The sequence below is a fragment of the Laccaria bicolor genome, genomic scaffold (assembly GCF_000143565.1).
Source record: "Laccaria bicolor S238N-H82 LACBIscaffold_58 genomic scaffold, whole genome shotgun sequence".
Taxonomy (NCBI): domain Eukaryota; kingdom Fungi; phylum Basidiomycota; class Agaricomycetes; order Agaricales; family Hydnangiaceae; genus Laccaria; species Laccaria bicolor.
In genome coordinates, this window is record NW_001889929.1 from 130,488 (window position 1) to 262,824 (window position 132,337).

General features: G+C 47.4%; 46 protein-coding genes across 46 annotated transcripts; 25 read left to right on the forward strand and 21 right to left on the reverse strand.

The window, feature by feature from the left end:
- Positions 1-1,756: 1,756 nt before the first annotated feature.
- On the reverse strand, positions 1,757-1,999 carry LACBIDRAFT_313243 (uncharacterized protein; the record flags this gene model as incomplete). Its single annotated transcript, XM_001888771.1, has 1 exon — positions 1,757-1,999. One exon carries the CDS (start codon positions 1,997-1,999, stop codon positions 1,757-1,759), a length of 243 nt encoding a protein of 80 aa, XP_001888806.1.
- A 1,627-nt stretch (positions 2,000-3,626) lies between these two features.
- Positions 3,627-4,999, forward strand: LACBIDRAFT_295757 (uncharacterized protein; the record flags this gene model as incomplete). The annotated part of the gene is made up of 5 exons (XM_001888724.1): positions 3,627-3,708; positions 3,772-4,001; positions 4,051-4,131; positions 4,190-4,750; positions 4,811-4,999. 5 exons carry the CDS (start codon positions 3,627-3,629, stop codon positions 4,997-4,999), a joined length of 1,143 nt encoding a protein of 380 aa, XP_001888759.1.
- A 535-nt stretch (positions 5,000-5,534) lies between these two features.
- Positions 5,535-6,057, reverse strand: LACBIDRAFT_313245 (uncharacterized protein). The gene is made up of 3 exons (XM_001888772.1): positions 5,968-6,057; positions 5,730-5,909; positions 5,535-5,668 (listed from the first exon to the last, which is right to left on the reverse strand). The coding sequence occupies exons 1-3, from the start codon at positions 6,019-6,021 to the stop codon at positions 5,615-5,617; spliced, it is 288 nt and encodes a 95-aa protein (XP_001888807.1). The 5' UTR covers positions 6,022-6,057; the 3' UTR covers positions 5,535-5,614.
- Positions 6,058-6,503: 446 nt separating this feature from the next.
- On the forward strand, positions 6,504-7,275 carry LACBIDRAFT_313246 (uncharacterized protein; the record flags this gene model as incomplete). Its single annotated transcript, XM_001888725.1, has 2 exons — positions 6,504-6,539; positions 6,595-7,275. 2 exons carry the CDS (start codon positions 6,504-6,506, stop codon positions 7,273-7,275), a joined length of 717 nt encoding a protein of 238 aa, XP_001888760.1.
- A 475-nt stretch (positions 7,276-7,750) lies between these two features.
- On the reverse strand, positions 7,751-8,828 carry LACBIDRAFT_334038 (uncharacterized protein; the record flags this gene model as incomplete). The annotated part of the gene is made up of 7 exons (XM_001888773.1): positions 7,751-7,814; positions 7,919-8,046; positions 8,101-8,144; positions 8,254-8,326; positions 8,380-8,404; positions 8,462-8,600; positions 8,654-8,828. 7 exons carry the CDS (start codon positions 8,826-8,828, stop codon positions 7,751-7,753), a joined length of 648 nt encoding a protein of 215 aa, XP_001888808.1.
- A 2,135-nt stretch (positions 8,829-10,963) lies between these two features.
- Positions 10,964-12,097, reverse strand: LACBIDRAFT_313247 (uncharacterized protein; the record flags this gene model as incomplete). The annotated part of the gene is made up of 8 exons (XM_001888774.1): positions 10,964-11,003; positions 11,055-11,182; positions 11,239-11,285; positions 11,340-11,351; positions 11,415-11,487; positions 11,545-11,572; positions 11,627-11,765; positions 11,824-12,097. The coding sequence occupies 8 exons, from the start codon at positions 12,095-12,097 to the stop codon at positions 10,964-10,966; spliced, it is 741 nt and encodes a 246-aa protein (XP_001888809.1).
- A 976-nt stretch (positions 12,098-13,073) lies between these two features.
- On the forward strand, positions 13,074-16,364 carry LACBIDRAFT_255261 (glycoside hydrolase family 31 protein; the record flags this gene model as incomplete). Its single annotated transcript, XM_001888726.1, is given in 10 exon segments — positions 13,074-13,788; positions 13,840-14,468; positions 14,519-14,733; positions 14,752-14,788; positions 14,837-14,938; positions 14,990-15,188; positions 15,244-15,487; positions 15,544-15,689; positions 15,727-16,019; positions 16,062-16,364. The coding sequence occupies 10 exon segments, from the start codon at positions 13,074-13,076 to the stop codon at positions 16,362-16,364; spliced, it is 2,883 nt and encodes a 960-aa protein (XP_001888761.1).
- A 390-nt stretch (positions 16,365-16,754) lies between these two features.
- LACBIDRAFT_313249 (uncharacterized protein) lies at positions 16,755-18,656 on the reverse strand (the record flags this gene model as incomplete). Its single annotated transcript, XM_001888775.1, has 1 exon — positions 16,755-18,656. One exon carries the CDS (start codon positions 18,654-18,656, stop codon positions 16,755-16,757), a length of 1,902 nt encoding a protein of 633 aa, XP_001888810.1.
- Positions 18,657-19,039: 383 nt separating this feature from the next.
- LACBIDRAFT_313250 (uncharacterized protein) lies at positions 19,040-19,892 on the reverse strand (the record flags this gene model as incomplete). The annotated part of the gene is made up of 3 exons (XM_001888776.1): positions 19,040-19,522; positions 19,573-19,824; positions 19,878-19,892. The coding sequence occupies 3 exons, from the start codon at positions 19,890-19,892 to the stop codon at positions 19,040-19,042; spliced, it is 750 nt and encodes a 249-aa protein (XP_001888811.1).
- A 276-nt stretch (positions 19,893-20,168) lies between these two features.
- On the forward strand, positions 20,169-21,507 carry LACBIDRAFT_240565 (uncharacterized protein; the record flags this gene model as incomplete). Its single annotated transcript, XM_001888727.1, has 9 exons — positions 20,169-20,456; positions 20,516-20,702; positions 20,756-20,787; positions 20,843-20,927; positions 20,980-21,047; positions 21,101-21,121; positions 21,173-21,248; positions 21,301-21,307; positions 21,357-21,507. 9 exons carry the CDS (start codon positions 20,169-20,171, stop codon positions 21,505-21,507), a joined length of 915 nt encoding a protein of 304 aa, XP_001888762.1.
- Positions 21,508-21,883: 376 nt separating this feature from the next.
- On the forward strand, positions 21,884-22,486 carry LACBIDRAFT_313252 (uncharacterized protein; the record flags this gene model as incomplete). The annotated part of the gene is made up of 2 exons (XM_001888728.1): positions 21,884-21,992; positions 22,080-22,486. 2 exons carry the CDS (start codon positions 21,884-21,886, stop codon positions 22,484-22,486), a joined length of 516 nt encoding a protein of 171 aa, XP_001888763.1.
- Positions 22,487-22,599: 113 nt separating this feature from the next.
- On the reverse strand, positions 22,600-25,444 carry LACBIDRAFT_313253 (sulfate anion transporter; the record flags this gene model as incomplete). Its single annotated transcript, XM_001888777.1, has 16 exons — positions 22,600-22,749; positions 22,799-22,838; positions 22,891-23,011; positions 23,062-23,082; positions 23,133-23,241; positions 23,293-23,440; positions 23,490-23,552; positions 23,607-23,738; positions 23,786-23,953; positions 24,006-24,147; positions 24,199-24,443; positions 24,495-24,607; positions 24,659-24,856; positions 24,919-25,024; positions 25,085-25,181; positions 25,234-25,444. The coding sequence occupies 16 exons, from the start codon at positions 25,442-25,444 to the stop codon at positions 22,600-22,602; spliced, it is 2,064 nt and encodes a 687-aa protein (XP_001888812.1).
- Positions 25,445-29,410: 3,966 nt separating this feature from the next.
- LACBIDRAFT_295760 (uncharacterized protein) lies at positions 29,411-32,332 on the reverse strand (the record flags this gene model as incomplete). The annotated part of the gene is made up of 8 exons (XM_001888778.1): positions 32,248-32,332; positions 31,555-31,593; positions 31,294-31,498; positions 30,459-31,238; positions 30,104-30,408; positions 29,923-30,048; positions 29,798-29,868; positions 29,411-29,453 (listed from the first exon to the last, which is right to left on the reverse strand). The coding sequence occupies exons 4-8, from the start codon at positions 30,823-30,825 to the stop codon at positions 29,411-29,413; spliced, it is 912 nt and encodes a 303-aa protein (XP_001888813.1). The 5' UTR covers positions 30,826-31,238; positions 31,294-31,498; positions 31,555-31,593; positions 32,248-32,332.
- Positions 32,333-32,475: 143 nt separating this feature from the next.
- On the forward strand, positions 32,476-33,486 carry LACBIDRAFT_295761 (uncharacterized protein; the record flags this gene model as incomplete). Its single annotated transcript, XM_001888729.1, has 6 exons — positions 32,476-32,497; positions 32,549-32,617; positions 32,692-32,848; positions 32,905-33,162; positions 33,215-33,310; positions 33,364-33,486. The coding sequence occupies 6 exons, from the start codon at positions 32,476-32,478 to the stop codon at positions 33,398-33,400; spliced, it is 639 nt and encodes a 212-aa protein (XP_001888764.1). The 3' UTR covers positions 33,401-33,486.
- Positions 33,487-33,878: 392 nt separating this feature from the next.
- Positions 33,879-36,227, reverse strand: LACBIDRAFT_295762 (uncharacterized protein; the record flags this gene model as incomplete). Its single annotated transcript, XM_001888779.1, has 9 exons — positions 33,879-34,096; positions 34,219-34,853; positions 34,905-35,042; positions 35,205-35,319; positions 35,349-35,399; positions 35,452-35,672; positions 35,721-35,915; positions 36,113-36,144; positions 36,205-36,227. The coding sequence occupies 9 exons, from the start codon at positions 36,225-36,227 to the stop codon at positions 33,941-33,943; spliced, it is 1,566 nt and encodes a 521-aa protein (XP_001888814.1). The 3' UTR covers positions 33,879-33,940.
- A 5,558-nt stretch (positions 36,228-41,785) lies between these two features.
- Positions 41,786-42,968, reverse strand: LACBIDRAFT_334047 (uncharacterized protein; the record flags this gene model as incomplete). The annotated part of the gene is made up of 4 exons (XM_001888780.1): positions 41,786-41,839; positions 41,973-42,134; positions 42,213-42,287; positions 42,597-42,968. The coding sequence occupies 4 exons, from the start codon at positions 42,966-42,968 to the stop codon at positions 41,786-41,788; spliced, it is 663 nt and encodes a 220-aa protein (XP_001888815.1).
- Positions 42,969-43,990: 1,022 nt separating this feature from the next.
- Positions 43,991-46,972, forward strand: LACBIDRAFT_156264 (cis-Golgi transport vesicle tethering complex subunit; the record flags this gene model as incomplete). Its single annotated transcript, XM_001888730.1, has 11 exons — positions 43,991-44,113; positions 44,168-44,569; positions 44,621-44,791; positions 44,843-44,980; positions 45,031-45,270; positions 45,324-45,415; positions 45,468-45,911; positions 45,967-46,111; positions 46,160-46,373; positions 46,444-46,541; positions 46,601-46,972. Coding segments are annotated over 11 exons (2,439 nt in total), but the record flags the coding sequence as incomplete, so codon positions are not given.
- Positions 46,973-48,318: 1,346 nt separating this feature from the next.
- LACBIDRAFT_313260 (expansin family protein) lies at positions 48,319-49,234 on the reverse strand (the record flags this gene model as incomplete). Its single annotated transcript, XM_001888781.1, has 4 exons — positions 48,319-48,729; positions 48,787-48,870; positions 48,922-48,942; positions 49,010-49,234. The coding sequence occupies 4 exons, from the start codon at positions 49,232-49,234 to the stop codon at positions 48,319-48,321; spliced, it is 741 nt and encodes a 246-aa protein (XP_001888816.1).
- A 1,817-nt stretch (positions 49,235-51,051) lies between these two features.
- Positions 51,052-52,902, reverse strand: LACBIDRAFT_291381 (uncharacterized protein; the record flags this gene model as incomplete). The annotated part of the gene is made up of 4 exons (XM_001888782.1): positions 51,052-51,677; positions 51,729-51,863; positions 51,915-52,425; positions 52,483-52,902. 4 exons carry the CDS (start codon positions 52,900-52,902, stop codon positions 51,247-51,249), a joined length of 1,497 nt encoding a protein of 498 aa, XP_001888817.1. The 3' UTR covers positions 51,052-51,246.
- A 3,682-nt stretch (positions 52,903-56,584) lies between these two features.
- LACBIDRAFT_313263 (uncharacterized protein) lies at positions 56,585-58,313 on the forward strand (the record flags this gene model as incomplete). The annotated part of the gene is made up of 13 exons (XM_001888731.1): positions 56,585-56,761; positions 56,815-56,847; positions 56,908-57,080; positions 57,137-57,219; positions 57,276-57,470; positions 57,520-57,661; positions 57,714-57,880; positions 57,930-57,932; positions 57,995-57,997; positions 58,057-58,059; positions 58,119-58,188; positions 58,241-58,243; positions 58,304-58,313. The coding sequence occupies 13 exons, from the start codon at positions 56,585-56,587 to the stop codon at positions 58,311-58,313; spliced, it is 1,062 nt and encodes a 353-aa protein (XP_001888766.1).
- Positions 58,314-59,617: 1,304 nt separating this feature from the next.
- Positions 59,618-60,082, forward strand: LACBIDRAFT_313264 (uncharacterized protein). Its single transcript, XM_001888732.1, has 2 exons — positions 59,618-59,737; positions 59,792-60,082. Exons 1-2 carry the CDS (start codon positions 59,636-59,638, stop codon positions 59,981-59,983), a joined length of 294 nt encoding a protein of 97 aa, XP_001888767.1. The 5' UTR covers positions 59,618-59,635; the 3' UTR covers positions 59,984-60,082.
- Positions 60,083-60,397: 315 nt separating this feature from the next.
- LACBIDRAFT_255256 (uncharacterized protein) lies at positions 60,398-62,543 on the forward strand (the record flags this gene model as incomplete). The annotated part of the gene is made up of 9 exons (XM_001888733.1): positions 60,398-60,754; positions 60,814-61,134; positions 61,195-61,505; positions 61,559-61,652; positions 61,714-61,890; positions 61,930-62,125; positions 62,196-62,338; positions 62,405-62,463; positions 62,519-62,543. 9 exons carry the CDS (start codon positions 60,398-60,400, stop codon positions 62,541-62,543), a joined length of 1,683 nt encoding a protein of 560 aa, XP_001888768.1.
- A 168-nt stretch (positions 62,544-62,711) lies between these two features.
- LACBIDRAFT_334053 (uncharacterized protein) lies at positions 62,712-63,822 on the reverse strand (the record flags this gene model as incomplete). Its single annotated transcript, XM_001888783.1, has 5 exons — positions 62,712-63,060; positions 63,112-63,381; positions 63,441-63,565; positions 63,634-63,705; positions 63,760-63,822. 5 exons carry the CDS (start codon positions 63,820-63,822, stop codon positions 62,712-62,714), a joined length of 879 nt encoding a protein of 292 aa, XP_001888818.1.
- A 206-nt stretch (positions 63,823-64,028) lies between these two features.
- On the forward strand, positions 64,029-65,812 carry LACBIDRAFT_313267 (uncharacterized protein; the record flags this gene model as incomplete). Its single annotated transcript, XM_001888734.1, has 6 exons — positions 64,029-64,208; positions 64,259-64,337; positions 64,405-64,745; positions 64,823-65,377; positions 65,438-65,674; positions 65,729-65,812. The coding sequence occupies 6 exons, from the start codon at positions 64,029-64,031 to the stop codon at positions 65,810-65,812; spliced, it is 1,476 nt and encodes a 491-aa protein (XP_001888769.1).
- A 3,807-nt stretch (positions 65,813-69,619) lies between these two features.
- On the forward strand, positions 69,620-72,452 carry LACBIDRAFT_255292 (oligopeptide transporter; the record flags this gene model as incomplete). The annotated part of the gene is made up of 11 exons (XM_001888735.1): positions 69,620-69,765; positions 69,830-70,449; positions 70,504-70,662; positions 70,721-70,803; positions 70,857-71,225; positions 71,275-71,379; positions 71,436-71,504; positions 71,561-71,666; positions 71,726-71,876; positions 71,931-72,238; positions 72,295-72,452. The coding sequence occupies 11 exons, from the start codon at positions 69,620-69,622 to the stop codon at positions 72,450-72,452; spliced, it is 2,274 nt and encodes a 757-aa protein (XP_001888770.1).
- A 639-nt stretch (positions 72,453-73,091) lies between these two features.
- LACBIDRAFT_313271 (uncharacterized protein) lies at positions 73,092-76,813 on the forward strand (the record flags this gene model as incomplete). Its single annotated transcript, XM_001888736.1, has 22 exons — positions 73,092-73,133; positions 73,184-73,475; positions 73,525-73,630; positions 73,683-73,905; positions 73,964-74,047; positions 74,098-74,101; positions 74,153-74,283; positions 74,343-74,380; positions 74,436-74,549; positions 74,605-74,660; positions 74,710-74,802; positions 74,853-74,936; positions 74,984-75,083; positions 75,138-75,169; positions 75,227-75,411; positions 75,462-75,491; positions 75,548-75,712; positions 75,772-75,986; positions 76,040-76,116; positions 76,173-76,320; positions 76,371-76,463; positions 76,522-76,813. The coding sequence occupies 22 exons, from the start codon at positions 73,092-73,094 to the stop codon at positions 76,811-76,813; spliced, it is 2,604 nt and encodes an 867-aa protein (XP_001888771.1).
- Positions 76,814-76,909: 96 nt separating this feature from the next.
- On the reverse strand, positions 76,910-78,199 carry LACBIDRAFT_313272 (uncharacterized protein; the record flags this gene model as incomplete). Its single annotated transcript, XM_001888784.1, has 4 exons — positions 76,910-76,948; positions 76,998-77,014; positions 77,073-77,632; positions 77,691-78,199. The coding sequence occupies 4 exons, from the start codon at positions 78,197-78,199 to the stop codon at positions 76,910-76,912; spliced, it is 1,125 nt and encodes a 374-aa protein (XP_001888819.1).
- A 60-nt stretch (positions 78,200-78,259) lies between these two features.
- Positions 78,260-80,045, forward strand: LACBIDRAFT_313273 (uncharacterized protein; the record flags this gene model as incomplete). Its single annotated transcript, XM_001888737.1, has 7 exons — positions 78,260-78,401; positions 78,450-78,490; positions 78,544-78,656; positions 78,724-78,955; positions 79,011-79,232; positions 79,284-79,854; positions 79,912-80,045. The coding sequence occupies 7 exons, from the start codon at positions 78,260-78,262 to the stop codon at positions 80,043-80,045; spliced, it is 1,455 nt and encodes a 484-aa protein (XP_001888772.1).
- Positions 80,046-80,250: 205 nt separating this feature from the next.
- Positions 80,251-82,090, reverse strand: LACBIDRAFT_295769 (uncharacterized protein; the record flags this gene model as incomplete). Its single annotated transcript, XM_001888785.1, has 2 exons — positions 80,251-81,983; positions 82,058-82,090. 2 exons carry the CDS (start codon positions 82,088-82,090, stop codon positions 80,469-80,471), a joined length of 1,548 nt encoding a protein of 515 aa, XP_001888820.1. The 3' UTR covers positions 80,251-80,468.
- Positions 82,091-82,569: 479 nt separating this feature from the next.
- On the forward strand, positions 82,570-84,741 carry LACBIDRAFT_295770 (uncharacterized protein; the record flags this gene model as incomplete). Its single annotated transcript, XM_001888738.1, has 10 exons — positions 82,570-82,805; positions 82,855-82,941; positions 83,001-83,084; positions 83,141-83,235; positions 83,310-83,396; positions 83,451-83,872; positions 83,925-84,171; positions 84,224-84,374; positions 84,425-84,612; positions 84,719-84,741. 10 exons carry the CDS (start codon positions 82,570-82,572, stop codon positions 84,739-84,741), a joined length of 1,620 nt encoding a protein of 539 aa, XP_001888773.1.
- A 315-nt stretch (positions 84,742-85,056) lies between these two features.
- LACBIDRAFT_313276 (uncharacterized protein) lies at positions 85,057-85,890 on the reverse strand (the record flags this gene model as incomplete). Its single annotated transcript, XM_001888786.1, has 2 exons — positions 85,057-85,248; positions 85,300-85,890. 2 exons carry the CDS (start codon positions 85,888-85,890, stop codon positions 85,057-85,059), a joined length of 783 nt encoding a protein of 260 aa, XP_001888821.1.
- Positions 85,891-89,741: 3,851 nt separating this feature from the next.
- On the forward strand, positions 89,742-90,879 carry LACBIDRAFT_313277 (uncharacterized protein; the record flags this gene model as incomplete). Its single annotated transcript, XM_001888739.1, has 3 exons — positions 89,742-90,362; positions 90,418-90,647; positions 90,702-90,879. 3 exons carry the CDS (start codon positions 89,742-89,744, stop codon positions 90,877-90,879), a joined length of 1,029 nt encoding a protein of 342 aa, XP_001888774.1.
- An 836-nt stretch (positions 90,880-91,715) lies between these two features.
- Positions 91,716-91,910, reverse strand: LACBIDRAFT_313278 (uncharacterized protein; the record flags this gene model as incomplete). The annotated part of the gene is made up of 1 exon (XM_001888787.1): positions 91,716-91,910. One exon carries the CDS (start codon positions 91,908-91,910, stop codon positions 91,716-91,718), a length of 195 nt encoding a protein of 64 aa, XP_001888822.1.
- An 86-nt stretch (positions 91,911-91,996) lies between these two features.
- On the forward strand, positions 91,997-92,602 carry LACBIDRAFT_313279 (uncharacterized protein; the record flags this gene model as incomplete). Its single annotated transcript, XM_001888740.1, has 3 exons — positions 91,997-92,144; positions 92,196-92,312; positions 92,385-92,602. The coding sequence occupies 3 exons, from the start codon at positions 91,997-91,999 to the stop codon at positions 92,600-92,602; spliced, it is 483 nt and encodes a 160-aa protein (XP_001888775.1).
- Positions 92,603-92,626: 24 nt separating this feature from the next.
- Positions 92,627-93,871, forward strand: LACBIDRAFT_313280 (uncharacterized protein; the record flags this gene model as incomplete). The annotated part of the gene is made up of 3 exons (XM_001888741.1): positions 92,627-92,926; positions 92,983-93,690; positions 93,743-93,871. 3 exons carry the CDS (start codon positions 92,627-92,629, stop codon positions 93,869-93,871), a joined length of 1,137 nt encoding a protein of 378 aa, XP_001888776.1.
- Positions 93,872-94,562: 691 nt separating this feature from the next.
- On the forward strand, positions 94,563-95,816 carry LACBIDRAFT_255253 (uncharacterized protein; the record flags this gene model as incomplete). Its single annotated transcript, XM_001888742.1, has 5 exons — positions 94,563-94,674; positions 94,724-94,953; positions 95,012-95,227; positions 95,290-95,660; positions 95,711-95,816. 5 exons carry the CDS (start codon positions 94,563-94,565, stop codon positions 95,814-95,816), a joined length of 1,035 nt encoding a protein of 344 aa, XP_001888777.1.
- Positions 95,817-96,403: 587 nt separating this feature from the next.
- On the forward strand, positions 96,404-102,239 carry CHR16213 (SWR1 complex protein, SNF2 family DNA-dependent ATPase; the record flags this gene model as incomplete). Its single annotated transcript, XM_001888743.1, has 11 exons — positions 96,404-96,667; positions 96,719-96,775; positions 96,833-96,868; positions 96,922-97,833; positions 97,885-98,475; positions 98,538-99,676; positions 99,727-99,799; positions 99,861-100,272; positions 100,323-101,586; positions 101,637-101,711; positions 101,759-102,239. The coding sequence occupies 11 exons, from the start codon at positions 96,404-96,406 to the stop codon at positions 102,237-102,239; spliced, it is 5,304 nt and encodes a 1,767-aa protein (XP_001888778.1).
- A 338-nt stretch (positions 102,240-102,577) lies between these two features.
- On the reverse strand, positions 102,578-103,596 carry LACBIDRAFT_313283 (uncharacterized protein; the record flags this gene model as incomplete). Its single annotated transcript, XM_001888788.1, has 5 exons — positions 102,578-102,757; positions 102,811-103,139; positions 103,192-103,303; positions 103,361-103,431; positions 103,485-103,596. The coding sequence occupies 5 exons, from the start codon at positions 103,594-103,596 to the stop codon at positions 102,578-102,580; spliced, it is 804 nt and encodes a 267-aa protein (XP_001888823.1).
- Positions 103,597-104,986: 1,390 nt separating this feature from the next.
- LACBIDRAFT_240551 (uncharacterized protein) lies at positions 104,987-106,208 on the forward strand (the record flags this gene model as incomplete). Its single annotated transcript, XM_001888744.1, has 6 exons — positions 104,987-105,067; positions 105,124-105,192; positions 105,239-105,437; positions 105,490-105,711; positions 105,764-105,919; positions 105,976-106,208. The coding sequence occupies 6 exons, from the start codon at positions 104,987-104,989 to the stop codon at positions 106,206-106,208; spliced, it is 960 nt and encodes a 319-aa protein (XP_001888779.1).
- Positions 106,209-106,463: 255 nt separating this feature from the next.
- On the forward strand, positions 106,464-107,711 carry LACBIDRAFT_313285 (uncharacterized protein; the record flags this gene model as incomplete). The annotated part of the gene is made up of 9 exons (XM_001888745.1): positions 106,464-106,498; positions 106,549-106,582; positions 106,636-106,678; positions 106,742-106,977; positions 107,030-107,046; positions 107,101-107,137; positions 107,201-107,262; positions 107,314-107,498; positions 107,551-107,711. The coding sequence occupies 9 exons, from the start codon at positions 106,464-106,466 to the stop codon at positions 107,709-107,711; spliced, it is 810 nt and encodes a 269-aa protein (XP_001888780.1).
- A 1,785-nt stretch (positions 107,712-109,496) lies between these two features.
- Positions 109,497-112,834, forward strand: LACBIDRAFT_240538 (uncharacterized protein; the record flags this gene model as incomplete). Its single annotated transcript, XM_001888746.1, has 10 exons — positions 109,497-109,598; positions 109,667-109,996; positions 110,168-110,798; positions 110,868-111,083; positions 111,142-111,215; positions 111,264-111,374; positions 111,424-111,735; positions 111,797-112,271; positions 112,326-112,606; positions 112,655-112,834. The coding sequence occupies 10 exons, from the start codon at positions 109,497-109,499 to the stop codon at positions 112,832-112,834; spliced, it is 2,712 nt and encodes a 903-aa protein (XP_001888781.1).
- A 271-nt stretch (positions 112,835-113,105) lies between these two features.
- On the forward strand, positions 113,106-113,264 carry LACBIDRAFT_313287 (uncharacterized protein; the record flags this gene model as incomplete). Its single annotated transcript, XM_001888747.1, has 1 exon — positions 113,106-113,264. One exon carries the CDS (start codon positions 113,106-113,108, stop codon positions 113,262-113,264), a length of 159 nt encoding a protein of 52 aa, XP_001888782.1.
- Positions 113,265-113,421: 157 nt separating this feature from the next.
- ERGIC53 (ERGIC53, mannose lectin, ER-Golgi intermediate compartment) lies at positions 113,422-115,017 on the reverse strand (the record flags this gene model as incomplete). The annotated part of the gene is made up of 10 exons (XM_001888789.1): positions 113,422-113,725; positions 113,776-113,878; positions 113,933-113,954; positions 114,016-114,084; positions 114,134-114,285; positions 114,338-114,494; positions 114,545-114,592; positions 114,651-114,681; positions 114,733-114,794; positions 114,898-115,017. 10 exons carry the CDS (start codon positions 115,015-115,017, stop codon positions 113,422-113,424), a joined length of 1,068 nt encoding a protein of 355 aa, XP_001888824.1.
- Positions 115,018-116,062: 1,045 nt separating this feature from the next.
- Positions 116,063-116,515, reverse strand: LACBIDRAFT_313289 (uncharacterized protein). The gene is made up of 2 exons (XM_001888790.1): positions 116,364-116,515; positions 116,063-116,300 (listed from the first exon to the last, which is right to left on the reverse strand). The coding sequence occupies exons 1-2, from the start codon at positions 116,416-116,418 to the stop codon at positions 116,164-116,166; spliced, it is 192 nt and encodes a 63-aa protein (XP_001888825.1). The 5' UTR covers positions 116,419-116,515; the 3' UTR covers positions 116,063-116,163.
- Positions 116,516-117,833: 1,318 nt separating this feature from the next.
- LACBIDRAFT_180747 (uncharacterized protein) lies at positions 117,834-119,084 on the forward strand (the record flags this gene model as incomplete). Its single annotated transcript, XM_001888748.1, has 9 exons — positions 117,834-118,027; positions 118,094-118,154; positions 118,206-118,298; positions 118,365-118,433; positions 118,524-118,554; positions 118,627-118,675; positions 118,740-118,755; positions 118,807-118,860; positions 118,920-119,084. Coding segments are annotated over exons 7-9 (228 nt in total), but the record flags the coding sequence as incomplete, so codon positions are not given.
- Positions 119,085-131,562: 12,478 nt separating this feature from the next.
- On the reverse strand, positions 131,563-132,076 carry LACBIDRAFT_313293 (uncharacterized protein; the record flags this gene model as incomplete). The annotated part of the gene is made up of 2 exons (XM_001888791.1): positions 131,563-132,015; positions 132,074-132,076. 2 exons carry the CDS (start codon positions 132,074-132,076, stop codon positions 131,563-131,565), a joined length of 456 nt encoding a protein of 151 aa, XP_001888826.1.
- Between the last annotated feature and the right edge of the window lie 261 nt (positions 132,077-132,337).

Genomic DNA, 132,337 nt, shown 5'->3' on the forward strand with positions numbered 1-132,337 from the left:
AAGTCGGGATTTCATGACTAACCATTGACCTTCAGATGAGGGTGACTAGACTAAGTGCAGACTACCACATGACTGTATCATACATATATTTGGCATCTGGAAAGGAAACCACACGACTTGACACGACTTCGTGAAGTCGACTTGAAGTCAAAATTTTGTAAAATTTACTGCTTTTAGTCATGTCTTACATTTTCGTGTACTGGCGTGACTACTATATGACCAACACCTGACCAACCGTTTTTACTGAGCGTCACGTGTCTCCGCAAGCGAGCTCACACGACACAGCGTATGATAGGCTCGTCCCCAGCCAGCTTTTCGATTACATAATTGACTCGCATGACTCCTCAATTCGAAAAGCCGGCTGGTCACTCTTGTCACCATTTTGAGAGGGCGAAAATCTCCCTGCCATTTCAGAGGAGGTCACTTCGTTAAAAAAAGTGTGTAATGATGAAAAAAAGTGCTCGAGAAGGGTATATAAAAAATGAATTTTGAGAGGCATAGAGTAAATTAGAGTATGTAAGGTTTTGTGAAATTTTTCAAGGTAACTTTGTCGTCGTCGTTGATGGGTCTGTGCACGCAACCTCAGTCCAAGTCCTTATCGCTATCTCCTTCTTCGTCGCTATCTCAATCCATCCCAGAGTTATCCACGAGGATGGAATGAGAAGGTTGGAAAGGAAGGGGCGGAAGCGTGCAGGACATCAGAGCTATGTGCACAGACCTCAAAACGTCGAAGTCAACAAATTCATTCTTTTTGGCAAAAAAGTTGTATACTCTTTTTTGTTCTACTCATTGTAAAAATCAACTTTCGTATACTAACTTTGGGGTGTTTTTTTTTGGGAAATTGAAGCCTTTTTTGTTCAAGTCACCCCCTCTGGTTTAACGGGGAAATCGACTCTCCGCCAAAAGGGCGACAAGAGTTTCCAGTCCGCTCGCAAGCTCGCCCCTTTCTTGTCATGTGCCTCGTAAGTAACGCATAACATTATTGTGACATAGAGCTTGCGAGCGTGACTGGCTTGCGAGTCTAAGCGTATGAGCGCTCTAATCATCAGACTACTAGTAGTCATATTTCTATGAGACCTGCGCTCTAACATCTCACACCTTTTCGAAGTTTTCAAACATATGGGTCATGTCTTCGTCGCATCCATAGACTCTCCCCACACCAATGACAACATCCAGCGGCCAAAGTTCTGATGAGAAACTGCGCTGTCTGCTTGAAGGATATGCCGTTTCGAGTTCCATAGCTAGCGTTTAAACTCCAATTTACTGGTCAAATTTTGGTTGAGCAGATAAGTACAATTTGATGTAAGTTTACCAAGCACTTGAAAATACCGCTCAGTAAAAGGATTAATTGTGTGTGATGATTCAAAGTTAAAACAAGTAATCCAATACATTTTCACCACTCTATTACAGAGAGCTGACACTCCACCTTCCAAGCTGACAGCCCCTCGCGTGAGATACCTCATAGCCACCACAGAAGACAAGATATGACTTCTTCTAGCACTCCCTTGCTCTACTAACATTTCTTGTCGTTGCAATATTCAGGAACTATGAAGCACCATGCACAGTCGAAGAAGGCGGGTGCGGCGTAGGCAAAGGTTGCCAAGGAGAGGAGAACAGCGGCTGATACTACTTTGAACCTCATATTGCTTTAGAAGCACGATGATTAGCAATAAGAGGGGGAGAGGGTAGAAATAAGGACATACAATAAGAGTCGATGGTATCTGTATGAAGTTTCGAGACACAGCGAAGGTTTGCTTTATGTACCTCTCGACGGGATGACGACATCTTGCAACTGAAGCGGGTCCATTGCTCGCAGAGTTGGAAACAGAACGAGGAAAAACGTCGGTGTCTGGAGGAACACATAGTTGGAAGCCTTTGACGAGGTGGTACATCGGTCAAGGCCGGCTCCAATGGCTTGGAAGGTTTGATCAATACGCGCTGAACTATTTTTTAAAGGCTCTCCACTCTTGCAAATTGTGTCGTCAACTCGGGGCTCCATCAGAACGATAGACACTTCCTGACTAAAGGAAACGTCAGTCGTTTCTACATTCCGAGCAGTTCAGTGGTTTACGGCTTGACTTTTGAACCTTCCTTCCCCAATCATGTACCAGGTTTCCGTGGCGAACGAGCACCGAGTTCAGTACCTCATTTCTTCGTCCAGGTCGAGGTGAGAATCTCCATGACAGCATGATCCTCAGAGGGTAGTTTTTGTGGCACTTTATTGTTAGCGTAGGGAGGATGCGTCGAGACTTGCAGGTGTGGGTGGAGTCTTAGTCACGCAGAAAAGGCTAGGAAAAAGAAGGTCAGTGTGGTTTGACATAGCAAGGTGATCCATTTCCTGCACCTTCACATGAATGCAGTGACTTTAACGAAGCTTTGAAACCTCACAGGAGATATGATTTCAAATCTATTACCCATTATCCACTCTTTCATGGTACGGCAACAAGCACGCGCATTCAACTGAGTTCTCTTGATAAGTGGATCCGTCCGAGTCATGCTAAGAAGCGTCCTGTCCATCCGCAAATCCATTGTCAGTCTACTTATGCAAATGAAAGCGACTGAACGTACCCCAATTGTCGTAAGACATCCATGCTGTCACTTCCTCGATACATGTCGCATCCACGCCAATCTGGGACACCCGCTTGTAAAGGAGCTATTAGTGTGCTGGTGACCCTACTACGACCGCACGGCCTGATGGCTTCGATAATGCCTTTGGTGCTCCCAGTTTCCTCTGCGAGTCGACGATCATTCTACCGGGACTACCTGGATCTGTTCCTTTGCGACGGCGTGAACAAGGCCGTATGACCTGAATCTCTTCCTCCAAAATCGACGTGTTGAGGAGCCAGATTGAGTCAGGGAACGTACTCGTGTGTCGTACGAGTAAAGTTTCCAAGTAACATGGGGTGTCGGTCATTTTTTGACGAGAACTAGCCGACGATAACGACGCAGGAGGTGCTGAGTGCTGTGCAGGCTTGACAGAACAGAATTGAGGTTGAGCCAACGTCGTCGTAAGAGGGTGTAAAAGGCCGAATGGAAGCGGGACGGCGGACTTGAATTTTGTTTATCTCTGAATTCAAGTCAGAAATGCCATCTTCCAACACTTTTTTTGAAGTTTTCCTGTTACGATCTTCCTCAAGGAATCTCGAGTTCACCCAACATCCGAACTGCAAAACCTTGGGCATGGTGACATGCCGGTTTACCCACAGCTACCCGAATCCATACAGTAGCTGCTACGGCAGAACATAAATGTTTGGAAAGACATTTTAGGTTGCCAATCCGAGTTGAGCAACTGCCCTATCCCTATCCCTATCGGTGCCGCGCTGAACTGTGTGGAGAGAGCTCACGGTTGCAGTCAAGGATGATCAACGAGTGAGAAGTTGACGTTGCTTGGGAGGGACAGGAATAGTGTATAGGTTGAATCCTGGGAGGTCGAACAATCGGATGTGCCCTCAGGGGCTGCTCAGCACATGCGACGGACCTCTTTCCATGGGCTTGCGAGTACGGGCCACCGTATGTTCTCCAACTACTATGTCGCCAATATGTTTCTTGCATCTGACACTCCTAGGACAGATGCTTCTGCGCCTTGAGCTCAGAATGTCAGCGTTGACTCGGTACGACCTCCTGCGATGCCTACCGTTACTCTCGAAACACAACGATCGATCGCTTCCTTGGTTTCGTCATCGCTCGCAGCTTGTCTTACTTTACCCTGTGAGTATTTGTGTCACTCAAGCTCCTCTTTCATGCCATTAACCATGTCTACCCACATCGCAGTCGCCACCACATCCCTTGGAAAGATCGACGCCATCCAGATCCCCACCAGGACACCAGGCGACGGAGATATCCTCATCAAGACTTCAGCAGTAGCCATATCGCTCTTCGATACCTACCCGGTCGACCGAGCGTTTTTGGTAAATGCGTACCCATACATCCTAGGCTTCAATGGTGCTGGAACTGTTGTGAAAGTTGGGACGGGTGTGCACGACTTTAAATTGGGAGATAGAGTAAGCCATCCCGTTTATATTCACTTCAAATCCTTACTTTCTCCTAAAGGTAGTCGCCCTTACGATGGATCCAGTTAAGGGCAAATCTTCGCAAGAGTACATCACCGTATCTCGAACCCTCTGCGCCAAGGTATGTGCTGAGATCACTGCGTTATAAACGACCTCATTGTTTAACACATATCGAATAGATCCCAGACTCCCTTCCATTCCCAGAAGCAGCCACGATCCCAGACAACTTTGTAACAGCCTTCTACGTCCTCTTCTCCCAACTCGGCCTTCCCAATCCCTCTTCATTCCCCGCACCCACCATCCCGCTCTACTCAAACACCCCCATTCTCGTATACGGCGCCGGCTCTACCGTAGGCCAATACGTCATCCAGCTTTTACAACTCGCTGGGTACACAAATGTCATCGCCACGGCATCCGCGAAGCACCATGCGTACCTCCGCTCTCTCGGGGCGACGCACACATTCGATTACAACAGTCCCTCTCTTGTAGAGGACGTGACGAAGGCAGCTGGAGGCAAGGTCACGCTGGCTGTTGACTGTGTCTCTGTCAAAGAGTCTTTGGCGATCCTAGGCAAAATGGTATCGGCACCTGGCACCGTGGCATTACTGCTCCCCATTAAGGAGGGGAGCACAATCACGGGGAACGTTGAGGAGAAGCTTTACATGAAATTGCCGGATGATATCAACCCTTTCTCAAAGGATATTGAGGTTTTTGAGATTAAGACATTCTTGTATCAAGAGGTTTGTTTGTCGTCTTTCTCTACTCATCCAGATAGCGCTGATGTCTCTCCTTACCAATAGGACGAAGTGTTGAGAGAGAACCTGATGCCGAAGATCCTTTCCGAGTTGTTGGCAGCTGGGCTCATCAAACCTAACAAGGTGCGGCTGTTCGACCAGGGGTCTATTAGGGAACGAGTGGAGGCTGCACTGGACCAGTTGCGACACAATACGATCAAGGGGGAGAAGGCAGTTGTCGTTTTTGAAACCTAATTCACTTGTGTTGCCAAGGAGTTCAGTTGTGTATGTACTAACTCAGTGGAGGTCGAGATGGCCAAGTTTTCCTCTGCTGCTCCTCTTGACAATGAATCTCCCAAAGATATCCGATGCCGTCCTTCAGCCATACTCACAATGTCATCTCGTGCAGCATGGTAAACGGGTCTGACTCATTTCTATTCTTCCCTACAAGACTACATTTCTCGTTGTCTTCTTCAGATCTTTCGTGGAAAGCGGTCGAGGCTCTTTAGTGATATTTGCTTCGCACATTCCATTCCCTCAAATACGCCCCTCGTTCCTCTCGCATCATTGTTCTTTGAATTGTTGAAACTCCCTGGTGCCTTTCGCCCCGCCTTCGAAATCGGCCTTCATAATACTCGAAAATTCCGAGTTGCTGTTCGATGGGTCCGCTTGAAGTCCATGCAGATCTAATAATAGAATTCCCACGCTTTGTTTTTCTGCTTTTCCTTGAATCATCCTCAAAATTCAAATGATTGTCACTCTGAACCAGCCAGCCATGCCACAGCGCCTCTAGATTTCATGGTCATATCATATATTCTCATCAACCGGTTATGATCGCGACGTCCTTTGAACAGTCTGGCTCCAGCCAAGCTACAGCGCATTGGCCACCGATTTTACAACCCATCCATCTGCCTTTGTCTGAATCTGATACACCAGCGGTTCAGTGACCAAGCTCAGAACCGCGGAATAACCTGGAAGTACTCACTCTCCCAACGTCGACAATCCGCCCCACCGCATAGTTGATCTTCTCTCTTCGGGCTACAATGCACATCCACCTCTCTGGAATCTCAGTGTCGTGTCTTGCTGCTCGAGCTGCTAATTCTTTTGAGAACGGCTGGGGGCCAGCGAAACGATCCGCCCCAGTTATCGAAGGACTCGAATGGGCCTACCCACGACGTATCTGAGATCAGCATGAAACCATGCATGGAGAAGTGGCAACTGACCTTTCTTAACGGCGAGCCGCTGACCTTGTCCGATCGCTTGGATTTATGGGTCATCGTTGTAGCACCTTACAGTGCACGGAAAAGAAGACTTCAATGACAAGCCTAGGTATCACACAAGCGCCTGTTTCATGCTTCGGAAGGTGGGGCTTATGTATACCTTCCTAAGTGGCTCTCAACCACGAGGCTTCTGGCTTGCCACGCCATTGTCTTGCAATGCATGGGCTTACGGCGCGTAGTGAAATGAAACGAGGCCACCATTCATATCGTCACAATACCCAGGCCGCCGTAATGCCACAAGCCGACGGCCACTTGACGGATGTGGCAATTCCACATTTTCCGGATTGGGAAAATTGGTGGCCTCGCACGCCCAAGCGGACAATGCTATCGCGACTTTCAGGCCACATTGCTTTCTATAAAGCTGGCTGTCTTCCAGAGCGACAACCCTCACTACCAAACCCACCCACATATCCAACTACTTTTCACTACCCACTCCACTCTACACTAAAATAAGCACCGAATCTCTTCGTCTCGATAGCATGGACGCTCAACGTTATGACCTATCCAAGCGTCGGGTAAGTTTGCCCCCCGTCCGTGTGACTGCCCCCACCTATTTCTGACTCTCCTCAGGAACGCACCATTACGATTCAGACAAGTGCGACTACAGGCCATGAAAACACCGTTCCACCGATCCCTCGCGAGGAGGCTAATCCCACCCCTTCCTCTGCCCCCGTCACAGCCGCACTCTCATGGGTCGACCAGCTCTTCAGACGCTTATCCTCACCCCTTTTGGTCACTGGCTCCTCCCCATCCTCCTCTCCAGCCTCATCCTGCTCCTCCTCCGCTATCACCTCGCCCACACCACTTTCCCCCAACTCCTCCACGTCCTCCATCCTCCTTGATAGGGAAAAGAGAGGCTGCATCGCCAGGCATGAGAACGACACCATCTACTGCACCGACGTGTTCGAGCGCGACGGGTACACTACCACCCGAACCATTATCCGCCCACACGTCCCCGTGTCAATCTTTTCTCGGTCGTCGAGCCCAGTCAGCGTTCCCTCCCGCCCGTCCTCCCCTATCAAGTTCTCCACTCTCAGTTGCATCGGGAGCACCGACGCATTCGAGGAGGAGGTCGAGCACCTCACTACCCTCCGCGAGATGGAGTTGAATGGCGAAAATCCGGGAATCATAGTGCGGGTGCAGCAAGAGAGCCACGTTACTGTTGAGGAGAGGTGGAGGGGGGCAATTCAGGACATGATTCATCAGCGTCCTGTGTCTACGGTTATTGGCGGGGCTGAAGCCAATTACTGAGCGGGCCAGGTGGAAGCTGCTTGATTTCTTCAACATGCATTGGACTTGTTTCATTTCATGATATTCTTCTAACATATTACTACCTCATTACAGAATCCTTATTGCATTGCATTTAGCTAGAGTACTTATACCCAATATTGTAATCGTCGTCTTTTCTCCTTCCAACACCATTTCAAAAGATATAATACTCATTCAACATCAGAACAAGCTCAGACGCTATAAATTACTGCGTTTGTGTGGTCGACGCCTCGTCTCTGCCTGAAAACTTGGAAACACAGCTTTACGAACTGTGAATTAAGTTTCAATATTGTGCGCTAGGTATCATTGAGATCACAGAGCATCCTCTACTTATCAGTAAGTTATTTGGTATTCAAGTTCACAACCGCACACATTGAAAGGTAACCTTAACATGTCAATTACAAAGAGATCAACTCTATATTAGGTATGACTGTTATTAAACAAAGGCGTTCAACGCCTAGAGCACCAGGCCAGAATGTTGTAGCGTCTCCTTGCGTGAAGGAGCGATAGTCGCATCACAACTATTCACACGCCAAATTAATTACCAGAGACTGGTTTCCCGACATTCGCACTGCGAAGTTACCATTCAGCACAAGCAAAAATCCAGAATACCAATGCGACATACCCGAGCCCATTGCCGTTGTCCCCTGTGTACCGACAAACGACATTTTGAGACTCTACGTCGGGGTAAATAGTACCAGCGGCGCAGACACCAACAGCGCATGCGACCTGAGTCTCACTCTTGTACACAATCTACATTCAAGTCGTGAGCATCGTGAATTTATACGCGACAAGAAAAGCGCGAACATTAATAAAATGGCCGTTGTCTTCGGTAAACTGGGGGTTGTTGTCTGCAAGGGTGTGAGTACACAATATAGACGAAGGATACTTGTACAAATAGAGCTACAAAAAAACTTTCAGTCGGAATTTCTCCAATCAAAGTTCCCAATTTGGACTCACAAGCTTCGCCCATCCACATATTTACGGCATCCATAATGGGGTAAGACTCTACTGAGCGGGGCCCGCCTACGTACTGTTGGAGGTTCGGAGGTGAGCGTAAGAAATTCATGGGTAAAGTTCATTTACCAAATTCTCAGAATAGTCGCCGCCACTAGTAATTGAGGAAAGTCAGAGTACTAGTTATTCGGGAAATTTTTAAATTATAAACCTATGCTGGAACACGCATTTGTTGGCATAGGCTTGAATATCGGGATAGAGTGCAGCACTCCAGGTGAGAGGACTCGCTCCATACCGAGCTCTGGCATCGTTATGTTGAGTCAAGACATCGGCAACAAAGCCAGTCGAGCCTGGAGGGTGAACCCTTAATCACAGACTCTATACGAAGAGAAAAAAGTTGTACCACTCTGGTACACGGCGGCGGGGGTGGGGCCAGCATAAGGAGTAGTTTGCGCAGAAGTAGGCGTAGAAGCAGCGGTGTTAGCCACTGCAAGTTTGTGGACATGTTTCTTGCCCGGGAGGGCAGAGGTTGAGATAGCGAGGGCAAGAGAGACGGAAATTAAGGAGAGGCGCTGCATGTTTGCTGTGATGGAAGAGAACCTGAGAATGCAAGAGTTGAGATGAAGGAAAAACTCTGACTGGCCCGTACCGACTTTTGAAATGAAAATATATATACTCCGCGGGTTTATTTTCGGGTATGAGGAACTTCGATGGGGACGGGTAGTCAGCTGGAACGAGAAGCTCGGACAACCCTAAGCAACGGCCATGATGCTGGACAGTACAGATTCGTTGGTAGACGGGCGCCGTTGTTTCGAGGGTGACAAGGGAAAAGTCATCCAAAAATGGTGATGGGAGGGTATTCATCGATTTCAGACGGTCGAACTCTAAGCCTTCCAGGTCCACGAGCTTATGATTTATCCGCACAGTTCTGGTCATCAAACAACAGGAGCTAAATTCGAGCTTACTAGGTCCTGTTTTGATCATAACCACTGCAGTGCTGACGAATACGCGGCTGTCTGGCCCTACTTACTTGACAAGTAGCGGAATGGTCACAGGTCGCTGCTTAAACAAAGTTGTTGGAGCTGCCAGTGGTGGTATGTGTTGGAACCATGTTCCCTCCAAAAGATATTCATTTAGCTGCTGAAGGTTCGTCTCCGTTATAGGAGACTGAAGTACATGATATCACTAACCTAAGTAGTTCGCCTCCAACCATCTCACGTCGGAGCGCATGAACGTTGTGGCACTGGTAGACACTGGACAGTGCTTACATAAATATGTTTGCCATTATTTGGTCACAATTTCTACCAACTTCGACTGTTACTAGCCAACTACCAGCTTAGGATCACTGACCATCCGATTCACTGGGATATTTTCCATGAAACAAGTTAACCATTTTTCCGGTGATAATCGACCATTTTTAGGAAGACATCACTACCCGGGCCCTGACATCCATGATCCATCTCCCAGACTTGTCATGCACTCCTCCCGTCATGCCGCAAGCATCTTCTTTTTTTTTTCGGTAGAACTCTATGTATGCTGCGCCAGGCTCAGAGGACATCAGACATCTCCTTTGGTGCAATCCAGGCATTGGACATTGTGCTTGGGAGGTCACGCTGCCTATTGACTTGTCTCTCGAGAGGTGGACCCCTGGAAGTCCGAACATAGTGCCGACAGTCAAACTCTTACCCAAATACCGCAGTTGGAGAACTTCAAAATCTACGCTACCGACGCCTACAGAATCGACTGCACTTCACCTACGTCGACTTGCTCCATCCACTCTCCAACAACTAATTTTAGAACACATCAATTCACCCTCCTTGACAAATCTATCCATTTCTGATTTCAAAATACTGACCACAACACTTATTTCGACCCCGCATCAACCTTTCCGCCCTGACGGTTTACATGGTAAAAATTTTGGAAGCAGCCCCGGAGCCCGTTGATCAACTGGGACTTTCATCTCAGCCCATCACCATTCCGTAACTGTGCTCATTCACATTTGAAGGATGGTTCTATCGTTTTGGACCGGTGATGGCTATCCCATACTCAGATTTAATGGACTCAAGACAAGACACTGATCGATGCATCCCATTTGCAAGAAGATGTGCGAGCCCTAAAGGATATAGTATGCGGTGAACATATTCTGAGCCGTTTTGCAATCGGGCCCGATGGATTAAAGCTGGCGCATTCTCGACGCTGATAACTTTGAAGGTGGAACTTAACAATTGGGTGAATCAAGACCTCGTCGTGCGGCGGGGCTTTTGCAAGCAAGGAACACGAAATGTTTCCTCGTATCAATGTCCTGGAAATTCTGGACATTGAGATCGATGAGTATGTGGCTGACTACTTCAATTGCTCTACTCAAGATGATTGGAAACGGCTGGATGTTGTGTTGTCTCGTGGCTTTTTATGGCGGCGCAGAGTTACAATCAGTGTTATCTTCCTCTTTCGAAAGCAAGTTCCGAAAGAACACAGATGTTGAGTTTGACATCTTGATGAATATTCAGATTCAAATGTTTGGAAGGTAAAGGTCTCTTATTGAGTAATTCATACTGGGGATGAAAGGGGGTGAAGGTGTTCTGTGATCTAACAAGTACGATATCCTTCAACCAAAATTTTAGACAACGCTAGCGCTCAGCGCTCATGTGGGAACAGAAGGGTAACAGGACAGGCCACAAAATTCAAATGTGGGGAATACAATTGTTGCCAACGATTAGGCGTGAGTGCAGTTCACGGGTCTTCCGACATTCACACTGCCAAACGATTGTTCAATGGAGGCAAAGAAAAAGACTGGTTTAGCGTACTCGAATCCATCGCTGTTTCCTCCGGTATAGCGGCACATGACGAATTGAGACTCTACGTTGGGGTAGATAGTACCAGCGGGGCAGACACCCACTGCACACGCAATCTGTGTCATGCTCTTGTATACAACCTAAATTGATGTGGTAAGTGTTGGTCACAATATGGCGACGATGGGAAGATGCTAACCGTTGTGAAATGGCCAGCCAAATCAAATCCTTTTTCGGGGTGGTTGTCTGTGTTGCAGAAGCATCAACTAAAAGGTTTGGCAATGATAGAGAATAGCGCACAATCATAATCAGCTACAAGGAAATTTAATTATGTATTAGCAATGAATGTTTCGTTCAGTGAATGAGTAATCTCACATGCTTCGCCCATCCACATATTGACGGCATCCATAACGGGGAAACTTTCGACAGAAAGCGGTCCTCCTACATACTATTATGGCTAGCATCAGCACGGGAAAGATGGAAGGATGGAAGAGAAGTTGCGTACAATATTTTCTCCCCAATTTCCGCCAACACTTGTGTTGTGAAATTAACATCCTGGATGATCTCGACTATGAATATGTTCGTACCTGTGTGCGAATACACATCCATCAACTTGGGTTTGAGTGGACGGATAGAGCGCGGTATTCCAGGTGACGGGAGGAGCACCGTACGCGGCTCTGGCGGCGTTATGCTGAAGAAGGGCATCAGCTATGAAGGCAGCAGAGCCTGGATGGTCGTATATTGTAAGCCGAACGTTGCGTATGATAGTTGAAATTGGCCTTACCACTTTTGGACACAGCAGTAGGAGTGGGGCCAACGTAAGGAGCACATGAGGGGTTCCCAGCAGTGGTGGAGGTGGAAACAGGAGCACTTGTAGAAGTTGAGGTAGTCGTAGAAGTTGAGGTAGTCATAGAAGCTATGGTAGTCGTAGAAGCTATGGTAGTCGTAGAGGCAGGAGGAGGAGGACTACTGGAGGCGCGGTGCTTGCCTTTGCCGTGAGCTGCAGAGCTTGACAGCGCAAGTGCGAGAGAGACCAGAAGTAAAGACAGGAGCTGCATGCTAGCTGTGATTGAAGGGAGCGGAAGGTAGGCGTGTTGAAGTTAAAGGTCCTGATCCCTTCTAGCTTAAATAAACATATTGAAAGGATCCGCCCATCGTTGTTGGGATGCAATGAGACGAAATGGACTCCAGAGCTCCTTTAGAAAATGCCCACATGATACATCAGGAGACACCAGGGTTAACAGAGAAGTTCGTTGTCAAGCAGGCTGCAGAGGAGCACAGAGGACTTCTAAGGCGTTTTGTCCGACCAGCTACGGGGTTTGCGGTCAAGGCAACCATGACACCTTCCAAACTTGAGAGTCCGCGTCGATGGGTGTGTCCGTATCGAACCGTTTCATTCCGCACAGCGCACCAAAATCGGGTATTCGATTCCGTGCTTGCAGATTGGGGTCTGGCTCTTTCATTCCTCTGGATGAACAAAGCTCTGAGAAGCTTATCCAAGGTCCTCTTTCCTCAACCGGATGCCAGGGAAAATCTCGGGCTTTGGCCTCAACAAGTCGGTACCGATAAACGAGAGTTTGAGTTTCCCTCGCAACAAAGTTGGAGAAGTTCGGGCGAATCAGAAAGGATATGACAAGCCAGGGTCGTCGGCTAGAAATTCATCAATCGTTTTAGCCAGTGTTCTTCCGGCGAGTCGACAAACGTTGCAAGTTGTGCGTTTCAATCAAAATGTGAAAATATCCACGACTCTTTACATTGAGGATATCGCAAACTGTTCAAAAGAAGCTATTGAACTGCTGTTGAGCTGATTTTGTTGGCCACAAGTTTGGTGTTGGCCCGGGGTTCGTCGTTGTGGTCGTTGTGAAACGATCGTTTGGGCATGAGGAGAAAGCCAAACAATATGGCTCACGTGCTGACTCTCCTTAGAGTCCTTAACCGTTGAAGTTGACGTGTCGACTTGAAAGTTCGTCATAAATCATAAATTCATCGTATTCTGGCTTAGAGCTTTACCTTCTGAAGGGATCTAGGTCCAAAATGCGCTCCTTGTCTCTTCTTGCCCTTTTGTTCATTATACAGGAGGCGGTGGCTTTCAAGGCGCACGACTTCAAGACTTGTTCCCAAGCTGGATTTTGCCGACGAGGACGTGCTCTTTCTTCACGGGCCAAGGAGGCCAAATCATCTTGGAAATCACCTTATACACTTGACGCATCCTCCATCAACATTGCGTTGGACCAGTCGACTTTTACAGCCGGCGTCAAGTCCTCATTATATCCAGAAATCAAGTTTGGTTTGGAACTGCGTATCCACGATGATGGCGTAGTACGAGTGCGCATGGACGAGGTTGGTGGCCTTCGGAAGCGGTATGACGAAGCAGCCTCATGGGCCTTGATTGCGGAACCTACTAATAGTCGGGACATCAAGTGGACAACAGGGAAGAAAGATATTCGCGCCGCTTATGGAAGTAAAAAGGATATAGAGGTCGTCGTTGCCTTTGAGCCTTTGCGCATATCCCTCTCTAGGAATGGAAAAGAGCAAATTGTTCTCAATGGCGAGGGCCTCCTTCACATGGAACACTTCAGGAATAAAGCAACTCCAACCGAGGAAGCAGCACCCAAGGAAGGGGAAATTACAGAGGGAGAAGCTCAGGTAGTCATGAAGGCCGATAACCCCCGCGCGTGGTTTGAAGGAGACAACGAAGATGATTGGTGGGAGGAGACTTTCTCCTCCTGGACTGACTCGAAGCCTAAGGGTGGGTATTGAACTCTAGCCTTTACCATTATGCCTAACGCCGTTGCGACAGGTCCCGAGTCGTTATCTCTTGACATAAATTTCCCTAATCATGGAACCGTCTACGGAATTCCCCAACATGCTACTCGACTAGCTCTCCCTTCCACAACCGGCGATTCCCCCACATTCACCGACCCCTACAGACTGTATAACGCGGATGTCTTCGAGTATATCGCCTCATCTCCAGTCTCACTGTACGGTTCCATCCCTCTAATGCATGCCCACTCCGTCGATTCAACAGTTGCCATATTTGATGCTGTCGCTTCCGAAACGTGGATAGACGTGTCACACTCCTCGGAGAAGTCGACTGAAACCCATTGGATCTCTGAGTCTGGTATCCTTGACGTCTTCCTTCTTCCTGGTCCCACACCAGAGGATGTCTTCCGCCAATATGCCAAGCTCACCGGCAGTGCGGTCCTCCCCGCTCAATGGAGCTTAGGGTACCATCAGTGCCGATGGAATTACATCAGTTCTGACGACGTCCGTACCGTGCAGAAGCGATTTGACGAGGAAGACATGCCTGTTGACGTTTTCTGGCTTGATATCGAATATTCTGCAGACCACAAATATTTCATTTGGAACGACAAGACCTTCCCAGATCCTGTGGATATGGTCAATGATGTTGCAGCTATCGGACGAAAGGTACGCGTTGTGTATGACGATATACACATTAATTGACGACCCCTCGTTAGATGGTAGTTATCGTTGACCCCCATTTGAAACGCACTTCGGACTATCCTGTTTACAAAGAAGCTTCTGAGCTTGGCGTTCTTGTTAAGACAAAGGACGGTGAGGGCGAATACGAAGGCTGGTGCTGGTCAGGCAGCAGCTCGTGGATCGATTTCTTCAACCCTCAAGCTTGGGATTGGTGGAAACGCATTTTCAAACCGTATACAGTGGAGGGTGGGTGGTCTTGGACCCAGAGTACGAATGCCGTTCACATCTGGAATGATATGAACGAGGTGCTCTCATCCTCTCAAGCATACTTCTAGTATTAACCATCTCTCTAGCCTTCCGTGTTCAATGGACCTGAAATCACGATGCCCAAAGACAACGTTCATTATGGTGGATGGGAACACAGAGATGTCCACAACATCAACGGCATGCTTTACGTTGGTTCTATATCTCCTCTTTACTTGTAATTTCTTGACATGTCCTTGCAGTCAAACCTCACTTCCCAAGCCGTTTCCGCACGATCCGACCCACCAATGAGACCATTCGTTCTTACTCGCGCATTCTACGCGGGTTCTCAGCGTTTCGGTGCAATGTGGACTGGGGATAACCTTGGCACTTGGGAACATATGGCTGTGGGCGTCAAGATGGTGCTTGCAAACAGCATCGCAGGCATGAGCTTTGCTGGGTGTGAGTCTTCCACCAGCCAAAGTGAAAACTTCTGCTTACAACTACTTCCCTCCAGCTGATGTTGGCGGATTCTTTGGAAACCCCGAAACGGAGATGCTTGTCCGTTGGTATCAGGTTGGCGCCTTCGCTCCGTTCTTCAGGGCACATGCGCATATCGATACCAAACGCCGAGAGCCTTTCCTTCTTGATCAACCGTACAAGGGCGTGATTCGTGATATCTTGCGCCTTAGGTATAGCCTTCTTCCTGTTTGGTACACAGCTTTCCGTGAGACGTCTGTGACTGGACTGCCCGTACTGAGGTAAAGTTTGGCCCTTCCATTTTAGATTTACCGAACTCACAACACATCATCGACAGACCGCATTACGTGGTCTTCCCCAAAGACAAGAATGGCTTTGACATTGATGATCAATATTTCATCGGCTCGTCTGGATTATTGGTCAAGCCAGTTACCGAGAAGGGACAGACGGAAGCTAGTGTTTATCTCCCTGAAGACGAGGCATGTGCTACCAGTTTATGCACATGCAAGATGTTGACTAGTTCGCCTTTGGCAGGTTTACTACGATTACTTCACGCATCACGCCTACCGCGGCGCTGCAAAGGGCAAAACAATCACCGTACCTGCCGCCCTTGATCAGATCCCACTCTTCGTCCGTGGTGGTTCCATCGTCCCCACTCGTGAACGTCCTAGGCGGGCATCGACACTGATGAAGAATGATCCCTTCACGCTCCGTGTCGCTTTGAGCAAAGCTGGCACAGCGCGCGGCGAACTCTACCTCGACGACGGCGAGTCTTATTCACACCAACAAGGCCAATTTATTTGGCGCGAATTCGTCGCAAAGAAAGAGGGCACGAAAAAGTCAAAGGTTCTCAAGATCTCAAGCAGGGATCTTGCAGCTGAGAAGCCCAACGATGCTGTCGACGGTGTCGCCCTCAAATCCTTCAACCCTTCCAATGACTATGCCAAGAGCATCGCCAATGTTAGAGTGGAGAAGATCGTTCTCGTCGGACTGAGTAGCAAGCCCTCAAGCGTCAAAGTTGAGGGAGGCGAAGAGCTCGTATGGGAATATACCCCTGGTGTATCAGCTTCAGAGAAGAAAGAAGGTACCCCCAGTCTGCTCACGATCAAGGATCCCCGAGTTCTCGTTACGAAGGACTGGGCCATTGTCGTTCAGTGAGGGAGTTGAGGAAAAGGCACTACATACTTGAATTGATTGTATCCTACGCTATCGAATACATACAAAGGGGCGGTCGCCGACGAAAAAAAGAAAAAAAGAAAAGCATGTAGAGGAGCACTGGACTGTTGGATGGATGATGAAAGAAATGCAGAAAAAGCTGCTGCTAGAGGAGAATAACACGAGGAAGTAGAAAGAATGCGACGATCCATGGATGATATGTATTTACTGTATGTACTAAAAAAAAAGTGGTTGATACGTTAAACAGTCCACGCGCCCTCAAAAAAACAACCAAGAAAAAAAGGAGATATATACATAACAGGACTTGCTTGAGTGTGGATAAAGAAAAAAAGTGAATCGTCAAACCACACATCAATGTGGGCTTGGGTCGTTTCATGTTCGGAAATTCATACTTGGGTTTGTCGTTTTCAGTGACGGGCCTCTTACAGCCATCAAAGCGGGGTTGACATACGAAGGCATCATGGAGCCAGGGGGTGGGCCATGCATATGGTGCATCCCTACGGGATAGGGTGACGCGGGGATGTGGATGAACGCGGCTGCTGGAAATGGGACGGGCACCGCCAGGTTTGGATAGGCTGGGAAGAAGAAGGGTAATGGAGCCCCTGGGATCATGTGCTGTGGATGTGGATGGACTGGCATGTATGAGTTCATGGAAAGATGAGCATTCGCAGTTGGTGCGGATGACGACGGCTTCTTGGCGTGAGGCCCTACATTTGGAGTAGTGGCAGGCAGAGACGGTAGGCTATCGACTTGAGTCCCAGAAGGCGACACTGAACTACTACCTTCGATCCAACCATCATTTTGCATTGATGAAGGGGATGTTGGCGGGGAGGACGAAGGAGAATCCCCACGAGAATGCAGACCGCTATCCCCAGCATCTTCAGAAGTAGAGGCAGAGGGCTCTTTAGCGTTTTCAGAGGACAGGGAATCATTTCGCCTTCTTGTCAATGCTAAAAATAGATCCATAGTCCTGCTTCGCTTGGCCGCAGAGGAGGTCGTCTTGGGTTGTCCAACATCAATCCAACCATCGTTTTCATCATCCCCATTCGAGGGCGTAGAAGTAGCCGAAACGTGATCACCGCCGTTTTCCGAGACGCTGAGTCGTGATTGGACGAAGCTCATGTCATGAAATATCGGGCTGGGGCTATGGCTCACACACTTTGACGTACTGTGTCCTATGTCTAAATTTGAAAGGTCGTCTCGGGGGCTAGTTTGCGAGCGGAGACGGTCCACCATTTCCCGGGTTCTAGAGGCTCGGACTTTGCGACGCGGCTGCACGAACGGAGAGAGGAGAGCTGTCGGTGACCGCTCTGTGGATTGAGAGCTTGCCGTGGACGGAGTTTCCACCTGCACATCTGTAAAAAAGCCTTGTTCGTCCTTCTTGATTTTCACCGTAGGCGCGTTTAACGTCGGGAACGTGAAGTTGGCAAAAGATACAGCCACTGGCGAGGTTTCTGAATGGGAAGAGAAACGCAAAGGGTCTGTTTTGGCTATAGGGCTAAAGCTCGGGACGAATGTAGATGCAGCAGCGTTGAGTGGTTTGGTAGGGAACGGAGAAAAGGGTTGGCATTCCGCGATGCTGGCTATGCTGCTACTTGGCGAGACATTCTTCAGTAGGATATTGGCGTAAGAAGCCTTGGCCTTTGGCGTCGAAGGCATAGCGAAAAAGTCGTCTGAGCGTTCTGAGGAAGTGAGATCGACACTCGAGATGGCGGATGTACACCGTTGGAAGCTGGCGCTCGAGGATGGACTAGAATAATCTCCAAACGATTCATCGCTGTCCGCTGTGAGCGCCTCTGGCACCCCGTTGAATAGTTCATTCGCCATCTCTTTCCATTGATCCATGTTCGCCTGTATCTCCTCCTCGTCGATTTCTGTGCAAAGATTGGCCGGTGGGCGAAGACCAAAATCTTCCGGTTCAAATGTTGGGAAACTGACGTAGTGAAAGCCTACATCCTTCTCGTACTGCGAAAGCGCCTCCTCGGCCCCTCGAACACCTACTAAGTTTGGATTTAACATCTCCTGCACCTCATCCCTTCGTCCCTTCAGTGTGCCACTGTACGCGTCCCAGTCCGAGAACTTAGATCCGCTGCCAGAAATTGGGAGGTATAGAGAAGCATGGTAGTAAGGTGGTGGTGCAATCCTTGGCTTTGAGTCATTCCCTTCGTGGTGTGCCCAACGGACGGTGCTGAACGAGGTGCACCACCAATCGGGCGTAACAATTTGCCATTCTCCCTCCGCCTCAGCATCAGACTTGCTCGCTTGCAAGTTCATGAACTATGGCAGTGCTAGCGTCAGTCGTATCTAAAGGGGTGTTTATTAGAGCTTGGGGGAATAAAGGAGGAAAAAAGTTTCATACGAAGTGGGCCACCAAGCTCGAACACCCAGGTCGACTTGGAGGAGACCTTCACAGAGGACCAGCGGGGAGATTGTTGGCGGTCTTTGTACGGGTGATGGTGGTGGTAAGGAAGGAACAAAGACGGAGGATTCTATAAGAACTGTATTTACAACATGTGTCTGCACTGACACCGGAAAGGACAAAAAAGGCGGGCACGTTTCGAAACACACAGTACAAAGAACAAGGTCACAGGATCAACTACTTCCACATAATATACTCTACAGCATTACAGGTACACTCTAAATCATACGTTTCAAATTCACATCTTAAGACGTGATCCAAGGCCGCGATAAACGACAGTCGTCTCTCCAGTATAGTCGGGGTCTAAGAGGTCCCATCGCGGAATAGGCGGTCGACTCGGGAGCTTTGCATTCCCTCGCAAAGGTTTTTCTTTCGGTTTTGGTGGAACCACCTCGCTTTTATGATCCTGGTGTTGGACTGCACGAACAATCTTCTTCCCCGTGATTGCCGCGTTAACTTGAGCTGTGCGGTGCGATTCCCGAGATTCGTTCGCTGCATCTCCGCCAACGAGATTCAGGTTAATAACGTGGCGGGGTTGCGGGGCGTAGATATGGAGGTGCTGATCACGCTCCGATTGTGTGGCTTTCCGTGGGCTTGAACTGCGATGCGAGTCCTTCAAGTTTTGTACCAGTGTTTGGAAGTCGGCGTCGGATTTTAGGCTTAATATGGATGGCTTTGACGAGGAAGGCGGTAGGACCTTTCGAATCACAGCAGGCATGTGCTAAAGATCTTATCAACTCGTGATGATCAGCCAGTGAAACGAGCACCAACGTTATTATTATCGCGATAATGCGAATCGCGGGATTCCCGCCTGGTATGTCGTTCCGGTGAGAGGGCGGTAGGAAGGCCAGGTACGAACAAGACATTGGAGAGCGATATGTCCCCATAGGCGGTTAAAGTGTATCCGTCGTCCTCGACGTCCGTGTCAGTGTCAGGCGACGTGCGCTTTTCAGTCTGATTGACATCATGGTTGACGGGTGCTTGAGATAAGCCGGGAGGAGCCAGAAATTCAAAGAACAAGTCCTGTGACGACGATATTTGTGAGATACACCCGAGAAGATTAATGGAGGACTTACAGATTCGTCGAGCATCTTGAATCTAGGAGGAAATTATGGCGGTGCTTCAGCCCTCCAGCCCATCCTTTATACATACCAGGAGCCACTTGGAACATAAAAAGCGAACAATGGCGAACCACCAATGGCGAGGCCACAGTAACTTGTGGTCGTAATGGCGATTGTGGCCACTCAATGTTTACCTGTGTATCACTCTAATAACCGGTGACTTTCACATGAACCGGGGTCCGGAATGTTCTCCATCCCGAACCTTGACCTGGTCCGTTTCTCTTGTCTCTCTCTAGGCTGTAAAGAATGAGCATCGCACACGGAATCCACCGTCTGGGCGTCCTCGGGGCAGGCCAAATGGGAATTGGGATTGCACTCGTCTCCGCACTTCGCGCAAAAGTACCGGTGTTGTTGCATGACAGGTCATCGGAACAGGTCACGAAGGGCCTTTCATTGGTAGACAAGCTTTTGGCAAAGGACGTCTCGAAAGGGCGTATCACGAGTGAGGAGGCGAAAGAGGCGCGAGACAGGATTTCCGTGGTTGGGTCGGAAGCTGGTATCAAGGGGTTGCGGGACGTCGATATGGTCGTTGAGGTTAGTAAACCAAATACACTCAGAGATAAAGACGATAACTCCATTGACAACGCGAATAGGCTGTCTCCGAGTCTCTTCCTCTCAAAAAATCAATATTCGCCTCGTTTGCAGCTGAGCTCAAGCCAGAAGCAATCCTCGCGACCAATACAAGCTCCATTAGCATTACAAAAATCGCAGCTTCTGCTATTCCCCAGGGTTCAAATGCTGCAAGCGAAGAGGGGAAGAAAAGCGCCTCACGCGTCGTCGGTACGCTTAGTGACGTATATTTTATGTCTGCGGTAACCGTTTATATTTTCCAGGCCTACACTTCTTTAACCCGGTTCCTGTCATGGTACGGGGACTTTGTCATTTCTTATTATTGACTCTTGTTTAGAACATCTTTTTAGAAATTGGTTGAATTGATATCAGCGCTCCAAACCTCTCAAGAAACTCTCGACCGAGCTCGAAACTTCGCCATCGCATGCGGCAAAGGTACATTATACCATTTTCTTCGACGTGATATCGTTCTTACCTGAGGTCAAAGAGGTGACAACTTCAAAAGACGTGCCCGGTTTCGTTTCGAACGCCCTGTTAATGCCGTTCATCAATGAAGTAAGCTCAAATGACACGGTATGAACAACGATTGACGTATTGTTGTACTTCAGGCGATCATGTGCCTCGAAAAGGTTCGGTCTGTCAAACTCTTCATTCATATCAAATTCATAACCAACATTCAGGGAACGGCGACGCGTGAGGACATTGATACAACTCTCAAACTGGGGATGAACCATCCCATGGGTCCTCTTCAACTAGGTACGACTAGTCTTTCTGTTACATTAAATGCCCTGATTGATTTTTGTTGCAGCGGACTTGTAAGTTTCTCTTTGCCTATCAAAGATCCTAATGGCCTATTGTTTGTAGCATCGGTCTGGACACTTGCCTCGCGATCCAGCAGACGCTTTACGAAGGCACCCGGGACTCAAAGTACCGGCCAAGCATCCTCCTAGAACGGATGGTGGATGCCCAGTGGTACGGCAGGAAGAACGGCAAAGGCTTCTACGAGTACAACTAATTAGAGAACCACATGATCAAGACGTATGCATCAATAATCAAGCCTCCCATAATTTTACTGAACACAGTTAGCCGCCACGTTTTCTACTAAAAAGCAGGCCCCCCGATAGTTTTACATGTGGGATTCAGGGATCATGCAAATTTTAGAACCCTATAAATGCTAATGAGGTCAGCGTACTGAACACGACTTTTAAAACCGCCAAAATAGACTTGAGCCTACATCGCTCCGCTGGTCGTCCCCCAGCCTCCCAGCTAAAGAGTTGTCTCTTTCAACCCCTTCAGTGATTCTACCCCAATCATGACTAGTACTGGCATCGTCGAGCTATCTCACAAACTCAACCCCGCCGTGCAAACATCCCAGGCGATACCCCCTTCTCATGCATCCCCTCGGCACCAGCGAGAAAGACGGCTACAATACGCGATTCGTGACCATAGGATCGCACTGCGGGACACACATCGACGCCCCCTTCCATTTCTTCGCGGACGGTAAAACCATCGACCAAATCCCCCTCTGAGTCTTTGACCTTATTGCTCCCGCCGTCATCGTGGATTTATCACACAAAAATCTCAAAGCGAGACAGAAAATAACATGGGCGGATTTGGCGGCCTACGCTGACCGGTTCCGCGTTGGAAAAATTGTGTTGATGAACACTGGCTGGTCAAAGTATTGGGGGACGGAGGCATACTATAGTCACCCTTTTTTCGCACGTGATGTTGCCGAAAATCTTTTCAAGTTGGGGATCACAGTGGTTGGGATAGACACTCTGAACCCGGACGAGACGCCGTACGAAGGTGTGGGCGGAGAGGACGGGTTTGAGTTCCACAACGTAATACTTGGTGGGGGTGGGGTCATAGCAGAAAACCTGACAAACCTTTCGTCCCTCGTTGAGGGTGACGATTGGGTGATCAGCCTTATCCCTCTTAATCTGGAGGGAAGCGATGGTTCACCAATCAGAGTATTTGCACGTCGAAAGTCATGATGCAAGAAAACAATCTATATAGTTACTAGATCCATGTGGCATGTTGTCAATGAATGTGTGGTTCCATCCTGGAGTGAAAGCAATCGAAAACAGTGCGACTTCATAGTTTGCTTCTATCTGGTCGAGTTTTCGACGATTGTCATCGCATCAGCGACATCTTCTCGAAAGGCATCAGGACCCAGAAGGTCAATTATGCCAGCTTTTTCAAAGGTTCGTCGTGGACCAGGTCGTAGATGAGCGATGAATAATTCCACCCTCCGGTTCTAGGTCTGGCATTAGCGGGGAGGTTCTCAAACACAAAAGCTGACCTACCTTGTATTCTTCCAACAATTCGTATAAGATCAGAGCCGCCCTGAGTAATCAAGAACATTAGACATGCAAGAAGTCACGAGGGCTTAACTCACGATGCGTCACAAGTGTCGACATCGGCCATGTGAAAGACAAGCACAGAGGCTTCTTGACGACGTGGCTCGTCAGACGGGTGACGTTTGTGGGCACCGTAAAGTTCGAGTCGACGAAGACGTTCTGCTCAAAAGGTCAGTCAATTCAATCATCTGGAAGGTAGAAAAGCTCACCTTTTAGTTGAGAAGTATTAGCTATTTTCGTGTTAGCCATTATCGACACCAAAAAGCGCAGTGCTGCATACCAAAGTCCAAATTCTCGCGAATACGAACGATCAAAACTCCTGACAAGCTTTCCTCAGCCTCCGGATTCTCGCTGATTGGTTTCCACCTGTCAGTCCCAGGAATGCGTCCCTTCAAACTCACAGATTAGATAGCAGTCAGTCAGCGCAAGTCAAAACGTACCAAAATTGCCATTCGCGTCTTTGATGAACGATGTACAACAAGCAAGAGGGAGATGATCAAACTGACCACCACACCTACTTCAATGTTCCAGACTATTGAGAATATGAATGTCAGCGACATGAGCGCAAGGTCTACCCAAGCTCCCATCCTAAAAGTATGTTCAAGGAGAGAGAGATGTCGAGGTGGATGCCTCTTACCTCCAGTAGTACATGACATCATGAGGTGTTTCGGCGAGCAGTGAGAATACAACCAGACATATACTGTCCAAGACAACCTCAGTCGACTCAAAATTTCAGAGGATATATAGGACTTACATCGAAGCCAGGACACATTTCGGAAGGAAGTATAGCCAAGGCAAGAGGAAAAACGTCGCCAATAGGACAATACCAGAACATACAAGAGAAGCCATCTGTGTGCGCCCTCCAACATCACCATTTATACGAGACCTACCGCCGTAATCAGCGACGCGAACGTGACCTGGCTTGGTACGTACCGCGTAATGGAGCCATATGCTGGTAGGGTCCCAGGAATAAAGGACCCCATCAAATTTGCAGCGCCAAGTGCTACGAGCTCACGGTTAGGACTTATAGAATATCCAAAGCGAGCAGCATTTTGTTTGGCTGCGACGATACTATCCAAGAAACCGATGATTGATATCAGGCTGTACATAAACAAGTGAGGTTATGTCTGATACTATGGTGTTGACGACTTACACAGCCGTAGATGTTGTCCGGTGCATCAGTTTTATATTAGATCCACTGAGTGGAAATTCGATGAAGGATTCTCCAGTGCTTATGGAAACGGCTCCAAGAATATCGACGCCATCCTTGTCCCAACGGAATTGAGAACTGAGAACTGAGTGGAAACATATTAATAAACAAAACAGCGAAGCAAGGTGGGGCTCACTCGTCGATACGACCACAACGATCAGAACTTCTGGCAAACGGTATATCCACCATGTATTCTTGAACAGACTTTTGAATGACCTGAGCGCAACAAGCGAACCAAGCGCAGTGAAGCTGATGGTAGTCGTCAGCCATTTGGACTGCGTAAACGCGTGCTCCACAAGAAACATAACCTTTTCAAAGGTATGTTCTGGATCGGCTGCACGCATTAAAGCCGTCAGGCCAAACATCGGAATGAGTTGTTCACTGGGTGCACACAGGTTTAGTACACCATGAAGATGACACGAAGCAACGTACACCATGATGACCAATGCGACAGCAGAGATAAAACCCCGCAATAGAGCACGACTGAGAACAACATCGATGAATCCTAGGCGGAAGAAACCCAACAAAAACGATATCAGGCCAACCTACCAGCTAACATAAGCTATAAAAGACCCCTGACAGGATGCATGCATTACCTGAAGTGTAATTACGGTGGAAACTCCCAACCCTAGAATATCAATTCCAGAGGAGGGTGGAGCAAAGTCCGAGTATTTGTGACGAATCTCGTCGATGGCCTGACCTAGAAGCAAACTAAGTGCAGCTTCAGGAGCAACGTTTAGTTGCCTGGAAGTGCCAAGGAATGCGTATACAATGCCAGGAATTGACGCCGAAAACTATAATGGGAGAAAACCTGTGTCATTTTTAACATCTACGAATAAGAATCTGGCAAACCCACTAGACCTGTAACTGGGCTTAACTTTGCGAGTGACGTTGCGTAACTGACGGACTGCGGGATAAGCATAGAAGCTACAGTAAGCCCTGCCAGGAAATCACCACCAAAGCTACACGGCAAGTCTCGGGTCAGTTATGATCCGGCCAGCATCCAAGAGTGGTACACGCACAGAGACCACGAATAATCAGGAATCCATGCTAGGGATGGAATGTAGTATTTGACTCGCTTCGTAAAGTTGGAATTGGAGTTTGACTGTGACTTATGACCTGCAAAAAAGGTTGAGCACCGAATTCAGGCAACGACCTGTAAAAGACTCACCATTACTGCTCCCCATCGTTCCGTACTGGTCCACCCCAGGCTCAACGTCAAGCAAAGCCCTTCGTTCCTCCTCCTCCCCAATGGATTCCTGGATGTGCACAGGAGCCGAAACAGCGTCTATCTCCATCATTGAGCTGGTGGAGGCGGCTGAAGAAGAAATAAAGGGCCTGAAGAGCCCAGGATCAGGATTTTTCACGGGGGTTCGACTCATGAGTGCGCCGACCGCGGATACGGATTGAGAGGCAATCGACTCGTCAAAGTTGAAGCAAGCTTAATGTGCAAAGTGCTGGGCGCATTATTAAAAAAACCACGGTCACCAGAATAGTCACCTGTACTAAACTTAGTTGTCTAGGCGTTTGACTGTGACAACGTGGGATCAAGTCCAAGCAAATCTGGGTTATATGCCACGAGCTCTTATCAAAAAAAAAGAAAAGAAAATCAAGTCAACGTTTCTCAGTCGAAGTCTACAAAATCCGGACGGTCATTTGACCAGCATTTGACAGATGTATACGGCTTATCCGAGTCATGTACGTCACAGCTTCTCAGAATGCCAGTCTGGACTGGAAATATATCATATGCGAACCGCGATGTCAAGGTTCTTGAGTCTTCTGCAAGACCGACACCAAGGTCAAGATTCCTCAACGCATCAGCCAAGAGACAAGACGGACGAGCCGGAGAAGGTTATGAATGATTTATCATTTCATGCACTTCATCTGCGGCTATAGCTTTAAAATATTAGAGACAGTCAAAGCATGCCCGAAAGACCGCCAACATACCAACAGACAGTTTCGGATCTTATTCCTAAGACTTCCGGCCGCAGTTTCGAGGAATTTCCAGCTGTATCTCTGCATGCCCGATGCCTGGGCGATGTTAGACGGTGCTTCACTCTGTATTCAAGTCATGCATCCTTTCAGACAAGCCATTTACCACAGAAAAAATCTCCGGTAAGCATACGCCAGTCGACATAGGGTTTTGGCAGACCTTTGAGCATCATGGCCAGCCCCCAGCCTCGAGGAGCCAACCCCACGGTGGTGTGCGGGCAACCTGAGAGAACGACGCGACCAGACTGTCAGAGGCGATGTACAAGGAAAATATTGGGTCGGTTCCGAAATCGGAGGTGTATCTGGCGTGCTTCGCAACCGATGACACGAAACCTGAGGCATGACGGCCAGTTGTATGGGAAAACGCCTGACACGTAACACGCATCAAACCCCCCTCAGACCATTTCGAGGCTAAAGGGTAGGGTCATGCGTAAGGCGAAGGAAGTTCACCTTCAGGCCCCTGTGACACAACAAGCTGAAATATCTTTTTGACAATAGTACCAAGTGGACCAGCGACATATTTACCTTACCGCCGCTGTAAGCAGCGGGATGGAAAAGCGATGATCATCATTTTTTTAGGATGGATAGAGGGAATCGCTGGTCAAACTGTCAGCATTAAGAGAATATGTTAACGTATCTTTGATGGACAGACCTGAGAAATATCAACTCCGGGTTTGAAAAATTGTCGAACTCCAGGAGATTATAGCAAATAATTCCTAGAAGGGGGTGTGTGTGTAACGGCACCCCAACAACACTTACTGCCTCCATCCTATAAATTCCCTTGAACCGCGGGTCCTTCTTATCCCGTTCGACAATACTGAAGGTTGGGCAGCCCAAAATCTCTTGCCTTCTTCTGTTCAGAAGCCCCGCCAGTAAGTTCGTGCACTTCATCTGCTTTATCGCCAAACCCCACTTCGCTGGTGGGGACATTTTGGCTTTGCCCTCGTTCGTACGGGAGACCGTACCGCTGGCGATGGCCTCCGCCAACCTAAAGTGTTTCATTTGACCAAGACACCAGCCGTCCAGGTCCTTGTATCTATGATTGGCCTTTGGTCTTGTCAGCGCCCACTCAGCGCCGGGCCAGTCAAGCCATCGAAGTCGTCTGGACTGCTTGACGCCATCGAGATCAAGCCAGCCTGCCACTGCGTTGCTGGATTCCAGGTAAATTAACACGCCACAAGTATCCTTGGAATGGCAACGGCGAATGGGATTCCGATGTTAGCAGATCATACCAGATGCCGGACAATTGGATGAACAAGACTCGAGAACAACGAGGATTTAAAAAATACGACGTTTTCTTTGCTGCCGCCAAGAATAAAAGATGAACGTGGGTCCTCGCCCCAAGGAGTCGTCCTGGCGAAGCTGCCATTGACGGTAATGTTCACCTGTCCCTCCACGTTGATCAACGCTGACAACGGATAAAGGGATGTGCTTTGACAACAGATAAAGGAATGTGCTTTGACAAGAATATGATGTACCCAGCCAGATCGAATGCCAGGCCCGGCCACTCATCTCTCAACAGAGGATGCACTTTATCTTGCCTGATGCCAGCTATACCGTGGTATGTGCGGTCACTGACCTCACCCCTAAATTATGAGTGAGTCGGGAAAAGCACATTACCATGGGAATGGAAGACAGCAGGCTACCAGATAGGTGCAGGCCAAAGTTGAGGGATGAGTCGCGATGGCGGCGGCAGACTCAACGAGCGTTCAGCGGCGAATTGGTACCAAGCCCCAGCTTAAGCCAATGCTCAGGCCACACGGCTTTTGGCTTGGCTTGTATTCCTAATGAGCCCAAGCTCCTCCAAGCCAGGCCAAAGTTGGGGCTTTCAGACGAAGCCTGAGCTGGTACGTCACTATTCAGAAATCAGAAGAAGCGCTGCAGTGCAGTTCACTGAAGATAGACAAAACCTGAGAAGACATTGAGTTCAACAGCTCACCATGGGCTAGCTACGAGGGGTGAGTTGCCTCTATCCTCAGCTTGGCGTAGTCTTAGAGGTCGATTATTCCAAATGTTTTGTTAGGAGTATGGTCTTAATGAGCCCAAGCTCCTTCAAGCCAAGGCGAAGGTGGGTGGAGTTTTCAGGCCAAGCCTGGGCCGCTACATCACTGTTCAGAAAACAGAATAAGCGCTGCAGTGCAGATGGTTCAATGAAGATAGACCAAACCTGAAGAGGCATCGAGTTCAACTCACCATGGGCTACGAGGGGGTGACTTTCCCCCTATCCTCACCTCGGCGTAGTCTCAGAGGTCGATTATTCCATGGTTACGGTCTTGGCCCCACATTGATACCAGAAGCTTGTCTTCGAAAAGGTCAAGTAGTCTGAAGTTCTGAACTGTGTCGAGCTGGTCAGATGGCATCAAGGACGCTTAGAAAGGTAGCTGGCGCAGATCCAAGGGCCGCAACCGAGTTCAACCGTGAGCCTGAGCTTATTTGAAATTCAATTGAAACAGACATGGAATGATTACGTTTTATTTTATTTTTGCTTTCACATCTTCTAATCTTTTCAAACTTGTCTTCTACCGACCGAAAGGAAATTTTGCGGACCCCATCCGCCCGAGTCCAGAGGCCTCATCCGCACTACCTGCTGCTGCATTACAAGACTGAATCCTGGAATGGCGTTTCCGCGTCCAGGACTTAGAATGACAACCTCCAGACTGTAGCAGCAACAGGGTGGTTTCGTCACCCCAGGTATGGACAGGTGACGATGCACATTCAAGTACCATACGGCCAGAGGTCAGGTCACTGAATGAGGGAACGCGAGTTACGTGGACAAAGCACAAAAGGTGTGTTGATATTCGTACAATAATGCCATTTGTCTTATCACAATATTCTCTGACGTAGGGACACAGATTACGGATCTGAAAGGAGGCTTGTGTGCTGCTCCGCGCCAAAGACCCAAAGACCCACTACTACCTCTTATGGCGAGTCACCGGTCACCTGTCTATACGTAAAGTGACTGGACGACGAATGCGGCTGCCGCCGCCTTTGATTCGCAAGGCTCGTTTTAGGCGCAAGACCTTAGTGTTGGATTTGAGGAAACGTGGTGGTTCGGATAGATAGTGGTCCCCCCAGAAAACGACAACTCTACCCCTCGCTCCCAATCAGCCAGCAAACCCTGACATTTCAGAAAACTATGGATTTCGAAACTGATCTGAAATCGATTGAGAGGTAAGCTTTTTTGTGCTGGACTCACCACACAACTGCTGACCTTGATTTCAGATAAACTTTTTTCATGACCCGATCTCTGGGGCTTCAAACGAGGTCAGCCGATTCCGTCAGTATCCTCCCAGCTGTAGTCGCTTCACGTTCTCTGTCGCTTGGTTTTGTGAGCCTTCCTTCCATAGGCGTGCAGCTCAATGTTGGATCATGTAACAACATCGCTGCACATCGAATTGCCTATAGGAACTTTGAATATGCCCAAGTATCTATTTAGTCAAGGAGCATACAAATACACGCTTTATGTTATCTATGATTGTTGTCTCTTAACTTTGTGTCTGATTCCCACTCATCAATCGTAATCGACGGGCGACCTATGATGAATGACGACCGATGCTTCTCTCGCATTCGAGCTTTTCTCGAGGGCTTGGGGCTTAGTCGCCCTTCCTTAACATCATCATGATCCTCATCTTTTGACCGCCTAGTAAATGGCTCTTTGAATATGAGATGTTGAGCAAATGCGAGTATCGGACTGCATGGAGAGGGTTAGCGTGTTGAGCTAGCTAGTCGAATTAGATACGTACGTAAGGCCCAAAGAAACCGCTAAGAGGATCTGTGTCAACAATGATGGGCTGTAGCCGTTCGAGATGATGTCCTATCGGTCATCCGTTACATAAATTGCAAGTCGCAAGGATGGGGAGATGCTCACGACAATATGCGACGAGTTACGGTCAAAAAGAAAGCGAAGCCCTCTACTCATCCCAACCTGTCGGTTCAAGACCAGGTCAACACCAAGGAAAGTTAAAAATGTGCCTATTGATGCACAAGCGAAGAGCTATCCCAAATACTCAATCAACACTACGATGGAAAAACCAAAAGGAGAAACATACCAGACCACCTCGCTCAGTCTTCTTGAACACCAACAGCATACCATTTATCGCGCCCATAAGCGCAATGATGGCCCAAATCGCTCCATAGGCATTGCTCACGGGAAGCAGCAGATCAGCCTTCAAAATGAAAATCCGGATTCCGAATGCTAAGCCTCCAGTGATGCCAACCATGACAAAACCGCTCCGGCGCCCGATCTCCAGTAGACCGAATATAAACCCAAAGACGAAGAAACCAAGAACGGTGACTAGAATGAAGAGGTCACTGATGCCTGTAGGTCCCATGGTGTTGACGAGGGCTGCCCATGCTAAGAAAAGTTGTTAACAAGAGCGTTACGACAAAGGCAGGGAGTCTTACAACAGACGGTAGCAGCCAACCCAAGCCCGACGCCAGTCGTGAGTCGCCAGCCACGGATACCAGCGAAAGCCATGGGAGAGCCAATGACAAAGGCGAATATGATCCAGAGGATCGCCGGCCCATCGAAGTCCTGCCCACCAGCGTCCGTTGCAGGACCTTGCGGGATAAGTTGCTGGGTTATTGGGTTAAATGCCTCGAGTTGACCTGTATGGTTGTTCAGGATGGGGCTTGCGCGTGACGCGAGGTGGATTAATGGAAGAGGACCAAGAAGCGGAGAAGGTGACCCAGAACTTGCTACTGCGAGCTGGAGTAGTGTCATTGAGGGGAGGAAATGAAGGTGGAAAATCGACGACAGTGAGCTTGTCATTGCCTGGATGAATGAGCGTGAGCGAGCAGTACTAGCCCGATGAAAAGGAAAGTGTGTCGAAGGGAAAGGCCAGGGCGTCGTCCGGAGAGTTGGAAGGCACTAAAGCGAAGCGCGTCGCAGCTAGCTGCTCCACAAAAACTTAAACGTAGAGATGAACGAAAATGACTGAAGCATATGGGAAAAATTATTGCTCTGGACTGGACGTAAGGAGGGCGGCAACGAAACGAGAAGCACACTAAATGCCATGATTCTCGAAAGGCCGATCGTTGGGGTGGCAACCGAGTCGGCAATTTAAATACTGCCACCTGTTAGAAGTTGCGGAAATTTGGTTTCCGCCCTGTTAACATATTTGAATTATGAGTACAGGAGCTCGTTGGGCGCGATGAGGCGCGATGAGGAAGAGAAATGTGAACCTACTTGTCGATGTTAACGGGTTATTGATGAGTTTGAGGCAGGTTCATCACGCACCCATGTTCTCCACTCTAGTGTTTTAGGTTGCTCTATATATTGCCTACAGCTCCCGGTTGGAATACATGTGCGAAAAGTGTGCACCACTGTGCAGCAACTGGCTGTTGAGAATTTCGAATAACGTCCCTGATCGCGCACTGCGGCTCCCACTCCGTTCGCATCTCACGTAGAAATGCTTCGGAGAATCAACCAATCGGCTTGGATACTCGTTTCAATTTTCAGTTGTGTGATTACAATACTTTGAGGGAGATTGACGACTACCCATGCAACCAACTTGATAGAAGGTGTCTAAGAATAATCTATGAGAAAGAAAAAGGTCAGCATTGTGTAAAAAAACAAAGGGAGAAAATGAAAATGAAGGAAGCGCTCAGTGCTGCAAAGCAGACTACGTTGTGATCTCCTGCTTCCAGGTCCCAGCCACGATCCATAACACGAAAAGGTCCCATAGCCACTCCTGATCCCCTCCTCGAAGACAACGAACCAGCATATATGCGCGTAACCACACGCCACAAGCATGTACCTTCAGCTTCGACGTTTATAGCGGGCAATTGCAACAAAGCAGAAATTTGCCGTCCAGAAATAAACCACGTCTAGTGACCACCCAACACGGCGTTGGACTCGTCCGCATGAGCTCGGCTAGAAAGACGACTGGAAACCTAAAACGCGTCAACGCTTTAGGATCCGATGTAACGACTCTGCCTTTGCTGCTAGATCGTTGAGCTTTGGATCATAGCAGCCATTGTGATTAAGAGTCTGAGAATATCGGTCAAGCCTTACAACACGCCACAAGTGGCTTCAGATGGCGTGTTGGAGATATAGACACATTCGAGTGCGGTTCGGGGTCTAGAGAGGGGAGTGGAAGGGTCCTGATCGCTGGAAGGTGACGTGGGCGGAATCGACCCTTTTACTAGAACATCTTTGCGAGAAGAAAATAATGAAGAAATGACTTGCCATTGTCGATATCCGTTGTTCAATGTAGACCGGTGACCGTCTGGATATGAAGGAAATCCTATGATATGCCAAGTTGGCACGATGGGTGAGAAAACACGTGGGAAACATTAGTCAGCTATGAAGGAGCGTTGAACACGTCGTCTGCAACGTCAAGAATCGGCAAAACTTGGGTAAACGCTTTCTCCTCACGTCCGCCACCCACCATCCTGCAGTCACTGGCCCATCGTAGTCATGAATTTCTTCCGTTTGCTGGGTATGTTGTTTCGCCTGTTCCTCCAATTTCAGTCGCTGATGAATTTCATAGGTGACTTGTCACATTTGGCCTCGATATTCATCCTCTTGCATAAAGTTCAAACGACGCGATCATGTCGAGGTATGTGGTGATTGTCGTGTTCTGTGCTCTACAGGACACCTCTCTTACTTGTGTTGACACAACCTTTTACCCAGGAATATCGTTTAAAACACAAGCTCTATACGTAGCCGTGTTCATTACACGCTATCTGGACCTCTTCTTCCGTTATGTCTCCCTATACAACTCCGTCATGAAGCTCTTCTTCATCGCAAGCAGCTGCTACATTCTCTACCTCATGAAGTACAAATATAGGTCAGCCTCCAGTGCTACCGACTTGGCATCAAAACCTAACAATATCTCTCCTCTAGACCAACGCATGACCCCTCCATTGACACCTTCCGCATCGAATACCTGCTCGGCCCATGCTTCGTCCTCTCCCTCATATTCAACTACAAGTTCTCCTTTTCGGAAATCCTGTGGTCGTTCTCCATCTTCCTCGAGGCCGTTGCTATCCTTCCCCAGCTTTTCATGCTCCAGCGCACCGGAGAGGCAGAGACTATCACGACACATTATCTGGCTGCCCTCGGAGTCTACCGAGCGCTCTACATTCCAAATTGGATATACAGGTCAGTGAGACACCCTTTCCATCACGCGCAGCTACTCAACCACCCTCTCCAGATACTTCACGGAAGGCCTTGTCGACCCCATCGCTGTGACAGCAGGTATTGTTCAAACAGGGTTGTATCTCGACTTTTTCTACGTCTACTTTACAAAGTTCGTCGCTTTCCCCTTTTTTCTTTCTTCCTCTAACATGCCCCTTTTCTTAGAGTTTTACAAGGCCAGAAGTTCGAGCTTCCAGCATAAGTTAGATGTTCAGGCTCTGTAATGCGGCAATACTATGTTGTTCGTTGTGACGCGGTAGTCTCAATATATGGGCAAGAAGGAGGACTTAATCAACGTCTTCCAGAACGATGTTCCTGAGACTGTAGTGCTCGGCCTCTACGTCCTCAGGTTGCTCTGATAATTGTACCGCATAGAAAAGGCGAAAAAAGCGGAATATATGCACTGGTGCGCGGGCTGATATTCCACGGCGATATCCTGCTGTGATCAGTGAACTTACTGTCAGAGTCAATTGTGATGAAAGCGAGACCTGAACTACAAGAAATTGTAATCAAATACGTCCTTCAATCTACTACTTTCCAGGTCCACAACAGAGTATTTTCGTCCTGCCCGAAATACGCCTGGTGACGAGTGAATAAAACCTAGGATTCAATCCACGCTGCGGTATGGGCGGCTGCCCTAGCCATTGGCGAAGGTGGTGGCTGGACTCGAACGGCTATGAGAAGAGGAATTACGTTTTTTAACTAGTACAATAGATTACAAGAATAGGCAGGGTATTGGTGATCAGAAAAATCCAGGAGGCTGGATACATCCGTGTTGACCAAAGAGTACCTCCGAAATAGCATAGCTCTTGAATGTGATCAAAGATTCATCATAGGCGCGAATGTCAGGCGCCGCGGTGAGCCCAGCTGGGACGTGCTGATTCTCGAAGACGACGAGCTAACGCCCTCCGTCTGCACATACCCAACACTTGGAACGATCTCATGCAGGACAATCCCCTTTCTTGCAACCCGATCACTTGACCCAAATGTAGCCATCATGACTTCAAGGTAACGGCTCACCAAAAGCACCCTGACAAATGAAGGCGCGGGGAGTTCGTCTCCATGACCCACGAACCACCGGTGCAATAGGTCAGCCAAGCTGTTCTGCTCTTCGACTGAGCACCTATCCACGTCGTCTAACACGATGAGAAGAGGCTTAACAGGCAAAGTATCTTTTTGCCCAGCTCTATCCTTTACCATCGTATGCAGAGCGTCAATCACCAGCTGCTTCATCTGCGTATCTAGAGGTGTATCACAGATATTAGGGTGGCTTTTCACGGCATCGCACACATACTGCGCCACCTCGGACTGGTGAGTCGAAATTTGGTACGCAAGCGTTGCCGGGAGGTGTTCCAGCAAGGCTGACGTCTTCCGGTGTCCCGATTCATTGAATGAAAAGTAAGTTGCAGGAAATCCCATGTGGTTGAAGGTCTCTATGAGCTGTGCAGTCGTTTGCGTCTTCCCACAGGATGCTGATCCATACATCCAAAAGAGTGGCTTCGTGTTGGCAGTGGACGCTGGATTCGTCTTCAAAGACGTCAGAGCCCATTTGGTCAGTTTTCGGATACAGTCAGAATGATATGCCGTGGGCGGATCATATAGGAGAGGTGGGAACACTGATATGGTTTGGAGTTTTCCCAGGCTTGGGTTATTCGCTGCTCCACCATTCAGATCAACTGTTGAGCTGGTAAGGGCTGTGCACTCACCGACTACGTCTCTAACTTCCGTCTTCTTCGAATTCTTCATTTGGGCGGCGTGGACTACCCCAGACACAATGTCTTGTTCATATTTCCCATAAATTTCAGTAGACTTGAGAAGCTTAGCATCCGCTGACTTAGATTCCCCTGAATGTGATCGCTACGATGAGCTGTATGATTTTGTGTAAAAAGGAAACTGTCAACCTGAAAGAATCCGGCGTTCGGATAGCCATAGGACCTGACCTGAATAGAAGAGGAGTTCCCTGTAAAATGCGATGGTTTGATTGGCAGATCTCCCTTTGCTTGTACTTATGACTTTAGTGAAGGCGTCGCTAGCGTCGTTAACCACATTTGCAATCACGTCCCCGTGCTTCGCACTGTCAGCACCGTCCATGCGCTGTGAAACAGAGGGGTGATCTCTCAACTGAAACAATGGTGAGGGAAAGTGCTTACCGCTGTCAAAGCGTCTAAGAGAGTCGATGCGACGTCGATCAAAGGTTCCATCTATAATTTCATAAATGATTATGCTGTTGGAGACAATTTTATCGTCACATACCGGCGAGCCTCGAGAAGCAAAGGCAAGAGCAGAAAACTGGGTCTTTAAGTTCTCGGCGGCCTGAAGGGACTTCTGCTTGATTAGATCCATGCGCTCCTTCAAAGCTGTTTTATCTTTCTCAGCCAAATCTTGCGGCCGGTTGAATGCTCGAGGCCAAACTTTAACCTGCAAAGTTGCCGATTTGGAGGGCGCAGACGTAGACGATAGTGGGATAGATATACCTAATTACAATGAGTTCAAACGATTCAATTAACAGGAGGGAAGCTCACTTTGGTCTGCGCCTTGATTTTGCTGACATTCGAGAAGTTTTAGTACTGGAAACTGTGGTGATGTTGCAATGATAGTCTTGCGAAGTTTATAAGAGTATCGATGTTTTATGATAAATGAGACCAGAGCTCCCTTCTTGACAAAAACTCTAGTGCCTTGTGAGTTGAAAAAGTCATAGTTGAGAATGTATGTCGGACCTAGGTGAGTTTTCATTCCAAGTGGGATTAGAACTTAGGCAGAAGTCTGTTTCCAAAACCTTTTCGTGTACGCCGGAGATTTGGACGTTGACCGATGCATGAGGAATCGGGTTTCCTGGCAGCGAGAGGCCCTGCGCAGTTAAAACTGTGCTTTCGTAAGGTATATGGTTTGTAAAGTGGCGGAATGAGACACTCACTCTGGATTTGGATAGGAATCTTGTCATCCCCGCTGTAAAGCCCAGTGATGGTGAGCGATTATATTCAACTATTCGGAGGACAAAATGCTTACGGGGTGCCGACATTTGAGGACATGGAAATCGATTGAAGTGTGCGTTGTGCGAGTGGGGTGAGGTTTTACTTCGTTATCCTCTGAGGGAGGCTATATATAGGAAAGTCATCATGTGCCCTCACAGCCTTGAAGCTTGAAGTTCTACATGTGTTCACGTGTGGCGTGTCATAGGTATGGCAGACGGGATGCGTGGTTTTTGCGCGTACTCCTTTGTCAAGTACCAAGAAAATAACGATATCTCATAATCGATTTGTTGTAGCCCTTTAGATACCAAGTTGGCGACGAAAAATTGAAGCTCACCGTTGTCGCCGTAAGCCCAAGAACCTCTCTGGCATTTCCTTACCAGGGTTGGCTGGAGCAAGGTCCCCGATGAATGACCCACAAGGCTTTTGAACAGACAACGCCCAAGGGCCCGGGCAAGCAGAATGTCGGACCGCCCGCTGACCCCAGAGCTTCGCATCCACTGGGGTAGACCGTTCTACGTAAGTAGACTGATGGTAGACTCGGCCTTTTCCACTTTCCATGTCAAACAGCTCATCAATCCCGGACCGTCTTATCTAGCCACGTCCCTGAACCCGCCCACCTTCGTCGCGCCTTCGCCCGCCCATCTTCGTGGAAAAAGAATGACTCTGAGTTATATACAGTGTGCAGCTTCAGCCTTCAGATGCGATAGATGCTGTGATCAAAGCCGTCTCTTGCCGCATCATGTGATTTCTCCTTATTTGGTAGGACCTCCCCCCCCCAACAGCTGTATACAATGGTCATACGGGAGGGTTTACACGTGACAGGAGATGGTGGCGAGAAGGTAATGGGAGAGCTGTCTCCGTGTCAAGAGCTGAGGGCGACAATTGTTTATTATTACTATCGGACCATACATAGCGTCGACGGAAATGAGGAGGGTCAATAATAGATTGATTTGTACGTTTCGCAGCACTGGGTAATGTTCTAGGCCCTTCCTGTGCTGCTGTTTCTGCCCTCTGGGTAGTGAGCACTATATCCCTTTCCGCTGTGAGCTTCGAGAGAAGAGTTGCACAACTCTTTTTCTCATGCTTGGTGTCTCCCCCCACATTCACAACAGATGCCATGCCTGCGCCGATTGACACACAGGTCAGAACATATTGTTGGAATTTCGGGAGCTTTATGAGCATGCGCAATGCGCCCCATCTTCGGATTTCAGTTGGATTTCAGGTACATTCCTTCCATTGATTGTTTCCGTGGCTCCATAGGGGTATTTCACATTTACCCCCTTATATTTCGTAGTCTACATATATATACGAGGCCTTGTACTGTAGTTACTCATCCGTTTGCCTCTGTCACCCAGAGACAACCGGAATATTATTCCCCACCTTGCCTTGATCACACGTGCTTGCTGAGTTGATTTCAACACATATCCCCCGGTTCCAGTTTTGGCATGGCACTGCCACATGTTTGGCTGGAGCGTCAAAAGAGCGATCAGCCATTTCACGCTTTCGAAACATTTGCATGAGGAGAGGTAGATGAAGTCGGCTACAGTCATCCATGCGATATGGATTTCGTGCATAACGATCTCAAGCTTCAATATCAAATTGGATGGTGATGGAAGGATTGAATGGAGCTGCGCGAAAAAGGTCAATAACCATGTCGCAATAACTCTGAAGCTCTTCTTGACAGTGGGGGAAGAGGAGTGTGACGCCAGATTTCCACATGGTAAAAACCCTAATCCATTCAGCTTCTTGCTTAATAGGCTTTTTCGCAGAATACTGGTCCTTTCGAACCAGCACGTAACCCCCAGCGAAGTCCTTGGCCTCATCTTCATGACTATACCCTTGATCCATCGACACATAAAGTTTCTCAAGGTTGACGTATTGGTCCTGGATAATGTTATGCCATATAGTATGTGGGATTGGATCGACGAGCGGTTGTAGTTGCATGAGGTCAATAAGGGGGTCAATAGCTTTGTCTGAAGCATACACTTGTCGCAATTTCCACGTGGTTTGAAGGTGAATGTCATTGAGTGCATGTTCAGAGGGGGAGGAAAGGTGAGGAGCTGCGGCAAGGACAGAGGCCAGGATGGAAGACCCAGAAGATGAGGGACGACTGTCGAGGAGCTTAACAATGTTGTCGAAAGATAAGGAGTAGTGTTCGCAAGTTCAGTTCAGTCCAGTTTTTTGCCCCCAAAACGCGCAACCGCGGACCGCAACCGGTCTAGGACTGACCCAGATATTGAGGGAACCGAACCGAACCACCTAGGACCGGTCTATTTCGGTCTATGGAGCCGGTTCAGACCGATCCAGACCGGTTTTTTTGCGTATAATTTATTATACCAATATAAACCATTTGTATCTTGACTATTATTACTCTGAAAAATAAACGGGTTATATGAAATAGTAAAGCATGTAAATACCCATTATTCTACCAATTTTGAAGAGATTTAATGAAGATTTGACATAGCTATGACTGAAACCGAATTACATCTCGTAGAGACTCGGGTAAAATATGGATTTGGTTATATCTTTTTCAATTCTTAACCGTTTTTGATGAAACAAAAACCCAATAAAAGGTAATAAACGTGGTTACAAGGGTATGTAACGCACGTGACCGTTTAACCAGTTGCAACCGATCAAAACCGGTCTTTGAACGGTTTTAATATATTTTCGAAATGAGGCAACCGGCAACCGGACCAACCCCAAATTGGGGCAACTGCAACCGAAAAAAAGACCGGACCATGGTCCGGTTCAGTTCGGTCCACCGGTTTTTTGCGGTCCTATGGACTGAACCTTTAAACACTAATAAGGAGTCTTTGCATGATGCAGACAGTGAGGGTAGCTGGTCCAACTTGGCTCGCAGCAGGCTCCACTCAATGTCCTCCATAACGCTCATTGCCGGTTGCTGCCCACCTCAAGATCCTTGAAGAAGTTGATCTCATTTGTCCCGAAATTCAGCAACCTCTTCAGCTGAAAGACCGGAAGGAGTGGCTTCACAAGAGGGATGGTGAGATGGATGGCGAGAATTGTTCAAAAAGGAGTGGGTCTGGGACGGCTGAGTAGCTGATGAAGCTTGAGATGGCTGAGCCTGGCCCCTGCGGGAACTTTGTTGATGTAGCCATTGCTCCAATTGTTGAACGTAGTCGGATCCCTTGAGTGACGATGCACCAAGCTCCCTGAGTCTCTTCTCAAAGTCCTCCACTGCAGCTTGTCCTTCCACAACATCCTCCAGAGCCTTCTGACAGGCTGCCGCCTTTTGCTGAATTGCTTGAGCATTTCCATTGTCCATCATTGTCTTTGTTTATGAGATATAGATGGCAGGACACATAGATTTCTTGAAAAAGTGCTTGTGTATCATGCCAATCTGTACTAGATGATCAGCCAAACTCTTTTGATGTTGAAGAGGGGGTCGGCGGCGCCGAGGAAGCGGGATTCTCACCGTGCAAGATAATAGTCTTTATGTTGTTGAAGAGGGAAAGGCGGCACCTAAGACTGTTATAGAAGGGAGATGAGAATTCGTCCTGTAGAGGAGAAGCACATTGTGCTTACCTGGGTGTCTCACAAGTGCAGTGATGGCAACGCAGAGGAGGGACCCAGGGTTATATACCTCTCTGTGAGCCATAGCGCCTGACTCAGCATTGCTATTGAATAGCACTGAGCCATGGTGGCACGACAAGAGGCATTACTCAGACTGAGTAAAGATGAGTAAGTGGGCTGCAGCGATGCTGCTGATGAATTCGGTGAGGCTGAATTCAAAGGAGCTGGGCCCAGAGGCCTCCGAAAATGCTCCCCTCCCTTGGAACCCACATTTACGTCAAGAGGTGTGATTCCAGGACAAGTCAGGTCTCCCACGCACCAAAAAGTGTGATCCAAACTGTGATTTGGTGGGTCCGTTTTGTGACTTGTCCTGCGAAAAAGTGTGATTTGGCGTGAGACATGTGATTCAAACTCCGAAATCACAACACTTGGCTTGAGACCCCCCACCACATCTCACAAATGATCCATCCATTCAAGCTACCCTTGATGCAATGCGTGATTTCATCAAGGTAGACACCCCATTTGATGTTGACCAATTTGAATACCTACTACGTGATCATCCCAATCAACCTTTCGTCAAATCTGCCATGAATGGTCTTTGCATTGGATTTTGGCCTTTTGATGAAGGGGAGTGGCAAGATGAACTCTCCGACATCTCCGGAAACTATGCTTCCAAAGATATTGACCTTGACACCATCCGTCTCTTTCGTGATAAAGAGTTAGCAGCAGACAGATGGTCTAAGGTGTTACCCCTATCATCTCTCCTTCCAAATATGAAAATTTCCCCAATGTTCGTTGTCTGGCAGAACAAAAAACCCCGCATTGTTACTGATCACAAAAGTTCGGGATTGAACGACTTCATACCTCGCTCTGAAGCTCATGTCAAATATGATGACATGCACCCTTTTGGCCAAGCCTTGCAAGAAGTATGAGCGGAAAACCCTGGCCGACGCCTTATTCTTTTTAAATCAGACATTGTGTCCGCCTTTCTTAATTTACCAGCAGGTGGGTCAGAGCTGAGGCAAACTAAATCATTGCTAGCAATGTCTGTGGATTGACGAATTGGTGAGTGTGATCTTGTGATCGCTTTCTTCACAATAGAAAACGGTTTGAGGAAAGGGTGATTGGTTGGGATACACATTGTTAGACGACAAGATGGAAGTTAATGGAGAGCCGCATGGTCCACAAAGCTGGTGTGATGTTTGCTCATATTTGGTCCACACATATTGACCAGTGATTGATGGTTAGGCAGCTTTTTGGCTGCATTTTGGCAGATTTTGAGCAGATCTTTGCCCATATTGAGAGAAAATTTGCATGTGCAGGGGGTCTTCAGACCAGATTTTTGAAAATCACATCCTATTGTGGATATCCTGATGTAAATGTACACTCAATGATAGAAACACAGAAAAAGACTCTGAAGGCCCCCAAGAGCCACAAAACACATGTCGACTGGAAAAAAAATTGGAGGGATAGAGGTCCGTGGTGAGGAGAAAAGTTGTTATTAAATTTTGACGTGCCAGACTGTAATTAGAGGATTATGTAACACGCATGTCAAAGCTTGGTGTCGCGAATTGGTCGCGAAAAACGACGTACCTCCATCCTTAGACGTGTTATTTCTTTAATATTTTCGAAATTCAATACTCACCATCCTCATACTACAGGAAAGAAACTTTAGGCTTTTGTCACAGTTCCAAAAGTGGAGGGAAACATTGGGAAATCCGAAACATTGAGACTGTTTGAAGAGCAACATGAAGATCAATGATGAACAACAGCTTGTACAGGCTTGTACTGAGGGAAGTCATGGCAAGATTCATTCACCTTAAACAAAGGATGATCGGGCAGTTAAGTGAGTCTTTGACAGATTCTAGGACAAATTAATCATTTTTGCACCTGTTATGTAATTAAAACAGACCTATGGGAATTTTTTTATTTTGATAGTGTGCTTGCCTATTGTGTGAAGGCAATGTCCAAATGTAAAAAAATTGTTGTTACTATTTTAAAAATGTGTTGTAAGGTACATCCAGAGGACAAAAGGCTGTTAAGAATTAAAATTTGTCAATGGAATGGATTTCAGGAACAATTCAGTTTGTCTCTTCGGCATGAGGCAAAACTTTAATTTTTAACAAAAGCTTTGCCTAGGGAACAGAGTTGTGGACAAATTTAAACAATAAGCATATTAATTGTTTTCATTGTGTCAACCCCCTTGAACAATTGGCAAATATACTGTCAAAATAAAAATTGTCGCATTTATCTGACCTAATTACATACAAGGTGCAAAAATGATAAATTTGTCAGGGAATCTGTCCAACGCTTCGCTTCACTGCCCGATTGTCCCTTGTTTGAGGTGATTGCTCGAGAACTTCCTGTGCACGCGTTGGCCCAAGAGTCACTTTCCGGGACAGAAGACATCACAGTGGGCGATGTTGACAACTGAAGAGAAGATGATATGTTCTAAATTATGTACAACATGACATTATGCATAGTATATGAAAATCTCATAGCATATACGGTCACTTTAAGAACATTGGACCAGGGGGAGAGCGAAAGTTGAGCGAAAGAGCGAATTAGCCACATTTTGAGTGGCTGTGTAATTAGTCATCAGCCGGGGTGGATGTGAGTACAGCTTCCAGTCTCGAAGCACCCATAGAAAGTTCAACTCCCCCGCGAACCCTCGTCGAGTCGTGTAATGTTTACTCTCTGGGCGAAGGATGCGCAAAGACTTAGTACATGGGCTTCATTGCAAAGATGTTTGAGTGCATCAGCTCTGAGTGAGTTCCTCCTTCCATTAAATTTTGGTCCCCTTTCCACCTTACCTCGTTTTCCCCTTTTGTGCCGCAACCAAACTTTCCCCCCCCACGCCCCCATTCTTCCGATGCTCCCAGTCTGATATACTGATGATTCAATGACAGTTACGGCTCTCTTAACTTCGTTTACGAGCGCCATGCTTCTAGGTATCTCTACGGGTACGACAATGCCTTTTGCTCCAACTGCATCTTTGAACTCCCACCCAGCGACCCGCCCGACGCCACTTTTCATATGAGGGAGGAGACTTCGTTGATCATCAATATTTCTTTTCCACAAGCCGACAACGTCTGCTTTAAACGGCCTTTCCATTGCGGACGTGGCAGGCGTTACCAACGATGCCCAGCCCAACGACGCTAATACGGTCTCGAAAAGTTCCGCACACCATGCTAGGTCACCGCCGTCCTCCCGATCATAAATGCAAGCTTCAGTCGGAAGCTGGAGAGTGAGGATGACGGTCATCTTTTCTTTGGTAAGTTATCGAGCTTGCATTCCTCTTCCTCAACCTTCGAACTTCTTATCATCTCGCATATATTTGATCTTTTGCCTCGCTGACTGTCCCCACCCGTTACTCAGGTCTTCCTTTCACAGCACCCACGCAAGCCCCACTTCGATGATCGTACTGTCTTTCCTACGGCCCGCACCACGCGGCCACTTAGTGCATCAACTCACGAAGGAAACTTCGCCATGGTATAAATCTTTTGACGAACTCGCCTTCATACCGAGCTCGTTGATCCGACATCAACTCTTTGCCAGTGGCCGTAGGCAGACCTCTCACATATGGTCGCGCCCAGCTATATGGCTATTCGGTCATTCTCTTCCACCAAAGCTCACTCAGTGCTCAGAGCTTTTCGGGAACCTCATTCCCGATGCTCTATGTGTCATTACATACACGGTATAATGGCCCCACTCTCTGCGAGCAAGGTAAGCGTACATAACACCTTCAAGTCTAGATCTTGGCAGCAGTATCTGATGGTGTGCTTTTTATTTAGCCTCAAACGTCGAAGAACTGGAACGACATCAATATGCACGCGACCCTCAAGGTCCAACGTCGGCAAAGCCACTATGTTACTTCCGATTGAGCGCATCGTAGGTCGAGTCTGTAGCTTGGCCGATTCATGTTGAAATTACAACCAGAACTGGCGCAATGTCAATCATTTTCTCCCACAATTTCAACGGGCACTCGTTAAACAGTGTCGCTTGCTATAATTACTTCTTACTTTCACAAGTTTCTCAATGATTTACGATGATGAGGACTGGTATTAAATAAACGAATAAACGTGAACTGGGTAGGCCTATGACAAACGGTGCACTCTCGTTTTAGGAATGTCAGACGACCACACTGCTAGGCGTTTTGTAGATGTATCATATACATTTGATGACGTGATGCGCACAAATTCTGGTATGCAACTTCCATGACCTCAAACAGACCTCAACGAAAGGGCCAAACTCCGGTTCCTCTTCCTCTCCACCCTTCACCAGCATCCGCCTCAAAGCAAGTTATCAGCGTCGAGGAATGGGAAGCTAAAGCACCTTTGGGAGATCTCGAAATACGGAGCATCAACGCGATTAAGGCGGCCACAGAAAAAGTGCCATACCCCCTCAAGGTGACTACCAGATTCACGTTTCGACGTGTCAGAATTCTGAACGATTGAATGTAGTTCGCTGAAGAAGATGATTCTTCAGCTTCAGGTTCTGTAACGCCAATCACTCAGCAACAACGGAATAAGCTGGTGGCTTCAGCTTCAGGCTCTGGATCTCGTCCCTCAACTCCTTCGGGTCGTTCAAACGCTCATGCCTTACATCCTAAACAACCTATCCAAACTCCACAGCAGTTCTACGACTGGTTCGCCTTGATTGACCGTTCCGTCGCGCACAGCCAAGAGTCGCATTTCCGCACTCACGTCGCCAGCGTCTCGGAACACTTGGAGACGTGTGATTTGCTGCTAGATAGGATTGCTGAGATTGATAGGGAGGTCGATGGGATGATGGAGGGTTGGACAGGTGTTGAAGAAGGTGGGAAGAACTTGAAGGATGCTTGTGAGCGGCTTTTAGAGGAACGGGTGAGTGTCCACGGCCATGTTGCAGACTTTTGACGGCTAACTGTTGTGTAGGATAGGCTACTAGAGCTCACGGACGATATTGACTCGTATTTGGAATACTTCCAGGAGCTGGAGCCGGCAACGAGGATGCTCAATCATCCTGGGGAGTCCCTCATCTTCCAAAGTGACTTTTTGTACATGGTGGAACGAGTCGACATTTGCATCGATTTTCTCAAAAGCCATGTCAGTCTGCTTCGCCCTTGTTGCGGCCAATGAGTCTAACGTGCTTTCAAGAGACATTTCAAAGAATCGGAGGTCTATCTCTTGCGTTATCAGCAATGCATGACGCGTGCCATGACCCTCATCAAGATGAACTTTGTTGGATCATTGAGAGCATTATCTTCTGACGTCTCAACTCGGCTTTCTGAAAAGGTTCATATTCAGCTAAACTTCAATCTGTCACTTTATAATGCCGTTTCCAGGATGTATCACCCACAGCTCAAATGCATCTACTTTACACTCGATTCAGGACCGTTTCAAAAAAAGTGGCTCCCCTCCTTGGGGAATTGGAACGGCGTGCTCTGGCATACCCGGACGAGCTATCTGCACTGTTATCGGAGTGCCACAGTGCCTATTTCTACGCTCGCAAGCAACTACTCGTCCCCCGCATATTAGAAGAGATCAAGGGTCTCAACCCATCAAGAAGTGAACTGGTTGAGCTAGTAAATTTCTTTCTTTCTTTGAAAAGAGTATTTAAGTTGATTTACGGTTTCAGACGAGAGCTGGTTGCAGCTACTTGAAGCAATTGTGTACGGACGAGTTCAATCTCTATCGTGAATTCTTCAGCACGGCTGAGGATCAGTTATAGTATGTCTCAAACTGCCTCCAATTGACGACTTGTTGAATCATATTCACACAGTCAGTATCTTGAAACACTTTGTGATTTCCTTTACGACGATCTTCGCCCACGCATCCTCCACGAGCCTCGTCTTACAGCGCTTTGTGAGGTCTGTACTGTTCTCCAGGCCCTTATGGTGTTAGATGCTCCGTCGTCATCATCATCCTCGATGGTATTCTCTGCGAATGACGATGACGACGAAAGTGGTGACGATGACGACGCTGATCGGAGCGAAGATGATGAGGATGGCGACGTTGACGAGCTCACAATTGATCTCGACAATCCTCATCCCAAGGGCAAAGGGAAGGTCGGTCGGCGACTGCACATTAGTCATCTATTGCAGATGGTACTGCAAGACGCACAAACGCGTCTTTTCTTCAAGGCGCAGTCAGTCATTCAGAGTGATATCCGCTACTACGTTCCCAAGGCTGAAGATCTCGCATATCCCGATATCCTAATATGTCAGTGCTGCCGCATCATTTACAAAATCAACTCCCTGATTTTCTATGTCAGCTGCAAGGAAACCTCAATCTGGGAACGAAATCCGGGAGAAGGAGAGTGTGAGCGAGATATTCCAACTTCCATCATTGGATAAGCAGGATACTTGGTACCCGACCATGCGCAAGATGGTATGGGTTCTTTCACAGTTGCATGATTTTGTGAAGGTTTGTCATAATTTGCGATTCCTGCTCTTTTGACTGATTTCTGGTTAGCCTGCCATTTTCGAGGACATTGCGCAAGAAGCCGCGAACCTTTGTCGTCAGTCCTTAGTTGCTGCATCCGAAGCGATTAAGACGCGTAGCGGCCTGGACGGCCACCTCTTCCTTGTACGAAATCTTCTAATCTTGAAGGAAATCACTCGAAATCTGGATCTGGATCAACGCAACACGATCGAACCTTCCAGTAGCAAATCAACAACGGATTTTGGTGGGGTGACGGGTATGTATCTACTTTGCCTTCCAATGAAAGATCTTGGCTAATTGGATGTTCTAATAAGAAACCTTCGCAAATCTACTAAGCAGGACAACTTCAATGCTCCCTGATGGATTATTTGCCTCTCTTGGCATGACACGAGGGGAAGACGGTATCCGCGGGGTCAAACATGTAATTTTATCCTCGTCTTATTCACATTAGACTCATGTTTGAATTTTTAGGGAATCGACCATGATCTTAGACGGGCGTGCGAAAATGTCATTTCTGTTTCTGTCGACTCTATCTGCGAACCCCTACAATCTTGGGCCGAACGGATTCACGCCTACAAAAGTATACCCCCTTCTCTTGAGAAGCAGGATGACGAACATCCTCCATCTGGACCTCTGTCGGAACAGGTCTGGGCATCCCGCTCTGCTGCTGAGACTCTGAACCTCAGATTCAGAGAAGCATGCGAACGAGATATGCGGTCGAGTGTTGCAAGGCTGCGACTATATCTAGAGGACGACCGCACCGTGCGTGTACTGGTGGAACACATGCAAGACCGTATCATGGACGCATATGCGGCATATCGGGAGGTTGTGTGGGGCATGTACGCTGGCGCTTTGAGGGAGAGAGAGGGAACTTTGAGTCCCGTGGGCTTGAGAGAGGTTTTGAAGGATGTTTGTGGAGAGGTGAATGGCGTTGACAAGATATCATGATGGTATATCCCTTCTTGCTTTGGCCTGAGCAAATTGTGGATCGGAAAGCGTTTGTCGTGCGTGGATCCGCCTTACTATTTGTTCACGACGAGGAAAAGCTTATGATGATACACGATTGGCTGGCCTTCTTTGTGAAATTTACGGACAATGAATCAGCCAGCCGCCAAATCAACGGATTTCTCTCCTTCTAGTCATCAAACCAGGGTGTCGGTCCTGGCCCGACTCGTTTCCTATCACTAGCGGGCCTAGCGGTAACAGCACCTCGATGTCCATGTTTAGCCTGAGCCACTGCTACTATATCTAATGCTCCTCAGCAAGACGAAAGTTCGTCTTCTAGAAGTTTCCTCAGGGCTTTGTTGTTGGACTGAGTTTTCTCGCGAAACACATCTTTCAGCCTCATAGTCCAGCAAGACCAACGCTTCTAGAAGCTTCTTTTGGACTTTTTGCTTGACTCCACTCTGAATATTCTCGCGAAACACATCTTCCAGGTTCGCGGTCAATGAGTAATAGTCAGTCCGAACTCCGGAAAACACCTGGCAAACACCGTCACCGACCAAAGACAAGCGAACCTGATTCAAATGCGACGGACTTAAAAGTGAACCGCCCGACTGGCATAAGAGCGCCATAACACACCTTCTCACTGCTCAGTACAACGTGTTATGCCAAGTCTACCTCAACTTAGTGATCCTCCCTTCATCAGTTGACCGAAAAGTTGCCAAATTATGGCATCATAGAGTACGTTATTCTCGTGCAAGGAAAATCCGGGGCTCGCCGATGAAATAAGGGGCATGAATTGCATCATATGGCACTTCAACGACAAAACCCACGAACCTTTTAGAAGCGCACAAAGTCCAGAGTCGCAGCACCGAGTGACGCTCAAAATCAAGAAACCAGGGCTACTTGGAGTTTGACAATGACCAGGTACAACAACATTATATTTGACGTCGAAGGACCATTACAACGCAACCAGGCGGTTCTAATTCTTCTACCTTGATCTATCCAAAACATAATACATTTAGTTATTACACCGCAAATTGAGACCACCACGGAAAACGTAAGGGAGCCGCTAGCGGCGTGATAGACGCGCGAAAAGTGTGTCACCCCGCTGCACGCGGGCCGAGCTCTGTCAAAGGCTTCTAGGAAGATGTCGAAAAGTTGGACCGATTTGAGGATAATATTAAATAGCATAGTGCCCCATCCAGGGTTCGAGATGGTGAGAAAAAAGGACAACTGGGATATGTCTAGTTTGTGGCATCCTGAGCTGCAGCAACAACGATTGATCCGAGTTCGACGACAACGCTGTTCAGTTGGGATATAACGTCAGCTGATAGGGCGTTCGCTGGGGCCGCAGCTGGTGATGATGAGGAAGTAGCAGGTGTTTTTGTCGTTGTCGGCGTTGGTGTCGGCGTTGGCGTTGGCGTGGGTGTAGGAGTTGTCGTTGTTGTCGTTGTCGGTGTATACGTCGGCGTCGGCGTCGGCGTTGGCGTCTTTGTCGTTGTCGTTGTAGGCGTTGCTACCGGCGTCGTTACAACAGCAGTTTGCGCTGAGCTACCAAAGTTCCACGATCCATAAATGATACCAACGGATTGATCGGCGAAATAGCTAAACAGTCCACGAGTAAGGTCGAGGCCACCATAGGGACATCCAGGGCACTGATGGCACAAAGCGTCAGATTGACGCCCAAGCTATTCACTGAAACAGGAGCGTACCAAGTCTGTAATTTGTGCTTGTGTGCTCTTGCCTTGATAAGAAATGGTGATCGTTTGGAAACAATGTGCACCTCCGTCCCATTGCTACAAGGATTCATTGTTAGCATTGTCCTCTCGAAGTAACACAATACTCACAGCAGCGTTCAACGCCACGATCTATGCCACGCGAAATGAGTTCATAAGTGATCGACGTGGAGGTGGCAACGATCGAGTTGCAACTCACAAAGTCACTGCCTGAATTCGTTTTTCCACAAGCGCCGAGTCCAGCGTCATAGAAGGAAAATTTCCCGTTGTCGAAGCGTTTCTCCAGCGTGACCAAATCGCGATGAGTGGCGTTCACCGAATCCCTCTTCAGAACGTAGGGGATCACCTGAGGAAGAGCGCGTACTGCCGGCAATACAGCAACAAAGGAGAAAAAAGCCGCGATGATAGAAGAAAGGTAGCGCATTGCAGAAAATGTCGTTGAGAGATCTCGTTCAATCTTCTAGTATCCTTCTATATAGGAATAGGATGGCTGGTGGGAGGGTATAGATGAATTGAGCTTCGGTGGAATTCTTTCTATAGCTGGGAGAGCTGGAAAAGCTGATGGAGTGCGGGATCTATCGTCGTTTGAAGGATAGTAATAAGAATTCTCGGAAGCTATGAGGTCACAGACGCTTGAGCGACACACGAGATTGGACGGAATGTGGGGAGGAGAAAACCAAAAGACCAGACGCTTTAAAGGATTCCGGACACAAAAAAAGGACAAAAGGCGTTGGCAGGGACACGCGTTCCGAGCGAGGGTTGCTTTGGGGTTGTATCTGGTTGCATGTGGAAATAGGAAGGCGGTGTGATGAGTCAGGAAGATGAACCGCTCTTGCGGCAACTTGCAAAACGCGTGTTGAACAAGTTGAGAAAATTTCCGGCTGGCCGCTGCTGTCAAGAAAGGGTTGCGGGACCCTCGATTTTCGAAACGCGCAGTCATAGGCAGCACCACCCAAAAACATATCAGATGTGATGCTCATCACTTGATAATACCGCATTTTTGTTCCGGATGATGGATTCAATCCCGAGGATAATCTCTGAAAACCCGAATGAAACGAAGATAATCAGTTGAAATGGTGATTAAAAATATCAGGTTTTTACCGCCGGCTAGGTAGAGAGCGTGGCAAGGAGCGTGGCCTTCTTGGTCTACTTTTTTGAGGGTGCCGCAGTGGGGTCGGCCGGGATTTGAAAGGTATTAAACATGCATTTCTCGCGAGGCGCGCTAGGGCGTGCCTTCAAAATTTAAATTAGGGGAGCATTCACGGAATTCCAAATTCGTGAACAATGATGGATGTGCCAAGCGAAAGCGGAAAGACGCACGGGAGTTGGTCGGGAATTGTTCCGAAAGCTCCTGCCAAACAACTGCAACAAACCTCGCTTCTATTACAACGGAGTTTTCCGTCTCCAGCGTCATACTACAAGTAAAGTGTCATGAGCCCTGGGGAGTTACTGTGGAAGTCCCCGATACGATTGATTTTCACCTGTCCGTACAATCCGGATTGACTCTGATTTTGTGGACAAAAAACGGTCTTACATTCGTTTTGGAAGTACTCAAGAAGTACTACAAAATGCATCCCACTGATCCCTCCCTGTTTCCGCAGCAATTCGGGTAAATCGTACTTGAGTCCGTATTACACAAAAAAAAAAAAAAGAAAAACGAAAAGAGTTATTTATTACTCTCAAATTACTCTGGACTTGGCGTGTAACAGCGCGGGTGAAAGGTTTCCTCCACCTCTTCCTCGGGTCCGTACAGACGCAGGTCTGCGCACATTCGTTTGCATAACCCACGCCGGCGAGAAACTGCCAGCCAAGAGTCCATAAATCGTCAAGGCAGTGAACACTACCACCATGGAGCTCAGCGCTCAACTCGCAAGTGATGAGACTTGGTTGTGCACCCGGTCCGGTCGGTTCCATCAAAAGCCTTCTCGCGATGGAGAGAGTCGACCGTGTGCGCGTGATGCAGACTTTCGGAAAGTTGACACCTTTGTGTGATCATCCTGCAGCGAATTTGACTGATGTTTCGTGCTCTTGGCTATTCTCTGACGCGTCCAAAATATTGAAAGGCTGCTTGTTGAAGCTCGTTTTGTGCCTTTAGGTCCCAGGTGCAGGTTTGCCGCCACCATCACGTACAAGTCCACAGTGGCAGTGGACCAAAAAGTCACTGAGAGAATTCAAGCAGGTGAAACATCAAACTCAAGTCAGGCCTACAACCCGCAGCTTTCGGCCTCGTGCTGATCTTATGTGTATGCAGAATACTATATAGATTGCTAGCGCTATATTACAAATGGACAAATAGGAAACAAACCGAGAGCAAGAAGAGAGCGTGAACCGGAAATGTGACCACTACAGACAAGGATACGCCGAATGCATCCATCGCGAATACTCGGACCACCTATCCATCCACGGATAATTGGATAGATAAATATAATACGCCCCTCAGTAGGCTGTTGTTGCATTGTTGAAGATCAACAAATTCACGGTCCGATCTGGAAGATCCGTGAGGAGGCCTGAGCTCGAAAGCTTGAGCAGCGCTTTCTTCAGCTGAAGTGGCGTGAGCGTCTCAGGCTTCTTAGGGATGGGAGCAACGACGGCGTTCACTAAGGAAGGTGGAGGAAGGAAGTTAGATATCCATTGTGGCAGAGCGGCGTGGGCAACGCTGTACAGGGAAGACGGGTGACGGAAAATGCGCTCGCTCTGGAGGGAGATCACGTTGAATTCACTGTCAAAGGTAGGATCGAAGGTCTCATCAGGGTAGATGGACAAAAGGTAAGCGAGGAGACCAGCGGTGTGGGGGGATGCCATAGAGGTACCAGAGAGTGTAGAGGTGGCTGTGCGGCCTCCCTTGTAGGTGGAGAGGATGTTCAGGCCTGTCACACTGTGAGCACAGATGCAGGGGCTAAGAAAATAAGGTCACTTACCAGGTGCGAAAACATCAACGCAAGAGCCATGGTTGGAAAAGTAGGCGCGCTCATCACCAAGGGTTGAAGCCCCAACGGTTACAGCATTCTCGGCAGCAGCAGGGCTGTAGTTGCAAGCATCCCTGTTGTCGTTACCTAGAAAAGCGTTTAGAAAAAGTTGATGGGCACCAAATTGTTTATACACACCTGCCGCAACAGCAAAGTGAAGTCCACCGTTGACGGAAGCGTTGATAGTTTCATCAAGAGCGCGCGACTTGCCACCCCCAAGACTCATGTTAGCTACAGACCCCTTATGCTTCGTCTTTCCAGTGGCTTGATATTCAGCTAGAGCTTTCTCGGCGTTGATCTTGGCCTGGGTCGCTGCCCAGCTGACGCCACCAACAACGTCGGACATAGTTCCGCTACCATTCGAGCCAAGAACCTTGACAGCAATAACATTGGCCTTCTTGGCGACGCCGTACTTGCGAGAAGCGATGGTGCCGGCACAGTGAGATCCGTGGCCATTTCCATCCTCGTCGACGTCATTCTGTGGGATAGTCTTTCCCCAGGTTGCACGACCTTCAAACTCGACGTGATCAATGTTGATGCCAGTGTCAACGACGTAGACGTCAACGCCTTCGCCGCCACGGTCGTCATACTCATACTTGGTGAAAGTGCTGAAAGTAAGCCTGGGCCTGTGGCTTATACGTGCAAGCCCCTAGTTACAGCATACTGTAAATTGTATGGACACAAGATCCGGTCACTGATGACTCACCCATGGAGCAGACTTCTGTATATCCATAGTACGAACAATCTGGTCCTTCTCAATGTAATCTACCTCCGGCATCGTCCTGAGCTGCTCGACAACACCCTCTGTGAAGCGGCCAGCATATCCGCTGATATGACCGTCATAGACCTGCTGAATACCTGAGATATCGGCAAACAGTGGGTCTGCATCATGCACATTCTGCAAGAAGTTGAGATGGTTCTCCTTGAGCGCTGGAGAGAGGTCCTTCTTCAGGATGACAATGTATGAATTGTTGACACTGCCATGGGGGTGAGGCTCGGCAACGAGAGGAGCGAGCGTTAATGAGGAGCGTTGGGGAATAACATGAGGAGCGGTAGAGAGAGGGGTGGAGACAGCGGAGGAAACGAAGGAGACGGCCAACAAGGCCCACTGAAGTAGACGGGTCATGGTGGTTGAAAGGAGAGAGGGGTAACCGTCATTGGCTCAAGATAACACGCAATTGGTGTTGACACTTGTTTATTTACCCGCTCCTGCTTCCGCAGCCTCAAATCGCCATATTCAGTCCTTGTGCAGCGAAAACTCCCGTATCTACTTGGAAGTACGCAATATCCGAGCACGCTAGTGTTCTCCCTCGCATTTTGTCTTCAAAAAACTATCCCGGCGACAGTTCTATAGGCCACGTCACCAAAACGAACCATCGTCGTGACCGTGGGGTTACGACGTAACTTATGTACGCCGAACAGCGCTCAAAACCCCAAATCATCGCAAAGCCGTAATAGACGAAAGAGACCCTAAAACGATTGGGGCTTGCAGTGAATATTGAGTGAACATTACATGGTGACATCTTCATTCGTTGTAATCAAAGTGGGCTGAAAACCAGTGTCGGAATGACCGAGGTCCGAGGTACTTCAGCCCTTCGCTATTGCTTCAAGCCCAGGCAATGACTGTTATATTTTTAGAAAACGCACTTACACTGTGTTTTCACCTGTGCGGGGTTAATCAACAATCTTTCATTGAAATCCAACGAACTTTAGCACTTCAACGTATCAAGCATCCCATATTTTTTACTTTCTACGACCTCCGGGATCCAGAGGCCTATTACAACCCATGGCCATGCTCTAGACAGAAGTCACGCACAACGCGCCGGCGCCTAAGTTGAAATTGGACATTTTCAGGTACCATCGCACGTTCAGACGGTAATCGAACCTCTTCGCTCCACACGACCATGTCCTTATCCTCCGGAAGTACTAGCTGGGGCAGCCCCCGCGTTGAGATTTCCGGTGTGTCCTACGTTCAAACCGACATCGAGTGGCTGGCTGACTCCCATTAAACAGACATATCTATCTCCACTTCGGATGAGCTTAAATCAATCGACCTGTCAATCGGATCGTTCAAACAGACGTCACCGTGTCTACTCGGCACAAAGGCTCACAAGATCGTATTATCATCGCCTTGGTGAGCCATTCATCTTGCATGGAACTTGGACGTTGTTTTGAATGCTACTAGCCAGGTCTCGCCCTCGGATCCTCTCATCCTTCGGGTCAACTATCGAAGCTGGAAAAAGCTTGCATCGAAGAACCAGATATATCAGCGTGAATTGCTGGGAAAAGCGGGGCCTCAGTACGTGGGGAGACAAGGTGCCTTTGTTCTGGCCGCTTTCACCTTTGCGTTCCGATAACATCTCCCCTACGCCAGAGTGGTCCAAATCGTATGATAAAGTGAACGTCGTCCTCGGATTGACAGTTTCCCCTCCTTCAGCAGTACGTATCCCTCCCTGGTTAATGCACATTCACGTAATAGTGCAACAGGACAGATCAACTAGCGCGGGATCGTCAACGAGTGATTTGCGACCGACAACTGATGCGATATTCAAACTGGTGGATCGGTAAGTGTACGCTCGCCGCGTTTAACTGCTTCCCAAACTCTTACGTTGGTAGGTTCCGGGTGCTGGTAATCGGCAAGGTGGTTTCCGAAAGTTCGTTCTTGTTCGGGTGTGCTTACAACGTTTGCTTATAGACCGGTGCGGGGAAATCATCTCTCATCAATCGATGTTTTGGTGTCACGGAAGCGGTGAGCAAGTCTCGTACTACCCCCTCTCGATCTATGAAGACTGACGTTTCTTAGGCAGTGTCGGAATATAAGGCAGGCATATCGGACATCAACACCGCCATCATGGCCCGCGAAAACGGAAGATTCGTTCTGCACGATAGTCAGGGCTTTGAGCCTGGAGAGGACAGAAACTTCCAGACAGTGGTCAACTTCTTGAAAGCCCGCAAAAATATGCCAGATGTAAAAGATCAGGTTCACGCCGTCTGGTGAGTTTACTTACCCTTCATTGGTTTTGTATAAACATGACTGAAGATTCTTTAATAGGCTATGCTTCCCCGTGCCACTATCAGCGGACGAACGTTTGTTCGAAAGAGGCGTTGAAGAATTCTTTCGTATGAAGGCTACTGGAGAACTTGGTCCTGGTCAGTTTTCGATCTTCCCTGTTCAGATGGATGCTCAGTAGCTGCCTCAGTTCCCATAATCACAATCTTTACGAAGTACGATACACTGGTTGACGAGATCGAGTATTCCCGGGACTTTCGAAATCGCATGAGGGCGTTGGACAAGGAAACTCGAAGCAAACTTCTTATCGAAGAGACAAACACGATGTTCCAAGAGCTTTGTGTGCTCCCCTTTGAACGGGTCGTTGGTTCAGACATCCCACATATCGCTGTTTCGAGTACGATTCACTCAAGCGAAAGATGAGCTTTGCTGACAGTTACTGTAGCTAACGAAGAGTACAAGGAAACCAGCAAGACTTTACGTGACCTAGTGAAACTCACTGCTGACTACGTGAAGCAATGTCTATCTGTTGAGGTTGCAGAAGAGGTTGCGGTCCTGTCAGCCGTAGCTCAACGCATCAATCCAGCAGTGAAAATTGATGCAGTGATCGCGTGAGAGTATCAACTTCTTCAGGAGACTTTTCTAACATGATGTGATTGAAGAGTTGGGAAGAAGCGTACGCATTTTCTGGCGCGTCAGAGAATCGCTACCTGATCGCACTACCTTTCTATTATCAGGTTACTGGCGGGGCCTCGCCTCCAGCGCAAATTTTCCGGGGAAGACTCTAGAAGCATGCCTTCAAGTTTTACATGCGGATATCGTCCGCATTTGGAACATCCAGGACGACTTTGCGGTAATACTGGATACTGTTCTCCACTCCTCGCCGTACTTACGAAGTGTTTCCTGTAGTTCCTGGAGAGCAAGGAATTCAAGGCGCTGATGATGGGGCTCGTCGGAGAGCAATACGACAAGCTAGCCAACCCTAACATCATGATGTAAGATCCCATTGTCTCTGGCTTTTCACAGCACGCCAATACCAGCTCGTTAGTCCTGCCTCATTGTCAATGTTGGGTTCCCTCGCCGGAATCTTGGCGGCCTGCGCTGGACCTGCTGTTCCTATTGTGCTTCCTATTGCTGCAAGTCTCGTCGTTGCAAAATGGGCATATGATGTGTATAAGCAATCGTATGTTTTTTTAATCCTCTTGGTATATCATCGAGTCAGACAAAAACATACAGACAGCTCACGCTACAGCGGCTAATGGCTTACATCGTCGACCTAACCATCATAATGCAGATCATCTTCGGTCTCGTCGTGAACGCTCAATTGCGTCTTTCTCGCCGTCTCATCAAACTCGCGTTCACGACATTCAGCGAATCACGGGAAAGGGTGCAAGTCCACAACGAGATCAAGGAGCACGTCAAGCATGCTGGACGTGCTGACAGGGATGCAGCTCTTGCTAAGATCTTGCAGTTGATCGAGAGCTATCGCATGAAGTCAGAGGATATGGAAGAGTTGCAGAGTAAGATGGCGGGGTTTGCGAATATTGAGGATGAGCCTTGGGTGGTTCCCCACCCTTAATTTGCGGTCGAATTATCCACGTATTGTAGTCGCATCTTTTATAGTTTCTAGGCTGTTGAAGTATCCCTCACTTTCAACAATCACGTCCAGGTTGCTGTTCCTAAGATGTTCAGCACGTGTCAATCGCCATCCAGCGCATACTGGCGCCCGGCGCCCGCTTGTGCTCTAACTATCAATTCTCACCTGCACCATCGAAGAGCCCTCAGCGTCTACATCAAGATGTTTCACTCGTCTATGCTTCCGAATGCGACTATATGGGCGAGCACAGTTCGCAAGGAGATCCGCCGCTTCCGTATCCTCATTGTCGGTCGGGCGAACGCTGGCAAGACAACCATCCTCCAAAGGGTTTGTAACACGACAGCGTTGCCTGAGATAATCGCGCCGACTGGTGACAGGGTATTTTGCGTGGTTTGCTTAGAAAACACTTTTGAAATCATTTCCTTCGTTAGATCGACTTGTCCACGATCAGTCCGTCTGCCCAGGTGCGCCTCATTTGCCTGATTTTATTTTTCCCACCACCGCCCGACTCATGACGCCTACAGCGCGGGGAGCATGATATCGAGAACGAAATGGTGTTTAAAAGCAACCCAGGCTTTGTCTTTCATGACTCGCGTGGATTCGAAGCTGGCGGTTCCTCTGAGTTCCAGACGGTCAAACAATTTATCGCGAACCGCGCCGAGCAGAAGCTTTTGTCTGATCGACTTCACGCCATCTGGTCTATAAATTCCTGTCCCATCTGATGATAATGATTCTGATTACCTTCATCTTAAGGTACTGCATTCCTACAAACGATGCTACCCGGCCAATCACGAGAGCCGAATTGGATTTCTTTGAGGAGTGTGGGACGGGAAATGGCAAGTAACTGAGCAACATTGATTTGGAGAATTATCTGACTGTTTTTCAACTATAGTACCAGTGATCGTTCTGTTTACCAAGACTGACTCAATGGATTCCCGCATGACGAAACAACTGATTAAGGCAGGATATACTGATGAAGAAGCTGAACAACGGGCACCAATACAGGGAGTCATTGACTTTCAGGAACGCTTCTGTGGCATTCTCTATCAAAAGAAACATCCTCCCACATCTCATTTATTTTTTCGAGGTACAATTTTTTATTCTTGTCATTCTAAATTTGATCCCGCCTTCTATAGAAATGCAGCACCCAGAGGCTGATGTTGGTGGCCTAATTAAGTCTACTGCAGAAGCACTTGCATCAGATAAAAACTTGCTACAACTATTTGTCTCGACACAACAGACTAGTCTCAACTTGTGCATTGAATATGCAATTAAACGGCAGGCTGCTTCATTCTCTTTCTCCTCAATTCATTATTGATGGTAACATCAGAGACTTGCTAGATAAGCTCAACACTCTTTCTGCTTTGCAAGAGAGGCTTCTTTCCACAACAGAAAAAAACAATGTCAGACTTGTCTTGCCTATATTGCAGTGGTTCCCACATCTGGTCAGACCTTTACTTTTTTTATTCTCACATACCAATACTTCTCTGATAGGATGTAAGTGATACTTTGATATCTTATGTGATTCTCTAATCATATTTTGCAGTGTGTAAGTTGGCTCTATAACATTTCTGCTCAACTTCTCTTGATTTGTAAATTGTCATTTTCCAGACTGTGAGCAGATACTCTCTGATTCAATTTCATTTGCCCTTTTATTCTGACATCTTGAACAGTATGTATGTTGGTCACTTACCACTCTTTTGCTCTTTTCTGGCTAAACAACCATGTAAAATAGATGGCAAGTTGGGTTTCAGAGATTTATCTGATGGTGCTGATATCAGGCTCTTACTTTTGAGGCTGCTCCAGTAAGTCCCAGAATAACTGTTGCCTTTCTCTGCACTAATCATTTCTCTTCAGACTGTAAGTATTCTAAGTTAGTTAAATGAATTTTAATTCTAAAGCTAGGATTTTCCACTATAGGTGCATGTAAGTTATCATTCAAGTATCCCTATATTATGTCCAATGCTTATTATCACGGTTCACATTTTATTCAATGATAGAATGTATGTATCAGATAACTGCTGATGATGCCTCTACTAATGACTTTAACAGATGGTAGGCCTTGAAAAAATCACTTTTGTGGTGGTGTTAACCATCAAGAACCTCTGATATTTAGATTGTGAGTTAAATCATCCTGTCAAGAAGTAACTTAAATAACATGATTTCTTACAGCCTGTATGTTGAAGATTATCTGCACTATAGAACAGCACTAAAATATTGTTTTGATAGGCTGTAAGGCATAATATTACTGATTTTTTGTATAGTCTTAATAAGTATCCTAATAGCCTGTGAGTTACTTTTTTGCAGTACTTCACTTAGACTGATTTTTTTAGCCTGTATGTGCAGCATGATCTATGTTGTTGATAGGGTTGATTAATATTCTCATTCTGCACTTGCACAGTATGTGAGTACACTCTAACATTAAATTTTTGATTTTGACTAACAAGTCTCTACCAGAGTGTGGGTTTAAATTGTTCATATCTGTGCAATCTAATTTGACTGCTATTCAAGTTTAAAGGAACTGTAAGTATTGTTTTCTCTGACATCTTGAGTATAGGAGATTTATTTTTCATTAGGATCTTGGTGTAAGTGATTACCTGAACCTGGTGATCATAGGTTCTGACACTCTTTTTGGGGTGAAATCAGTGGGAGGTCATTTAGTCTGGTTCTCATCTCTCACCTCTTGCTGATTCACTTTTTATTAATAGAATGTATGCGAGACTAAAATCATGCTTATGCTAGGACTGTTGATAAAAAACTTCATTTAGGTTGTAAGTCTGTCCATTCTTTTTTGATGAAATAAGCATTTAGATCTCTCCAGACAGTAAGTTAGCTTTTTTTTTGCCTTAGAAAAAACTGTCATATCAAAATTCTCTCCCCCTTCAATTATAGATTGAGGTATGTTTCCTTTACTTTGTCTATAATTTGATGTTAAGGTGCACATCTAGATTGAGAAGATCCTTGGCCTCAGATTGTGGTCAAAGGTAAGATTCAGTAATATTCCACCCTTCAGAAAGTTACTGATATTCCTTTTTCAATTGAGCTTGGAAGTCTTGGTGGCCCTCAGAAAATTGCCAAGCTTGGGATTGGTATGAATGCAATATTTGTCTTGAATATTCAGATTCAAAGAACATTGTCTTTTTCTAGCAATAGCCATCATCGCTGATTTTTCCTTCTTCCTATGGGACTGCGCACCATCAAACACTCATGTGCACATGGTGCTGGCATATAAGAAGTATAAAACATCTTGCGATGAAAATGCACTTCAAGAGGTCATCAAAGAGGCTTTCAAGGATTATGACCATAAGGACTTTCCAGACAAAATGGTCAAGATTGCACTGGACTACCGACTTTGTAAGATTTTCTACTTGCTGATTTTCTACATCTCATGATTTTCTGCACAACCAGCAAAGACTCCAGCTTGATACTCAAATTATGTATGATGTTTTCGAGGTACAACCTTATACCGCTCTTCATCTAACCTTTGTTCTTGTCGCAAGTGCTTACCAAGGCCATCTTCTAGCAATTTCTATTCCCAATTTACCGGCGATTTTACTTCTGTATACCAGCTACCTCCGTGGTGGTTCCTCAAACTTTTAGTACCATATCTCTCGTATTTCGTCTGTGTATTTCCAAGTCCATGCCACATATTCTACCCTCTGTGCAATATTTTTTGGGAAGGTGACCGACTGAACTTTACCGCGTTTTCCGGGCCCGTCTGTAATGTTCAGATAATCGATGGCTAAACCAGTAAGTCGACAATACAACATAAAACTTTGAAAATAAAGGATGTCACGAGCGTCAAGGCGAAGACTTAGAGTATACGAGAAAGAAGACAAGCCGCCCACAGTTGATCGGCGCCGGAAGATCGTTGATCACACGAGCAAGGTATTACCGGATTAGATAACGATAAGCGATTCGAGTCAGAACCCAGCATATGTCCAATTTTTCAACAATCTCTCCTTCAACCCCACCCTCACTCTTTTTGTTCGGAAGAAGTGACATATCCCGACTATGGCGCCGATATACATCGACGAAGCAGTTGGCTCAGATACCACCGGAAACGGAACCATAGAAGCGCCCTACCAAAGTCTCGGCGTCGCCTTGTTCAATCACCCAACAACAACGACTCCTGCGTCGTTTTTAATCCGAAAGGATGCTGCGGGTACGTATGAGGAGCCCACGCAGTCGTCTTTGAAGAAGGCGAAGAAGACTGCGGATGGGTTGGAGAAGAAGAAGAAGAAGGCGGAGGAGCTGGCGGAGCGTGAGGCGAAGGAGAAGGGGGATGAGAAGGAGAGGAGGGAGAAGGTTCTTGTGGAGAGTAGGAAGATTGTGTTGGAGGAGGATGGGACGCTGCCTAAACCGACTAAGGTGTGTATCTACATCTACGTTGTGCACATGGGTGTTTACCTACGAGATGATAGAGCAAGATCGGATACCTGGAATCGCTACGATCTAAACGCGTTAGGGTCTTTGGGTGGGTACACCGCTTGCGCCAGCAAAAGGACATCATCTTCATCGTCGTGCGGGATGGGACTGGGTACCTCCAGACTGTCCTTTCTGGCCGAGTGGCACAGACGTACGAAGCGCTAACACTGACACTCGAGTCCTCCGTCGAAGTCGTCGGCACACTCCAAACCGTACCAGAAGGCAAGACCGCTCCAGGTGGGCACGAGCTCGTCGTCGATTACTGGCGGGTTGTCGGGCCTGCTCCTGGCGCTGAAGACGCGTTCACCAATAGGTTGAACGAGGTTCGCCTTTCGTGTTCCTTCTCAATTCACTGCGTTGCTAACCAACTCACTCATCTACAGAAATCCGATCCTTCGATCCAAGCCGATCTACGCCACCTCGTCCTACGCGGCGAAACCGCCTCCAGCGTCCTCCGCCTGCGCGCTGCACTCCTTATTGCCTTCCGCGACTCTCTGACTGCGCAGAGCTTGATCGAGGTGACGCCCCCGTGCCTGGTCCAAACGCAGGTAGAGGGCGGCGCGACGTTGTTCAAGTTGGATTATTATGGGCAGCCGGCGTTCCTTACGCAGAGCTCGCAGCTTTATTTGGAGACGTGTTTACCGAGCTTGGGAGATGTGTTTTGCGTGCAGGAGAGTTTTAGAGCTGAGAATAGGTAACGCGTCTTTGAAACGATAATATGGTTTTGCTAATTTGTGCGTGCACCAGTCACACAAGACGCCATTTGAGCGAATATACCCATCTCGAAGCTGAGCTTGCGTTCATCACATTCACCGATCTCATGGATCACATCGAGGAAATCGTAAGCTACCTTACTTCTTTTTTTTCCCTCATCACCCACCTCACACTCGTTTACTTTACAGATCTGCAACACCGTCTCCATCCTCCTCGCAAACCCAACCTCCGCCTCCCTAATCAAATCCCTCAACCCAAACTTCATAACCCCCTCCAGACCATTCCTCCGCCTTTCCTACGTAGACGCTATAAAGTGGCTCAACGCGCACGGGATCAAGCACCCTAAAGAAGATGCCGAAGGCAACGTGATCAAGGATGAGCAGGGTCATGTGGAGATGGTCGAGCATGAAGTTGGTGATGATATTGCGGAGGCGGCTGAGAGGCAGATGACGGATATCATTGGGACGCCGGTGTTTTTATATGGGTTCCCTGCGGAGTTGAAGGCGTTTTATATGAAGAAGATGCCTCAAGGTGAAGGGGAGACGACGGTGTTCACGGAGAGCTGTGATTTGTTGATGCCGAATGTTGGCGAGATTGTTGGTTCGTTTTGTTTTTTGGGCTCTTCTTGCTTTGGTTGCGTGTGTTGAATTTTCTTTCTTTTGCGATGTAGGTGGATCGATGAGGATCGCGGATATGGAAGAACTTCTGGCTGCGTATAAGAGGGAAGGTATCGACCCGGAGCCTTACTACTGGTTCACTGATCAGCGTAAATACGGGACGTGCGAGCATGGTGGGTATGGGCTTGGCGTTGAGGTTCGTTTTCTCCCTCCATCTTCAAGACTTGCTTGTTCGATAATATTGATGCTATATTTCTTACAGCGTTTCCTCGCATGGCTCGCGAACAGGTATACAGTTAGAGAATGTTCCTTGTATCCCAGGTACGCTTGCCTTCTTTTATGACTATCACCGCCATGATTGATCCATTTGTTTTAGATGGCCCGGACGAGCAACACCTTAAGCCGGTCAACGGGACGTTTCGTGGGCGAGTGATGCAACTTGTTGGAAACCAGCAGCTCAATTCTATAGAGTATCAGTTTGAATTTTATTTTGGCTAAGCATCCATCACAACTTTTGGAAGTCTTACTCAAAGTACCTCCTTGATCGCGTCATACATAGAGCGCAGAAATCAATCCAGCGCACAGCCGTAAACCCGACTAGCGACATCTCGCCAGCTATCCCTTTTGATGGCGTATGTCTCCGCATAGTCCACTTCTAGATGGTGCAGCCTCTTTCCTACAATCACAAGACTGTGCAGGGGTTCCCCGAACGCGGCTGAGGGGTGATCCCGGAGTTCTTGGAGAGTTCCAGCGACGATGCGTTCGTTTTCGGAGCCGCCGCCTACGCGAGACAGCGCGATAGCGAGGGTGTCTGTTGATGAGAGGATACCTTCGTTTCGAGATGCTTCTGTTTCGAGGAGCTGGGAGACGGCTGTGTGGATTGACATGTAACGCGGTGGTTCGTATATTTTACGGCCCCTTGGTAGCAAAGTGAGTTTTGTAAGATGAAAATAAAAGGGACGAGCAGACCTAGCTAGATTTTCTTCGCTCTGTTCCTTGACTTTGATATCCAGCAACACGAGCGTATGCATGCCCAATTTAACGTTCTCCTTAATCCGATCGTAAAAACTGTCGGGCTTCCATGTATCTGTGAAAAACACCAACGATACGGTTTGTCCAAAGTTGTATAATTGGAGCCCGCACGCGCCGACGGCGTTCATTATGGACGCGTTGTGCACTACGCGGGTGGGGATGTTGAGTGCTCTAGCGCGAAGGATGATGTCCGTGTGCGTCGTTGCCCTTTTCTTGATCCGTGAGCACAGGTAGATTTGAAAATTCAAGAAGAAGGGCGAACCCACCCAAAAGGATCCCCAACGACTAGAAGCGACACGTCCTCCTTATCCGCGTCTTTTAATATCTCATCACTCTGCGTCTCGACCATGTCGCGATCGGCGAGTATGAGTTGTTTTTGGTAAAAATCTTCCTACATGAAAAATGGATGGGCTGGATTTGGGAGGGTGATGATGGTTCGGTTGGTTTGTGGGTACGAACCAGCCTGCGTTGATTGATCATGAGGATGGACGTGTAGGCTTCGAGATAGACGCGTGTTGAGGATTTGATTGCCTAGCGAGGGGGGTTAAGATCTGGTCGCTGTGTATAGTGTAGAGGAAGACGGACCTCGAGACCACGTAGTGTTATGTCTTTTTCGTCAGAGAGACCAAGGCCGATGATGTAGAACATGTTGGTGGTGAAGAAAGTAAAAGAGATAAGATAAGATGGGATCAATTTCGGAGGTACATACATCAAAACTTGATGCTTCTGAGCCTTTTCTCTGCAAAGGTCCAAATCACCAGCACCGGCCTGCTCGGTCAACGTTTTCTGTCAAGAGTTTATAAGAACGTTCATGTGAGCTTTTTTCTATACATATCCTCGCTGAAATTCATCCAATGCCTGCGCGCATCTTCAGGGCCCCATTCCAGGACCTTCCCTTGGACATTCTTCCCCCCATCCTCGCCCAGTTGACGGATAGAAGGGACTGGCATGCATGTACTGTTGTCAGTAGGTCCTTTAATAGAGCAGTTACTCCGTTCTTGTACCGGACCCTCGATTCTAGGATAATATCAAAGGTGTGTAATCGTCGCGCGCGTGAATCATAACATGACGCCGAGTTCATTAGACACTGGTTCACCACCCTTCAAGTACACTGATCCGCCGACCAGATCTCGCCCAATACGTAAGGCACGTTACTGAAACAGGTGCGTACCATCTCCTCGCAAGATCGTCGTGTGGGGACTATGTAACATAGCAGCAATACGCACACAGGCACAATCCACCGCGGCGTCCTTCCACAATACCCAAACATAACCGCCGATACCCTCAAAGCCCTCTCCCTATGCACCAACCTCCGCTCAATGACATGGGTCGACGACTCATCCACAACCTTTGCCTCACTCTTCATCTCCTTCCTCACCGTCCTACGCACCCTCCCCTTACGCGAACTAACCATCCGCACCCACTCCGATTTGGGCGAACAAGTCTGGGCTGAACTCATCACCCTAACCGGCCTCCGAAAAATATCCATCTGGTGCATGGAAGGTCCCCCTCGTGTCTTACAAGGCTGGTCAGAGCCCCTCGGCAACACATTGACGCATCTAGAGCTGGGAGTCAGTGTCTTTTCATATCCCTGTTCCGAATGTGCGTGCTCACCTCCCGTTTAACTCTCCTCTGGGCCTGACAACAGAGATGTGCGGGCGTCCCACCAACCATCCTCATTTCAGTTCTTTCGCAACTCCCTCTTTTAAGAGACTTACGACTAAAAGGCGCCCCGGCGTCAACGATACCCACCATCGTCACCGTCCTACCCAACCTCCGTTCCCTAGACACCGAATACCTCCTCTCCGGCACCTCCTCCCACCGCCGCCTCAACACCACCCCCGGCAGCAGCTCAACATCACCAACAACAACGCGTCCTTCCCCCCGCAAGGCCCTCCAAAATTTGACCGTCCGCACCTCCTCCATGGACGCGTTTGGCCCACAGAAAATGTGGCCGTGGATAAGGGAGCTGGTCGGCACCATCCCGGGCTTGGAGACCTTCCGCCTGCACGCGTTCACGATCAACGGGTCCGAGACGTCCATTCCGAGAATGTTCTTGTTGGATTTGGCAAAAGTGCATGGGGGGTCGTTGACGGCGTTTATAGTCCCCAATGTTATGCTTACGTTGAAGGATGTGGAGTGTCTTGGCAGTTTGTTTGGTGGGCTTGGGGAGTTGGTGTGTATGGTTGCTAGTGGGGATGTTGTGAGTTTCTTCTTCGCGTTAGCTAAATTCAGAGAGAATGAATTTGATGAATTTGAATAGGCGTCGATTGCGGAGGCGGTGTCGTATGCCCGGAATTTACATACCCTCAAGTTACAAGTCCAGTGGATCCCATCTGGAGGAGCCAGTGCGGGGAAGACGAAGTTTACGTTGGAAGATGCGACGAATATGATGTTGCCACAGAGCAACTCGGACGTGGCGGATAAGGACAATGATAAGGAGACACCTATCAAGGAATCGCGGTTGAGAGTTATTGGGATTGGGAGTGTCTTGTATACTGTAAGTTGTTTTTCCTTTGTACTCATTGGGTCGATTGACTTGTGTTGAATCAAGGGCAAGTGGATTTTGGATGAGAAGGATGGAGGGACGAGGTTCGTGGTCACTGCTGGTGTTGCGCAGGACAAGTGGCAGACTTGACTTGACTTCAACTGGGCCTGGGTGGTATTTATGTATGCAGCATCAGCAAACGGGAGAGGATATATTGAAATGATTATGATACACATTACTTAACCCTGAACGCGTAAGTGGATTTGAGTGGATGGTATGACGACAATGATATGTGCAGAACTTGAACAGATCATCCGTATGGGCTAAGCACCACGACCGCGACCACGGCCACCACGTATAGGTCCTCCACGACCTCCACGACCTGATAATCACAATCAATACAGAACGATAAAGTTGAAATGCTCAAAGTTAACGTACCTCTCATTGGCGCTCCCCGTCCTACGAGTCACATCCAAGAATCAGTCATCTTATAGCATGGAAAAGAAGAGAAAAAAGGAGAACGCACCACCCCTCATACCCATCCCCCCACCTCCTCCACCACCACGCGCGCTCCTTCCCGCCTCGCGTGCCCTGTTCTGTTCGTCCTTCACCGCGTCGAGGAGGGTGTCTGGGACGCGCAAGTATTTTATCTGTGTCAAAATCAATTCAGTGTCTTCATCAAAAGCCATAGCTAGCACAGAAGGGACGACACGAAAAAGGGCTAAGGGGAAAACGCAAAAACGCACCGTGCTCCCCCTAATATAACACTCCTTCAACTTCCAAAACCGATCTCCATCCGGATTAGTCTGATATACCTCTCGAAGCGTGATGTTCATGAAGTTGTCGCAGTTGACTAGGTGGCCGTTGAACGTTTCCCCATTTTTGAGCTCCACCAGCTGTTTTCGTTCGTTCGAGGTGAGATGTGTAAGTGAGAGGAGGGGGACGGACCATGGGTTTGTTTTGGGCTGCATTTAGGAGGGAGAGTGGGAGCTGTGCACGTTGGAGTTGTTTTAGTGGGATCTGGGAGAGGAGAGGAAAAAAAGAGATGTGCAGACCATGTTGGTGAGGAGGAGGTTGAGGTTGGGTGAGATCTGCTGACGTCATCATGATTGCTCTGGACGATGAGAAAAATATATTCTTCGGCGTCTTTGTGCAGCTACGTAAAAAAAGATCGACAAGATGCTATCCAACGCAATCCGCCACAGATTTTACGACGTAGCCATGATAGGGATAGGTATTATGGGGAAAGATTCGACTTGGATTTATGTAGGCATGACAGTTGACTTCATACCACCAAGTTACAGATGTCATTGATACGTACGTAAATTCCCATATCCTGGTGCAGTGTGCACGTCAAAAAAAATCAAATGAGCGCCGAGCGAGACATAAGAACGGTGTAATGCACATCCCATGGCGGGGCTAATTGTCCATCGCGATTCGTGTCGGTGTCACGGCCATATATGTTCAGTGTGGGATGAGACGACATTGAATTTATTGACGTTGACAGCGACTTCCATATTCCAAACTGTTGCTCATCTGCAAGGCTTGGCGGGTGGAGATACTAATCTGAGATGCTTGAGGAGGTGTAACGTGTTTGAGATATTTTGGCGTTCCTTGGGCGGGTGGGGGTTGCCGTGTACTTACCCCATCGTTGCAGAGGTGAATGGGTATCCTGATTATCGGCGATGGCACGCGATGGCCTTGGTACATTATGACAAGGAACGTCAACGTCAAGAAATTTGAAATTTCTTGGTGTCGGTCTTGAGGAGATAATTCACGTGGATATCCGGTAATCTTATTCAAGGTGGTTGTTTGTGGTCATTCGTCCTGTGTTCGTGTGGCTGAAGGGAGCTGCCGACGCTGGTCGGTGATCGCGGCAGCGGGGCGCGTTCTTGGGTCGAGCTTTCAGATGGAAGCGATATAGATACGCAGGTATTAGACCAGACGTTGGGGAGGTTTCGTGCTTGGGCTCGCGATAACGCTCGGAATTGCTCTGCGACTCGGAGGCTCGATATATCAACCCGAGTCGGGAAGCTTGGAAGAGGTTAATCGAGACATAGTAATTGAGTTGGGAATATTCCGTTGCAGGGTTAACGCCTTGGTCGACTGTTTTGAATCCAATTTGAGTCTGACGGATATGAGCGTGTAATGTCAGATCAACCCTGGGTTTGCGTGAATGGGATGGTCAGCTTTTGGTTTTCAGAGAGAGCTTGAAACTCGCGTAGACTTGCGTGTGTAGTTGCGCGTGAATGTGCCCACGCTGTGATGGTGTGGTTATCGCCAATGTATCGCGTTGGAATGTTGGCTCAAAGTTGTACGATGATAGTTGCCACGTCAGGCACATAAAGGGGCTTTTCATAGTGCACGGTAGACTGGTGCTGATAATAGATCGTGTACCTGACTCGAGGATTCTTCACCGCGAGTGCAAATGAGAGAGCTTGAGAGAGCAAGTCAACGTCGTGGCAGCATTTTGAAGTGTTGTGAAGTATTTTTGCGGGCCGACATGGAACAGGGCGGTTGCTGCGCTGAGTCAGCAAGACGTCAAGGTGGAAGCAAATGTGCGGAGGAATAGAATCAAAACTCGAATCGTTGCTCGAATGCTCTGCAAAAAAGTTCAAGTTGTGCTCTCTTTTATCGACGACGCATATAGAGGATAAATTGACTTTGCTTGATCGGTGCTAGCGTCACTTCTGGAAGAGTGCGGCGGAAGGGGACTTGAAGGGAGGGAGGTCCTTATTTGTGATCTGGATCCAGGCACCTGGGAGAGTTTAGTGATGTGCCTGGTGGAAATGATTGGCTGAACAGGTCCTCTCTCACAAAGTCCCATCTCTTCCCTCTCCTCCCTCCACCGACTCCCCTCACGACGGAGTCCTCAACGTCCTCATAGTATTCTAGATGAACAGGCCCCCAACCGCAGCATCGGCGAGGCCAGGGACCTCCAGCGGTGCCCGCCCCGTTACTGCTGGCTTTGACTGGGCTCAATACCCGCCAAATCATGACCTGCCGGAGGAGGAGTATGAGGAGAGTGACGACGAAGACGTGTTTGCTTTCCTACCCCCTAACACTGCCGACCAGGAGGAGCAGACCCGCAAGGAAGAGGGTACCCACGACTTGCAACACTTTCCACCAGATTCCTCAAGTGGTGATTATCTGTCAGCATCTACGTCCAACCCATGGATACCCAACGATCCCATCTTTGCGAATTCAGTACCGGACCAATCGTCGATAGAATATCCATCCCCTACATTCGATCCCTACGCTCGCTACCCTGCAGACTCGTTTTCAACACAAGGCGCTGGCCCTTCTACGTTCAATTTTAATTACATCTTGCCCCCGCCGCAGTCCCCACCGTCAACAGATTCAAATACACAAGGCGATGATCCCTACCGCTTAAGAAGGTTGAACACCGCTGCAACGACGACCGTATCACATGGCCCGACGACAGCTGATTCCCATGACGTCGTCCGTGTCTCCCTACCTGGAGATGGATACGAAACGCCAGGGAGCGAGAAGGACCCAGAGGCTGGGAGGAGACGAAAATCAAAGAGGGACCCATCGTCGCTGACGGACACGCTAAGTATGAGCCGAAGCATGATTGACGATGATGCTAGTGGAAATTCAATAAAGTGAGTTCCTTTTGTCCTCCCATTCGCCTTTGCCCCTCCATGCCTTTGTGTTTGCTCTTCTCGTACTGCGTGGCGTGCAAAAGAATCATTGAAAATTTATACGTCGCGTTTCCGTTTCGCGCTTGCTTCTCGTCTTCTTCGACGCCCTCACCGTGGGCATTTTACGTTTCTTCGAAGCGCATGTTTTGCAAGATCATGTCAAAGCCCAAAACGCGCTTTGAATCTTGGGCCCCTCAAGTACCTTGTGCTCCTTGCCGTTTTTTTCTCATCCTTGCTCATGTCTATCAAGTCTACGCATTCGATTCCTGTGACGCTGACTTCTTCCAACAGAATGGGGTTTGATTTGGACGCAATAGAGGATGAAGACAGTCCATACCCTGAGGTCAGAGCATCCGTGTCGAATGTCGACGACCCAGACATGCCGGCGATGACTTTTCGGATGTGGTTTGTCGGGCTCATCCTGTGTATAAGCAGCGGGTAAGCATCTCTTCTGCCAATTTTTCTTATCTTTATCATTCCGTGGTAACATTCGCTTGTCCAGCGCCCTCAACGTCTTTTTCAATCTCCGATCACCAGCGCCGACAGTCGTTCCCCTCGCCCTCCTCCTTATCTCTTATCCCTTTGGCAAATTTCTCGCCTTCACCCTCCCAATTACCGTTTACCATATTCCCCTTCCTAATCTACCCGCGCGCCTCGTACCCGCCTCCACCCCTCTCTTCCTTGCTCGCTTCCTTCGACCGCTCACATACCCCCACTCCTTCGAATTCTCCCTCAACCCCGGTCCATGGAATATCAAAGAACACGTCCTGGTCTTTATCATGGCCAATGTGGCTGTCAGCAGTCCATACGCTCTGAGCGCCATCGTGGTTTCGGAGATCTTTTATGGCTTGAAACTCGGATATTGGTTCAGCCTCGTGCTTATATTAGCTACGCAGCTGACAGGCTTTGGACTTGCCGGACTGTGTCGCCGATTCCTGGTTTGGCCTGCCAGTATGGTGTGGCCGCAGAATTTGGTTGCGTGCACGCTTCTCAATACGCTGCATGCTGAAGACGAGGATGATGGTATTGGGATTGGAATTGGAAATTCGGGCAAGGGTATGTCGAGGTATAGGTTCTTTATTATTACCTCGGCTGCAAGCTTTTTCTTCTTTTTCCTTCCTGGTAAGTTGCTTTGAGAGGTTTCTTTGTGAACTCGCTGATTAATTTTTTGTGTAGGATTTCTCTTTGAAGCCCTCTCGGTATTCTCGTTCGTCTGTTGGGCGGCGCCGAAGAACGTCCCTGTCAATCAACTCTTCGGCGTGCGCTCTGGTCTTGGGATGAGCGTATTGACGTTCGATTGGACTCAGATCAGCTGGATCGGGAGTCCATTGATGGGTACGTGCTTGCCCCACCCCCTAACTCATTTAACTGATGATCCGCTTGATTCGTATAGTACCCTGGTGGGCTGAAGTTCATATCTTCATCGGCTTCGTGCTCTTCTATTGGATATTGACTCCAGCGTTGTACTACACCAATGTCCGTTCTTTTCTACTTTTCTCCCCAACCCCTAACTAACATCTGCCACTTAGTCATGGAAACTAGCCTACTTCCCAATCTCTGCAAACGAGCCTTATGATCGCTTTGGCAATGCGTATAACGTCACCCGCGTTCTTCGCCCTGACGATACCTTCAACGAGACCGCGTACAATGAATATTCGCCGCTCTATCTTCCTGCGACTTACGCGATGACGTATCTTCTGGCCTTTGCCCTCAGCACATGTGTCATTGTCCACACGGTACTGTATCATGGACGTACGTTGCTGAATGGCTTCAAGAAGATAAGGGTCGAAAACGATGATATCCATGCCAAGCTCATGAGGAATTATCCAGAGGTACCTGATTGGTGGTACGCCAGTGCTTTCTGCGTCTTCTTCAGTTTGGCGATTGTAGCTGTTGAGGTGAGTTTTCCCTTTCTATTACTCGGGTTTGCAATTGATTGATTATCAGGTTTGGGACACCAATGTACCGGTTTGGGCGCTCTTGCTGTCGATTGCCCTCCCTGTGATATACATCCTGCCTTCTGGGTTTATCTATGCGATGACGGGCCAGGGAGTATGCGTTTTCTCTCATCTCTCCAAAAATGTGATGGTTGACAGTCTTGATGATAGATAACACTGAACATTCTGGCTCAAATCATCCCAGGAACTCTCCTTCCTGGGAAACCTTTTGCAAACATGGTACGATGATTGTTCATCAGTCCATCTGTTTCGGGGCTGATTGCGCCCTTATTTAGATCTTCAAGGCCTATTCAGTTCAGACGTTGTCGGAGGCGACGTCCTTCGTTCAAGATCTCAAGCTTGGCCATTATGTCAAAGTCCCACCTCGTGCGACCTTTATCGGTCAGTTCAATCTTCCTTTTCCTGTACTTCCAAAGCTGACGGGTAATCACACTATGAAGTCCAAATGGTTGCAACAATTCTCGCCGCCTTTGTCCAAGTCGGAGTTAAGGAATGGATCTTTGCCAACGTTCCCGGGATCTGTGAACCCAATCAGCCCAGCCAGTTGACGTGTCCGCACAACCAAGTCTTCTTTACTGCATCTGCCGTTTGGTGAGCGTTTACTTTGTTGGGTTTCCTCTCTGTTCATTGGCTGATTGGTTCAAGGGGTCTAATCGGCCCAACACGACAGTTTGGGACAGGGTCCATCTATCACCCACATTTGTATGCGATCATCGTAGGCGCTTTCCTCCCGCTGCCATTCTGGTTCTGGATGAAGCGATACCCATCGTCATGGGTCCGCTGGGTGAGCACGCCCGTCATCCTGAATGGAGTGTCCTACATTCCACCTGCCACTGGCATCAACTACTCCTCGTGGTTCGCGGTTGGGTTCCTCTTCCAGTATATCATTCGCAAGAGGAACTTCCCCTGGTGGAGCAAGTTCAATTACGTGCTTAGTTCCGCGTTGGATAGTGGTGCGTTTCTTGTTCCAATAGTTCACAAATTCTTGAATGCTCACCTGTTGTGATAGGCACCATTCTGTCGGTTATCTTTATATTCTTTACCCTCCAGTTTCCCAAGGGTGGTACAATTCAAGTCAAGTGGTGGGGAAACCTTGTGCACATGGCCAGTATGTCATGTTTATCCCATATCTCCTTCGTCGTAGTATTCAACACTTTTCGATTTTAGCTGCTGACTGGAACCGCACATCCTTCTTACCGATTCCACCAGGCGGTGTAAAATAAACACACATCTCAATCTCGCTCCTTTCCCTATCTTGGTCTTTCGTGGTGATAAAGGATGTATACATATAATCAAGGTTTCTTTCAACTCTCCCTCGCTCATTCATACCCTTCGCCGCCAGACCGACTCTTACATTCCTTACTACCGTTCTGTGGGAGGAGCGATACCTTCTCACCCAGCAACGGACTTTATCTGTCAGCTCCTTCGCCCTCCCCACTCCTGCTTCCCCCTCTGTTGCTTTGACTAGATTTGTTTTCTCCAACCAACGATATAACCCACCAATATTTTCTGTGCCTATAGCTTGTATATTTGTTTTTTTCTCCGGTTCTGCCCTTTGGATGGCTAGGAGTACAGTACGTAGTAGGTTGGTAGTCAGTATTAGTGCAAATAAATTTCTGGCTGTAACATGAGTTCTAGATCTTGTGTTCTCGGCCCGGGACAGGGCCGCCGCACCTGAGCGTGGTTGATCTCGCCCAACACCGAATTCGTAGGAGCCCAGCCAAAGTACAGCTTGATCCTTGTCACAAGTCGATAAGAAGCACTTGCTTATTATCGTGAAGTTCCCTTGAAGTTGCGCTTGGACTCATGTCGAAGAGCGATGTGAACTCCGATGCTCATCATGCCGAGGTGGGTCTCATCCCTGCATGCCAAGCTTTCGCTAAGGCGCTTCGAAATAGGCTTTATATAACAAGGCAACAAAGGAGGAACTCGCCAGAAACTATGATCAAGCATTCGGACTGTATATCAAGGCGACAGAAGTATTTCTTCATTTGAGCCGTTCTGCGACTCAACAAGAGAGAGAGAAAGCAAAATGGAAAGCAAACGCGCAGAGGGCATTGGAACGCGCTGAGAAAATCAAAGGGTTCATCGAGAAATCAAAGGGTGGAAGCTCGCACAATGCTAATAATGGTCGTGTGCCGCAACCAGAGCTTAGATTAACGCCTGTCGGGATTAACCATTTTTCTCCTCGTGCGTTTTGAGCCTTAACTTACTTGGAAATCATGCTGACACTTTTCAGAGGAACAATTTTATGTTCTGAAGAAGGGAGGATCTATCAATGGTCTCGTCTATTCACTTTGGGACGACCCAATTCATCACGCCGCACCAACGACGACTGTGTATACGTGCGTTCACCCAACATTTCCATCCGTCCGAATCTCATATGTCCTGCCCTAGCGATCCTGATGGCCAACCAAAGTTATCACCAGAACAGCAGAAAGTTTCTCCTGTCTGGCGCCGTCCAACCCTATCAACAGGATCGACATCTGGTAGTTTGTTAGCAGCATCAGTCTTCCGCAAGATCCTCCCTCAAGATATTTTACAGCACATTGTGACAGACTGTTCCGTGTGTGCCTCAATATCCGTTTGCCTCGAACATGCGCGCCGATTCGGCTCTAATGCAAGTTTATTTCGATTTCTACGCGATTACATATCGACAACTCTCCTGTGACTTTTAGATCGCTGAATCCGCTTTATGCAAAGCCAGAACTATCGACGGCCGTTACGATGTTAGGATTCTGTTTAACGGAGATTGGAGACGTGTAGGTCTTTGCATATTCGTTTTTGCGTAACAGTTCACCGCGTTACATAGGTTGGTAAGTTGTATCATCTATGTGTTGCTGGGCGCAACATGAATATGTGTACAGTGATCGACGATAAGCTGCCTTACGACTCCGTTGATGGAACATTGATGTGCATGTCGGTTTTTCCACATGGCGAACCAAGGAAGGGTGGCGGGGTTGCGGAAGCTCTGTGGCCGAGCCTTCTAGAGAAAGGCGTAAGTTCGCTTGTAAAAATGCTGCTATTGACCTTGTCATTTCTGAGCCAACTTTCTAGTATATGAAGCTAATGGGAGGATATGACTTTCCTGGATCGTAAGTCCCTTCATCCGCTTTGTTGAATACATATTCTGACTTTGACATGGGATAGAAATTCGAGTATAGATCTCCAGTGTGTATCGATTGGCATCATCATTCTAACATATAATTTACGGCCCCCTAGTTCACTTGCTGGTTGGATACCGGAACATATAGAAATTAAGAGGTAAGAAAATAACTGGATATCCTGCCATTTATTATTTGAAAATGCCAAATTTCAGATCGGATTTTGAAGGGGAAAAGTCCTGGGCACGGATCGAAACTGGCTTCTCGAGTGGTAAAGTTGCCAGCGACTCTATTAAGACTTGTTTAACGACATTTTCCAGGTCAGTGCGTCGTTACACTGGGTACCGGGACAAGCCATAATATTCAGTGGCGGGACGTGAATCTCTTGCCGTCACACAGTTATGCTGTGATTGGTGAGTGGTGTGTCATATGTCCTCCACAAATAAATTAATCATTGCAACAGACGTTCAGGAGACGAAAGGAGGCAGGGAATTGACTGTCCTTGACTCTTGGGTGCGTTCTACTGGTGACATTCAAGAACCATCAAGTTGGTCATATCTTCCCTTTGACCTCCCTCCAAACTGACATCTGTAGGGATACTTAAGATTCCTTGGATTGACGTACTGAATACATTTGATGGTATATACCTCAGTTGGGACCCTGCTCGATGGCAAAAGTCGCTGGTGTTTCACGGGTACGTAAATGAACTGACTGAGCATTTTTTGTCTCATTAAATCCTACGATTCAGAATGTGGAAACGTAATGGCTCAACAGAAGACGGTACGAACTTTTTTCTTCACTTAAAGTGTTCCATCATCGCTTACCAATTTCCGCTAGCCTCTCGCCATGTTAGACTGGATTTCAACACGACTAGCCTCGCAGAAGAAGAGATTTGGGTTCTCCTTACACGACACGTAGTTCAAACCTCTCGCAACTTGGACTTTATCGCTCTCAGAATAGAGATCGAAGACAATATTCTCCCGGCAGTTCTACCGATGAATCAATTAAATTCCCTTTCAACGGTTAGTTCCATCAATTTATAGAACCCTGTGGACTCTACTTATCTGTCCAGGGAACGTACACGAACAGTACGCACATCCTGGTGGGTCATGCAGAACCACATTTTTTTTCGGCTGTTCTAGATGAAGCTCCAAATAGAGACGGATTCGTATTCCAAGCTCACAACGCTCGGGCGCCTTATCGATACTGGGGTCTTACGACGGCGACGCAAGGGAGGTCGGTTTCTCGCTATCCGCTTACTCGCATTCGTCGATAGACATTTCATGGGACGAGAACGTCCCCGATCCTCCATATACGAAAAAAGTAAATCGATCCAAGTTGCCCAATTTGCCGCTGGACCTCCCCTGACTAAATACAACCAGGTTGATGGTAGATGGACGAGCAAAAATGCAGGGGGCAACTGCACCTTTCCTACCTTCATGGTTAATCCACAATATCATCTCCGTATTCATCCTCCGAAATCGCGTGTTGGATCGAATGCCTCGGGAAAGGCAAGGACCACACTGTCCCTCCAAGCAAGTAAGGATGTCCCGATAAACGTTGCGACTGTCTGGTCGCAGGGGCAGCGGATTGTCGAGTACGTTTCTCTTTTGAGATCTCACTGGCTCTTTTCTTAACCACGATCATCAGATTTTCCGAGAAAGACATAGCTGCAAGTTCTGGCGCCTACAGCTATGGTCTCGCGCGAATCGCTAAGGACATTGCCCGTAGGCTCTAACATTCTCATAAAACATATTTCAAAATGAATCGCTTCTGCTCACAGCTGGAGATTACACGGTCGTCGCATCAGCTTTTGAGTCACATCACATGGGGCCTTTTTCTCTGAAAGTGGACTGCTCGTTTCCTTTCGACCTTCAAGAGATTCCGCAAGAGGGTGCGGGGATGTATACTAAAGTTGTCCTTGGTGCCTGGTGCGTGGTTTCAAACTTTGACCTTGCACTTTTTCCAAGACTCTTTTCAGGGAGGAGCGTACGGCAGCCGGAGGACCGAGTTTTGACCGGTATTCCAATAATCCGAGATTCGAACTGGAGGTGCCGTCTTTGGCACAGGTCAAGTATGTTGTCACAGATTCGTATTGTTATTATTTCTTGATTGAACACCGCCAATCTTAGGATCCGACTGCAACTTTTGCAACCCTCTACGGCAACTTCGCTGAACGTGACAATTTACCCTGTTCCCTCTCCCTCTTCTTTTGTAGTATGTAATCTCACGAACTTACGGCACACGGCCACGTCAGGAGCGTACGACGACTGTATCGCGGGGGTAGCGACGCCTCAAATTGCGCTCGCGAAAGGCAAGTATTGGATTGTCCCGTCAACGTATAATCCGGGGATGGAGGCCAGATTTAAAATTATTGTGTATTCTAGTGTGAAGGAGTTTGAGGTAAAGGGATTGTTGAATTGAAGGAGGGAGGCTACCGATTTAGCGATGTACAAAAAACAATTATCTACATCTACAATATATCGAGACTACGAAAATATCGGTATATGGATTACAAAGTTAGATTTCCATCCAGCCCAGGATCCTATGCCTGCGCTTCTAATAAAAATGGCGAGAATAAGTCCTCCAGAGGGGGTAGTATACGCACTTTCTTTCCTTGCATCTCTATGCCAAAGAAATAAATATTTCCTGAAGCAAGGGGGAGGGCAAATAGAAAACTCACGTTTCCGCTGAACCCTCCTCCAAGCCCACCTCTTGAATCTTCTCACATCATCAAGGTAGCTCTCAAAAGTATTAGCGAGCCTTGAATCCTCGACTTTACACCTCCGGACAAGGCGTTCAGCCCACATTCTAAATCGATCCTCGTCTCCAAGTATAGCATAGCACAGGGCGATTTCCTCTAGGTATATACCCTGCAACCCGTGCATGCCTTCCTGCTCTATCAACTGCAGGGCGTCGAAATGGGAATTCAGAACGACGTCGTCCGCGCGGGCGAGGTCCGTGCTCCATTTTGGGTATGAGGGGTGGGTGAGGAGGCGGATGCGTAGGGCGGCGCGGGTAGCGTCTGAATCGAGTGATGAGGATGTAGTGGGTAGGTTGCACCATTGACAGTCGCAGGTGAAGCCGTAGTTCTCTTGGAGGTGGGCTATGCGTTGTGAGCGGGGGAGGGAGGGGTCGACGTATGTTTTTGTTATTTCCTCGCCGGCGAGGATGGGTCGGAGAGCGTACATTGACGCTGTTAGTGTTGGGAGGTTCCATTTTATGGCTGCGTTGGGACCGCAACTATATAAGACCTAGTGGTTAACTACTGCATGTTGCTCAACGTGGAACGAACACCTACCTGTGATTCGCGCGATTGAGGATGAGGAACGCAGCTCCGTACTTTTTCGCCGACTCTCCATACGCGTCCATTTCCGGAGGGAACTTCAACTCGATCGAAAGAGCATTAGTGCGCGCGATGCCCTCCACTGGGCTTGGACAGTCTTGTTTACTCCGGCAATTGGCCATCGTCATCATTTCTTGGAACGCGTGTCTTGGCAGTTGGCTTCCGACTTGATCATACCCCGCATGATCGCGTGGTAAAGGCTTGTTGGGAACGATGAAGACGGGGTGCTCGATGTGAATTAGGCCTCCCTCGGGAATGTCGCGGGTTGCGTACATCGCGAACCCTTTATGAGGGGCATCTTTTATTTCGAAGTTGGGGTTCGCGATGATGGGTGTGGCGAGTGGCAAGGGTGAGGGAAGGAGGGGTATCATGGACGGGTGGAAGAGGGCGCCTATGATCGTTGGTGGAAGGGAGGGTGTTGGAGAGCGAAGGTAGAATTTGTGAGGTGTATATGGTGACTCCATCGTTGGTAGAAAAATTGGAGGAGAGGTCGATCTAATCTAAGTAAACACGTGATTATGTAAATGCCTCTCTCTCCAGACACAAATGTTCTGGCATACCTACGCAAGGAGTCTCTTGACATCTACAATCGCCTGCACTCCATCGATGAGGATGTTGACTTTGTTCAGCTAGTACACGAAACATATCCTCAAATTCCCTTGTTGCGTACGTTTTGAATCACCGAATATCGAAAAATTCTGACAATTGCTATAGCAAATCTTCGTTGTGGAGCATGGTACACTGCCCCTAACATAGTCAGAATATTCGATTATCCAAGGAGAGCATCATCTATCTAACTTTTATCAAGGCCGCAAACACACCAGCGTACTTCAAATCTACCGATGGCCATTTCTCAAACTGGAGCTTCAACCTTCGCCGAGCAAACCTACACCTCCTTCCTCTCGTTATTCAACACAATGGGTCAGTCTCGTTCTCTGAGTCATTCCGTGAACTTTCAAGGTTAACAGATATAGCATTGGCGCGATAGCATGATCCTAGTCGACTCTACACGTTCAGGAAAACGTATCCCTGATGCCCTTTCGAAAACCGTACCAATATGGTGTGCGGTAATCAACAGAGCTATGGTCCTTCTCAATCCCGACTTGCCACAAGTAAACGAGGGATGGGATCCCTCATTATATACCGCTCCAGGAGCGGTCAGCGCACAGGAACATCATCAGATTGAGATCAAGCTCGATGGATTCGCTCGCGCACTTGTGGTATGAGCTGATCTTCACCCTGTGGAATCTTCGCGTTGAATTATCGTTGTAAAAGGCATCTTCATTTGAACTCCCAGTGCTACCACACCCACTTCGTCCATTCTGGATTACCCCATCAACGACCTCCTTCCCATTTTTCAGCTCTCCCGTATCCGACGGCTTCTTGCCCGTTATATGTGTATCCGCCTCCAAGCAGGTCGATCAAGGCACGGAAAGGCGGGCCAGTGGGTTCTCGTACATCCAGGGATCGGGAGACGATCATGAATTATGGGGCATGGTCGGTCTTCCCTACCTACCTTTTCTTCTCCGTATTGACGAAGATGAAAAGGGCCTCACACCGGAATTATTCTGGGCACACAATGATGCCCTCTTGAGCGCAGATCGTTCCGAGCTTTCTGAGCTTGTCGCGAAACTCGTTAAACAGCCCACGATCTCAAATTCATCTTCGCTGAGTAATAACCCGCCAATTTTAATATCAAAGGTTTCTGGAAAACTGGCGATGTGCTGGACCTCAGATATACCCATGCAAGATACTTTGAATGTTTGTGTGGAAATCGACTCTAAGGAGACCACACCCAACACCTCTAGAACGGCTTACATAGTTCTCACTTCCTCACATACCACTCCCCGTAACAACGTGAACTGTCTCTACATCCCCCTACACCACGAACGGAAAAAGAAAGGCGACACGCCGTATCTCTTTACCACCATCCTCCCTTCATCTCTGGCGTTCATCAAGTCCCGCCTCAGGCTCCTCACCGTCAAATCCGTCTGCATAGCAATCCCAAAAAACGACAGCGACGCTCGAGACGTGGCAGTGGGGATCATGTTGGTGGTGCTGCAGCTCCTTTTCGATGATCATGGGGAGCTGTTGGATGGGGCTTCGGTCCAGCTCCCGGGTACGTTACTGCTTTCTTCTCTTATCTGATTAGAGCTGATTTGGTTGATGGTGACAGCAACGAAACAGACGATCCGGACGCGGTTGGAGTGGGTCATTGCTAGTGTTCCTGATGTGAACCCTTCTCGGACGATGTTGAAGAGGGTTAATGAGTTTTTGCTGTCGAAGCCTGAGTTTTGGAGGGGTGGTTAGGTTTTTGATTGCTTTCAGATAAATTGCGATAGATGCGTAATTTTGCGGACGGTAACTGCGACCTTGATAAAGAGCCCTGCTATCAGTTCATTTGACATGGCGCAGCTCGAAACATGGGCTGGACTGTTCATTTTCAAGTACTGCGTATGCACGGTTGGTTGGTTGATGATCAAGCCGCCTCATGATAACCGGGATCCACCAGGGTAGCATAAACGATAATCGAATAAAAGTAGATATGGGTGCAGCCGTGACAGTGTAATGCACAAAGGAATACATATGTTGGAGACAAAATACTATGTGATGGGTGATGAAACATGCATGTGTATGAGCGTGTAAGAAAAGAAAGGGAAAAAAATGCAAGAATCGAACGCGGAGACGTCAATCAATCGTTAGAGGACGTTATGAATGGAACCGCTCGTGAAGTCATACAACGACCGCATCCCAAGGAATCCAACTCCAAAGCCACTCGATGAACCTGTCCAAGAATGGCTTCTCACCCTGCGCCGAGGAAGTTTTGGAGCTGCTGCTATTAGTTGCCTCTCCCGAACCCAATTTTGTGCCTGGGGGATACGCAGCAGACCCGTTAGCCTGCGTAGGAGGCAGAAGAGGGTCAGTTTCCGCTGCCACCGTAACCGCGGTTGTGGCGGTCGTAGTGGAGTTGGCAACTGAGATGGAGAGCGGGTGCGAGTGAGATGGGAACACTGGGGAGAGGGGGTGGATGATCTCGAGTTTGGGTTTCTCGATTTCGAGTGCGACTGGGGCTTTTGAGACCGGCTCGTGCAGTGAGGCGGACCCGTTGGTGCTGTGCTCAGGCTCGTCTGCGAGTGCCTCGGCTAGATCTATTTCAAAGTCGCTAAGAGCAGGTGGCTGGTGTGTGCTAGGGAGTTCGAGAGAAGAGCCCGTGGGCAGTAGGATGTTCTGCTCGTCATGAGAAGCGACTTGGGGTTCTTCAACCGCAATGAAGACGGGGACTTCTTCAAGAACCGTAGGCTCAACCTTCTCTGCTGTCAAAGTGGGTTCGTTTTGCTCCTCCTTCTCCTCTTCCTCGTGTACGTCGGGTTTCGCCTCCTCCTGCTTCGGCGCAGCTGGGGAAACCTCATTCTGAGATTCAGGTTGGACATCTACGTGATGTGTAGGCTGAACTTCTTCCTGGGACGACAACTGGACTTCTTCCTCCTGGGGGGCTGAAACAACCTCATAAGACGACGTTGAATTAGATCGCTCTATCTGCATCTGGGGCGCAGCTGGGATATCCTCAGGCTCGACCTGCTGGATTTTTTCAGTTTCGGGCTCTTGGACTTTCTCAGTTTCAGGAGCGATCACATCAGCCCGCACTGGGGGTGATAGATCGGATTCTGACATGGCCTCTGGCTCGTCAGTCACGGTGCTTGTTGCAGGGACGGAAGCGAGATCGTCAGTGGGAGGAAGGGGGAGATCGTCAGATGTTCCGGACACCGTGACAGCCTGAGCCTGCTCAGGGGGAGGGGAGGAGAAGGACGCAAAGGCCGGTTGGACAATAACAGGCGACTCTGCGATGGGGCTGACTAGCGGCGCTGTTGACACTGTTGGGGGTGGGGAGAGAACAGCCGGGCTGACGTCAATTTTAGTGTCCATCGAATCAATCGAACCGGACGAGCGGGGAGTGGCGGGTGTGAGCATTGAGGAGGTACGTTTGATGGCCTTACCCATGCGAGACCGGATGCTCCCCTTCTTCTCTTTCGAGGTGGCAATAGAGGCGGTGTCGGAGTCGCGGTCTGATGAGATCCTTGCCGCAGGGGGGGTAGTTGGGGGAGGAGTAGCTGGGGGTGGAGGAGAACCGGACTTGGACTTGATGCTAGCGTTCGAGGGAACTAACATCGAGGGGGTGCGCTTCATGGCGTTCCCCATGCGGGACCACCTGCCTTGCTTGGGAGGAGTGCTGCTCATGGTGGTCGTTTTCTATGTCAAATAGATAGAACGAAGAAACAAATGTGGCGTAGTAGAACAAAAGTAGGTCTGGGATGAGCACAGACGATGAGGAGGAGAACGATGGGGGGTGAGGCCATGTTGACCAAGGAAGTTTATCAATGAAGTGCCAGGAGGTTGCATCGAGGCAGGGAATGGAGCAATGTGAAAACGCGCGGATCGGTTATCGCAGAGATTGAGGAGAACACGTTCCATCTGTCCTCAACACGAGGACCCGCCAAATTTAAGCTGTCATCATGCTAGTCCCTGCTAGTCCTTTGGAAGACGCCGTTCTAGATGTCATGATGAGAACCTGTGCAATATAGTCAGCTATGAAATCAGGTTCCTTGTGGATTTCAGGTTCTGTGTAAGAAACACGTTGCAAGTTAGGCCCGAAATGCGGTCAATTTCAACACGCTTGACGTGAAAGGCTGCGGGATCATCATGGATGATATTGAAGCAATCTTCATCTTGGGGAGGCGAACAGGTGAATCCAAGGTGAGTCCAGCGGTGAAGGAGCCACAGTCAACGCGTATTTGGCTCAATCTGGGCTCAACGACGCGTCCTGCTCAACACCATCATGTCCGACACCGCCTCTCCCACCACGACCCTCACGTCCATTGTTTCAAATCTTGGCGGCCCACGCGTCAATCCATCTGACATCGAATGGGCAAATGATATCACTTCTGGCAAATTACTGATCAACTGGCTTGTGGCGCAATTAGACTTAGAAGCCGCCAACGGTAATGATGATCTTGAAATCCGACATCGAGCTGCTCTGCGCGATGTTGCGCTTGAGGACGAGGAGCTCAAAATGTGCGTTCATTATCGTTTTAGTGGAACGCAGCTTATGCATAAAGACTAGTCTCGCTCATGTCAAGGATGGAATATTGGACTCGGACGATGGTGACATTATGGCCCCGGCAGACTACTTGCCGCCCTCTCATCTCAAGTATGTTGAAAACTGTTTTGAATGACGCGTCGGTACTGACTTTCGCCTTCGATCCTTAGGAAGCGTGCAGAGTACATGAATAATGAAACCGAACTCCTTCAGCAAGAGTCTGATCATTTGAAAATCAGGCTCGTACAAGCCAAGTGAGGTTGCTCAACGCAACGCTTTTAGCGGTGTACTAAGAGTGGCCTTTTGAAAGAAAGGCCTCGCAGAAGATGAGCCAGACGCTCAAAACACTGCAGTCAAGCATCAAGGATATTAATTCTCAGATAGAGATAGAGACGGACGTGTTGGGTGAGCTTTCCTTGAAAGTGAAGTTCCCTCCTCTTCTCTCCCATCTTCGTGTTAACCGGATTGATGACAGGCAGACAATTCCATTGCATCTACCAAGGCTCGTGCACTTGCACTCTTGGATGCTTTGAATCACAATTCGTCTGAGGTTCAAAATACGAACGGTACGTATAACATTCTTTACAACATAGCCAATGCACCAATAATATGTTCCTTAGGGGACATAACTCCCACCGCGACACGTTTTGACACAACCACATCCCCAGCCTCGACTGCGACGTTAACCCTCAGCTCCCTAGCAGACACTCGCGCTACTATCATTGGAGACCTATCGCACTACCAAGAGACAGGTACACGGAAGAAACTCCCAGAAATTGGGGAACTTCAATCTGAAGCTCAACGTCTCGAAGCCTCGATTGAGAACATCAAAGCTAATCTCGACTGCGAAGATTCGGCTTTTCTGTATGAATTGGAGAAGTTGTGTGAACAAGTAGAGTCTGGGGTAGATGTGATGGTTGGTATTTCGGAGAGGGTAGAGAATGAAGAAGAGGTGGAGGTGGATGTTTACACAGAATTGGTGCATGCATGGGCTCTCGATCAAGCTGCTATGTTGCAAACCCGCAGCGATGCTTTGGATGAGGTATGTTATATATCAGATAAGAAAATCAGTTCGTCATTCTAATTGTGGATAGGCTCTGGCTTTGCTTGGCCCCCGCGTTCTAGCGCCCTTGGAAGATCTGCATGAGTCTCTCTCAATGAGTACCAGCCATGCGAGGGAGGCGGAAGTCCTTCTCCGTACTTTAGCGGAAGAGCTTGAAGACCTGCTGGAGGACGCCGACGTGAACACCCGGCGAGAAAGTATGATCCAGAAAGGAGTAGCTGAAGACGAAGACGATGTCATGGAGCGAGAGTTGGTGAAGCTCTTCAAAGAACTCAAGGGTACGAATTTATCGCAGTCTTGGAGGTAGCCTCTTTAACATATTCCTAATAGATCTACGAGCCCCGGACGCTCCGCTACTTGTAGTTCTGAACCGTGCAGATGTTCTAGCCGAACTGGAATACCTTGTTGATCGAGCACGTACCCTGCAAGGGGAGGGAGAGCTCTGGGTCCAAGAACGGCTCCTGCCTTCTCTCACTGCTTTGTATGTCTTCTTTCTTAGTCCAGCACAGATAACTGATCTACTGATTTCAGGCCTCGACGCCACCATCCCCTGCTATCAGCGATTTACGCTCACTCCCCCATGAACACATCCTTGCCATTTACATTTCCTCCACCCCTTGAAGCGTTGAGGCATAATGGTGGCGTCAAGGCGGAGGAGTTGCAAGCTGCGGTAGTGAGACTGCAGAAGGAATATGAAAAGAATTTGTTGAATCCAGATGGTAAGACGAAGAGGCGATTGGGTGGATTTGTAGATAAGTGGGCTCCGAGATGAGGTGACAGGTCGGTCGCGACTGACCGTAATACGTGTTACTCGCTGTTTCGTAGAACATGAACTGAAGTTTATGTGAAACGGGGTATAAAGAAGTATGATTTCGGGCATAAGTTTTCGGATTTCCAACACAATAAGTATCGACGTTTGTTTACAGACAGGGTACAATGTATTCCTGTTCAAACCGTTTCGTAGCACATCAACTCACTTAGTTCAAAACGGGGTATAAAGAAGTATGGTTCTGGGCATAACTTTTCCAACACAATTTCGACGTTTGTTTGCAGACAGGGTAAATGTGTTTCAATCGTCCCTGTCCAAACCTTGGCTCGAACGTCGTCTCGACCTTCGATGTTCATCTCCTGACAATGTGGAATGAACCACTAATCCCCGGCGGTCAAGGCGTCTCCTCCCTTTCTGCCACAGCTTCGTCCCAAAGAACCGCGAGGTCAAGACCCTCCTGCGTAAAAAGATTGTTCAGCCCCTGTGTGAGCGCTGCTTTGCCTTCCTCGTTTTCATTTGTGTATTGAGTCACGATAGCGTCCCATTTCGCAAGAAACTCCAATTTCCCTTGATCCTTCAGCCTCGTCTAAAAAAAGAGGTTCAATTTCGTCCACGATGTTCGAAAAAATGAACGGACCTTGATAACCTCAAATGTTTTTGCTTGTTCTGCTGAATCGCCAAGTTTCCAAGCCTCCCAAAGTGTCCACCGTTGATCCGAATTCTTGTGCCAAACACTTATTTCCCAGTTTTTGAGATCGTATACACCTTGAGCTTCCAGCTCGTATGCGTGTGCTGATGCGAGGTAGCAAAGATTCCAGGGTGGGGATCTAGTGTTGAATCCTGTGTTGCTCCTGAGGAAGTGCTTGTTCGTGGCTTGCATTAGGGCTTGGTCCCAAGCGTGCTTACATTGGTCTGGCGGAAGGGACATTATCTGCTCGTAACGCCTGCCTGTAGGAGCGCGGAATACTACTTCCGTCTCGCGGAAACCGTGGCGAAGACGAAGGTATAAGTGGGTGGTGGCAAACTTGGTAATAAGCGGCCACAAGACATATCTGATGAGGTGATAATCGATTCCGGCGACGGCAAACTTCCAGATCCACTTCATGGTGCCTTCCTCGGTCGCATACTTGGGTTGGGCTACGTAGAAGTCATTCAAAAGTATTGCGAGAATGACGGAGAAGCTTTTGCTTGCTCGCCAGACCATAATTGCAGTAAGCACGATGTACATAAGGAGCGGGCTTGTGAACGCTATTCTGCGTGAACACTGATGAGTAACAGGCTAGCATGATTGGCTTGAGGGATGTAGATCCTGGACACGTACATCTTCAGTTTGATTGGCGACGTGTCCAAGTGAGAAATGAGAATACCACGACCTGGATCGCAGGCGTCTAGGACACGTATCGCTGGATTATCTAGCGGTACGACTTTGGTGGTATAAGACATCTTCGAGACGAATGAATACTCGGTAAGATGCAAGGTCCAATGAGGCTTGAATTCTTGGTTGGATTTTGAACAAGAACGTGGCGGGATTTCCGAGGGTGATTGAGGCACCGACCGCTGTTGACCAAATTCGTCACGTCGTCGACCTTCTTGTGCACCTCGACGTAACTTGCTTGGATTTTATTCATTTCAACATTGCTGAGAGGAGCTGAGAAAGCGAAAGGAAAACCCAGGCGTTTGAGCGCCGACCAGCGCCAAAATTTGAAGAAACTTGACTCGAATACAGTGGAGTTGCTGTTACCATGATGATTTGTTCTTGTATTGTGACCACATGCTACCTACCACCTCCATTCGTTATAACTTTTTAAGAATCGCTTACAAGCGGAAAGGCATCGCATACCCAAGGGGGTATATCCTTGGACCTCGCCAGTACATCAAGAACATCCCTGAAAACCCTGGTTCAAGAATGCAGCTGCATATTCATCAACCAAATCTAGCCCCAGGTCGTATGAAACGATGAGCGAAACACATCCAAGATCCATATTTGCCCCTCCCAACCCCCGCGGATGCGGTGAAATGCTCTACAAGGTGTGACTAGCCCACCACCTTGAGCGGCGAGATCGACACATCTTTGGCGCTTATTGTACATGAGCAACAACTCGTAACAACGATTGGAAAAAAAATTCTGGCCGAACTGTGAACATTGTCCACGCACTGACGTCGGAAATGAAGACGGTATTTGCTTCAAGGGGGAGGCTCTAAACACAGCTCTCATCGTCGCACCTCGTTGACGCCTCGTGTTGATGTTTTTTACTTCCACTGCGGGACATTTGCGTCGCTCAAGCTGCTCAATTTTTTTTCATCATTTCACCCTTCAAGCTCTGATAATTTTCAACCCTGACATAATGACACCACCAACTCACACAAACCACGATATCGTTCGTTGTCGCACTGGTCATCACGATACTAACCACCGGCGCTAGATATGGCGAAGAAATGACAAGACTTTGCCGCGTCACCCGGCACGCACGGTGAACGCACTTGATCAACCTGTGCTCGATAGGCCTAACCTTGCGTCCAATCAAGCGATTAGTCTGTGCGCGCAGCCCCTCTGATATCAGAAAATACCACTTTCCAAGACACGTCGAGTCATGACGCCAGGGCGCTAATTTGGAATAACTCGATGTCTGATGCTCCAAACCTCCGACCTCCATCGGAGGCACCCTACTCCGATTTTCTGGAAGGTCCTTCGGTGAAAACTAGCTTTTGTCGCCACTTCAAGGTCACTGGGACTACCGACTGCTACCGAGTGCGTGACCAATATTTTTTCTCTGCGGAAGCTCCACCTGTAGATGTGACATCTCTCATACATCCCGCTACACACCGGTTCCCTGCCCAATCGAAGGTTCATGGCTGTGGAACCGAAAGCCGAGCCTAAAAACATAACTTTACCTGCATGTCATTTACTCTTTCTTGACAGATCAGGATACGAAGAATGGAACTCGACGCCACAGGGAGAATGTTCACCGCTGCTGTCGAGATCGCTCAATTGTACATTGCCATTGGCGGTTTATATTCACGTTCTTCATGGTGTCCAATGGGGCGGCCCACTTATCTAGGGAACGGAGCTCATCCGCTGTTATCAAGGTCCAGGAGGACGACCCAGACATAAGGTATCAAGTCAAGGAACCCGCATGCGCACAACCGTTAAACTGGAGCTATCATATGCGGGGAACCAAGCCCGGTAGTTCACGATGTTTGGAGCTCGCAATGGTCTACAATGGGATGGACAGGACAAGCGGACATATTACCTTGATGTTGGGACGTTGCGTCGAAACCATGACATCTTGACGGTTTGACGGGCGTGGGACATTGTCGACAACCATTTTGAAGGCACCGACCGTCCTGTACTTGCTATTGGAAACGCTACACGAATAGACAGCGCTTGCTTTGGTGCGCATGTGTAGATTTCTCGTTTCCGAAAGTACCCTAGAAGCATGCTAAAGCTGTTGAGGTGCAAGTTATATATATCTACATAAAACGCTAATCATGTGCGGTGACTTACATAAATGTCGTCTTGTATTATATTACGCTAAGAAAATTTCCTGGACATCTCCGAAAAGTCATGAAAAATCCAAACTACAGCTTCGCGGGTATCTTTGCGCAACTCAAGCTGGCTCGGTGCCGAACGCTCACTGTGCAGTTCGTTCATCCAGGTTTTAAAAAAGTCCAGTCTGAGTCATCGCGTCGTCTCCGAGCTTTGGTAAAATTATAAGTGACAACGTTGAACCTAAACCTCATCGTCCCAACTGCGCCGGAATAATTACAAGAACGGACTAAAGAGAATGTATTCAATGTAACAATACTCCGCGGTTGAAAAGCCACCAGAAGGGGATCTCGGTCAAACATCTGAGTTCACACCTAAAGAAGACGTGTCTGAATTTGTTTATGCCAATCAATGGGCGTCGGGCGACGCGTTTGAACTTTGGCGAAGGAGTTGGGTCTTTTTTCATTGACACTACGTACATTCGCAGGAAAGGTACACCGGTGATCGAGATAGTATTCCATGCACCCCTGGCCCCCTATTTTCTTGTTGTACAGTTGAACAAATGTGGACGTCCCAGTTTGAGTAGCGTAGTAATTGGTTCATAGTATCAATTAACATGGGTGTGACTCGGTTGTAAAATGGACGTCAGGTTGTTGAGTGTCTTTTACTGGCTGCAAAGCTCTATCCTTCCCGTTTGTGAGATAATTCCGTTTTAAAAAATTGAAAGTCCACTTCAATGTCAAAATTTCAATTCGCTGAATGCGGGATGTTGAAAGATGTAATTTTGGATCGGGCAGGATCGGGCAGTAATCATACTACTAATCAAGCTACGCACGTGGCGACCGGCGATCACAGTAACATTTAATTGATCTTTAATCGTGAATTTTGCTTCCGCGAAAGGTGCTACTTATGTAGGTTTTCCTGCTCAACGTATCAGGAAACGATAGCTTTCTTTATTCCACAGGGAATATCCTAGGCGAATCGATCAGTTCAAGGCCTGTAATCACTACGCTTCCACCCGGCTGACTCACGGCACCGCATCCCTCCTCATAAATCCGCCCCGATCATGATTAGATTGGCTTCTTCCGGAACACACCTCTCTCCTCCTAGTACGCCTCAGAATCCGTGTCATTCTGACTCGTTTCGTTTCTCCGAGAAGTAACCAATAGCGGCGCGTGGGGACGAAAAAAGATTTCTACATTCTCGGCGGCCCAATCATGACCGCCGTTCGAAAAGCTGTTGGGCTGTAAATCACGCATGAAAGTACACAAACGCAAGAGCCGCACCGTGAAACGCACTAGCAGGGCTGGCATTCCTTCTTGGGAGTTGTATGCGCAGTCACAATGCAGTCATGCATGGCTGATCGGTTACAAGATTTGCTGGTGTAAACAACTCATTCTTGGCATGCCATTCGCAATTGGACCGGAATGGCTTTACACCTATCCTGATATGTAGGAAAACTCAACACTGCAACCTTTCTAATTACCACCTTATGGCTTGCTTGTATATAAAACCCTCCATATCTCCACTTCTACCCCTTCAAAGCCTCCTGCTCCCAACACCAATCCTTTCTTCTTCTCTGCACACGCACCATGCCAGTCCCCTCCACGTTATCAGGTCCCGGAGTAGAGGTATTCACCAGGGCAAGCGAACTACCAAGCGAGGTTTGGGATACCCTCGAAGCCCACGCTGTCAACGCAAACGTCATCCTCCCTGCTCTCCTAACGTCCCTCGCAGCTGAGAGAAAGGGAGTTGTAATTCCAAACCAAAGGTGGCTTGTGTTCTACGAACAGGACAACCCCGCTTTGACTGTGGAGTTTGTCTTGTCGTGCACCAACAACGGGCGTATGGGCACCTACCCTATATTCATCTTCACTACCCACAAATATTCCGCCCTTAATGCAACATACCTTATCCCTCGCCTCCAGTTTCTCGCGGAAGTCTTGCACGAGGTCGTGCCCGTGGAGCGGGTGTACTCCGTGTTTGCGCCCGAAATTATAGCACATCTCTTCATCGACATTTGGACGAACCTCACGGGTGTCGAGCTTCATGCGCCAGACCCGTACTACTACGCGGCCAAGATCAGCTTTTGCAGCCGGCGTACGCTTTCTCGCCGCCAGGCAACACAGAACGCAGCCTATTCCATGCGCCCTGCGAGAATGGAAGATATCGAGCAAGTAGGAGATCTTTGTTTCGAGTTTGGACTGACCTCTGTGAGTGCCTTTCCTCCTCTGGATGGACATCAAATATTGACCGCTGTGTACCTAGCCACCCTTCATCTTGACAAGAGATAGAGCGTTCGAAGAGGCTGCTTACCTGATTAAACAAAACCTCATCTGGGTCCATGAAGTTACTCAGGGCAACAAACGCGGAATCGCCTGCATCGCCGCCTTTACCAGGAACAGCGCAACGGTGGCCACGATCACCAAGGTGTTCACGTCTGAGAAATATCGTCGAATGGGTTGCGCTGAACGCCTGGTGCGACGCGTCTGCGATCAGTGAGTCTGGTTTTCGTCCGCCCGTCGAGCCGAGACTGACATAATATTTGACAGACTCTTGAAGGAAAAAGAGTGGGTGGTGCTTTTCGTTGGTCATGACAACCCAGCTGCAAAAGTTTATGCTCGTGTTGGATTCGCCGGCCTCGGCGAAAATGATGGACCCGTTGACGGGGTTGACCCATGGTTAGAAATTGGTTTAGACCAGGACGCTGTCCAGAGGGGTCACTGGTAAACCACCAAGACGTTCTTGAACCTAAAAGCTTGTTGCGCAACGATTTCAGTATCTGCTGAACGATCTAAAAGATTTATCCGCTTTCTTGTTTAAATTCTCACCTCACATCTCCCCCATACGTACGTCGGTGATTCCGCATCTATACCCCATACCATTGTCTGCCCTATTAGTAGCATACTGTTCCATCATATTTTGCTTTCTTGTGCCTCCGCGATACCCGCTGTCGACTTACCTCTGTAAATTATACCAAAAGCTTTCGCAAAAGAGTGCAATGTTATCGCGAATTTCCGTCTTTGCGGCAAACAAAGATTATATCGATTGAATATGAGGAACTGAAGCTACATCTCGACAGATTGGAGGAGAGGGCCGCGAGACGCAAAACGAACTTCGTCCTGGGTCTAGGTCCCTAGGAGGTATGGAGCACGGACTACGCCGTGCGAAGCTAGAGGCACAGATGAGAGAGTTAATCTGACTTCAAAAGGCTCATGTGAAAGAGCGCACTGTCAAACTGTCGTTTGTGAACGTTTGTCTATATAAAGGGCTATTGGTTACGTCCGGGAACAGCCGCTTGTGCAAGTTCAGCAAGGGCCTTTTCCTTTTGTTCGACCACCTGGTGTGTTTGTCTCAAGTCAGCGTCTAACGAACTGAATGGAAGTTCGAAACAAGCTACCTCGTCGTTCATGACAGTCGTGGGAAGGCCCAGCGCTACCCTCTCCTCCAAAACCTGCATATTTGCTCCTAGTTAGGTGGCGATGTAAAACCTCGACCACGATGAAGGACGTACTTCTGCGATTTGAACCAACTGTGAGTAAACCATCATTAATTTTGGAGTTGCTTCACCCACCTCTTCCTCTCCGAAGTGTGTCGCGATGGACAACGACGCCCATTCCAATACCGTACACCGATATTCCGACGAGTGAGTACACCACTGTCCTGTGGAGGATGTCCAGGACTGATAACTTGGGTGGCATTGTTAGAGTGAGGAGACCGATCGGGGATCGGCGCGCACGGAAAGGTTTGTTTGGACGCATCGTTGATAACAAACAAGAGTGACTTCTTCAGCAGAGACCTTGAGACGACCCACAGTTAGGCTCAGATTTCACGAATCCAATGTCCTATGTTGGACTTGGATTCTATCTCCTTGCTGCTTGAATGGTGTGCCAACAACTCTGTTTCGATCGATCCACGGCTTCGAATCGATTTTGATGAGCATGGAGGACTTGGGGTGTTTTCGACCGAAGATGTCATTCCTCAAGATGCGACGCGTGTGTTTGAAGATTTTTTTCACAAAAGATTGTCTAACGCGTTAGAATTAGTGGTCAGAATAACCAAAGATTCTGTCCTTTCGACGAGGTCGTGTTCTCTCGCCGATCATATACCACCCGTTCCGTATGGCCTGGGTGCACAAATCGCCCTCTCAATGGCTTTATACGGTGAGATGTAAGCTTTCAGGTTACGTTATTATATTTATACTATATCTCACAGTTGACTGATCAGTCTGAAAGGGTCTTCATCAAGATGGTATGGATACCTGCAGGCCCTTCCGGCTGAAGTCGATATCCCTCTTTTTTGGAACCAGCAAATGGCTTCCACGCGCTCCCCAGAAGATGGATTACAAGCCTTGACGTGGCTGACGGGGACGGAGGTCGATAAAGTACTACAACAAAAGGCAGAAAATGAAATGACCATACTGGTGGGCCTTTCAACACCCACAGAGATATAAATGTTGACGAGTCTCACGCTGTCGATGAAACAGGAAGAATTAATCCAATATTACCATGATGTCGGGGAACCGCTTCTTTTACGGAATTCTGGAATTTGGAAGGGTTTCTCTTCAGGATCCGTGACACCCACGTTGGAAGGCTTTCTGCGTGCCTACTCCCTCGTGTCCTCGCGAGCTTTTCTGGTTGATGCTTACCACGGACTATCGATGGTTCCAATAGCAGATGCGTTAGTTTTCTTCCGAGTATCAGTGTCAGACAATTTCTTAGAGCGGTGTGCTTTCTGTAGGTTCAATCACGTTCATGAGAACCATGTGCACCTTGAGGTGACTGCTTCTCAGATTTCTTTTTGTATGGACGCGCTGATGATCATTTCTTTTAGAGCGATTTTAATGTCTGTCCCGAATGTGGGTCCTTGACCGAGTGCGCTCATGACCGTGATGGTGTTCTGGCTGATCTTGTCAACAACAATGCGTCAGAAAATGATTCATTCTACGAGATGGTTTCCAATATTCCCATACCTCCACACAGTGAGGTATTCAACACATACGGGGACAACTTAACGAATGCACAACTGCTGACGCGCTATGGGTTTACTTTGGACGCAAACGAGAACGACAACCTGACTTGGACTATAGATGAGGTCTCTCAAATTTGTAAACAGCTGGGAGAGCTGTTGCGAATAATCAACGACGATTTTACTGTAAATCAGCTTCAGGAGATCTTTTGCCAGTCGCAACTCATCTACAACACACCGCCTGGTTTATTCCTGGGTATCAATGGGGATGGCAGAGTCTCTGACAAGTTATGGATTCTACTTGGGCTACTTTCCTCGGATCGCGGGACATCTGCCGGACCAACCGCTCTCCTCCGACGCCTTATTGATCTACAGCTCCTTGTGGAGTCTCAGACGCAATTTTCGGACGATAGCGACTCCGAGAACAACCAAAGTATACCCCTTGGCGCTGACCCCGCTTTATTAGATATGCTGTTGAAGATGGCCTATTCGATTGTCAGTCTTTGTGGAGCGCGAAAGCGGAATGGGGGCGTACCAGCCTCAGAATATCAAAACCTTGGTGACGTCTTAGATGTAAGCGCTTTCGTACACGCTGATGAGCGTTTAACTCATGTTTTATTCAAAGGCTCTACCTCCAGCTCAGAGTCGGACAAGAACAGCGGTCGCCGTCGTTATGAGTGAGCGATCAATACTGGATAGTTGTGAGGCTGCGTGGATAGATGTGTTAACTGCTGTACGGCGGCGTGTTGGTTAATTTTCTGTGGGTGAAAATTCATGCGCGTGCGTGATGGTTTCAGCGACGGAGGCTGTTGATGTTGCTTATGAGAGCTCTTTTTTAGCCTGCCTGACTCGGCGTTTACGCGGGGAAATTGTCTTGATATTGGGACCGGGTACAGTGCAGACAGAGTAGTGGCGAGCCCTCTGGCGAGTCTAAATTTCCTGTAAACGAGTCCCATAGGAACGGATACTTAAAGTTACAACAGACGTGTTGTCGAGGAACTGCCTCTAGGCAGAGCCTTGTTCCAAGGATGGGCGTGCATTGTGCCCGGCTCGTCTTCCTTTGTACTTGATCCCGTGACCTGCCCTGGTCCCGATCTTCGATCTGTTTGCGTCCGACCTAATCAGAATGAACTTTATCGAACAATGCTTTCTGTCGATTTCCTTTCAACCAAACAGCCACCTCCTTTCTCTTTCTTCCTTGATTATCCCTTTGAACACTCCTCGCATACCCCTCCATGATAAAGCGAATGGCTGGCAAGTTTGCTCACAAAGGCTATCATCACAAAGGCCTTGATCAGAACGACACATACCCGTTCTCACAAACAGCTTCAGCACAACCAGAATCCTCCTCCGCATCTGCTGTATTGCAATACGACCACCGTGGCTCAATTTCTACGGCACGCACTTCAGCGAGCCTCGACGATGCCGACGCTGGGATGATGGCGATGGGGCTACAAAGGTTCTTGAAGCCCTCAAGACCGAAGGGCACCTATCGTCTACACGATTTCATCATCCAACGTACCCTTGGCACAGGAAGCTTTGGTCGTGTCCATCTGGGTATGTTGCTTTTATGCATTCACCGTACAAAACTGAGGGTGCCACTTAGTTCGCAGCAAACACAATCTGCGGTTTTACGCAATAAAGGTTCTGAACAAAGAACGCATCGTGAAAATGAAACAGGTTGAGCATACGAATAACGAGCAGCATATGCTCGAACATGTACAGCATCCTTTCATCATCAATCTTTGGGGCTCGTTTCAAGATGCTGGTAATCTGTATATGGTGATGGACTTCGTCCCCGGCGGCGAGCTCTTTACGCTTCTACGGAGGTCGAATGTGAGTGTTTCACAACTTTCTTTTGGGCGCCGCGTCTCTAATTTGTTGTCCGATACAGCGCTTCCCTGATCCGGTCGCAAAATTTTATGCCGCTGAAGTTGCCTTGGCGTTAAATTATCTGCATACGCTCGATATCGTATATCGCGACTTGAAGCCAGAGAATATTCTCCTCAATACCGATGGCCATATCAAGATCGCCGATTTTGGATTCGCAAAGTTGTGTATGACGACTACTTGGACACTTTGTGGTACCCCCGACTATCTTGCGCCCGAGGTAAGCTTCATTGTCGTCGTAGTTTGTCTTACGATCTCATTCAATTTTTTTTTTCAACACAGATCGTCAACCAACAGCGCTATAACAAGAGTGTAGACTGGTACGCGTTGGGGGTCCTGATCTTCGAGATGTTATCAGGTCTACCTCCGTATCATCAAGGCGATTCGCCCCCCAACCATTTGGTGCTCTATGAGAGAATTACTAGAGGCCCAGCCTACATCAAGTGGCCGGCGGCCTTCAGCGAGAATGCGACAGATATCATTCTCAAGCTAATGGAGAGCGATCCCTCACGGCGTTATGGCAATCTCCAACATGGGGCTGGAGATGTGTTTGCCCATCCTTGGTTTAGGGAGGTGGACTGGGAGAAGCTGGCTGCGAGGGAGATTACTGCACCCTTCCTTCCTAGAATCAACGGGGACGGTGACGCATCTGCGTAAGTCGAGGTTATACCTTCTGTTTTGTTCATGACTCATCTCTGTATAGATTTGACCAATATCCCGAAGACAACGCAGCCGCAGCATATGGCCTACCCGTCTCGGACGTGTATGGCACGGTCTTCCCCGACTTCGAATATACGAATCCTTTATGAGGGCCATCGCGAACGACATGACTTATGTCTATTAAAATTGTATGTATCACCAAGCTGTTGTGACACTACCACCATCTCGGCTCTTTGGATATTTGTTTTTTACTTTATTATTCCTCAGTCCCTTGTGTTAATTACATACCAGAAATCCCCCAACGAACTCTATCTATACCTACATCGCGCAACCTACGTTTTCCGCATTCACGCTATCACGATTCTGAATGAAAATCATTCGTGAAAACTGGGGAGTCGTGTTTTAAGTGAACGCATTCATGACGGAAAGCGTCGGTGTTTGTTAGCGCCAAACAAAGGGTATCAGACACCTCAAAAAATAATGGACCCAAATCAACTTTCTCGCCAACACAGGGCGCGTCCGCCTGAGCACCACCAGGACTGGCCCCTTTCCCGTTTTCACACTTCTCTTAGCTTCCTCCTTGTCCAAGAACTGCGCCAAACCATCCAGGATCTCGAAAGATCGGCCACCTGCCCTTTGTTTTCCGCGGTTTGAGCGCCAACAACATCCATACGCGTGATTCTGCTATTCATTTCTTCTTGGGTGTCCTCAGTGGGGGTGTTAGCGTCTTATTCTGATGGCTGGGAAAGCGGTGAATGGCACCTCGGATGATGGCGAGAGGACTGGGTCGGTGACGAGGAGTGTGCGTGGGCATGGGAAGAAGGGCAGCGCGGCTTCGGCTTCTGTGAATGGGAGTGGAAAATCGAGGTCTAGGTATGCAAAGAAGGCTGCTGCGCCGAGCCCTATCGTGACGCAAGAGATGATAGAGGCGGAGAGGGCGCTGTTGCTGGCGGAGAAACAGGCGCAGTTGGAGGAGGTGCTGGATAGACATGATGACCTCGTACGTTCCTTCACTTTTACTCCTAGGAAAGTGTAATGATTCCTTTTGTAGATCCGAGAATGCTTTCATATGGAGCATTTCAGATTAATGGCCTCGTTCAACCCAGTGGTTCGTGTCTGACTATCGGTATATCTTCATCTCAGACTCAAGCTCGTTTGTGTTCAGGAATCCAAACAGGATAATTCGCCTGTTTTCAGAGAGGTACGCTGCATACTAGCTGCGTCGATTCACCGTCCCTTACAATCGCTCACCAGTATAAATCCAAATATGACTTGGTCCAACATGCTGCTCCTATTGCGGGCCCATCACGTCAAACACGCAGGGCTCACAACGAACGTCAAAAGGCTCTCACCGCAACACCCTCGATATCTGCGCCTCCTGCTCTCAGTACGTCAAAGAAGCAGAAGAAGAAACTAAAGCCCAAGGCTCCTAATACAGCTGCAATATGGGATATTCTCAGCGCTGCTCGTGAACAAGCGAGAGGGAGAGGAAAGGGAAAGGGGAAGGAAAAAGAGCTTGAACCAGAACCAGAACCAAAATCCGAGTCTGAGTCAACACCAACACCAGAATCAACACGGCCACCCGAATCAGAACCACCACCTGAATCAGCGTCGGCACCTGAATCGACACAAGTGCCAAAAACATTACCAGAACTAGAACGAGGTTTAACACCAAAAACACCACCAGAACCAGAACAACCTCCAGCTCCAGAAATAACACCAGAATTCGCGCTAGAACCAGAATCAAAGTTATTAGAATCCCAGGCTGTGTCTGATGATCTTCCTACCACCGAATTAGATCACGCTGAAGAAGTGCTTGAAGAATCCATCTCTATCGTAGCTACGCCAAGGAACGGTAGACGCCCATCTCCCTTTACCACCGAATCAGGTGCCGAAGAAGTGCCCGAAGAATCTATCTCTATCTTAGCCACGCGAAGGAACGGCAAACGCCCAGCTTCCGCTTTAGAGAGTACAACTCAAGTTGCAAAACGGCATAAGGCTGATAGGAAGGTCGTGTTCGATGACAAGGAGCAGCCATGTCCTCCCGTTGAAGAATCTATAAGTGTGGGGTTGGCGCGAAGGAGCGGGAGATTGAAAGATATTGCCGTTGTGCAACCGCCACTTGCCAAGAAATCACGTTCTGCTCCAGCATTTCGCCCTTCTGAGGTACGTTTAGGCATACGCGTCTTTCTGAATTTCTGCTTGATGTTAATCTAGATACCGCCTCCTCAGACCCCGCAGGAGACAAAAGTCGCACCGACCTCATTAACTCCGACATATAATGTAAAACGAATAAAGCTCATAGTTCGACGACCGCCCTATCAAGTCACAAATCCTCTTCAGCGACCAATCCCTCCAAAATTCAACAACTCGCTATATGGCTTCCTTTCCTCGTATAACATTCTTGACGACAAAGAAGTCAGTGTACAAAAGATAAATAAACTAGCTTTGGCAGAGGCAGCAGTCCACGAACGTGTCGAGAAGTTTCGAAAAGACGGCCGCTTCATCCCAGGGACGGACGCACTCTTTGGCACCAGACCAGAGAAGTTGGTGTACATCACGCCAAAGCGTGTCTCGCGTGATGCATGGGATGATGTTGTGGAGGCTGTTATAGCGTATGGCAAGTCGAGGTCGAAGAAATCTTCTGGGCGAACGGTAGCAGGGCAGGTGGCCAATAAAATACAAGGTTATTGGGATGGGCAGGAGGCGAGGAAGGATAAGGCTCGGGTTCAGGAGGAACGTAGATTGAGGGCGTTGGCAAAGTCGACGATTAGGCAGGTGATTGGGGAGTGGAAAAAGGCTGTTTTCGTATGTTCTTTGTTGTCATTTTTCTAGAATGGGTGAGCTGATGATTACTTGCTCTCATAAAGCATATTCGAGAACAAGAGAGGATGAAGCTTGAAGCTGAGGAGCTGAAACGAGGGCATGCGCATCTAGATGCCATCCTACATCAGTCGGGACACATTTTGGAAACTCAGCAGGGTGATCTCGCACGAGGGGAGATGCTTGCCTCGCGAAGCCGCTCAAGCAGTGTTTCTGACCGTTTTCGAGATTGGGGGTCGGATGAGGAGGAAGAGGAGGAGGAAGCCGATGATGGTCAAGAGGAGCAAGGCGAGGAAGAGGAAGAGGAGGAGAAGGGCCCTGAACCGGTGCTGGAGGGGGAAGAAGACGTTGTAATGGGCGGATCGGATGATGAGGCTCAGTCCTCTATGCTGCTGCCAAGTCAAAAAGTCACTCGTACCTTGACGCCCTCCAGTACCACATCAGGTCCTCCAGAAGAAGAAGACGCATCGACTGGACAACTTTTGCCTGACGAACAACACCGTACAACACCGTCAGACGATGAGTCGTCGATTGCTTCACTGGACGATCTAATGATTCCAGACCCTGAGAGCTCTCCGCGTCAGATACACTCAAACCTTGTGCTCAACCTGACGGACTACCCAGACTCCGACTCATCGCCTTCAACTCCTCGACCCCTGCCCTCAGAAGAAGGAGGTGAAATGTTGGATGAGCCTGAGCTCCCGCGTGCTACTTCTGTCTCATCATCTCGTCGCACTCCTACCTCTTTTGTAGCGGAAACCCCCGCCGATGAGCCTGATGTGCCTATGAATAAGCCAGACGTTGAGATACCTTCACCCTCGAGTCCAGGCGTTGGTCCCAGTGTAGCGCTGGACAATCAGGATCAGGATGTCGAAACGCTTGACAGAAACGAGCCCTTACCCTTCGCGGGTGAAGAAATCCCAGATTTACAACCTGAGGCCAAGGCTGAAATATTTGAAGAGATTCAGGAGGATGAACTGGATGCAGAGGCGCCGGAGTTGCAGATTCCTGCGTACCTCAAGCCATACGCCGTCGCACCTGTGGATTGGGATCCGTCTGCCAAGATTTTGCCTCCCCTCCTGCTTCGTGGCACACTACGGCCGTACCAACAATCTGGATTGGAATGGCTTGTCAGCCTTCATACGAGGAATCACAATGGTATACTTGCGGACGAAATGGGTTTGGGGTTGGTTCAATGCAATACTCTATTACTTGCTTGACTGACTCAACGTGTAGGAAAACCATTCAAACAATTGCGCTTCTTGCACACCTTGCTTGTGACCGTGGTATTTGGGGACCTCATCTTATTGCAAGTCTATTCCAGCTCTTGCCCTCTATGACAATGGTTAACGTCTACCTCCATCTGATAGATTGTGCCCACCAGTGTTCTCCTGAATTGGGAAATGGAGTTTAAGAAATTTCTGCCAGGGTTTAGAATCCTAAGTTATCATGGATCTACCAAAAGAAGAAAAGAACTTCGCCAAGGGTGGAACGATAAAAGCCATTTCAATGTTTGCATCACATCATACACCCTTGCAAGCAAGGACGCCCATATCTTCAAACGCAAAGCTTGGTATTATATGATTCTTGACGAGGCGCACATGATCAAGAACTTCAAATCGCAGCGATGGAACATTCTGCTGATGTTCAGATCATTTCGACGTCTCCTCTTGACTGGTACACCCTTGCAAAACAACCTCACTGAGCTTTGGGCGCTGTTGCAGTTTCTAATGTCAGGGTCTAACTTTGCCAATGTTAAAGAGTTTGCGCTTTGGTTTTCTGGCAAGTGTGTTTGTATAGCAAAGGTCATAGGCTAACATGATCTCCCTCAGCGCCTTTGGAAGCTGCTATTGAAAGAGGGGGAGCCTTGGATGCGGACACAACGGAACGAATTTTAAAGCTGCACACTGTTTTGCGGCCGTATCTCCTTCGTCGGATGAAGCGAGACGTCGAGAAGGAGCTTCCAAGCAAATACGAGCATCTGCTCCTTTGCCCGCTATCGAAACGTCAGAGATTCTTGTACGACGAATTCATGTCTCGTGCACAAACTCGAGAATCGCTGCAATCAGGAGTATACCAAAAGATTGCAAATATTCTGATGCAGCTGCGCAAAGTTTGCAATCATCCAGACCTCTTCGAAGTTCGACCCATTGTGACCTCCTTTGCTATGCCACGGTCGGCCATAGCGGATTTCGAAATCAAAGAGTTGTTGATTCGTAAACGTCTGCTCGCTAATGATGATGATGAGAACATCAACCTGGATTCTCTCGGTTTTCGTTTCATCGATAGGCAAGACGAGCCCTTGTTGACTGCCCTAGAGACAAAACGCCTCGATGCAACATCCCATCTACCACACTTCCTTGATACTCCAGGAGAGCCACCCCCAAAGGACACTCGTACTATCGCCGGATTCCGCCGTTACTCGGAATATTTGCAACGGGCTAACACCATTGCCCGTTGGTCGCAGATTGGACATCTCAACCGCCTTCGCTGTAACCAATTCCCCATTTATGGTCAAGAGTGTATCACGACGGTGCAAAAGATGTGCAGACCAATCATTCCTCTATCCGACCTCGACGTTCGCTTCAATCATCTGGATACTGTCTATTCAGTAAACGCAGCCGTCAAGTCATATGTTTCGCGGGGACAAGAGATGGCTGGTTTGATCGAAAGGTTTGCCTTTGTTACTCCGCCTGTTGTGGCGTTGGATATGCCCCAGATCGTGCTCTCTGGTCACGAAGAGCTGCTTGTCAGCCAACCGCCATCATTCGATGATCTCCTTCATCACGCCAGCGTCAAACTCCAAATTGCCTTTCCACATCCAAGTTTGCTGCAGTATGATTGCGGAAAGCTTCAGGAGTTGGCGAATCTTTTACGTGATAAGAAGGCTGGCGGCCACCGTGTCCTAATCTTCACTCAAATGACCAAGATATTGGACATCCTGGAAATATTTCTGAATTTCCATGGGTATTTGTATCTTCGACTTGACGGTGCTACTAAGATTGAGGACAGGCAGTACATTACTGAGCGCTTCAACGCTGATCCAAGGGTATTTTGTTTCATCGCGTCTTCAAGATCAGGTGGCGTTGGCATCAAGTGCGTTCTTCATTTCTGTTTGGAACCACAGCTCCTGACCGCATTCACAGTTTAACGGGCGCTGATACCGTGGTCTTCTATGATAGTGACTTCAATCCTCAGATGGATAGGCAGTGCGAGGATAGGTGCGTCCAGATCTTATTTTGTGTGAAACCCTCTCACGCCACTCCAGAGCTCATCGTATTGGTCAAATCCGTGATGTTCACATTTACCGCTTTGTCTCACAGCACACCGTCGAGGAAGCGATGCTCCGTAAGGCTAACCAGAAACGATCATTAGACGATATCGTCATACAGAAGGGGGAGTTTGATTGGCGCTCTCTTTTCAATGATGAGGGCGCCTTGACCGCAGCGCTTGGTGATTTCGAAGACGCTGAAGATGCTCATGCTGCTGCTGTTGCTGCGAAGGAAGAAAATGCAATGGAAGGCGCTGATGAGGAGGATTTTGCCGATACTGCTGATGCCGCTCCACCAGTTCCTGCGCCTGACACTGCAACTGTTTCACCTCCAGAAAATGAACCTAATCAGGATGGCACTGTCAATGCTGAAGGAGAGGAGGATCAAGAGGAGGAGGAGGAGGGCGGTACCGTTGTCGATTATCTCCTCACGTTCGCCCAGCGCGATTGGGAATTTTTCAAAGAATGGCGACTGTAGGTATACCTTTACTAATGCTACATTTCGGGAGTATTACTTATGTATCTATAACATAATGATGATGTCTTTGTATAACGAGTTTCGCTGTTGTTTATGAGACGTAGCAATGAGCTCGTATCACGGAATCTTCAAAGTCGAACAGTCGAGAAGTTGGAAGGAAGCAGCGTCGAAAGCACTTATGCAGCAGTATTAACAAGAAAACAAACGAATCGAAGGGCGAAGTTGGACCAAGAACAGGGGGCTGGCAACCCAAAAGCTAAAATGTGTTAGAATCAGCACTGCAGATGTTTCCCCCAAAGAGGACATACCAAAGTCAATCTAAAGCAGCTATAGAGTAATCATGGAGCACTTAATATTTCCTGCATCGCGGTCATATGTTGTTCAAACGGAGCGAACATCGCCTTGAACTCTGCAGCACTTTTGGGAACATCGGTTGGTGGTGGTAGTGGCTTTTGTAAGCTTTCTGCCACACCTGCGAGGATGGCTTGCAGGGTTGGGTCTATCTTAGACTGCGAGTCCTGAACGTGCTATTGTAAGGTTTATGAACATAGAGGAGTTCATAAAGACTCACATGATACGGGGTATGCGGAGCATGAGGCTCGGAAATGCGAGATAACGATGGTAAGATTGGAGACTGAGAAGGATCGGATTTGAATGTATAGTCCGTTGGTGAGGCCAGTGGTTCGGGAGATGTGGTATCTGATGGTGTCAAAAGCCTCTGGCCATTCCCTTGGGCCATTTGAACTCGGTGGGTAACCCAGGCGATCACGTCCTGCCGAGTGGCACCAAACACGCCGAGAAGCTTCGCCCACACCTCTATCACATCCGGAGAGGGATTGTTTTGTGCTTGATAGAGGATGGCGAGGTTTGCGAGGGCTTGCTCATTTAAAGTTGGGAAGTCTCCCAAAAATGATAAGCTTTTTGCTGCAAGTTCTCGATAAACCAAGCTCACAATGATGTTGCCCGAGTGACGCCTCCCCGGATGAGACAGGTGTATTGACGCGGCGTTGGAACCACGCCTTCACATGATGAGATTTGTAGTAGTCGTAGCTGGGACTCAGCCCCTGTTGTGGATTGGTAGATCAGATAAGATCCACAAGTGGTTGCAGACAAACACGCACCCGGATTTTATCCAAGAGCACTTTTGTTTGGAAGCGATCTGGTACGACGTTTGGATGTTCCTGTTGAAACTCTGCATTCCAACAATGGGAGGGGAAATCAAAGTGTTATGAAATGTTTATTTACCTTCTAAAACATGGCTACCATCAGCTTTGAGCCGTTTTTGACTCTTAGATGGGGCAAGTACAGGCTTTGATGGTCCAGCGAGAGCTGTAATTGATTGTGGAACAAATTCCATGTAGTTGATGGTGGATGTTGGTTTCAACTGCAAGGTTCTTTTTAGGAAGTTGGGTCTATGTCTGGCACTGTGTTATTCCAGTGGCAAAAAATTGATTCCAGGTAAACTCTGGTCTCAGTTTTGGCCTTGTGATATTCCTAGAATCTTGGGCAACAGGCCCTCACACATCGAGAGGGATGAAGTGGGTGAACAGGGGGGTTAAAAGAGAAAAAGCATGGCAAAGGGTCTTTATATAGAAGCCCATAAAGATTAGCATGCCGAGGATGGCGAATTTGAAATGAGCGGCTGTTACCCCTGAGTAGATATGACATGTGAATGTGGTTTGAACAAAAACAGGGAAAAACATTCTCTCCTACATCCAGCAACATCGTGGCACTGATCGATGATCGATGGGAAGCGATTCTCCTTCCGAACAACTCTCAACAAACAAACTCATGGGTGGAGTCAGAGATAGCAACATTATTAAGGAACATGCAAATCCTCAGGTTCGGCGGACCCAATATTATCTAGAAGCATCGGCCCCTTGCAATGCAACTTAGCCTTGAGAGCCCAAATTTTTTCTGTGCAGAGTTTTTGACAAGATGCATGCATGGCAAATGTTTTTAAAACGGAACCGAAACTTTCAACTTTCAGGCTGTCAAGCCCCAACTGAACCCATTGAGGCCAATTGCAAGGTCAGAGAGTCAGCCTGAATTCATCTCCACGGTGGTTTGCAGGTTAATAGGATCGATTTTATAGAGCTCAAATCTCACGATGACATTTACACGGTCCTGACAAAATTCCAGTCCGAAGGCTTGGTCCATAGCAGATGCCTGATGCATGAAGGAGAAGATGTGCACATTGATAAAAATTGATGAAAATGTGGCATCTCAAACGGATGTACTCCAAATGATTCCGAGTCAAAAGCAAGCAGGCATATCCTACTTTAGCATGTGGAAGCCTTCCGGCAACGGGAGGTGCTCATCTTAATCCGGGAGCGGGTCATTGTTGAGTACTGCTATAGACCAAAGCAGGCAGGCATCCATGGGGGAATCGACAGTGTCGTTACCATAACTTGAAATTTTCAAAAGGAAATGTGGGAGCTTTTGTGAGCTTGCCGCGGTGACGGTCATTCTTCGGGGCAGCCCCAAGCTTTGAGTCCGAACTGAAATGTTCGTTCTCCTCATACACAAAGCTTGCCGCACACGATATGCACGGCTCATCTATCATCATTCCGGAGAATGAGCGAAGGTTCCGCAGTGGTGGCTGACCCGGTCGCGGTATGATATTCACATGCTATTTCGCGCATTTCATGTGTCTTACTATTTTATTAGCTCGCATTCTCGACGTTCACTTTTCTGAATATACGCTGGCCACGACCACCTTAGCTTGCCTACGACTTCGTTGAAGAATGTCTCGATCCGGTAACAAGAAGCCCGTCGGTTTCGCCACCCACATCACCGCTGGAGGGATCGCAGGCGCATGCGAGGCTGTAGGTTTTTCAAATTTTGCGTACGCAATAACTAACGCACATCCTTTCGCGGATAGTTGGTATGCCAGCCGCTCGATACCATCAAAGTTCGTATGCAGCTCTCGAAGTCGGGGCGCGCACCAGGGGTAAGTGAGACACAATTTGATCACGAAGTATCGCTCATCGTTATAGACGAAACCCAGAGGGTTTTTAGCGACTGGTTCCTACATCGTACGGCGTGAAACGCCCCTCGCGTTGTACAAGGGTCTCGGAGCAGTGTTGTCGGGAATCGTGCCGAAGATGGCCATTCGGTTCGCAAGTTTTGAAGCGTACAAAGGATGGTTAGCGGATAAAGAGACCGGGAAGACAAGCGTCGGGATGATCTTCATTGGTACGCCACTAGATCACATTTATTACTTTTTGTTTGACGAAGAATATTCAAGCTGGTTTGGGTGCTGGAACGACGGAAGCCGTCGCTATTGTGACGCCAATGGAGGTTGTCAAGATCCGATTGCAGGCTCAGCAACACTCTTTAGCTGACCCGCTGGAGGCTCCACGATACCGAAATGCAGGACATGCGGTCTATACCATTATTCGCGAAGAGGGGTTTTCAGCGTTATATCGTGGCGTTTCTCTTACTGCCCTAAGACAGGCCACCAATCAGGGTCAGTACGCCGCCTCGATCTTCTTCAATTCTGGACCCACATGAGTCTGTAGGCGCGAATTTCACGGCATACCAGGAGATCAAGAAGCTCGCGCACAAATGGCAACCTGAGCTCGTCGATTTACCTTCATATCAACATATGGTCATTGGTCTCATCTCTGGTGCTATGGGACCCTTTTCAAATGCTCCCATCGATACTATAAAGACGCGTACGTCTCTTTCCTTGTACCTCCTCGATTTCTCTTCATCGCAGTCTATTTCTCAGGTCTACAAAAGGCTCCTGCCATACCAGGGCAATCAGCATTCCAACGCATCTTTGCGATAGCATCGGACATGTGGAAAATCGAGGGTGTGAGTTCATTCTACAAAGGTATAACACCCCGCGTGTTGCGCGTCGCGCCTGGGCAGGCCATCGTATTCGCTGTGTACGAAAGGGTGAGCACCGTCATTGAGAATATCAAGCCTCGGGTACAGGAGGACGATGGGTACGCTGAGTAATGCGGCTTTACGACCAGTGGTTTACATATTTCATTTTCTTTCTATTCCATTATTTAGCATACCAATGTATCATGCATTCATGGAGTGAACAGGCGAGATCGGCTATCTAAATTTACCAATAGCCGCCCACCATTTTGCACACTTACATAAACTCCACACTTCTGGTTCGCACTTTCTAATCGTTCCTCTCACTCTCAGTGCCATCAAATACCTCTTAGACATTAGGTGCTATTAGTCGCCGTAATACCCATATTCATGGCTGCAAAAAGAACTGTCCTAGTATTGCATGGGTCAGTGCCAACATTTTACTACCAAGGTGAAACTGAACGACTTGCCATAGATACTCGCAGAATGGAAGCATATTCAGCAAACGAGTCAGTCTTTCAGTGCACTGGGCATCTTCAACAGTGACTGACTTCCACCGTAGCTTGGAGCGCTGCGCAAAGAATGCGCAAAGGACATTGACTTTGGTGAGTATGGGTGGTGTCCTTCTTGAGTCTTCCTTTCAACCCTCAATTGAATATAAATTGCAGTGTTTCTCGACGCCCCCCACATCCTCAAGCCAGCAGAGCTGGCCCACCAAGCGAATAGGATGCAATCCCTTGGTCTTCGAGCTGAAATACAGTCAAACGAAGCTACAATCGCCGAAACGGATCCAGAGTCGCCGCCCCGGGCATGGTGGAAGGCGTCGAAGGATAGAACGAAGGCGTTTGGGTTGGAGGAGTCGATTTTGGTGGTTAGGGCCGCGTTGAAGGAGAGGAAATTTGACGTGCGTTCTTTTTCTTCTTTTGCACAACGTTGCGCTGACATGGGTTGGTTAGGGCGTTCTTGGCTTTAGGTGGGTTCATGACAAAGTATCGTGAAGAGTGTTCTGATACTGCACTTTTTGCAGCCAAGGTGCTGCGTTCGCTGCTGTGATATCAGCTTTGGTGAGCATCATCTTTATTCTTTCCTTCCACGAGGACATCTAACAAGTTACGCGCTGTTCATAGTTAGAACGACCTGAGCTGTATCCGCCTTTTATGGTCAATGATCAACCTCCACATCCGCCTTTGTACGTTGAATTTTGATACGTATTTCCTTTCTCACTCACAATTAACCTTAGCGAATTTTGTGTTGCGGTATCTGGATTCAGACTCAACGACCCTTTTTGCCATCCGCTGTTCACGCCTTCCTACTCCACCCCCACGCTACATATTCTAGGAAAGACGGATGTAGTCGTTGTTGAAGAGCGGTCAAAGCAACTGATCGACGTTTCGAGTAATAAACGCGTCGAAGAACATGCTGGTGGTATGGCGCATACCATCTTTACGATTAACCTCAGTAATATGAACATGAGCAGGTCATTTTGTTCCGTCCAAGGGCAACTGGCGTAAATTTCTAGCTGCATATCTCAAGAACCCCTCCGCCCCTCACCCATCGCCAAGCCTGTCGGAGCCTGTCGAGGTCATCAGACCGGAGGGAGTGCCTCTATCGGGGTTAGGATTGGGACTACGTTTATGATCAAGATCAAACACTTTCATGCGTACTTCAATGGGTGACGATAGGAATTACTGGTTAGTCTGCCCGACTCGGCGAGGGCATTGCTAACGTTATTCATCAGGAACTGTGGAGGGTACTCAAAGCCGCAATCACGGCTTACATAGGTCTATGTAGGTCGCATATAGGTTCGGTTAGGTACCCCCCCAACTTTCTGATGTTGGGAAGTAATAGAATTACAAGACGGATCAAACCCACAGGCTGTTTTTAATTAATAAGGCATGTGTGCGGTACATTGCGGCTCATTCACTGGTAATAATTAGTTATCTCGGATCCAGTCGATGTCAATCCCTGAGCGCTGAGCTGCCATGAAAAGCCAGGACGTCATAGGTTCATCTCTGTTACTGTATTATGTTTGAGAGAACAGACTTTACTATTTAGCCTATTTAGCAGCTGGGTGCCTCTGAACTTTTGGTTCATCTTTGGACTCGTTCAGTCCAATAGCAGAGCGACGTGAGTGTTATCAATTCTTGATCCATCTAGGTCTGACAGCTAACACGAGACTGTTTAGTGTTCCTCACCTCGCACCCGCCGTGAAACGGAGGGGATAGCCGATTACAGGGAACACTAAGTTCCCCCATGAGATCAAGCTCGTTGGAGTGGAATCTGAGATCACGCCTCATGACTTGTGACACAAAAAAAAACCAAGGGCTCATGGTCTTTGAAGGGGCATTTGTGGCTTGACCGCCCTGTGGACTCCACTCCTGTGGATGGTTGTGGGCGTAGACTCGGACATGCAGTAGTCATAATGTTTCTAAGCAGGCCTGGAGCGGTGTTAGTTGCTACGTTATACGTACTTGTAGTAGCTGATGTTCTTACTCTAAGAATACTGTTGCACGGCCTCGGATAACAAGGCCTGATGCGTACCCACTTTCTTCGGGCTGACATTCACCTTTTTGATGATGAGGCTTATTTCCTACGACAAGTATACCTGCACATGGGTTGCTGTTGGGATGGGGATGCCACAGCTAATCGAAGCGTGACCCTTCGGGGAGAAAGCATGGTGATGGTCCCGCTTTCCATGATGATCTTACGGGATAAGTCCCGCGTCCGACTATCTTGCAGCGTTGAGTCGCAAATAGCGTCGGGCCCGAGCACCCCGGTACGACCGTTATAAGATATCGGCCTTGGGGATCACTCGAAGGTTCTCGGCAGGGAATATAAAGCTAGAACTGGTGATCGATGGCGTAGATCTTCACCATTGTGTTTACCTCTCGCTCTTCTGCGAGCCTAAGCTGTAATTAGAGTTCGATGTCTGGACTTGCAGGAGTTGACACTTTATTGTGTGGCTTCAGCAGAGCGCTTTGCTTCAACTTGGAGGTGGCTATGCGACAGCAGGGCATTTCCGCATTCATCTGTAATCATTGAATCAATCTTCTTGGACTTCTTGTTCGGACGGTTCCATTTGTAAAGCTTTCCTCGGGCGAAGTTCATTCAGGGGTCCACAGAGGGTGAGTTCAGGCAGGTGGTCGGGTGCTGGTGAATTGTTTCTGAAGGATAAAAATGTGGATTGCACAGTCGTCGGTATGATCTCGGCCTGAAGCCACAAAGAGAACAGGGTGTTCGGGCTAAAAGATCCAGCAGATGTGACTATGTGACAAGTTCAATGTCGAGAAACAGACGCACACAAAGGATATTTGATTTCTTTGGAATTATTAGTTCTTACTCTGTTCTTTGCCACTGTACTCCTCGTCTTCTACAACAAGTCGCGTCTCCTTCTCCTTGTTTCTGTACGCGCGCACCTTCAAAATGCCCCCTTGGACACCACAGCCCGCCGCCTTACAGGAAATCCTGCAGACCATCCATGAGTCCACCGCTACCAGTACCGCCGTCCAGCGTAATATCACTCAAGTACGCCACCGATCTTGTCTTCTCGTCTTTGCACGTCGAACACCGCTGACCTTGCACTATCTTTTCAGAAACTTAACCAGTTTACGCGCTCTCCCGAGTATATCGCCTATTTGGCGTACATCTTGAGTTCTATGCTGCAAGAAGAGGATCGTATACGAACCATTGCAGGTTTTTTGCTCAAGAACAACGCTCGCTACATCCTCCAAGCCCCGCCAGAAGTTGCCGAGTTTGTGAAGGTGGCGGTACTACAGGCGTTCAATGATTCCTCCATCATGATTCGAAACGCGGCAAGTCAAGATATCGTAACATTCCTTGGAGTCCTTGAGCCCAAGAATTGGCCAGAGTGTCTACAGCAGCTCGTAAACGCGCTTGATTCGGCCGATTTGGACAAACAAGAGGTAAGTGAGCTTATCCGTTTTTTACTGGTTGTCGTCGGTGGCGCAATTCCTGTGTGGATGGCTTAGCAAACAATGTGTTGTCTTCGAATTCACCGGCGCTACCATCGTGTCGCGTTTTCTCTTTCGATTTCAATGATTTCGTTTCTCAACTGTTGACATCGCGTTTTTCAGGCTGCCTTCAATGCGTTGGAGAAAGCTTGTGAAGACTACCCTCGCAAGATGGACGTTGAAATCTCAGGCACACGGCCCCTTGATTATATGGTTCCAAAGTTCCTAATGCTGTCAGAGCATCCCTCTGCAAAAATGAGGTCTCATGCAGTGGCATGTCTTTCGTACTTTGTCCCAGTAAATTGCCAATCCCTTTACGTCCACATCGATGCATTCATCGCATGCCTGTTCAAACGGGCCTCTGACGACGATCCTTCTGTCCGTCGTCACGTCTGCCAGGCACTGGTCCTCCTCCTGGCAGCTCGCCCAGAGAAATTGATGCCAGAAATGCCAAATGTCGCGGAATACATGCTCTATTCGACAAAGGACAAGAACGAGAACGTCGCGCTCGAAGCTTGCGAATTCTGGCTCACCTTTGCCGAGGATGCTGAACTCGTACCCTACCTGCATCCATTGCTAGAAAAGGTAGCCCCGGTGCTTTTGGATTGTATGATTTATGGAGAGGACGACCTTTTATGGTTGGAAGGAGACGCAGAGGATGCTGCTGTTCCCGACAAAGAGACAGATATTAAGCCCAGGCACTATGGAGGAGGCAAATCTCACGGACTTGAGCGTGACGCCAACGGAGGCGAGGGTGACGCAGCTGAGGCGCCGAAGCAGAAGCTTAGCGCTTATGGCGAGGAAACTTATGATTCGGACGAAGAGGATGACTATGATCTTGATGACGATGACTTCGCTGATGAAATGTCAACCGAATGGAATTTGCGGAAATGTGCCGCGGCTGCCCTTGACGTCCTCGCCGTTCGCTTTAGTGCCGACCTTCTCAACGTGCTTCTTGGTCCCCTAAAGGATAAGTTGTGGAGTACCGATTGGCTCCAGAGAGAGAGCGGTATTCTTGCTTTGGGCGCGATGGCGGAAGGTTGGTCATTTGCATACTCTTTCGGTCCATCGGACTCACAGTTGTCGACAACGTGCAGGTTGCATTGAAGCAATTGAGCCACACCTCCCGACTCTTATTCCATATCTTATCAACACTCTCAATGATCCCAAGGTACGCAGGCAATCGCCCTTCAGGATCAAGACTCTGATCCCTGTCTAGCCTCTTGTGCGGTCGATTACGTGCTGGACTCTTGGCCGCTACGCGAGCTGGACCACACAGCCGATCTCGGAAGAACACAAGAGCCAGTACTTCATTCCGACTATGGAGGGTGTATGTTTTTATCCCCGTCGACACCTGTTTACGACTTATTCTTCCTTAGTTGCTACGGATGGTCTTAGATGGCAACAAGCGAGTTCAAGAAGCAGGCTGCAGTGCCTTTGCAACTCTAGAGGAAGATGCTGGTCCTGAACTTGCGCCTTATTTGGAGCCTGTACTACGGAATCTTGTGGTCGCGTTTGACAGATACCAGCACAAGAATATGCTTATTCTGTATGACGCCGTTGGAACGCTTGCGGATGCTGTGGGCAGAGCGCTACAGAACCCTGCATATGTTGACATCCTTATGCCGCCATTGACCAATCGATGGGCGAAGTTGAAAGATGATGACGATGACTTGATTCCGTTGTTGGAGGTACTTCTCGCATTGTATATTTCTGACTGGCTGTGGTTATTGATTAACCTTTTCTTCGCAGTGTCTCGCATCAGTTACCATCGCCATGGGCCAAGCATTCCTGCCTTATGCGCCGCCCGTCTTTGAACGATGCACTAACATCATCCATACATCCCTCCTCCAATACCAACAATACCAGCAAAACCCGGAACTGGACGAACCTGACAAATCCTTCCTTGTCGTCGCACTAGACCTCCTCTCGGGCTTGACACAAGGACTCAGCATGGCCCTTGAGCCTTTGATCCGAGCAAGCCACCCGAACCTTTTGAGCTTGCTTACCGTATGCCTGAAACACCCCAACGCCCCTGTGAGGCAATCGGCGTATGCTCTTGTGGGCGATATGGCCATGGGATGCTTTGTGTTGTTGCGCCCGCACATGCCTGGTATCATGAGTGAACTGATCTTGCAATTGGATCCCGAGCCCAAGTTCGAGTTCATCAGTGCTTCAAACAATGCTGCGTGGTCTGTTGGTGAAGTTGCTCTGCGGTATGGCAGAGGTCGGTCGTTCAATCTGGCCATTGACATCAGTAGCTAACGAATTGCGGTCACAGATGATGCTGAATTCCAGCAGTGGGTAAACCCCTTGATCGCCAGATTGGTACCCATCTTGTTGCACCCCAAAGCACCGCGAAGTCTGCACGAGAATGCTGCGGTTTCGATAGGTCGCATTGGGCTGATGCATCCAGCGCTAGTAGCCCCCCACCTTCCCGAGTTCGCTCAGGCATGGTGCCAGGCTCTCTATGAGATTCGGGATAATGAAGAGAAGGATTCTGCTTTCCGTGGTCTCTGTGTTCTTGTGCAGACGAATCCTCAAGGGATCGCAAAGGCATGGGTCTTTCATTCTTTGTTATGTTCTTTCGTGCTTACCGCCCTTGTGTAGAGTTTGCTCTGGTTCTGCAACTCGATCGTCCGCTGGAATCAGCCGTCGCCGGAGCTGAACAATATGTTCCAAACTCTGCTCCAAGGGTTTAAGGCACACGATGCTGCTGGATGGGCAGCCCAAGTGGCCTCATTCCCGCCCGCAATTCAGGAACGTCTGGCGACGCGATACGGTGTATAAATCGGTTGCATACAAAGATGAAATCGATCACCTCACGAATTCACGAGTCCACCTGCTCTTTCCTGCTCATTCTTCCGAGCGCAATGTTCTATCGTGCTTGTATGGTCCTGTCTCCAATCTCAGTTTCACACACTCTCTATTGTCTCTTGCATCTGGATCTTTTAGTAGTGTAGTCTTTTCCCGCATTTTCTCTGGTTCATCCCAAACGTATAACTGTGTCCATTAGCTCCTTCCGATCCGATTCCATTCCCCCCCTCCCCTCTTCGCGTACATGCATACAATCTCATATCATTTTTACGTAGCATTAGTCAGTAGTTACAATTGTAGTGTAGTCTTTCTCATCACAATCCTGCAAGTAGATACAATTCACTCTCTCTTTCTCCTCGATCGCTCTACTTCTTGTACAGAACAGTCACTTTTGGGCATTTGAGAAAGAGATTGTTGTATAGCCATTCTCTCTATCGCTGTAGCACAAACCAATGACGAATCAATCTCTTGAATCTAAGCTCCTGCGCTGGAAACCGAATAATATATCTATATCAAACTATACAATAATACGCACAGCGCCTATGCTAGTTACTTGCATTTTAGAATCGCTTGCTGTTGGAGTAAATATTCCCAAAGCTGTCTCCGCCTCCCATTCCCAGCCCACCAAAGCCACCACGACCACCATATCGCTGTCTTCGCTGGTACTCCTTGTACCCATAGAATCCACCAGCGCACACGCCTCCGAACAAGACAAGCTTGAACAGGAAGCCCAGCCATGAACCTTCTTCGTCTTCGTCTTCCGAGGCGGACTTTCTAAAGGGGTTTTTCCTTGGTTTGCTGTGTTTATCGCGAGGAGAGTCGGGTGAAGTGAGGATGGCGGAGTAGGTGGTTACTGATATGATGCTGGAGACAGGGTTACAGATAGATGGCAGGAGGAAAACTCGTCAACATACTCATGTGCATCGGACACGTCGCCAGTCATAGCGGAGAAGCCAAGGAAGGGGTTTGCGGGGAGGGAGATGTCTTTGATGTAGAAGCAATCGGACCAGTCGTCCCCTGTTGAGAACTTGTGTTAGATGACGAAGAAATTAAAAAAGAATATGAGCTAACAAGCTTTGTGTTGGATCTTGACCTAGAAGCGGAGCAATCAACAATAACGATAAAATGAGTGTGTATGTATGTGAGAGACTAACATCAAGGAATGTGTCTTTAACATATGTGACTTTCAGCTTTGTGGCGACGTTTGTTCTGCGGAAGTTTGCCTGGTAGCACTTCAATATAATTCTTTTGTCAGAGGGAGGGGTGACGTACAGAGCATGCGCCGATAGCTTGAGAGTCTCCGTCGTTGGCCAGGTCGTACTTTGTCTTGCCGTCACCCAGTATACCAACGATTCTGGGGAAAGAATATGTGTGGCGTCCATTTGCGTATGTGTCGAGGAAAATTCCAAGACCATTGAATTGGTCTGGGAAATTGTGGGTATGGAAATGATTCTGAGAAGGGGAAGAGGTACGAACCTATGCTCCCAAAGACTGGGCCAGGTTGAGCCCTGTCGGTCGTTAGCCACAGGGCCACACCATCGCCGTAAAGATGTGAGGAGTCTCCAGAAATCTTGAACTCCGCCTCGATGACAAAGTTTGCTGCGGTCAGAGCGAGGCGAGACCATAACCAGCCCTTTGAATTTGTGTGAGTGGTGGAGAGGTGGAGAGGCGTTTGTTGCATACCATTTGAGATGGGACATTTCTCGTTAGACGAATGTGCTTGTACGTGTTCTGGCGCAATCACATTAACGACTCCAAAGGGCATCTCAGTTGTTCATCTTAGACGTACCACGTATGCATCCGCGCCAAAGTCCCACCAACTTAAATGCTCGTCAATAGAGAATCTGGATTGGTGGAGTCACAAGACTTACCGATTTTGCAAATCCTGGTCAATGTATGGGGCATATAGCGAGTGTGTCCGTAGCTGGACAGTCTGCATATGACGAAATAATTAACATCCGTTCATAAGCCGACCAAGTAAAATTCGGAGCGTTTTGCCCGTCTCCTCCTTGTCGAATTTCCGAACAAAGTCTCACCCTATCAATTGTACTATTCCCTAAACGTGTTTTATCGTCCGTCGCAGCTTCAACGAATCCGACGAGGAGGTTTGAAATGAGAAGGAGTAGCGAAAGCACGCTGGTCCAGCGCGAGGACATTTTCGGCTTGCAACGTAAAGTATTTGTGCGCAGAGGTCGTCCTACGAGTTTTCTAAGCCGCCAAGTATTGCTCAAGGAAAGAACGGGGATGAAAGGATGGTGGTCGTCGCCGAGTCGTTTGTAACTTTTGGCCACGAATTGAGGGGATCACATGATGTGGGCGCTGAATACAAGATTTCCATGATACAACAATTCCTGGCATCCTCTATCGCGCTCTCTGTCCGCCTTTTACACAGAACAATGTTGATAATAGGTCTTGGTGCGCTCACAACTTGGTCGCGAACTAGAAAAACTACATCGCTGGGTCTATGGACATCGGCGCATTCGGAAAATCCTGACGGATAGTTGTTGCACTTGGTCACTCCCCTATCGAATCCAAAGCGTCGACGGCACATGTCCCTGCATTCAGCTCTTCGCATACGATTGAGGGATCCACTCGCTTGCGAGTCAACGTGAACACCCACTTGGAGCGATTTACACTGTCGTTGAGGTTTACCTGGAGGCGACGATGCATGAGGTGCATATGAGACTTTTTGCAGAGGACAGTGCGCCGTTCGGATGAGTGAGTTATAGGCCCTTCAGAATTGGATTTACTAACCACTTCCGCTCCCATTCCTCCTCTAAGCTACGAACGCACCTGCTTCATCCTCTACTTCACTTAATCCTCGCAATCTTCTCTCTGTGCTGCGAAGTTTGCTAGACGCCCGCCTTGACCCATCCCCTGCTCCATGGCACGGACCGTAGGTCGCATATACACCTCTTCCAATTTTGGTCAAGCATGCTGCACGACCGTAAACCCAACTCTTCACTGGCACCTGCCGCTGTAACCCGCATTCCCGCCTTTTGGCATCATCAATGCCAGAACCGTTATTCTTTGGTGTGAATGCCTCAGGCAAATGAAGCAATGTATATATTGCCATGAGTCGTCGCGTAATTCCTACATCTATAGATGCCTAGCGCAGTGTGACGCGTTTGTCAAATGCCTACCCAGTTCATCTTCATTTATACCAGTCCTCGTCATCGTAAATCGTCGTCAAAAAGCAATTATGGCAAGCGGCACTGTGTAAAATATTGTGGGAGATAACGAAGTTACGATTAACATTGTGCAAGTTCTGGTTGTAATTTGAGTATCACAACATAAATCGGTCAATCTACAGGCTCTACAATGCGCTCAATCGAAAGAAACATCCTGGCTTTGCCGACGTTGAACCTAGAGAGTCGCGCGCATATTGATGCCGTTCCAGTTCTTCGACTAAAACCCGAACAGAGACTGACGCTTGAAGCTGAAAAACTCCACACCATCAACTACTGCTACTAAGATTTAGACTTAAAGATGTTACGCTTACCTTGCTCGTAGTACGGGCATAGATTGGAGCCATTGGGTGATATACCATATAGCATCAGGAATAAGGTAACCGAGAAGCTCTGAGTACTGGGCGAGCTTTGGCAGAGGAGAATGACCAAATAGCCATATAGCTGGGCGCAACCGATCAGACGATCGATGTATGTGAGAGGTCTGCCTGCGGCCACTGGCAGAGAGTTGATGTTGGTCAACGAGCTCGGTGTGGAGGCGAGTTCGTTAAACGGATTAGACCATGGCGACGTTTCTTTCGTGAGTCGATGCACCAAGGAATGCAAGTGGCCGCGTCGTGCGGGGTGGACGTAGGGAAGATGGTACGATCATCGAAGTGGGGCTTGCGTGGGTGCTGTGGAAGGAAGACCTGAGTAACGGATGGGGACAGTCAGCGAGGCAAAAGATCGAATATATGCGAGATGATAAGGAGTTCAAAGCCTGAGAAAGGGGAATGAATAAGCAACGCAAGGTTGATAACTTACCAAAGGAAAGATGGCCGTCATCCCCACTCTCCAGCTTCTGACCGAAGCTTGCACTTATGATCGGGAGGACGGCGGTGACCTAGCATGGTGTGCGGATCTTTTGGAGACCGTATTAGCGTCGTTGGGCTGGGCATCGTTGGTAACGCCAGCCAGGTCCGCAATTGAAAGGCCAGACGTTGTCGACTTGTAGGAAAAAAATATTGACGATCAACGAAGTCTCCTCCGTCACATGATAAGTGGCTTCGAGCGGTTTGCTGGGTGGGAGTCCAAAGATGGAGTTGGAGCAAAAGAAATTCTTATCCAATCCTGTTTGTACCTTTGTCGTACCCGAAGAAATATCTAGTTTGCGGTCTTGTACGCTTTAGAAGCATGGCGCTCGTAAACGAGGTTAAGAGGACCGTAACTGTCGTAAAATCATCTAGACTGGGGGCATCGGAGGGATGGGGAGGGGGGGAATGAAGTTTGGTTGTGGCACAAAAGGGAAAACGAGGTAAAGTGGAAAGGGGACCAGATTTAATGGAAGGAGGAACTCACTCTGAACTGATGCACTCAAACATCTTTGCATTGAAGCCCGTGTACTAACTCTTTGCGCATCGTTCGAATCTCAACATCTTCCGGCTCTCTTTACATCAGTACATGTGGACGAAAGTGGCCATCGGGTTTCCTTTTGATCGCAGCGGGAGGTCGGGTAAGGATTTCCAGACGATGTCGGCAGTGGCTGAACGACCCAGAGAGGAAACATTGGATGACTAGACGAGGGGGGTTCGCGGGGGAGTGCTTCGAGACTGAACAAAGACATCATTGACTTGACAACAACGAATTTGTAGGTAGGAGGGCCCATAGGTGGGTCGCAGGGCATCTTTCCTGGTGAACGTCAGGCGCTTTGGGAAAGCGGAGTTGTTTCTTCCAAACAAACAGTCACACCACGCCAGCGCCTGACCACGCATCTTCCTCTTAACTTCCATCTTGTCGTCTAACAATGTGTATCCCAACCAATTACCCTTTCCTCAAACCGTTTTCTATTGTGAAGAAAGCGATCACGAGATCACGCCCACCAATTCGTCAATCCACGGACATCGCTAGCAATGATTTAGTTCGTCCGAGCTCTGACCCTTCTATCTTGATAACTCCATCTTCGACAATCCGTGCGGCGGACATAGCCACGCCAGTCACCAGTAAGATAAATTCTAATATTCCAGCCTCAAAGTAAACATTGATCACTAATTGAATCAAATTTGCAGGTGAAGTCCCAGGGGAAGGAGTGGTTGAGTGCTCACAACAAGTTTTCCCTATCTCCGCAGGTCTGCATTAATCCTAAACCTCTAACATTCAACATTGGTAACACTGATCAGATTCCATGACTTCTCACCTGTCTACCTGTCCACCAATTGCTGCTGTTCTGAACATAGGCCTGGCGTCAGTGGGTACTGGTATGACTGTTGCCTGTAAGATACCCCTTGATTTGTTTTCTATGAAGTTGATGTTGACCTTCATCAATTCTAATCTCATAGTGGATCAGGATGAAGGCCATGTAGAAGGGGCTGTTGATTTCTTGCAACACCCTTCTCTTATCTTGACTGGTTCATCCTTGCTCCAAATCTATATTCTATTTCTGATAACTCTGCATAGATCCTCCAAGTTCTGACTTGCCTACCTCTCTAACCATTCCCTCTGCTCTGAATGCAGAAGTAATGCCTACCAGTCAGTACTTTTCTAATTTTTTAGTTCAGGCTTGCTCAAATATGACAGACTATGGAGGGTTTTCAACAAACCTTCAAGCTGACATAATAAACATCATTTCAGCTCAAAATGTGAACACAGCTGCTATTAGTGGTTTGTTGCATTTGGATCATCACATTTTCTTGCTTTCACTTATATTTTCAATAGGTACTATGAATCAAGGTAAGTAAGAAAAGTATCATACTCATCTTAATGTTAAATTGTGGTTGGTAGGTGTGGACTCAAATATTCAAATCACACTTGAGATGATTAGGGATGAACAACTGGGTATTATTATTGCAGGTTCTTGTTGCAAATGTGTAGTTGACTTTATTTTTTTGTTACAGTGGAGAAGATCTACAAGTGGCTTTCTCCACCTAAGGAGTCTCTTAACTACAATGCTGCAAGTGCAATTTTGGAGGGTCAACCAGACACCTGTCAATGGTTTCTCAATGGAAATGCATTTCATGGGTGGGTCAAACAGCCTGGTTTTCTCTGGATCAAAGGAAAATGTAGGTTTTCTGTCAATTTTGTAGATATCTGTGTTATTGACATTCTATCCAGCTGGCTCTGGGAAGACCATTCTAAGGTTGATAATTCTGATATTTTCATGAAATTGACTGATTTTCCTGTTGCAGCTCAGCAATAATTTACAAAGTTCTTCAGACATTCAGTTCTGCTACTGCATATTTCTTTTTTGATGGGAGAGACTCACAGAAAGATTTCCAGCTGCATGATAAACTGATCCGATCACTCATCTGGCAATTCTCTCTCAAATGTGAGGGTGGAGTGCCCAAAGTCCTAGTTAATCTGTATGCATACTGTGGCAATGGCCATCAAGAGCCAACTCTGGGTGATCTGCAGAGTACTCTTCAAAAAATTCTTGGTGGATTTAGCTCAACATTTATCATTCTGGATGCTCTTGATGAGTGTATTGAAAGAGAAAAGCTTCTTAACTGGATTCATATTTTTGTTCTGGGGAAAGATATAAATCTTGGGCTTCATATGATAGTTACTAGTCGCCCAGAACAGGAGATTGAGGACAAGCTGAAGTTTTATCATCATCTTGACTTGGTTGAGGAGTCTGAGAATCATGATCTTGTAGCCTATCTTGACTATCAGCTTCAGAATGACTCTGACTTGCAAAAATGGAAGTCTGACACTCAAGAGCAAATAAAGTTAACATTGATGGAGAAAGCAGATGGAATGTATGTTCATTATCAACATTTGAATACAGGATACTAGGATACTTACTAAATGCAATTTTAGGTTTCGTTGGGTTGCTTTACAGTTAAATGAGCTCAAAAAGTGCCGGACCAAGACTGATTTAAGAAAGCAGCTTGCTGATCTACCTCAGGGTTTGGATAAAACCTATGATCAAATCTTGTTGGGCATCACAGAAAAAGATCATGGTTATGCCAAAGTCTTTCTGCAGTGGCTATCTTTTGCTGTTCGTCCACTGACACTGGAAGAGCTGGCTACAACTGCTGCTGTTGATCTTTGTACTGAGAATGGTCCTGAGTATAAATCTGATAATGAACTTCAAGATATTAGGGATGTCTTGAAAATATGTTCTAGTTTGATTACAAAATCAGAAGGTATGGTCCACAGTAATACTAGATTGAAATGAGCACTAACAATTGAACAGATGTTATCAAGCTTTCCCACTTTTCTGTCAAAGAATATCTCATATCTCAGTATATTCACAACCATGCTATTAAGCAAATCAGAGACTTCAGCTTCAGTGAGGGGCTATCACACTCTGTCATATCTCAGATCTGTCTTGCCTATCTTCTGCAATTTCATACATCTGAACCACTTGCTACAAATGTGGATGTATCCTTCCCTCTTGCACAGTATGCTGCACGACATTGGATTACACATGTCCATTCTGGTAGCAAAGATGAATCTCAGTCATCTTTAGTATTTGCAATGATGATGAAGCTTCTAACAGATGAAAATGCTGCTTTTCTTAACTGGGTTCGACTTTGTGATATAGATCACTATTATTTTAGAGATCTAAAGAAACGAAGGGATAAGATTGTTAAAGCACTTTATTATGCATCAAAAGCTGGATTAACTGAAGCGTCATGTGCTTTGTTAGAGACGGGAGCAGATGTAAATGCAAAAGGAGGGATATGTGGAAATGCACTCCAGGCAGCATCAAATGGAGGCTATAATGCCATTGTAAAGGTGTTGATAGAGAAGGGGGCAGATATAAATATACAGGGAGGATTTTATGGAAATGCACTCCAGGCAGCATCAAGTAGAGGTCATGAGGCCATTGCAAATCTGTTGATAGAGAAGGGGGCAGATATAAATGCACAGGGAGGAGAGTATGGAAATGCACTCCAGGCAGCATCAGAAGGAGGTCATGAGGCCATTGCAAATCTGTTGATAGAGAAGGGGGCAGATATAAATGCACAGGGAGGATTTTATGGAAATGCACTCCAGGCAGCATCAAAAGGAGGTCATGAGGCCATTGCAAATCTGTTGATAGAGAAGGGGGCAGATATAAATATACAGGGAGGATTTTATGGAAATGCACTCCAGGCAGCATCAAGTAGAGGTCATGAGGCCATTGCAAAGTGTTGATAGAGAAGGGGGCAGATATAAATGCACAGGGAGGAGAGTATGGAAATGCACTCCAGGCAGCATCAGAAGGAGGTCATGAGGCCATTGCAAATCTGTTGATAGAGAAGGGGGCAGATATAAATGCACAGGGAGGATTTTATGGAAATGCACTCCAGGCAGCATCAAAAGGAGGTCATGAGGCCATTGCAAATCTGTTGATAGAGAAGGGGGCAGATATACATGCACAGGGAGGAAAGTATGGAAATGCACTCCAGGCAGCATCAGAAGGAGGTCATGAGGCCATTGCAAATCTGTTGATAGAGAAGGGAGCAGATATACATGCACAGGGAGGAAAGTATGGAAATGCACTCCAGGCAGCATCAGAAGGAGGTCATGAGGCCATTGCAAATCTGTTGATAGAGAAGGGGGCAGATATACATGCACAGGGAGGAAAGTATGGAAATGCACTCCAGGCAGCATCAGAAGGAGGTCATGAGGCCATTGCAAATCTGTTGATAGAGAAGGGGGCAGATATAAATGCACAGGGAGGAAAGTATGGAAATGCACTCCAGGCAGCATCAGAAGGAGGTCATGAGGCCATTGCAAATCTGTTGATAGAGAAGGGGGCAGATATACATGCACAGGGAGGATTTTATGGAAATGCACTCCAGGCAGCATCAGAAGGAGGTCATGAGGCCATTGCAAATCTGTTGATAGAGAAGGGGGCAGATGTAAATGCACAGGGAGGAAAGTATGGAAATGCACTCCAGGCAGCATCAGAAGGAGGTCATGAGGCCATTGCAAATCTGTTGATAGAGAAGGGGGCAGATATAAATGCACAGGGAGGATTTTATGGAAATGCACTCCAGGCAGCATCAGAAGGAGGTCATGAGGCCATCGCAAATCTGCTGATAGAGAAGGGGAGGGAGGAAAGTATGGAAATGCACTCCAGGCATCACATGAAGGGCATGGGGCCATTGTAAAGCTGCTGATAGAGAAGGGGGTAAATATAAATGCACAGGGAGGAGAGTATGGAAATGGACTTCAGGCAGCATCACATGAAGGCCATGAAGCCACTGTGAAGCTATTGATGGAGAAGGGGGCAGATGTAAATGCACAGGGAGGAGAGTATGGAGCACTCCAGGCAGCATCATATGCAGGCCATGAGGCCATTGTAAAGATGTTGATAGAGAAGGAGGCAGATGTAAATGCACAGAAAGGGGAGTGTGAAAATGCATTCTAAACACTATCAAATGAAGGCCATCACATGATTGTAAAGTGTTACAATTTCGCAATTGACATTAGATGTTTGGACATACTTTTCTTATCATTCCAACTTCTCTTTTCTTCTCAGACTTCATTTAAATGCATGTCATATCTATGTTAGTGTACAAAAAGCCCAGTCAAACATGGATGTGGTGATGACTCTAATGGTTAGCTACATTTTATCATATGGAAGGTAAAATTAGTCTTCAGTAAGTGAATATACATACATAGGTAGCAATAAACTCAGCTCAGTCAGAAACAAATGTGCCAGGAAAACAAAGTTTCTGTATATGAAGAAAAAGAGATGTAAAGACTGGTAAATAACAGAGGTATTTTGGCACTACCAGCCACTGAAATCCTTGGTTTTAACATTTATCAAGTGAACACAGTCTCTGAGATGCTAAATAATATTCCCAGAAGTATTTCAGCACTACCAGCTGCCAAAAACTACAGTTTTAACATGTATTGAGTGCACATATTCCCAAGAGGCAAAGCAGCATTTTGGCACTACCTACTGTTAAAATCCTCAGTTTCAATATGTATTTTAGTAGTTTAAAAATTTGTATTTCCAGAGGCATTTCAGCCAGAAGGTGCTTTGGGAGTGATGGTCAGATGACCTTCAATAAGTGCAATCAGGCCACTGGCCCCAAGGCCCAACTACCCTTCCAAAGCCTTTTGTTATTTTTGTCTTATTGGGCCCAGCAATTCCCCACTATATTTATAGCTAATGGGCCAAATTGCACTCAAATAGGATCCAATAATATTGGGCCCATTGGACAATTGACCATGTGGACTTCTTACCTTCTATTGTATATCTAGTGAATGCTCTGATTATATGTAGTGAAGTAATGTCAAAAGTTTGTGGGTGTTGGAGGAGCACCTCAAGCTTGACAAAGACCCTTTTCTCACCAATTTTGCTTTTTACTCTGCCTTGGTAACCTCTAAAACTCTCCTGGATGATCATTATACATTTTCCTACCATGTGACTATTGGAGTCCCCCTTTATGACACACTTTTATGCATCTGTGAAGAAAGCTTTCAAATCTGGAGACTCTGCTGCAAAGACAAACGGGGAGGTGAAGAACTGGGCAATTCCAGAGGATGCCTCTCCCTGAAAGATGACAAAATGTTAGAAGAAGTATGATATGATATAAAGCAAGACATTCACCTCTGTGCTAGTCCTGTCATTAAAGATGCACAAATAGTTGTCATTTTGATTCACTAACTAATGTTTTACAAGGATGTCTGACAAAATCCATGTTGTTACAGTGTGCACAAGATGTCCCTGAATCCTGACTGATCCCCATGCTACAACAAAGAACTCCACAAAAACTCAATTTTGTCAAAGTATTCTGCCTTTGAAAATCTCTTGCAGCCTCAAGACAACAAGGATCATTTGCAATCCATAAACAATCATTAACATCAACAAATTGGGGAGAACAATATAAGGGCATGGAAGGGTATATAATCAATATAGCCTGGTATAAACATTACAATTTGACACCCACCTTGCAGACTTCATCAGGGCAGTTAGTAGGAATCACCCAGCAACACTGAGAGCTCTGACAATACAAACAGGCCATAGTTGATGGTACCTGCTAATGGGCTGATGAGGGCCAATAACCCTATGTTGATGAATTGGCTGAAGTAATCCCAGTATCAAGGTAAAGAAGGGTTGGCTAGCTATGTAAATTTAGCATAAACTGATCAGTAGGAAGCTGCCCCAGGAAGTCAAGTCCCTTTATTTGTATATTGGCTGATAGCTAAGTGATGCAAGGTTGGCTGACAGTTTTTAACATTGTATATCAGCTGATGGCTGATAGCTAAGCTATGCAATGTTGGCTGACAGTTTTGAGTGTTGTATTTGTATATCGTCTGATGAAAGATAGCTGAGCTATGCAAGGTCAGCTGACAGTTTTGAACATTGCTGGGTTGGTGATTGGCCAAGAGCCTTCACTTCTGATTAGCAGCTAGGCTATGCAAAGTCAGCAGACATTTTGAATGTGCCTGGGTTGGTGGTTGGCCAAGGGCCCTTGACTCTGGTTACCAGGGTCAGCTGGTGAGACCCACATAGTTCAGTTTTATCATGAATCAGTTGATGCTTCACTGAGGCCAGCATTTTCAATATGAATTGTTTTCAGCTTGGCCTTTAATTTTGCAGCTGAGCAGAGGCAGACCCAGCTGAAATTACCAAATTTCAACATGGTCCAAGACAACATTAGTGCCTCTTCACAAGATGGACTGGATGTTGCAAACCAGCATTGATTACACTGGACACATGACAAGATAATTTGCACCAAAATATTTGAAAAAAAATCTTTTGAAACTTCCTTATTTTTTTTCTGTTTTCTATCAAGAAATATGAGTTAGAGTTGAGAGCAAAAAGAATGGACCATGGGTGATTTTCCAGTTCTTTCTAAATACATATTGTGGTCTAAATGTAGTTGTGTATTCCTCTACATTATGTAGTTGTATTACACTTCCCTTGGTATGGGCTAATTTGGGTGAAAGCTGGAGCTGTGATGAGGTTTTTGTTCTGATGGCCATTTTCAGCACCTGTTAAAAAAAATATGCGCTAACTGGACAGAGAGCCAAAAGATATCTCTGGTTAGCCTGAATGAGCCCATCAAAGAATCAGTTGAAAATACTGAGCAATTATGCCTGTAGAGCCTGTAGAAAATGGTCATTTTGTGCCATTTTGGTCATTTTTTGGCAAACAAGTCATTTTCTGCGGACTCTACAGACATAACCACTCAGTATTTTCAACTGATTCTTTGGTAGGCTCATTCAGGCTAACCAGAGGTACCTTTTGGCTTACTGTCCAGTTAGCGCATATTTTTTTTCTCAGGTGCTGAAAATGGCCATCAAAACAGAAACCCCATTACAGCCCCAGCTTTTACCCAAATTAGTCCATACCAAGGGAAGTGTAATACAACTACATAATGTAAAAGAATATACAACTACATTTAGACCACAATATGTATTTAGAAAAAACCAGAAAATCACCCATGGTCCATTCTTTTTGCTCTCCACTGTAGATCTACAGAAATTGTATTCAATGAGTGATGATCAAATATTGTCAAAATACATGGAAAACATGTTAAATGCATTATCATTTAGACAATTCATATTATATCTCACAAGTAAGTTGAATTTTAATATCAATAGATTAGTTAAAGTTTCAGAAGGATGTATTGCAAAATATTATAGAAGATATACAGTCATCCACCTGCTAATGATACGCCGAAACTGAGAAATTGCATCCAACAATTTGAAGTACAACATTCAGCCATAAAAACTACATAAATATTTGAGATAAATTACATTTTATAACCCTACCAAATTTCAGAATGTTTGAACCACATGTCAGGAAGAAAAGTCAAAATTATGGGTGTATCATTGGGTGGTGTGACTGTATTGCAGCAATTTCCAAAAACAGTCCATTTTGAAAACTTCATAGCAGCACCAATACTGCTTCAATTGTTCCCAAATTTTGTACTATGGTAGATGTGAACTTGTAGTGCACATTACAATTTATTTCACAAAGATTGATTTAATATTGAGTGAGATATTAGTTGGTCAAAAGTGTATCAAATGATGGTGGTGTATCATTGGTGGGTGGATGACTGTATATAGATAATAGGGAAAAGATATTGGTTATATTTTCACATATAAGATAAAAAGGAACTTTCAGATATAATCAAACTCAACAGAGGGATAACATTTGCAAAACATGAGTGAGTGATGGAAACTTTTTAATGTAAGTTGCATTTTCTTTGGCATTTTATTATGAACTTACATTGAATATAGAGAAATGATTTTGAGCATATTTCTATTGAGAATAGCTTAGTAACAAGAAGGAAACATGATAAACTACAATTAGATAAAAGATCAGATAAGTATTGCATGTAAGAAAGAAAAAGATGTTGATAAATATAGTTAATAAAGGTATACTGAATATGAGAAGTACATGCAGGAAAGTTTATAAAACATATCTTCAGATTATTTCAAATATCTCACATTGATTTATCTGAAAGACATGCTATGTAATATACTGTTTCCCATAGAAAATAAAATTCAAGTGTATTTCTGAAAGATATACTGGATACATCTGTAAAACAATTAAAATTTAATGATCAAAAATTTCCAAAACTTCTTGAAAAGAAATTGTGACAGGGAGGTCAAAGTTACAAAGAAAACATTTTGCAAATAGCATGCCAGAACATCAAAAAGACACATAAAACTTTGTTCTCAAAAAACACTTAAAATGTACAGAAGTGACTATTCGTGACCTCTGCCAAAAATGTCACACTTCCTACAGTACAGCATGTTGACATGGTATCAACAGTCATAGGAGAGAGATTACTACTGCAAAAAATAATTGAGAGAAGTTTGTCTGACTGAGTTTTGCTTGAATAGTGTGGGCTGTGCCCATTTTGAGGTTGTCTCAAGGCATTGATTCACACCAATTTTGGACAAGGGTCTGCATGTGATTTACCCAAAATGGACACTCACAGTGAATTTCACAAATCTTGGCATGGAAAAGTGTCCAAAATTTTGGTTACAATATGCAAAGAGCATATTAGAGTATATTTTGATGCCAAAAAGTTCAGGTACAATGAGTAAACCAGGAAAATACCCACAGAACCTGTAGATTGTTTGTGTCCTCAGTCCAACATGATTGTCGACTTTCAAGATGTCAGGCAACTGCACTTCAAGCTCAGAGGCAAGAACATGAACTCACATCACAAATGAACAAACTTATTTCGCATGTAGATGATGACCATTTTCTCATTTGTACTTATGCTCTCCACAATGTGAATATGCTCTGTTGAGCTCTTTCATGTGTCCTAACAATATGCAAACCACTTTACAAGGATTGGAGGGCTCAACATTATGATGTTGCTGCACATTTGCATGTTTCTCAGGCTGCAAAACAGAGTCTCACCCAACAAAAGTGCAGGGCAATGCTAGCTGCTAAAAAGGCCAAGAAAGACATGCTCAAGCCCTAGTGTTTGAAAGTTAGGTTAGTTAACCAGAAAATAACCGGAAAATAACCGGACCTAACCACAACACTAACCTAACTGCGGTTAGGGTTAGTTGATTTCGAAAATGGAATAACCGGTTATTTTGCGGTTAACTAACCGTTAAATAACCGGTTACAACCGGTTATAACCAGCCCTATTATACACCTTCAAAACGCACTTGAGAACGTCGAAAACACTTAAAATTTGACTAAGTTACGGTCAAATCTCTAAAATATCACTCAAATGTGTAGACTTTCAAGGATAATTGCATAAATATGTCAATTCTTCGCCGATTTTAGCGTTCTTGGGCTCGTTTTAAAGCTAGAATATGCAGAAATAATATCTATCAAGATACACATGAGCATATTTGCCTTGTTATAACCGATTCTTTATTTTTCGGTCCTAACCGGTTAGTAACTGCAAATAACCGACCGTAACCAGTTAGTTGCGGTCCGGTTAGGTTATTTTAGGTTTCGGGACAAAGGCTAACCGGTCTCGGTCTCGGTTAGAGCCCCTGGGCACCCAATAACCGGACCTAACCGGACTTTCGAACACTATCAAGCCCCACAATGCTCATTCAGACCTTGAACCTGAATCCAAGAACTTGCCAGATGAGGATGGGGAAGAGGAAACAGTGGCTGGGATTTCAACAAGGAAGAGAAAATGATGACAAGTAGACACTTCAGGATAAACTACAGAGGAGTGGAAATCTATCCTGTGTTCACAGGATAGATAACACTACTCACAGAACAGACAACAGAAATTAACCACATGTATGATTCTGGAGATATAAGAGAAGTAGAGGTATGAGATATGAGAGTGTGTAATAGAGGTAAGGGAGTAACAGAGTGGGTGAGAAGTAATGCGAGCCAAATATAGTGGAAGCTGATGCCAAACAAAGCCCGAAGTAGTAATCCTAGGATTACACCCTCCCCCAATCTGAAAAAAGCAAGGATTAAAAAAAAATAGAAAGTCCTGTGTTAGTAAATGAAAGGTAAGTATAATCTGAATGCTGGGTGCGTCAAAATCCTGTGGGAAAAAGCTACTGGCTGGCAAAGATGAAAAAAAAATCTACCTAAGAAGAAGGAGATCCTTTTTGAGAGGCCAGCCAGGCATCCAAGGCTTTGCAATCTTGAATTTCAGAACCAGGTAACCATCGGTCATGTTCCTGTCCATAGCCGCACCAATGAACAAGGTATTGGTAACCACAGCCATGTCTGTGCACATTGAGAATGTGTTTGATATAGTATTCCTGTTTGCCATCTTCAGTTATTATTGGGTCAAGCTCTTCAAAGTGATGCGAGGGGAATAGGGTAGTGTTGGATTCAATGTAAGGAAGGACTTTGGAAGTGTGGAAGGTGGGGCAGATGTTTGGAGAATTTGGTAAATCCAAGGTTACTGTCGAGTGTTCCTTGTCAATGTCAGTAACTGTATATGGTCCATCATATCGCAGCATAAACTTAGCTACTCTCTTCTCATCTTTCACTTTGTATTCATTGTGTTAATGAAGAGTGGAGAGACGGACTCAAGAACCTATTGTGAATGGAAATTTCAGCATGCAATGTTTATTCGCTTGAACTGATTGTGAAATCTTAGCTTCAGGAGGTTATCCTGCACTTCGAAAACATCAGTTTCTAGTTGATGAATGACATGCCATGCATTGATATCAGCAACCATTGCTGATGATTTAGCAGGTAACAATGGTAGAATAACCCATGGACTTTGACTGAAACAGAGTTGGAAAGGTGTGAATCCAGTGGACTTGTTAATTGTATTCATCATGTGAAATCTAACTCTAGGTAGAGCACAAGCCCATCCCAATTGGTTTCGCTCAACATGGTACCTCAATGCTTGATTGACAGTTTTGTTCGTTCTTTCACTTGCACCATCAGTTTCCGGATGATAGGCAGTTGACAGTTTCAGCTCCACACCAGTCAGCTTGTGTAGCACCTTCCAAAACCTAGATGTGAACAATTTATCCCTGTCGGAAATGATGTCAGTGGGTAGGCTGTTCTCGCAGTACCACTTATTGAAGAAAATGAAGGCCAGATCTTCTGCAGTAATGTCCATCCAAGTGGGAATGAGTTGAATGTTACTGCCTAGGTGATCGGTGAATGTGACGATACAGTTTTTCCCATCATCTTCTGGTAGAGGGCCAATGAAATTGATCACCATGGAGTCACAGCATTGGTCTGGTATAGGGAGAGGGTGCAGTGGTCTGTACGGTTTAGCTGTTGATGATTTGTTGCACTGGCATTTGGGGCATGATGCCACATAACCTTGCTGGAGGTCACAACACATATTGGGCCAGTAGTATGTGTTCCTCAGTGAGCTGTAGGTTTTGTGAAAACCAAAATGCCCTAAAACATTGTGAGCAAGTGAAAACAAAGTTTCACAAAGATTTCCTGTTTGGGGAATGATCAGTCTGTCACCGATATACCCGAGATTATTGTGTAGAACCAAGCCTGATATGCTTGATGCCGCTGATGGCAAGGTTTTACACCAAGCATTGATACAGATGAAACCATTTCACCCGTATAAAATTCAATTTTAAAGATTTTACCGATAAAGGACATCTCTAATAAATACACTACATACAATTGCAATGATACAAAGAGTCAATGCACATACCCGGCACAGTTGACTAAAAATGCAAATGCGTGGAATCTGAAAATAGGACAAGGCTTTGGAACTGGCAGCAGTACGTGTCGTGACATTATACTTGGATCCTATCTAAGATTCACCTACCATGAAATAGAGCACGGAGAGGTTCTAGAGTAAACACCCAACACAGGGAGAAGAATTGCATTACTACCAAAGGGTTTAGAAACACATAATGGATTTATTGTGAAAACCCATGCTTATACAAGAAATACAGAAAAGACGACATAGACGCTTAAACAGCATGTCTGAAACATTGAAAGACTAAACTACACCTAGGTAGTAAATGTACGAAGACTTAGCGTGGCTCACGGCCATTCAGAAAGTCATGTACAGCAGTTCCTGTGTACACATCAAAGACTGATGCGTCTGAACGTCACAGGTACAAACATGAGAAAAAGACACATTCTATTATATGAAATATAATAAGAACCCCCTGACAATTAAGAAAGACATTTGAAAACACCTTCGGAGTGTCTCCCGACCTCCGTAATGAAAAGACGAGCCAAGACAAGGCATTTTAATTAAAAACTCGGAAGCAACGGAAGGCCGAAGACTATTGGTAAACGCGTACGCATGCGCATCAATGCATCAGGAAACGTTAATCATTTTGTGATGTCATCTGTCAAACTGGTAAACCGGGCCATAGAAAGAAACACGCGAGATCATGCCAAGCTAAGAATAGCTACGTCGGCTAACTCCGCGTACACATCAAACACTGATGCGTTTGAAAATGAAAGACGCGACACTACAAAATCTGTAGTGTTCACAGAGATAGACTACAAAATATACCACATGTTCATTAAATTTCATATTTGTAATTCGGACCGAAGTATCCCGCATTAAAACACATGTAAAACGTAGATAGGGGTTCCTGGAGTATATAAGGAGCACGCTGGCAGGTCAAAAGGCAAGCAATCGCCCCCCCGTTGACCAGCTAGTTGCACTCCAAGTAGGAACTTAGGAGGTGGACAGTTGTAATCAATTAAAGGAGATTTCTTTGTGGTCAGAAAAGTACAGTGTGAACGAAGCCAGCATGCTTGGGAGTCAACTTACTTGGAGACTTTTGAATAAGAGCTTTTAAAAACACAGTATCATTTAGACGAGACAGCGTACTCGTACCCCTTGGTTTTGGAGCGTAGTGACATAATAAAAACTCACGGGAGTCATAAAAGTCAATTGAAGTCGTGTTTTGTGTTAATAAAAGAAACTGTGATCAAAGAACTTTGCATTTAAGAGACCAAGTTCCCAGAAAGACATACTTTGTTCTATTGAACTATTCTAAACCACACCTTATAATAAAAACCCGTTTTGAGACGAAATCTCTTGAGACTTAAACCTAAGAAGACAAAAGTGGTATTTCTTAATACCAAAGGCCCTCGAACTCGTGCACTGAGATTGTGATAGTGTGTGTGTGTGTGTGTGTGTGTGTGTGTGTGTGTGTGTGTGTGTGTGTGTGTGTTTAGGTGTTTAGGGTTTTCCCGACGCGCTTGATCCTTGTTTGCATGTTTCGCACTTTCACGGTCATCCCTGTGCAACGCGTATCAGCATCATCTGTGTACCCCACTTTAACAGCGTTTAGAAAGGCTCTGTCTGCCATAATTTCCAGCATTGCGTTGACAGAGTTCAGTGACACATTGCATGCAGATAGTGATTTTGCTGTCCCCCAATTTCCTTGAGGCGAAGGTACTGACAGAGATGCCACAGCACACAGTGTGTTGTCATCTTCACAGAAATTGTATGGATGTCTCGCAGATGCGTCTGCAGATGTTGAATCTGATACAGGCAGGCAGGAGAGGGTGTTGGCAACATTGTTGTCTTCCCCTTTGATGTAGACAATCCTTGCATCATATTGTGAAAGAAATTCCATCCACTGAGCTTGGCATTGAGACAGGTCTTTTTGGGAATGAAAGTTCTTGAGTGTCTTGTGGTCAGTGTAGATGAGAAATGGTGAGCCTAAAAGGTCCACTTGCCATTTTTTCAATGCACAGACGATTGTGAAGCGTTCACTCTGAACTTCTCACATAGCTGAAGCCAAGAGGGAAGGAGGAGGCAAGAATGGGTGGATCTGGGATCAACACCCATGAGTGAGCAATGAGCAGTTACAAGATACTCAGCTGGCCCAACATGATTATGCATACTGTAGGAAGTACAGATATACAAAGCACTACATGTAGTGCAAGAGGATGGCAAGACTGCTGACTGCGGGAATCTATTACAAGGTAGCTAGACTATTT

What these genes read in the sequence shown, in the direction of transcription:
- LACBIDRAFT_313245 (XM_001888772.1), bottom strand. Translation starts at nt 6,021, where the DNA reads ATGACCCATAAATCCAAGCGATCGGACAAGGTCAGCGGCTCGCCGTTA. An exon ending in GCGGCTCGCCGTTAAGAAAG is followed by an intron (nt 5,910 to 5,967) that starts GTCAGTTGCCAC and finishes CGTCGTGGGTAG; the next exon opens with GCCCATTCGAGTCCTTCGAT. An exon ending in GGATTGTCGACGTTGGGAGA is followed by an intron (nt 5,669 to 5,729) that starts GTGAGTACTTCC and finishes CTGGTGTATCAG; the next exon opens with ATTCAGACAAAGGCAGATGG.
- LACBIDRAFT_313264 (XM_001888732.1), top strand. Translation starts at nt 59,636, where the DNA reads ATGAAAATGCACTTCAAGAGGTCATCAAAGAGGCTTTCAAGGATTATG. An exon ending in TGCACTGGACTACCGACTTT is followed by an intron (nt 59,738 to 59,791) that starts GTAAGATTTTCT and finishes CTGCACAACCAG; the next exon opens with CAAAGACTCCAGCTTGATAC.
- LACBIDRAFT_313289 (XM_001888790.1), bottom strand. Translation starts at nt 116,418, where the DNA reads ATGCTATATGGTATATCACCCAATGGCTCCAATCTATGCCCGTACTAC. An exon ending in ATGCCCGTACTACGAGCAAG is followed by an intron (nt 116,301 to 116,363) that starts GTAAGCGTAACA and finishes GGAGTTTTTCAG; the next exon opens with CTTCAAGCGTCAGTCTCTGT.